A 144,179-nucleotide genomic window follows, 5' to 3' on the forward strand; every position below is an offset into this window, starting at 1 on the left:
CCCTCTCCCATTAGGGTTAGCCATCGCTATCCCTTGGCCACTACTGCCATTGGCTATTGCCATATTGTTTCCCAATACTAAACCCATGTTCGAATTGCCTCTAGAAGCATAGGCTGCTTGTAGTCGGGATTCCACCTCTTGTGCTCGTGTAATGGCAGTATCTATATTCCCCAAGGGGACACTACTCAACTGCAATTGGATATTAAAGTCCAAACCATGTAGGAAATATTGCAATTGGGCAGCTGCGGGGATAGGAATAGAGGTGTCCAACATACGGAAGACCTCTTTTATCTTCTTCGCATAAGCACGAATATCCTCGTGTGGATCTTGGCGGGTCACGTTGAGTACACGCAACCAATATTGCCCACCCCTTTCAGGGGCAAACTCCCTTCGAAAAGCTCCATAAAATGCATCAATGTTCAATATGGTTCCGGCTTCTAAACCATGATACCATATAGCGGCTCTTCCTTTGAGAGTCATGTTGAAGAACATCATTAAATGTCCTTCTTCTTGAATGCGACAGTTAAACATCAACTTTTGAAACTCCCTAATGTGGAGTTCCGCATCTTCCTCAACTAGCCCATTAAAAATGGGTAGCGGGTAACCTAGAGCCGGCAAATCCATCGTTCCTGCTGGAATTGCAATAGGCTGCGCCATGACGTGGATTGGATTTGCACTAGGAATAGAGAACGGTGGGGTTACACCTCCCGCAATTGACGTGGATTGGCTTATGGCACGAAGGGGAGCACTAGAGCTTCCACCTTCTCCTAACTTACTGCTTGGGGTCCTAAAACCACTAGATCCACTCCCTCGTAAGGGTTCAGCCCCGCTACGCTTAGGGGAATATCTCCTAAAGATTTCAGCACGTCGCCTAGCTCTCTCGTCTCTTTCTTGCTTTTGGATTTCTGCTAGACGATGCTTATCAATAAATAATGGGTCAAGCTCAGTATCCTCTGGCATAAACTGCTAGTTGGTCCTTAAACAACCAGGATTCGAGAACCGCCACTTTTAAGCAGCTCCCGGCAGACGCACCACTGATGGACCTAAAAACGGGCCGGCACTGGCTCATGCACTAGCCGGACCTCGTCACTACGCACAAGACAACCCCTCGGCCTCGCGGCCAGGAGTGTCTATCAAAATCTCTGCCTTCCTAAACATTGCGTTTGTAATACGTTGTAGTCCAACTGATCCTAACCCAATATTACTCCTCAGAGGGAGTCCCTTTCACATAGCCAAAAGGCTCGAATCACATACACATGGGGTTCTTCCTACGGCTGAATGCCGTCAACCCTCTGCGACTCTCCAACACCTTGGGAATTGGCCCCTCGATGCGCCGCTCAACATTTAGACATTTCGCACAAACGTCACTCAAGGTACCAAATAAACGTATCCAGGAATGTACCATTTCCTCACTTGCTGTCCCCTATAACCCTCGTCTATCCTACAGCATAGGAACCTCACGCTCTCAACGGTGGGTCACAGGCCTACTGAAAACAATTGCTATGCATATCCAGGAGCTAACTCTGATACTTTTAATTTCCTCAAAAATGATCATGCAAAGAGGTGGATGCCTAGTGCTCAAACATTTTGAAAAAAACCAGCAGCGTGCAAGTCCAAAACATCTCTTTCATGCTTTTCTTTCTAACCGCTTTGTGCTTCGCTGCAACACCTAGCACCGAAGCGATCTTCGTGCTACTAGGTTTTAATTTTTATCATTATTATTCCGTCCTAGATGCAATGCATATAAAATCAGCAAATTATTCCTCATGCTCAATGACATTTAACCATTTCTTCCACAACTCTACCCTTCCCCGTTGATAGTGCATCATTATATTCATTTCTTTTAGGGTTTCCTTGTCATTTTATGTGGAGAAAGGAAGGAAACACGCACTAAAACATATAAACAAGGCTGAACTGAAGCATAACTTCATGCCCCAGCCTTGCCATACATCAACAAACATAAATCCTATTTTTCTGTATTTTTCGTAGCCCCAAATGTATTTTTCCCCTATTTTCCATGGTGTTTTTATCATTTTCCCGCCATTTTTCCATTTTCTTGTATTTTTTAAATTGCTGAAAATTGAAACCAGTTTGTGGGCTGTGGCCCTTAGTTCATTTGCAACAAAATTGAAAGATTAGTTGATGTGTATCGACGGTTTTCCCCATTTATACGCCCAAAACCCTTGTTTTTCCCCATTTTCCATGCGTTTTCGGGTTTCTTGACATTATTTCGAGCCATGAAATGCATGTTTTTCATAATTTCTGGTTATAAACAGTAAGAACTCAGAAGAATCAGCAGCATAATCAAATCTTAGTCCATATGAACGGCATTCCATCAATCAAAAGCATAAAACACTAAATTTTCTTTGTAATTTTTTTGGTTTACCGCTTAAACGCGTGTTTCGGGTTTTGTGTCCATGGCTATAGATTTGGAAAACAGCAACACTTCATGTCCAGCACAATCACCAATCACCATTTCCAGCCCATGGAGCAATCCGATCCATGCCGGACAAGCCTCCATCATTCTTTCTTCTTCCTTCTTCTCCCCACATGAACTGCCTCTTAGAAGAGAGAGAGGGAGGAGAGAGAAAGACTAGAATCAAAAATTTCAAACCAGGCCACCATTCCACGGGCGAAGGGCGGCGATATGATCAGCATACGGAGGGGAATGAGGGGCCAATGTCAGATAGGGGGGTTGTTTGCAGGCAGGGAGGAGCCATGATCAACATGGGGCGCAAATTTCGGCGCCATTCCTGATCACGTATTCTTCATCTTCATCACGATTTTTTTTCATCTCTCTCCCCCAAAGTTTCATGTGACATTTTAAGTTGGGCTCCCAAGGGGCATGCCCACTTGGCCAAACTCATGTCCACCTTTTCAAATCTTGACCGGTTTGTGGCCTTTCCCCCGTCCGGACTCCGAATCGAGCTCTGAAAAATCCTGGGCGTCCGACTTAGCATCCCGCATTGGCCAATAGCTCGTGTCCACCCGCACGACTATCTGAAAAATTATGAAAAATCACCAAGTGTCGCTTGGGCGCCTTTAAAGCACTTTGGCGCTTAAAATCGTCCTAGATCGAGCCACCGCCTTTGACGGTGAATATTTTTCCCTTGATCTTCATAATTTTTAGCTATTTTTAAGCACTTGCCGTCTCCTAAATTCCGCTCTCACTCTTTCTTAAGAACAAGCCCCAGGGCCTTTTCTATGATTGTTGCATTGAGGAGCACTTTGATTCTTCTTTCCTGCTCCCCTATCCTTACTGTGACAGTGCCACAGTTCGTGCTCTTGTCGAAGTTCCTCAGGAAATCTGCACATATGCTGTTATCCACAGCCTGCCCCACCTTTTCCACGTACTTGTGGAGGTGGCATCTGTCCACAAAGTCTTTGATCGCGGGTTCCTCTAGGATGGCCTCGTCCAGATTCAGTGTGTGCTTGAAAGTGAACTGACTAAATCCTCGCGTCTCGATGATGCTGATGCCGAATTTGGTCATTTCTTCTTCAGAGAATGGGAGTTTGCCCCCTTTGTCCTGTCCTGCCATGGTGGTGACCTGTCAACACACCATGCCAACATTAATGTCTAACAATCAGCTTATTTCTAATCAAAACTTAGTTTGAGAGAAAAATATATGTGCCCAAAATGGGTACACTTGCTTAGAGGCTTGACCATTGCTATTGTTTTACTCTGCAGTATTCTTCCATAGAAACTTACTTAATTATAACAATCTGCTAGCTAGATAGCATAACTTTTCATTTTTGCTCTGCTCTTACTCACATTGCTCCCCCCTCCATCGGGGATCTTTCAAAGAATCCTTCCTAGGATTAGCTCAGGAAGGACGAGGTAAGCGCTGTTTCGCGTGGGTTGACTTACCTAGCCAATAGCCAATCATAGAAGCTTGGATTGTATTCGAGTTGGGCATGACAATCAAGAGTAGATGGTTGGATGGAGACTTGGGAAATGTAGGTCAAAACGTCGTGGAAGAGATCTCCAGTATTGAGGCAACTGGCAACATGTAATTCCTCTTCGGTGAGGAATTGGTCAATGTAGGGGTGGGCGAGCACATGGTCGTCCAAATGCTGATTACGGGTGATGGCCAAGACCCTAAATGAGATAGGTACCACATAAGTGGGGTCATATTCGATAGTTTTAACTTCCCTGCATTGCTCAGCATTGGTCATTATTCGACAACCTTTTTTCTCCCATTGGATCCTTAGCATAAACCACTGCTGCAAGAATGTGGAAGGTGAGCTTGCCATCTACGTGAGCTCGTGCAACTCCTGTTCAAGAGGAGAACGAGGAGGCTTACGATACGAAGTGATAAGTCTTCTGAGGACAGCTTGATCCTTCGAGATTTCGTCATTTGCTATCAGTTCGGCAGCAATTTTGGGAACTTTAGTGGTTATAAGTTCGTATTCCTCCCAAGTGCATGGTAATGCACGAACATCCAAAGCAAGCGTTTCATCAAGAAGGCCTAGGTCTAGCTCTCGTAGCTTCTAGCAAATGTAGTCAAAGTTTTGTCTAACATTTTAATGCAGGTTATTAAGTCATCCCCAGAAGTTGCGGCAAGGTCCTTAGCCAAAGAGAGGAAAGGTCGTATTGCGTATGAAGGTTTAAGACCCGCTGGCGGGGGTGGTGCAACTGGACTGGATAGTTGTGACTTCCTCATTAGTGTCACGGGTTGGGCCTTGCACTCTGAAGCATGTTGAGGTGCTGTAGGAAGCTCCGTAGGAATGGGGGTTGTGCTAGGTTCTGAGTGGGCAGTCATAATGGCTTTTAAGTTCTCTGGATTAGGGAGGTTTAAGGCCTGTGGCATTTGCTTTGGTCGATAGATGAGCTGAGGCTTGCTAGCCACAGCTGGCCATGTCCTGCTAACTATGTTCTGGGCACCACTTGTGCAAGCCTCTCTCATTAGGGTGAGATTGCTTGTAGATGAGCTTCTTATCTGGCCATTTTTAGACACCCAAATCCAGGGATTGCCCTCGTAGTATCCTTGTGCCCGCAAGAGATCTTTGGGAATCTAGCGCGGCATGGTTGTGTGTCTACGGCGATAGCACCTAGACTGCCTTTTAGGTCGGGACGGTTGATAATTTTGACGTTTAGGATCATACTTGGGTGGTCTACCTGGATGTGGTCTTTGCCATTTTGGCACCCATAGATACTTGGACACTTTGGCCTTGTGAGCGCTCTTGGTGGGTTTGGGCCTGGGGTCGGGAGCCCAGCATGAGGCCGTAGTTTCCATCTATTCACACTCGGTCTGAAGCGTGCTTGTAGGGATTTCTACTAGTGGCTTCATAAAGGTGGGGGAATTAAGATAGTCCTTGCTGAAGGTCGTCACTATGCACACATTGCCGATAACAAGATGTATGCGGTTTAGGTTGTAATCTACATTGTAGTTGGTTTGCTTCTTGAAAGTGCGACCCAATAGTGACACATTACCAGCTCCTTTAGTGTCAGGTAACACATGGAAGAAGGCTGGTAAACTTTCAAACTCGATGGAAATGACCACCTCCACTTCCCTAGGAGTGGGTAAGCAGTACCCCCAAACGGGGTGAGTTTAGCGTTAGTGGGCTGTAGTTTCGGTTGACCAATGCGTGTCCAATGGTCATGCGTCAAGATGTTGTAGTCGGCACCTTCATCAATCAAGGCTTCGAAAGAATACACCGCTCCTGCTGCGACTGTGATCCGCAGGTACGTCGGTGCCACTGCTTCTTCGTCCTGATCTTTAAGGTCAGTTACAATAGCCATGCGGACGTTCAGTGAGGGTTCTAGCACGGGTGGCTCATATAATGGATGTGAAGGAGGATAGTACTTCTTAATGCGGCTGCCGTTAAAAAAGCCTATTCCTTCACCATCAAGTGTCTCCAACTCGACATTCCCGGTCCTACCAATCATGCAGACTCTGAAAGGCCCTAGCCCCCGAAACTTCATCTTCTGTTTATGTCCTTTTATCGAGTATAACAGAACAAGGTCCCCTTGTTCGAAGTCTCGCTGCTTGACATGCTTATCAAACCACATCTTTCATCGAGCCTTTTCACAAATCAGAGAGTGAGTGGCGAGGAGTCGCGTCTCGTTAAGCACTCGAGTTCCACCAAGCGGTTGGTCCAAGCCTCTCTTCCCTCCCAGCACTCCTGGACTGCTAGCCTCAAGCTAGGGATGGTAAATTCTAAGGGTAAAATGGCTTCAGTTCCGTACGTCAGCCTAAAGGGTGTCTGTCCTACAATCGTTTTATAAGTTGTGCGATAGGCCCACAAGACCACCATTAGCTTGTTGTCCCAGTCACTTCTCGAAGTAGACACGACTTTTGTAAGCACATTGACTAGGATTTTATTTGTGGATTTGGCTTGGCCATTAGCCTGAGGGTAATAGGGAGAGGACTTCTGATGAATTATTAGGAAGGTAGAGAGCAAGTGGGCAATCACTTCATTAATGAAGTGTGTGCCTTGGTCGCTTACAAGTTCGATTGGACAGCCAAACCGTGAAATTACCTGCTCCCACAAGAACTTTGCGGTGGTCCTAGCATCGTTCTTCCTCGTGGATGTGCCTCTGCCCATTTCTTTAGATAGTCGGTCACCACTATGATGTATCGAGCTTGGGAATACTATGTCGTAGGACTGATAGGTCGAATAAAATCGATGCCCCATTTTTCGAAGGGTTGTCGGGCTATGACAGGGTTCAACTCCATCTTGTCCTTTCGCACAGGCACTTTGGTCCTTTGGCACTCATTGCAGTGCTTTACAAATTTAGCTGCATCGCGGAATAGGGTGGGCCACCATAGCTAGGATTGTAGCACCTTTTGGGCTGTTGTGTCCCCGCTAAAGTGTCCTCCAACGATTCTTCCATATGCTTCATTCAATGCATCGTGCATCTCGTGTTCACATATGCATCTACGCAATAAACCGTCTTGTCCCAACCTGTAGAGTTGGCCAGCTATCAGTTGGTATGGCTGAATTTTCAAGATAAGTCTCTTCAACCTGGCCTTCTCAATGGGTCGCTCTGGTAGTCCATTTTCTAGCACTTGCACTATGTCATCGGCCCAATACGGCGCCAGATCTGCTTTAAATAATTCTCATTCACTAAAGAAGTTAAAAAGATGGGCGTCCGGCAACTCGTCAGGCACGCCTTGCCCAGTGGCTTCTCTTGTGGGTATGCGAGACATGTGGTCAGCCATGTAGTGCTGCTTTCCCTTGCGTACAACCACAGAGAAGTCAAACTCCAGTAAGAGGAGTAACCATCTAGCTATGCGCCCCATAGTGCAAGGCTTGTTCACAAGATACAATAAGGCTTGATGGTCAACAAAGAAGACAAAGGGAGTGGCCAACAGGTAATGCCTAAATGTTTTTACCGCAAATACCATAGCCAACCCCTCCTTTTCTGTCGTGGAATAGTTCATCTCGGTCTCTGTGAGCTGCCTGCTGGAAAAACTCATAGGGTAATCCAAGTTATGTTCACCAGGCTGGCATAGCATGGCTCCAATAGTGAACTTAGAGGTGTCTATGTGTACATGGAATGTTACGTTCCAGTCTGGGGCTCACAAGATTGGTGCAGTCGTAAGAGCCTTTTTCAACTCCTCATATGCACACTGGCATTCCTCCGTCCACTCAAACACTATCAATAGCTTGTACAAAGGTCTAGCTATTAGTGCATAATTTAGCACAAATCGTCGATAATATCTAGTGTGTCCCAAGAAGCACTAGACTCCCTTGTAGTTATCGGGTGGCGGTAGGTCAACAATGACTCTAACTTTGGAAAAGTCAGTAGCAATGCCGCTCCTTGACACTACGTGCCCTAAGATGCATCCGTGTTTTACCCAGAACTGGCACTTTAAGGGGTTCAACGAGAGGTGGTACAGCCTACACCTTTCAAAGACAGCTCTCCATTTCTCCAAGTGTTCAGCCCAACTAGACTGTAAACATAGGTCGTCTACAAACACTTCAAGTTCGCGCCTAAGCATGTCCTTAAAGATAGTGCACATTAGGCATTGGAAAGTTGCAGGTGTGTTCATTAGCCCAAAAGGCATGACAATGTAGGCGAACACGCCCCATTCCGTGGCAAAGGCAGTCTTGTGCCTGTCATCGGGGTGCACTTGCACTTGATTGTAGCTCGAGAAACCATCCACAAAACTGTAGGATTCCTTCCCTGCTACCCTTTCAAGCATGTGCTCGGTGTAAGGTAAGGGATAGTTATCCCTTTTTGTAGCGGCATTCACTCTTTTGTAGTTCACGCACACTCGGATTTTTCCATTTTTCTTCATGACAATCACGATAGGTGATACCCAATCCGTGTGCTCGATCTCATATATGAAACCTGTCCTCATGAGTTTATCAATCTCCTCCTTCACTGCATGGGCATGCTTGGATTCATGGGGTAAGGTCATTGTTTCGTTGGCACTACATCAGAAACCATTGGGATGTTATGAGTCACAACCCTAGGGTCGACTCCCTTAAGTTCGTCCAAGGCAAATATGTCAATGTAATCTTGCAAGAGTGCAATGAGTTTGGTCTCTTCCTCCTCCCCCAAGTCATCTGCGACAAACACCAGTCTTGGTTTTTCACCTTTCCCAGCCAAGTTAACCTCTTTCACTTTGGTGGGTCCCTCGATCGGTTCACTAGACTGACCTTGTCTTTTTGCACCTAAGAGAATCACCACTCTGTCACCCTTTTTAAATTTTGTAAACCATTTGGGCAGATCCTGTGGTTTCCTCTGCCTTTCCACTTTTGAGTCCCTTGCTTGCTTCCTGACCTCCTCTTTTAGCCTCCTGCGCCTCAGGTGGACTGGCAAGTCTCCCTTGGTGTGTTTGACCTTAGAGGGTTGCGGTGTCTTGGGATCACTCTCAGTGCTAACTTCCGACTTTAACTTGAACTCGCATCCCTCACTTGAGGAAGGTGTTTCCCTAGGGGATCGTAGTTCCATAGGTGCATCTGTCTTGAGCACTGGGATTACCCATGGTTGTGCTACTCCGGCTTGCTCGTAATTCACAGCTCCTATGCGTTCTAGCCAGGATCTGTCACACTCCATTAGCATGACTTCTTTTTCATTCTGACTGATCCCTTCTTTCCTAGGCCTCAAGTCTGCCCTGATTTGTTCTATCGCTTTTCCCTCCGTGTCATACTCTATCATGTCTACCTCTTCTTCACTCTCTTCTCCCGTAGAGTGACAGTCCTCATACTCCTCATCATCCGGGTCTTGTCCTTCTGACTGCTCATCATCCCCTAAGCTTCCCTCTTCAATCTCCTTTTCGTCAGTAACTAAAGCCCAGTTATATAACAAGTTTAGGTCATGGACCTTGGTCCATTTCCATTCTGGTTTAGTTAAAAGGTCACGTAGAGGTTTTAAGTTAGCAGCCAAATTGCCATCCAATTTATCGGTCAGATACTCTACAATTTCCTAAAGCTCTAATTTGTTGTTGGGGATGCAAGACGAGGCCGGCTTGCCCGGGTTGAGTGAGCTTCCTACCATCATGCAAAGCGGCACAACTGGCTCCTCAGTTGGCATGGTTGCGGCTTTAGTAGCCTGCTAATGTGGTCCTTCCTCATTTGAGAATGGTAGGTCAGTGGTTTCCAAAAAGTGCATCCAATCCCTCTCATCCTCAGGGCAAGGAATATATCTAGCGAGCGATCCATAAGGCTTGGTCGTTTGAGTATTGCCTTTTAGCATAGCTGAGATGGCAGCTAGGTCAACAGGTATCGTCGTCCAAGTGTCCATCTCTACCCTCACTGCACTAGTTCTGTTCCCTAGGAAAATCAATCTATTGCCCCAATCCTCTATGACTCGTGCATTCCTCATCCAAGGTCGGCCTAATAGTATGTTATAATCCACTCCCTTCATGACAATGGAGTTTACCAAAAATTGCACACCGGCAATCTTTACCGGCCAATTCTTTAAGACCCCAAATGGTCTTACCCTCATTCCATTTGCTAGCGTGACATTGAATCTAGCAGTCTCTACAGGAGGGTTTCCCCATGCCTCTAGGACTGCATGGTTTAGCACACTAACACCGGCGCCTGTGTCTACAATTCCTTTTCGAGTCATGTCTCCTAAGGCTAGGACGGGCAAAACTGCATGCATTTCAAGGCCTTCCCAAAAAGCATTGATGTGCAAAGACTTAGGATCTGGGTGTAGAGTTAGACTTGGGATCCGTATAACTACATCATGATCTTGTGGATCAGCACTCGCAAGTCCGGTGTGTCCCTCGATCGAGTCTTTTAACTCCTGCCACAAGGAATGATTTTTCCTAAGCAGATCCTTCAAGCTTAGAGTTACTGGAGTGGATAGCAAGGTTGTGAGGAGGCGACTGGACCCTTGTCTTCCTCTGAGGCTAGCAGTTCTAGGCCATGCATTCTGTTTGCCCTGGTAAGCTTCCCCCCGGCCTTGCTAGTAAGTCGCTCCTAGTGGTGCAGGTATGCTCCGAGCCTGTGGTTTTGAGGGTGAGACTGGTGTGCTAACACTGGAGAAGTCATCCATAGGGTCTTCCAATATGGGTTCAGCATCTTTGAGGTGCTTTTGGGCGTCCTTGACCCACTCCTTAACCTTGGCTATAGCCTTGAGTTGCCGTTCGGGGTGGGGATATTCCCCCACCTTGGCACTCCCTAGCTCTGTTGTCTTAGGAGCCGAGGTCTGTGCCTCTACATTTGTGACCTTCTTTCCTATTACCAGCGTAGTCGTTTCCTCGGTTTGAAGGGTTATCTTCACATCAGTTAGCTTGTTCTTTGTTAGCTTGTTCTCGCTCTAGGCAACGTGAGAAAACAAATGTGTGATTCCACACTCTGTACATCGGAGATCCGCTTTTTCTTTGTTAGCTTGTTCTCGCTCTAGGTAGCATGAGGAAATGTGGCCTGGGTGGCCGCAAGTCCAGCATGTGACTGGATCCTGGCTAGGCCCTCCAAAGCCGCTGCCTCGTCCTCTTCCTAAAGCCATCACCGGCACTGTCCGATAGTCCATCAGGACTGGGTTGCCCTCCTCGTCGTAGGATATGTACGGATTGACATATGTCTCTTTCTCATTAGGCTCCTCCACAAAGTGAACAGGAGCATCGCTAGGTGGGTAAGTCACAAAAGGCCCTGGTGGCCTGGGTATACCAGTTGGGTTCATCTCCAGCCTAGGCACGACAGGTCTTGAGTCAGTTGGTACTGGAAGAGCTAACTGGGTTCCCCTGCCAAAGAAATTAGGTGGCCTATTACCTAAGTATGGAGGGTTGTACTACTGCGTGTATGGGAATCTCCTCGGCATCCTGCAATGTGCTGCATCATGCCCGAATCTACCACAATTTGAGCACGGCCGAGATCTAGGATCTTGGCACTCCACTGGGAGGTGATTGCTGCCGCAGTACACACATTGTACATGCGATCTCACAGGCTTTCTAACAAGCTCTTGCAACCGTGCAATCTCCATTCTCATCTCTGCCATCCCTCGATCATGGTCTACACTCTTTCCCTTGTCCTGCACGCTGGCAGTTGCTTTTTCCCCCAAGGTGGTTGATCTCTCGGGGTCCCTCTAGCCTGCACTATCTCTGTTGGTAGTCCTCATGCTACGTTCCCTGAGTTGATCATCTATGCGTATTGCCTCCTCGAAGACTCAAACTAGCACGTCTCGTTGTAAGGTGGAGTTACTGGCCAAAACCTTGTAGAGCTCCTCACTCCGAATCCCGTTCATGAACACTGTAGACACTGCCCTCTCGGTAGGTCGCTCATTGGCAGGGATTCTCTTGTAGAGGCTATGCACCTGAGTAACGTAATCCCTAATGTCCTCCTCCCTTTGACTGATATTCATCAACCTAACAATGAGGTTATCCGAATACCCTGCCTCTAAAAACCTCTTGATGAAGAGGCCCTTAAGGCGAGTGAAGTTTGTACATTCTGTGTCATCTAGACTAGAGTGCTAGGTCCTCCCCTTGTCGCCTAAGCATAGGCCGAAGGCTTCACCTCGCTGCGTAGGGTCAGTAAGACCGTTCGCCTCCCATACTTGCTCGAACTGCTCCATGAAGCTGTACGGGTCACTGCTAGGTTCATATCGAGCTAGTTGTTTTGCTAATGTGGGGATTCTAGCCTATCCTTTAGCCCCTTGCGTGACTACCAATCCTGACAGGAGCACGGTGGCTAGGGCAGTAGCACTCTGTTCCACGGATGTATTGTCCATGAGTTGCTTTGCCACCAGTTCACTCAACATCATGCCAGCCTCTGCTGCCCATTCCCTCTCTACGTTTGGTCCAGACTTGGCTGCCCTAGCTGACAGACATAATGGGTTGCCTCAGGTACATCTTCAAGCATTCCTAGTTGCAATAAAGCATTCCAAAAATGCTTGGTATAGATCCCTTTGTTGTAGAAGATCCCATTGTTTGATTGCTTTTTTGTGGAATTGGGGTGGAAGGAAATTCTGCAAAAAATTATTTTGGAAAGTCTCCCAAGTAGTAGGACAATCAGTGCTTTCGCAGACAACAATCCACCATAGGGATGCTCGGTCCACTAGATGATTAGTGACACACTTAATTTTGTCTTTCTGAGCATACTACTCTTCATGAAAATAATCATCAAATTGAATGATAAAAGCAAGTACAGTCTTTCCATCGCGTGACCCATTGAAAGTAAGAAATTTGAAATTTCTTTTACTTATCTTTGTTTCTTTCCGAATAGATTGCGCTTCAAGTGTTGTATCGATCGTACGTCGTATAAGATCTTCAAATTGCAGTCCATCTTGGTCGGCGGTAGATCATTGCAGATTGGCCAACTGAGCTTGCAAAGTTTGACGTGCTCTTCATTCCTCTTGAAGCTGCATCATAATCAAATCCAATTTTTGCTCCATCGTTGGTTCGGGTAGGCCATCTTCAGCCATAAAATCTTCAATGGTTTGATCGGACATCTTGTAAAATTCCAAAAGACCTTATACACTCAAAATCTTGTTAGCGGGATGAGTGTAGGTCAAAGTCTATAAGATTTCCATTTAAAAAAATATTACTAGTCCAACTTTCCATAAACGGAGTGAATCTCATGCAAAGGTCAATTCCAGCATTGGAGTTACCGATGGTGCAATCTTTAAGCCGTACGCGAGGTATCATGACCTCTCCTTTGGCAAATCGAGACCAAGGTTTTAAAAAACCCGCATAACCGTTGGTGAACTCCCTCTTGGGAGGAGGTCAAGAGGATAATGATAGGTTTATTGCAAATTTTTTTATTATTTACCTTTCCCCCAGCCAAAGTGTAGCTGAGGGAAGGGGATGGGCTATAATGGAAAACTGAGGAGGTGGAAGGGAGGATAGCATGCAGGGGGCCATGTAGGGGAGGGAACCCTCTCCCCCCTTGTCCTATATAAACACCCTGTAAGGGTGAAGGTAGAGAGAAGGAGGCAGAGCTATGTCGCTGCCATTGTGCCATGCTGCGCCATGAGGAGGGAGGAATTGCTGCAGAAGAGCCTCCACTGAGGCTCCTTAGCCCGCCAATTCGCCACCTCTGCCTTCATTACGCCATGGCTGGTTGTTGCTGATGCCGCCCCTTTCCTCATCCACGAATCGCCTTCGTCCTTCCACGTGGGTGCAGCAGCCCAGAAGCTCCTTAGAAGCTTCTTAGAATTCCAGGAGCCGAAGAAGAAGAAGAAGAAGAAGAAGAAGAAGAAGAAGAAGAATTTTAACCTCGGGTTTTAATCCCCCCCTTACCATTTGATCTCCTTAAGTCCACTCTACCCTCTGGATTTAAAGCCCTCCCATTGCATCCACCACAAGCAATCTTTATCTCCAGATTTAAAGGACCTTCTCATTGGAATCCCCATAAGCCCATATTAGCCCGGTTCTTATCAGAAGAAGAGGGGTTTCTCTAAACCCTTCCCACTTGATTTTCCCCATAAACCCATCTCTAAATTTTCCCCCACACTCCCTCTCCACAAAGATCTTTATCCCTGGAACTTCTATGGAAGGAAGGAGAAGTTCATAAGTCCCCATTTCCACAAAGCTTGTAAAACCATTCCTAGCCGGAATTTCAAGGAGAAGAATCTCTCAAGCCTCCGTTTTCGCAAAGCTTTCGCAAGAACCCTCTCACAAATCCCTCATTTCCGAAAGAAGAAGGCCCAAGCTCTAAACCCTAAGGCCTTCCAAAGCCAAATTCCGCAAAGTGGTACTTCTATTGAGGTGCCATATCTCAAAGGGATTTGTGCGTACGAGGGAGACGGGCCAAGATCATAAGACCGTGGCCAAGGCAAGAAGGTCGCAATAAAAAGGCACAAGGTGCAACCGCAGGAGGATCATCTCCTAATATTCATGTGGACATTTCACCGAACCCACAAGTCCAAGTTTTCTTCCTATTCTTGATTTATGTCAAAATATTGCAATTATGCATGGTTAATTTATGGAACTAGGATGCAATTTTGCGATTAAAATACTTTGGATATTTTAAAGGAAGTAAAACACGATCAAAGATCGGTCATTTTTATTTTTCAATGGAATGAACAAAATTTATCTATGCATTTTTAGCAAGTTGCTTCTATGCATTGCAAAGTAACGAATCTAGAATAACTAATGACTATCATTACAAAGTCGAGATGATTGTAGTACAGCTTCGATTATGCATGGAAAGATTAAAGCGCATGTCGCATTATTAGACAAAAATTTCTTCATAATGATTCATTAAGAAAGTTGCTAACAATCGTAGGAAATTGCAAGGCATGGAAATGATTCTAGGGATGCATAAAGTAGGTTAACTCTAGTCAATTGGCATAAATCTCATTCAACTATGTAGTAGTTAGGAAAGGTTACGTAATGCTCAATCAAGGTACGAATATTTCATTCGAAAATGAAGTTAGGGAAAGGCCGCATGGTTTATTTAACATAAAACCTTAAAAAGGTTAGTAGCATGAGTTGTAAATGCATGTCCTAGTAGGATCAATGGAAGTTATCCGAATTTTAACATGTGCTTCGTCTTTACAAGAAAAGTTAGGGATTGTGAATCTAGAGAAAATGAATCGCATGCTTATGTGAATTATGACATAATGCAATTAGTTTTTATCCTCTTTGATCAAGACAATATCTTTAGGAGTAGACAAGTAAATTGGTTTACCCTAAATACCTAAACCGCAAAGGATTCACTTAGGATGGTTAAATCAAAACAATATACTCCAAGTGCTAACTAGGGTTTAGCACGTTAAGGACTTGACCTACTCACACTTATTGCCAAGTCGAAACTCTCATACCCTAAAGTCTTGCCCACATTCATGGAATGTAGGGACAATAGGACGTACTTGCAAGAAACGATCTAGGGTTTCTACCCTAAGGATCTCTCATTAAAAAGATGAAACTAGGATTGAGTTGGAACCCTAGGACCGATGATGTTGGTCTAGTGCAATCGGGAATGGATTGGAGATGAAGACGCCCTAAACCCTGTTTCCTATCTAATCAAGATTCTGTGATTAGAAGATGCCATTCAATGGGTGAAATAGTCCCATGGATTAGATGTGACACTTGTGCAACAAGTTGCAGAGTCGCATGATCTTATGGTTTGATCACAAGAGAATGGCCAATTCCTTGAAATGAGATTGGCAGATTCTTGCGCAGTTTTATCTTGCAAGAGGATGAGTAGTCATCCCGATATAGCACCTTTCTTGGAAAAAGTGACCAAGATAAGGGGATTAGATAATTTCTTGAAAGCAAAGAACCAATCAATAATTTGGAGCAACATATTTACTATTACCAGAACTTAAGGTATTGATTAATTTGGGTTAATAGGGTACGGCCCTAACCCAACGACATAAGGGTTAACAAACAAACACTTGGGAATCTTATCGAGTCGCAATTGATCTCGGATTGAATGCTGGATGCATTCGGAGAGAAGGATTTACTCCTTAGCAATTGGCCAAATAACGACTGCTGGAAATGATTGTGCTTGTAATACTTTAAAGAGCAATGTTTGCTTTGTTTGCTCAATGAACTAAAGGATGAAAAGATATCTAATTCTTCAGGTTGAAGGCCTGAAGGGAGAGGCAGCCTCACTTACCCTCAACTATCTGCCTGACCCTAACCAAGGGGGTTGTTAGCCGCGCTGGAAAGGTGGACCAAACCCACTGCGTAAGGTCTCTCCCTTTAGCGCTGCTTGGAGCAGTAGGACGCTTGGGTGCCAGGGGGCTCTGGCCATAAATCCCTTGCCTTCTGGGCCTTACACAAGAGGCCAGCATGACTCCGGATTGGATCTCGCGGCCCACATACTAGTCTACGGGAAGAATCTTGGATTAGTAATCCCTGTGGATTGCTAGATAGCCTTTGGGCGGAATATGGATAAGCCTATAGGCTGGACTTTATAAATGTATTCCAAAGATATATATGATAACCTATTGTTGAAGGATTTCGAAAGCAAAGTCGCGACCACATACGCCTTTGAATAATTTCAGGATAAAAGATCAATCCAGCAAATCAAATTCAATTTGAAAGTTGAAATTCAGATAATATGTGATATACAATCAATTTCATATGAATGGGAGCCTCTCCAATAAACATCTTGACAAAAATTCATATCATATAAACAACAGCTCTCTTGCATAGATTTAAAAAAATCTGTAATAGCCAACCAGATCTGGTGCAATTTTTCACAGATATACACAGTTCATTCATATGGTAGCAGCCGCATGAATGGATTTGTTACCTCTATTTCTGCACCATCTCTTGTCTCTGAATCTGTAAATAACCAGGGTGTTCCTATTGCACTAATGCCATCTACTTCCTCAATTAAAGAATAGGCAGTCTGAGTATTGAAAACATTATTCAGCTTGATCCCATATTAGAAGTACAAAGCCTCACTATCCTGCTTACATTCATGCACAACATTGGTAATATGAGGAGATTCTAATGCAGGCTTGTAAGCCTGCATCAATGTATTTCCACCTTTCAAAGCATCAATAGGCTAAACTTCATCTTCAAAGGCAAACTACATAATACAAAGAGAACCATGTCGGGCAAGATCAACATCTTCACAATCAAAACCTATGATAAGGTGATGTTCTGGATCAAGCTCTAAGAAATTTCATGGTAATTGTGTTGAATCTGTAACAATATGGATAAGCACAGATGCAAGCAATTTAATCAAGATGAAGCTTGTTTACAGGACCAATGGTTACAACGTTTTTATCAATCTGTAACGTGTCCACTAGCATTATCTAGGATATGTCTTAGCAGTCCATCAAGAAGGATGTCTAGAAAGTTTTGCCCAGTACTCCCATGGAATGTTACAGGTTTTGCGATCTAGGGCTTCCCGCGTTGCTACGTAGTAGAAGTATTCTGGCCGTTCCCACTTCAGATCGATCAAAATTAGGGTTTTCCTGATTGGTCATTACCTAACAGCAAGTAGCATCGGACCCAAGCGAACTACTTTACGCAGAAACGCCAAGTCCGAAGTGGATTCACACTGCACTTGGTTCCACGAGAATGGGAAACGAGAGGGATGCAAAGCTCAACCTCTTTGCCATAAGGCATAGTCCCATTCCGTTCCCCTAAAATAGCGTAAATTGGGTAAGACATAACTCTAGGTCATCACTTTCGTTGTTCGTGTCCTTTGACGATCATCCCGCTGTTCTTCGAGATTTGAGAAAAGTTCCCGACCAACCGGGACCACCCAACCGTAGAATGGACCGATGGCCCATCCTCTCCACTTTCCTCGATTTGTTTTAGTTATGTAATTATCTAACACATTAATTTGGACATGTAACAATCAGCTTCTTTAATTAAACAGTTAAGCACTAGTTCCTTCACGTAATCTTATCATGTGACATAGAAAAACAATATCAAACAAGTTCTTTATTAACATATCATCATATTTATCTTTGAAATACAAGGAGTTCCACTCGTAGGCTTATCCATAACCAGCTTGAAGGCTATCCAGTAATCCACAGGGATTACTATTCCAAGCTTTCGCCTATAGACTGGTATGCGGGCCTTGAGATCCAATCGTGAGTCACGTTAGCCTCTTGTGCAGTACCCGGAAGGTGAGGGATTTATGGCCAGATCCCCCCTGGCACCCAAGCATCCTCTTGCTCCAACTAGAGCTCAACCGAGAGACCTCTCGCGATGGGTTTGGTCCACGTTCCTAGCGTGGTCAACAACCCCCTTGGTTAGGGTCAGGCAGGCAGTCGGGGGTAACTGAAGATGCCTCTCCCTTCAGGCCTTCAACCTGAAGTGTAGATATTCATTTAATTTGTAATTCATAAAACAAACAGTGCTCTAAAATCTCTAGCAAGCACAAACATTTCCATTAACTGATCTTGTTGTTTGCAAACTATTAAGGAATGATCCTTTCCTTTTGAATGCATCAGTGCTCGTTCCAGGGTGTCTTACAACTTGGCAAGATCCCTTATATTCTGGGTTAGGGCATACCCTATTAACCCAACTGGGTCGACCCTAAAGCTCATTGGATACTCTAGTTTCTAGTTTTTAACCTTCCTTCCTTAGAATGATATCAAAGAATAAATCCTTTTGCAAGATAACTTGCGTAAGGATCCGCCATCCTTGTTGAGGGTATTTAACCTTTCTTCTTATGAATCAATCACAAGACCATATGACTTCATACTTGCTGCGCAAGTCCTGCATCGTAATATATGATGAAAAAATCCGTTTTAGTTTCTTTAAGCTGACGTTGTCAGACCTAGGGTCTCTTTTTAAGAACCTCAGGGACAAATCCTAGTTCTTTTACATTTACGATTTATTGACCCTACAATCAGGGAAGGTAGGTAAGTATTTAAGCTATAAACGTTTCTTGGATTTTAAATCATTCGCAATGCATATTTCGCAGCATAGGTATTTCTAAGTTTACATTAATATTGAGATCACCTCGGCACGATTTGTTATCTTTGTGACAATTGCTTTTTCAGTCCTAAACTTTATTGCTTTGAGGCTAGGTAAATTCAATTAATCTTCTTTTTTCCTTGCAAACAAAACTCATGCGAAATAACAATCTTTTCCTTGCTAAGATATGCAGTTAGCAATGATAACTTCCTCGAGTTTAAGCAACGTAAGAAACCTTTCATGAATTTCATATTCTATGATGATTCGTCGCAAAAAAAGAATAGGGGTTAATGGTGCAAGATGTAGTTTTTATTCCTTCAAAATTTAACTACTTTAGTGGGTAAATAATCTTGCTCATAATTTGTTTCAGTGCATAAGGCTATTTGAAGGAAAACTATGTTTTATACTTTATCCATTTTGCATGTTCAACTAAATTAAATTCCTTCATCGTAAATAACTAGGACAAAATATATCTTATCCCTAACAATTCATCTTGCATGATTAAATTAAAACCGATATAAAACCAAGAAGGAAAAACTTGGTTTTGGGGCGACATATCCACATGGATACCCGGTGATGACCCTCCCGCAGCTACTCCTTAGACTTTCTTAGGTGGCATCGCAGTTGTAATCCTTCGAACGTGAAGGCAGCTTTTACTCTCCTTTTCAGAATTCCACCGTCTCTCTTTCGAGGCAAGGAATCGTTAAGGGATTTAACCACGAAAGGGGGTAACAATACCTTTAAGGTCTTAGCTTCTTCGGAGATGGAAAGGTTTATAAAGCCTAAGAAGGCCCTATAGGGTATATACACGGCAAAAAGGTTGTGTGTGAGTGTGGCTTTGCAACCATATGAACTGTGGGAGATCTTTGGGCACGGGAGTGAAAGGACTTATGGGTTTTCAAACCTTGGGGGGAGATTTGAAGGGTAACACAAGGGATTATAGCACGGGGAAAAAAAAGTGTGTAAAGAAAAAGGGGACACAGGGGTTGAAAAGGGGACTAGGGGGGTGTGTTAAAAGGAATATGAGGGGGTGCAACAAGGGGTTTCAAGGAAACAAAAGGAGGGACTTATAAATTTAAGCAGGGGGGGGGGGGGGGAATTTGGGGTTTATGAGGCCAAGGGGAGTGGGGGTTTAATGGCCCCATGGGAAAGGTTAAGGGTTCCTCGAAAATGGTTGAGGCCTCCACGAGAAGGTGCTTTGAGGGAGAAAAGGGCTTAAGGGTTTAAAAATCGGAGGGGGGGGTTGTGAAAGGATTCTAAGGTATAGGAAGAGGGGCTTAAGGAGCCCCCCCTTAGAAGCTTCAAGAAGCTTCTTGAAGCTTCTATGGGGGTCGGTCAGGAGCCACGTGGGGGGGGGAATCTTCCGACGGTGCCCACAGGGGGTGAAAGCCTGCAAGTGGCGACGAAGTGGCTATCTCTCCCTCCTTCTATAGATTTGCAGGGCGGCAGTGTAGCATTTGACAGCTGTCCTTCCTCCTCCCTCGGCAGCAACACGAACAAGGCGATGGCTTCGTCCGCCTCCCTCATGGCCTACTCTTCCTCATTTATATAGGGGAGGTGAGGGAATTCTCCCCCTCCTACGTGTCAATCTTCATGCTAGTGGAGCCGAGCAAGCTCCAGCGAGGAGCTTGCTGGCTCCTCTATCCCCTTCCACCCTTCCAGCATGACGTGTCGCCGCGCAAGAGGGAGAGAAAATCAAAATAAATATTTGATATATATTTGATATATTACATTCTCTCCGCCTTAGAGGAATCGAGATGTCCTGATCTTGAGATAAACTGGGGATACTGATGGTTGAGAGTGCCTTTATCTACCCAAGTGGCATCCTCTTCGGGATAATCTTTCCACTAGAGGAGGCATTCTCTCAAGGTTCTGGATCTTAACTGTCTCTCCCTAACATCTAAGATCCTATCCGGGCTTAGTTCAAGGACTCCTTGACTAGGCATTACAATTTGTTGGTCATCAAGTACATGGTTAGGGTTGGGTACATATTGTTTCAATAGGCTGATATGGAATACATTGTGAACCTTTAGGTTCTCAGGGAGTTGCAATCTATAAGCATTGGGTCCTAGGCATTTGAGGATTTTGTACGGCCCATAATACCTTGGACTTAGTTTCTTGCAATCTCCTAGGGATAGAGAACTCTTTTTAGGGCAGACACGAATGAAGACCATGTCTCCTTCTTCGAAGACTCTTTCTTGACACTTCAAATCCACGTATGCCTTCTGTCTATCCTTGGCCGCTTGGATGCCCTGTCTTATTGACCTTATTTGATCATCCATGTCTTCCAACATCTGTCTTAAAGCTTCAACCCTTAAGGTTGGATCGGAAAAATTTAGGGGACTTCGACAGCCATGACCATACAATGCTTGGAAAGGAGTCATGTGAATGCTCTGGTGATAAGAAGCATTGTATGCAAACTCTACCAAAGGCAAGTATTGAATCCACCTCTTCGGCTCTCGACAACAGTATGCCCTAAGCATATCCTCAATGACTTGATTTACTTGCTCTATTTGGCCATCTGTTTGGGGGTGGTAGGCAGTGCTAAAACAGAGTTGAGTCCCAATATCTTCAAAGATAGCTCTCCAGAAGTGTGATGTGAAGAGAGAATCTTGATCACTAATGATTCTTCTGGGTAAACCATGTAGCTTGAATATCTCCTTAATAAACAATCTTGCAATGTCAGAGGCTTTATAGTTTGTCTTTACTGGAATAAGGTGTGCAACCTTGGTAAGCATGTCAACCACAACCATGATGGAGTTGTATCCTCCCTGGACTTGGAGTAATCCTACAACAAAATTCATACTGATGAATTCCCATTTCATTTGGGGGATGTCAAGCGGTTCCAGTTTCCCTGGCATCATGACATGTTCGGCTTTGATACGTTGGCAAGACAAACACTCAGTGACATATTTGAGAATGTCACCTTTGAATCTCTCCCAATGGTAGCTCTTCCTAACTGCATTAAGAGTCTTAGCGTAGCCAGGATGTCCTGCAAAAGGAGAATCATGAGCTTCCCACATATCTTCTGCTTAAGTGACTGGCTTGTTGGTATACACAACCTTGTTTTGTAGTAGACAAGTCCATTATCAATGGAGAATTCCTGATACTTAGCTTGCAGCTTTTGATTCTGCTCCTTGGTAGAGATCTCCTTTAGCATTAATTGGTAGGCCAAATCATGGCATGCTTCCTCTCTAGCTAACTTAAGTATGGGGTTGTTTGGCATAGATACTTTTATAGCTAGAGATCTGGCCATTGATGGATTCTGCAAGATTAGGGAATTTAGGAATGCCTTGCGACTAAGTGCATTGGTAAGTAGTTGGTTAGTGACTAGCTTCGGATCTTCTATCAGATTATGCTAGGCCTACTCCTTGTGGATGTCATGCCTTGGTTCTGTCAGGGGGTAGGGTGAGCATTGTGCTGTGTTTAGTATCTATGTCTCTTGTGTATCAGCTTGATGCTTCCTTTGGTTCTTTTTGTGTAGATCTATTGTGGGATTCGACAAGCTGAGTCGCCCTATCTCATGGTCTCCAATGAGAGCGGAATTTTGGTGCCGAGAAGTGCTTAAAAATAGCTAAGAATTATGAATATCAAGGGGAAAATATTCAACGTCGAAGGCGGTGGCTCGACCTAGGACAATTTTAAGCGTCAAAGTGCTTTAAGGGCGCCTGAGCGACACTTGTTGATTTTTCACAAATTTTCAAACTATTGTGTAGGTTGACAAGAGTTAGTGGCCAATGCGGGATGCCAAGCCGGACGCCCAGGATTTTTCAGACCTCGATTCGGAGTCTGAACGGGGAAATGACCAAGAAATCGGTCAAGATGCGAAGAGGTGGACAAAATTTGGCCAAAATGGGCAAGTGACCCTTGGGATCCCAAATATAAATGTAGCATGAAACTTTCATGCAAATGGGAGAGAAGAAATTGTGGAGGAGGGTGTGAGGAACGGGCGCTGAAATTTGCGCCCAAATGTTGATCATTCTCCTTCCTACCTGCAAACAACCACTATAATTGACAATGGCCCTTGCTTCCCCTCTGTCTGCTGACTCTATCACCGTGCTTCACTCCTCCAATGGTGGTCTCTATGAAGAACTCTGATTTCAGTCTTTCTCTCTCCTCCCTTTCTCTCCCCTAAGGGCAGATTCATGTGGTGAAGAAGAAGAAGAAGAATGGATGACAGATGCTTGTCCAATGAAGACCAGATTGCTCCGTGGTTCAAGAGAAAGAAATATTACTGATTGTGGACTATCATGAGCAGTGATGGTGGCTGGAAATCAGTCCCGAGACATGGCAAATAAAAACCCGCAACCCGCAAAGAACGGTAATCTCATTTTTACAAAGGAAATTGATGTTTTATGCAAGTTGCTTCATGAATACTTGTTCCCATGGGATGATTATGCATTATGATGTTGTTTGCAATGTCTTCCAACTATTTGAAATCAGAAAATTAGAAAATCATAAGTGTTGTGGATGAAATCAATAGTGTAAAACACGCGAAATATGGAAAAATTGGGTATTTTTTATATATAAATGGAAAATATAATAAGACACACCAACTAAATTTGTGTTTTTGCTGCAAATGAACCTAAGGGCCACAGCCCATAACTCATTTTAAATTTTCAGTCATTTAATATTGCAAAAAATACAAGAAAAATAGGGAAAATGGGAAAAAATAGGGAAAAAATGGATTTTGAGTGCCGAAAATTAAGAAAAAATAAGATTCATGTTTGTGGATGTATGGGGGGTCTGAAGTATGAGGTTTAGCCTTAGTTCAGCCCTACCTTTATGCTTTAGTGAGTTTTTATTGCTTTTCATACAATAAAAATGTGAAAAATGAACCCTAAACCGATCAACGATTCACAACTAAACGGGTGAGGGGGTAGAGTGTATAAAAGGTGTTTGAATGCTGAATGAAATGATGAAAAGCTTGCTGGTTTTTATGCATACCATTTAGGTTGGTCGATAATTAAAGATTAAGAGCCTACTAGCACAAGGGTTTCTCGGTGCTAGGTTCATGCAACGCTGCATACGAGCGATAGTCAAAATCATTGAAAGAAATGTTTTCCACATGTGCACCAATGCTGATTTTCTTAATTGTTTGAGCACATGGACATTCACCATTTGCATGAATCATGAAGAAATTTAAAAGGTATCTAATAATATCTCGTGGATGCATGGCAATTTCTTTTTAGAGGAATATGACCAACGTTGAGTGAGTAAGGTTGTCCAAGCTATAGGCTAGGCGTTAGGTCTAAGAGAAAAAAAAGTGAGGTATGGTACGTTCTTGGATACGATCAATTGGTACCTTGAGTGGAAATATGTGCGAAATTGTGTTATATATGTTTAGCGACGCATCGAGGGGCCAATCCCCAAGGTGTAGGAGAGTCGCAGTGAGGTAGCAGCAGTTAGCCATGGGAGAACCTCCTATGTTTGTACTTTGTGCTATTTGGCAATGTGCTAGGACTCCCTCTGAGGAGTGTTAATTGGGTTAGAGTTGGACTACGAGACGTGATACAAACGCAAGATGTTTAGGAAGATGATGTATGTGTCATCCACACTCCTGGCCGCGAGGCCGTGGGGTTGTTGAGCGCATGATAGAGGTCCGGCTAGTGCATGAGCCAGTGCCGGCCCGTTTTAGGTCCCATCAATTAGGCCCTCAGAACTTGAGAATCTTGTAGGGTCCACAATACCTTGGACTTAGCTTCTTGCATTCACCTAAGGATAGGGAACTCTTCTTTGGGTGTATGCAAATGAAGACCATATCTCCTTCAGCGAAGGATCTATCTTGACGTTTCGAATCCACATATGCCTTCTGTCTATCCTTGGTGGCTTGGATGTCTTGTCTTATTGACTTTATTTGGTCATCCATATCTTCCAGTATTTGCTTTGAAGCTTCAACCCTCAAGGTTGGATCCGAAAAGTTTAAAGGACTTCGACAATCGTGCCCATACAATGCTTAAAAAGGGGTCATTTGAATGCTTTGTTGGTAGGAAGCATTATAAGCAAACTCAACTAGTGGCAAATATTGAATCCACTTCTTGGGTTCGCGGCAGCAATGTACCCTTAGCATATTCTCAATAACTTGGTTGACTTCGTCCGTTTGGCCAACATTTTGGGGATGGTAAGATGTACTAAAACAAAGTTGAGTCCCAATGGCTTCTAAGATAGCCCTCCAGAAGTGTGATGGGAAGAGAGAGTCACGATCACTAATGATTCTTTTGGGTAATCCATGCAGTTTGAATATCTCCTTAATAAATAGCCTCGTAATGTCTGAGGCTTTGTAGTTTGTCTTAACAGGGATAAGATGTGCAACCTTGGTGAGCATATCCACCACAACCATAATGGAGTTGTATCCTCCCTGAACTTGGCGCAAGGCAACAACAAAATCCATACTAACGAATTCCCATTTCATTTAGGGAATGTCAAGTGGTTGCAACTTCCCAGGAATTTTGACTTGTTCGGCCTTAATACGTTGACAAGACAAACACTCGATGACATATTTGAGAACGTCACCTTTAAGCCTCTCCCAATAATAACTCTTCCTGACTGCATTGAGGGACTTGGCATAGCCAAGATGTCCTGAAAAAGGGGAGTCATGAGCTTCCCAAAGTATCTTTTTCTTGAGGGACTGGCTTGCTACTATACATAATCTCGTTCTATAGTAGACAAGTCCACTATTGATAGATAATTCTAGATACTTTGCCTATGGCTTTGGGTCCTAATCCTTGATGGGGATCTCCCTTAGCAACTTCTAATAGGTTGGATCATGGCATGCCTTTTCTCTAGCTACCTCAAGTAATGGGTTGTTTGGCATGGATACCTTTGTGGCTAGAGATCTAGCTGTTGATGGATCTTACAAGATTAGAGAATTTAGAAATGCCTTGTGATAGAGTGCATCGGCAACTACATTCACCTTTCCACGTCGGTATTTGATTTCAAAATCATATTTCTCTAGCACTTCGATCCATCGATGTTACCTCATGTTGAGCTCATTTTGGGTAAAGATCCATTTGAGACTTTTATGATCCGTCTCACTAGGGTAAACTTGTTACCTAGCAAGTAGTATCTCCAAAGCTTGAGAGCATGGATGACAGCTAACAACTCCAGATCGTGGGTAGCATAATTCCTCTCATGGCTCTTCAGTTTCCTTGAAGAGTATGCTACAAGATGATCTTCTTGCATAAGCACACATCATAAGGCAAGTGTGCTAGCATCAGTTATCACTTCAAACTCCTTATGAAGGTTCGGAAGTTTCAAGATAGGTGCTGATACCAAAATTTTCTTTAGTTTATTAAAGCTAGATTGTTCAGCAATTGACCATACAATTGATGTTTGCTTCTTTAGTAGATCGGTCACAGTGGCGCTCCAATCAAAGCATAGTTTTTTATAAAGATCCTCTACCATCCTGTCAATCCAAGAAAACTACGTATTTCTTTGACAGTAGTTGGTGTTGACCACTCCAGAATGTCTCTGAACTTAGCCGGATCCACTGAGACTCCTTTCACCGATACGATGAATCCTAGATATTCAATCTATTGCTTGAAAAATGCACACTTCTTCTTCTTAGCATAAAGCTTGTGTGCCCTCATTGTTTCAAGGATGATGCGAAGCTAGGGTTCATGATCTTCTTCCTATTTGGAGTAGACTAAGGTATCGTCAAAGAAGACGAGTATCAAGTCATCAAGATATGGCCTAAAGATATCTTGCATTATCCTATTGAAGGTAGTAGGTGCATTTGTCAGCCCAAATGACATGACTAGGAACTCAAAGTGCTCATATCTTGTGTTGAATGCCATCTTTGGGATATCTTCTTCCTTGATCCTTATCTAATAGTATCCAAACGTGAGATCAATCTTGGAGAAGATCTTCACACCGTGAAGACGATCAAGAAGTTCATCTATTCTTGGAATAGGATATTTGTTCTTAATGGTTGATTGATTCAACCCTCTGTAATCAATACATAGCCGAAGCGTTCCATCCTTCTTCTTCTGGAACAGCATTGGAGCTCCCCATGGTCAACTGCTAGGACGGATGTAGCCCTACTGATCTAACAGTTTCTTGAGTTGCTCCTTCAGCTCAATTGCTTCCAGAATGGACATTCTATATGGTTTCTTTGCAATTGGCACAGCTCTTGGCACTAGCTTGATTTCATGATCAACTTCACATTGAGGCAGATGTTTTGTCAGGTCTTCAGGAAATACATATGCGTACTCCTTTAGCCATGAAGGTTCTTCACTAGACTCTTGATTCTGATCTAGCTTATTAAGCTTAATCAAATAGATATGTAGTCCATTTCTAACTTCCTTTATTACCCGAGATGCTTTGGCCAATTGAATTTTCGGCTTCCCAACCTCTCCTCGAGTTGTGACCAATTCCCTTTCAGAATTTCAAAAGGAAACTTGTCCCTTTCCACAGTGAATGTGGGCATCATTAGGTCTAAGCCAATCCATTCCAAGCAAACACTCATGGATACCTAGTTTCATATCCCTGAATTTGATCGAAGTCAACTTCCCTTATGTTTAAAACTTGCTAAGTTTTTCCCACACTTCTTTACCTGCCCAATTCAGCTTTTAGCCAAGTGACCAAATCACTTAACTTCTTTCCCAATATTCCTAGTCAAGACAATCATTGATAAAAAGTTTATTTCATTCATATCGGCATAGCCCATTCCAGTACAATTATTCTTGGAAAAATGGAACAAGCTGATACATTAATTTAAGGAGAATAAGATTGGGTTACATTCAACTAGGGGAATTGAGTAATAGTATGGATTAGGGTCATGGATTTTCAAGAATCGATAGGTCATTGGAAGATTAGGATATCCTTTTCTTTGATATCCATTCTTCTCATAACGTCCCAACACCTTGATCTTGTTGGCAGGGATTACTCGAGTCACTTCCTCGTATACATATTTGTTCTGCGTAACCTTTCCACCACCGACATGTAGGGTTGCATTTGTGTGAGCCTCAACAAAGATGAACAACTTCACAATCTTTAGGTCTTCCATCCACTTGATTCTTTTCAAGTTGGTTCGAAGGTACGCAAGTTAGTGGGCAGCTATGTAATAGATCCCTGAAACACCCATCCATCTCCATTCCATGTACAAGGGTGAAGGATTGTAGATGCGGTCTAGGATATTCATCATATCGAGCCTTCGTTGATAATCTAAAGCATGCATCCCAGTCATAAACATAACCTGGAACACCAAGAATATGTTCCATGCTTCAAGACTCTACAAGTCAGCATTGATAAGTAAGTAAGGAAATGTTCTTAACCATAACATTTGCTCTACTTCTCCTTATTAAGTTTTCTTGCAAATATTAGATCCTCGTTGGTTCACTCTGATACCAACTGTAACGTGTCCACTTGTTCACTCATAGGACACATCTTAGCAACCCATCGGGAAGAGAGTCTAGAAAGCGCTGCCCAGCACTCCCACGGAATGTCACGGGGTTGCGATCTAGGTCCTCCCGAGTCTACCACGAAGCGAAAGCATTCCGGCCGTTCCCACTTAGGATCGACCTCAATCAAGGTTTCCCTAATGGTCAAGTTCCTAGAGAGTAACTAGCGTCGGAACTACTTTATGCACAAACGTCAGGGTCAAAGCGGATCCATGCTGCACTTGATTTAAGGAGAATGAAAAGTGAGAGGGATGCAAAGCTCGACCTCTCTGCCCATAAGACATAGGCCCATTTCGTTCCCCTAAAAAAACATGAATCGGGCTTCTAATATTCTAGATTCTAAGTCATCATTCCTTGTTGTCAATTTCCTTCGAGAAAAGTTCCCCCGACCAACCGGGACCACCCATCCGTACAACGGACCCTTGGCCACATCCACTGCACTTTCCTCAGGGTTTCTTTAGTTATCTAATTACCTATCACATTTATTTTGACACGCAAAAACAACTTCCTTAATTAGCCCTTTTAGTCATAGGTTCCTTCATATAATCTTAGCACTGACATAGAAAATGTCAAACAAGTTCTTTTACAACAATTGATCTTTATTTATCTTTGGAATACATCATATAATCCATCCCATAGGCTAATCCATAATTTGCTAGGGAAGGCAATCCATTGTCCAAGTTTCCACCTTCGAGACTAGTATGCGGGCCTCGAGATCCAATCCCTAGTCACGTCGGCCTCTTGTGCAGGACCCGGAAGGCAAGGGATTTACGGTCAGAGCCCCCTTGGCACCCAAGCGTCCTCTTGCTCCAAGTAGCACCCAACAGAGAGATCTCCTGCGATGCATTCGGTCCATGTTCCCGGCGCGGCTAACAACCCCCTTGGTTAGGGTCAGGCAGACAGTCAGGGTAACGGATGCTGCCTCTCCCTCCTGGCCTTCAACCTAAAGTATTAATTATATTTCCATCTTTAGTTCCTTGAGCAAAGTAGTACAAACAATTCTCCTAACTTATACAAACACAAACAATCCAGTGGTCATTTATTGGCCAACTACTAAGGTGTGAATCCTTCTCTCCAAATGCATCCAGCATTCGATCCGGGATCAATTGCGACTTGGCAAGATTCCCAAGGGTTTGTTTGTTTACCCTTTTATCCTTGGGTTAGGGTTTATACCCTTGTTAACCCAATTAACAAACACCTTAGGTTCCTTAAATTAAGACAGTAAATCCTGGCGACTTTGTTGCTCTAACTTGATTTGATCCTTTTCTTGCTAGGCAATAGATAACTTCCCCTACCTTGGCAAATTAGCCCAAAAAGGGTAATGTAGCAGCATAACTACTCATCCTCTTGTAAGTTAGACTTTCGCTAGAACCTACCAACCTTGTTCTAAGGATTTGAAAATCTACTTTGTGATTTAACACAAAACCATGTGACGTTGCAAGTTGTTGCATAAGAGTCGCATTTGACTTGTGGGATTATCTCTCCCATCAAACGGCATTTCTTGGTCAAGAAATATGTTTAGTCAAGATGTAGGGTTTGGGAGTCCTCTTGACCCAACCCAATCCTTAAGCTTACTAGGTCAACAAAGCTTGGCCGTAGGGTTTCTAAACTCAATCGAAAGTCCAATTTGCCCTAGGGTAAAAACCCTAGATCGTTATTGTATGGGTGACTAACTAATCCCTAACATTTTGTGAATGTGGGTAGGACCTTTGGGTTTGAAAGTCTCGACTTGGCATCCCAAGTGTGATACTAGGCAGAATTTTTAACATACAAAACCCTACCTAGCACTTAGAAGTGTTCATCGTACCGACTAGTTATGCTTTTACGAATCCCTTAAGAGTTATAACATTACAAGTGATCTACCTAAAACGATCTAATTGTGTTGGGACAAGAATGATCTTTGCTTAGAAGATATGCAAATACTTTTCCTAAGAGATGCAAATAAATAAATTCAAGATGCAACATTCCATGCAAGTATGCGAATCATAGACTTTTACTTCTATGCAACTGTAAGGTTTGCAAAGACCATTTCTTTTCCTTGCAAAAATCATGATGATTGACAATTTGGGGGATAACTTGCATAAAACCTACATAGATTTACATCAAGGAGCTATGACTACAACCTTTCATTTAATGCAATTGAATTTCAGGCTTTAATATGACATGCAAACTTTTCTAGATACAACTTCCATAAATGAAGTTCATGCATGACGAATATGTGACATGCAACCTTTTCTAGATACAATTTTGATAAATGTAGTTCATGCATGACGAATATCATAAGACTAATGTTGACTTAATCCGTTCTACGGCACTTAATCTGTCTTAAAATGCAAGCATCATTGCATGCAACAGGCAAGTTCATGGTTTCATTTCCATGCAATGCAACTACTTGGACAACATCGACAATGATTATCTCATACGAATCCACAAGTAGAAAATTACTACCTGAATGCGTTATGCGCTTTTCTTTTTTGTGGACAATCAAAGATGCATTTAAACAATTTCATCATTTAAACCTAAGCAATATGCGCTTAGGATTTGCAACTTGGAAATGCAAGCAAACCCAAATGCACGACATGCACTAACTCTTGTAAATCGTCCAAGGAGATAATTTCCCAAATGTATTTTAACTTTTCTACGTGAATTAGAGACAAGCATAAATGCATTCTTCCCATGAAGTTAAACATGCCTAAAGGATTTCTTTTAAGGAGAATTAAGCTCGTAGAACTTGGGCATGAGAACTCGTAGGAATATCCACGTGTAAACTTGGGTTCGAGACTTCCGCGCGTGCGCCTTCCATCTTTTGTTTTGGGGCCATTTATGCAACGTATTCTTTTGTTGCAACAGCTTCCCTCAGGTTACTCGCGCGTCCTGAAGACTCACAGTCTATGATCTTCCTCTCTTGTGCAGGATCAAGGATCTTGGAGGCTTGGATTTCAATTCTTGGGGAAGCATGTGTGTATAAGGCTTATGAATGCCTTGTTAGAAGCTTCTAAAGAAGCTTCCAAGAAGCTTATGCTTCTCAGCAGAATGATGTGGAGGGGGGATACTGATTGGAGAAGAGGAGATTGACGACGAAGATGCTGGTTATGAAGGCAATGATGATGGCTATGAAGTGACACTAGCAGCGCCCCTGCAGGCAGACTGCGTGGCAGAATGGCGAAGGCCTGGGCAGCACGGCGCGGTAGCAGCAGCAATCGTCCTCCTTTTTTTCTCTCCTCGTGCCCTAGGAGGGTCATATAGGCTAAGGGGGGGAGAGGTAGCCACACACATGGCTTGTGTCATGCCTCCCCCCTCATGATTCCCCACACCAGTATGCCTTTCTCTTACACTCCCTCTCCCATTGCCATGCATCAACTAAGGGGAGGGGTAATTAATAAAAAACATTACACCAAAATTATCCATTATACATTTACCTTTCCTTAGAGAGTGTTCTCGTTCGGCCTTGCGAGATTTAACCTCGATCTTATTTGCACAATATGGATGGGAATTATTATTGCGCGTGCATGGTAAGCGTTTAACTGCCAACATTTTTCGATGTGGGAGATCACTTTGGGGTGCCTTAATGCGCGGGGTGTGTGGGGTTTAAGGTTGACTTAATATTTTGAGTGAAAATATTACAGAACCCCTCGGTTCCACCCACCCACTTCCCTCAATAGGAATTCATTAATTATTTAATTAGGCCCTATCACATTTATGTGTGACATTCAAAGTCATATTCCTTAATTAAAACTTTTAGAGAATAGGGTTCGTTTGTGTAATTTATAGCACAGACATGAAAACAGGGTAAAAGAGTCCTTTTGACAAACAAGTTCCTTAACTTATCTTCAAGTTAGTCTTTGCTCTTGCCCATACAAGAGAAAGTATATATCCCTTCTGCCCTACAAAAGTAACTGGCCCAAATCACATGGCACCACAATTTCCATCCTTTATCTAGAATAGGATCTTCCAATGCCAGAGATGTTGTGCCCATGGCAGCCTTCAACTCCATTCCAGACTAGGCAAGGGGTGTCCAGAGCTCCAGCTGATCCCAAATAACCTAGGAGCGAGACATAACTACTGTGGTTGGCCTTTTCACCACTCGACCTTTCACATGTGAATCGAATAGTGCCCTCTTGGGTTGAAATGTGGTGTGACCTTCGACATGATCCACATGTGAAAAATATCATTTCCTTAATTAATCCAATTAAGAATAAACCACAATCAAGGCATTTATCCCAATATCATTTTCCAAGAAAACATTCCTTTATTCCTGTGTGGCAACTTGTTATCAAAGGCCCCTGCCATGCATTTACCATCAAACACAAGCACTTGGAATAATCATCCAATCACATCCCAACAATCAGTTTGATGCAACAACACTTAGGACATTGATTGATCAATCAATAAAAGCAATTGTATTTTTTTCAAACATTGCAAGAATAGTCACGATAACCTTTCCATTGCGTTTGCTCTCCCCCTTGGGATCAAGGAGCGATACCGTGCAAAAAATTTACTTAACACTTGGCTAAGGCATATGTTAAGGTTTCAAACAGTGTAAAGATATAAGTCCTATCATTTCAATGCAAGTTAATTAGTCTAGCAAGAGCATTTATGCCTCTTTTCTAAGTGACATTTATCTTTTAGCCTTTCCGTACTATGCAACATTTTTTCTTGACCTTTATATTTCTTTCTACTAAGGCAAGGAGTCGCATATCATTGATGTAGGTTTCACATAATCTCCCCCATGAATGTACCATCTATGTGTATCCGCGAACCTTAAACAATATTATCGTAGATAAAGTTTAACAAAAATTTATCGATCCTTAATACTTTAGGATCTTATATGATGCTTATGCTATGTATGGACTTGTCCCATAGCAACTAGGTGCAATTAACTTCCCTTGATACAAGAACTTTGCAAAACTTCATCGTCGAATATTAGAGATAAGATTTATCCTATTCAATGAGCTATTCTAGCGTGGCATAGTACAGGGCCAAACATATCTCATGCAAAAATCAAAGCGAGCATCTTATTAATTTGGAAATTCATTACTTACGATTGATATCACAGTTGGATTGCAGTGATGCCCTCGCATGAGGCTTTGCTGCTCATTGTGGGGTTGCCATCTGTGTGTGACATTTTCCTCTTGGGGACCATTCTTGATCTTTGTCTCCCTAAGACATGAATTGCACAAGACTTACACACCTTGTACTTGATTAGTGGGGCCAATTGAGGAGAAAAATGAGCTTGCAATTGAAGGATAATGTTTTGAGGGTTATTTTAGTAGGAGAAATTAGTTTAGTACTTTGCTTTTGATTCTTGTTGCATTTAGAGTAGGTTAAGGTTAGGAAATCGGTTGGAAAAGTGTAGGGTTTGCTACACTAAAGTAGGCCAAACAAGGCATAGATCTGGGAAAAATGGGAGGTAGGAGAGCTGAAGGGGATGGAGGACGACAAGCAAGGGGGTAGGAGTGGAAAGAACCTTGAGAAGGAGGGGTCTAATAGCCAGGAGACCAGAGCTCATTTGAAACCCTAGTTGCTAGAGAGAAAGAGAGAGCTTCATTGCGTGGACCTACTTCAATCGCATCATTGACAAGTTCATTGCCCACTGCAAGTATACCCACACCTTCTCCTTTATGCGTAGGTAGGATTTCAAGATGCTCAACTAGTGTGAAGGCCACAATTACTTGACGCAGTGAATTTTGTGTCGGCTCAGACAAAACACATCACGTTCGGCCATCCAAGTGACGATGATTTTGGGCTGAGTCCTAGAATTGGTCCTCAACCCACTTCCATTCGGCCATTTGGCCCAATCAATTTGGATAGTTGGATACTCGACCCTTGGCCCACTCAACTTGGACACATCAAAGGCCTTCAGCCTGGTCCCATATTCAACCCTCAACTTACTCCCATTCAGTCATTCAACCTTCTTAACTCGGACACCCACCGCTCAGGCCATCCAAATTAGTTACTCTGGCCAACTAGTACTTGGCCCGTCTGAATCAGTTAGTTGGCTCAACTTGTACTCATCAACTCGTATGAATCAGACACTTGGCCCAACTTGGCCCATTCAAATTAATCATTCGATCCAACTCGTACTCAGCCCTGCGAATTAGTCATTCGTCCCGTGCAATTTTGTAACGTGTCCACCTGTTCACTTGTAGAGCACGTCTTAGTAGCCCATCAGGAAGAGAGTCTAGAAAGCGCCACCCGGCACTCCCACAGAATGTCATGTGGTTTGCGATCTAGGTCTTCCCGAGTCTGCCACAAAGCGGAAGCATTCCCGCTGTTCCCACTTAGGACTGACCTGAATCAGGGTTTTCCTAGTGGTCAAATTCCTAGAACGGTAGTTATGTTGAACCTTAGGCGAACTACTTTATGCAAAAACGTCAGGGATTCATGTTGTACTTGGTTCAAGGAGAATGGGAAATGAGAGGGATGCAAAGCTCCACCTCTCTACTTGTAAGGCATAGTCCCATTTCGTTTCCCTAAAATAGCATAAATCGGGACTCTAGTACGCTAGATTCTAGGTCAACGTTCCTTGCTATCAATTTCCTTAGAGAAAAGTTCCCGGCCAACTGGGACCACCCTTCCGTAGGATGGCCCCATGGTCACATCCAGTGCACTTTCCTCAGGGTTGCTTTAGTTATCTATTTACCTACCATATTTAATTTGACAAACAAAAATAGCTTTCTTAATTAGCCAATTAATCACCGGTTCCTTCACGTAACTTAAGCACTGACAAGAAAACAATGTCAAACAAGTTCCTTTTCAACAATTGATCTTATTTATCAGTCTTGGAATACATCAAAATAATCCAGCCCGAAGGCTAATCCATAATCCGCCTGAAGGCAATCCAACAATCCTCAGGGATCATTAATCCAAGTTTCTGCTCGTAGACTAGTATGCGGGCCTCAAGATCCAATTGCGAGTCACGTGGGCCTCTTGTGCAAGACCCAGAGGCAAGGGATTTACGGCCAGAGCCCCCCTGGCACCCAAGCGTCCTCCTGCTCCAAGTAGCACCCACGGAGAGACTTGTCGCGGTGAGTTCCATCCACGTACTTGGTGCGGCTAACAACCCCCTTGGTTAGGGTTAGGCAGACAGTCGAGGGTAACTGATGCTACCTCTCCCTCCACGCCTTCAACTTGAAGCATTAGTATTTTTCCAAATTTAGTTCATTGAGTAAGGAAGTACAAACAGTGCTCCTAACTGTACAAACACAATCAATCAAGTGGTTATTTGTTTGGCCAACTACTAAGGTATAATTCCTTCTCTTCGAATGCATCCAGCATTTGATCCGGGATCAATTGCGACTTGGCAAGATCTCCAAGGGTTTTGTTGCTTGTTTACCCTTTTATCCTTGGGTTAGGGTTTATACCCTGTTAACCCAAATTAACAAACACCTTAGGTTCCTTAAACTAAGACAGTAAATCCTGGACAACCTTGTCGTTCTAACTTGATTTGTCAATTTCTTGCTAGGTAATACATAACTTCCCTAACTTGGCAAATCAGCCCAGGGAAGGGTGATGTAGTAGGATTACTACTCATTCTCTTGCAAATTAAGCTTGTACTTAGGACTTTCCAACCTTGTTCCAAGGAGTGGAAAATCTATCTTGTGATTTAAACGCAAAGCCATGCGACATTGCAACTTGTTGCACGAGACAAGTGTCGCACCTAACTTGTGGGATTATTTCACCCGTCAAAAGGTATTCCTGGGTCAGGAATACTTTGGTCACGATATAGGGTTTGGGAGTCTTCTTGACCCAGCCCAACCCTAACCATACTAGGCCGACAACGTTTTGCCCTAGGTTTCTAAACTCAATCAGAAGTCTAATATTAGGCCAATTTACCCTAGGGTAAAAACCCTAGATCGTCATTGTAGGGGCATCTAACTAACCCTAACATTCCGTGAATGTGGGTAGGAACTTTAGGATTGAAAATAGTAAGTCGATTTGTCAAGCGCGATACTAGGTAGAATTTTAACATAGCTTAACTCTACCTAGTGCATTGAGGTGATCATCGCTTGAGTTACACCTTTGCAAGGGAATTACCTAATCGATCTAATGGTCTTGCAACTAGAAGTGATATTTCCTTAGAAGAGATGTAAATTCTTTTCCTAAGAGATGTACATAAATAAATTCAAGATACAACATTCCATGCAAGTATGCCTTTCATAAAATTTTCCTTTTATGCAACTAAAAGATGTACAAGGACCATTTCTTTTCCTTGCCTAAATCATAATGATTGACAAGTTTAGGGCTAACTCATATAAAAACCTACGTTGAATTTCAACAAGAATTATGCTTATAAAGACTTCACTTAATGCATTGAATTCAAGATTTAATATGAAATGCACATTTTTCTAAAACAACTTCGATAAAAGAAGTTCATGCAGGAGCGAGTGTCATAGGACTATTATTGACTTAATCCATCCTTACAACATTTAACCCAACTTAGGATGTAATTAACATTGCATGCAACTTGCAAGGTACATAAATCCCTTTCATGCAATGCATCTACTTGGACAACATTTTATGGACGTTAACAATTATTTCCTACAAATCACATCCTTCTTGCGAGGAAAACAAGGATGCATTTGGACAATTCCTCCTTTTAACCTATGCAATATGCGTTTGGGATTGCAACTTGGAAGTGCAAGAATTTTTCAAAGGCATGACATGCACTAACTTTGTAAACAAATGGATAATTGTGTTTAAAAATTCCAAATATATTTAACTCGGACTACATGTATTAAAGACATGCTTAAATGCATTTTTTCCATGCCAAATCAATTTCTAAGAACCTAGGCATTGAGGTTCAGGGTGTTATCCACACGCGAACTCGGAGTACAAGCTCCTGCGTGTGCACCTCTTGCCATTTTCTTGGGAGCCATAAACGACGTAGATAGTTTGTTTAGCGACTTCCCCTTGGGTTACTTTTGCATATGAACCCTCTCTGCTTGGGATCTTCTATTTTACACGGGACACAGCCCTAGCAGATACGATTTTAGGAGAACCGAGATGGTGTGGGTGAAAAGGGTTTAAGGAAGCCTTATTTGGAAGCTTGTAAAGAAGCTTCTAAGCTTCTAAACAGAAGCTTACATAGAGAGAGAGAGTAATAGTGGAGGAGATGATGATCAGGATAATAATGATAATGATGCTGACGATGATGATGATGGGTGGAGGTGTGGCTGCAACGGCCCGTCAACAGTAGTCCATGGTGGAGATATGTCGGCAGCACGGCAGCCTGGCGGACGTCATGATTCCCTTCTCTCTTCTTCCTCCCTCCCCCCAAGCTTAAGGGGGAGGTTATATAGAATACAGGGGGGGGAGGGAGGGGGAGATAGCCACCCACATGGCTTATGTGCATGCCTCCTCCCTCCCCCATGGTCTCCACCTCTCAAGGCCTTCTCACACTCCCTCTCACACTCCTCTCCCCTGCCATGCATCAGCTGAGGGGGAGGGGTTATTAATATAAAAAAATTGCACAAAATTTAACCATTATCTGTTTACCTTTTCCCATGAAGGGTGTTCTCGTGCGGCCTACGGGTTCTTAGCCTCGGCCTCCTATGCTAGATGAGGTGAACTGTTTATTGAAGCACGCAGGGTAAGCACTTAGCCACCAACAATATTCTGTTGCGGGAGATTACTTTGCACTGCTTTTGCGTGAGAATTGTGGGGTTTAAACATTACTAATATTTCGTGTGAAAATATTACAAATTTAGACATGTTGGGCCGATTCTAAATTTCCTAGATTTTTCTAAAAATTGGACCAGACCATCGAGACATTGGCTTTCCAAATGCCCAAAGACCATATAGATGCTTAAGAAGCCTTTCTAGCACAAGAAACAAAGGGACCAGTGAGACTCGTGCATAGAGGCAACACTAGTCGACCATCTAGCGATTGTGCCCGACAGCAGCATCAAGTGGAGTCTTAGAGTACTAATGAATCATGACTGAGCAGAGAGAATAGTAGAGAACCCTATAAACTAGCTGGGATGGCAAAAAATGGCCAAAAATCAGTATACAATCCTATCAAGCTAAACCCACAATGAGAGTGATAGAGTCGTCTAGGCACTTGTCTTCCCACTCACTCTAAATTCCAACCTCAAAGAAAAATTGAGAAAAGCTAAAAGCCTTGATTTCGCATACTGGACAGAAAAGAGCACACATATGCACACATGCATAGAGTGAGGATAGGTTGAGGACTGGTTGTAATTAACAAGGGACACAACTAGACTCAAGAACTTGAACGAGCTCACCAATAAGAGAAGACCCAATGACATAGAAGGATGATCAAATTCCCAAAAACAAGACCAAGTGAAGGACACAACCAAAAAATCCAAATGCAACAAGGATAGATATTATCATGGAAGTGGATCTACCCGGCCTTATTGACTTAATCCATAACTTGGAAAAACAGGAAGTCCTAGACATGGAAGAGGACAACTCAGGCCGAAGAACCAATGAGGAGCTTAACCTAGGAAACTTTCGTGAGGTTACCCAATAGTTAGTGAACAAATATGATGCTCAAACCTGGCTAGAGTATCACGGTAGACCTATAGAGGACATCATAGCAGATCTAAAGGAGGAGAGGAAGCTGGCACGTAAGACTCTGCAAGGCCTAGCCATGTACAACCATAAATAGCAAACTAGGAACTTATGCCAGAGCTTAGAAATGCAAGAGATCCAGAGAGTTCTAGCATTAGTGGCCAGAAATCAGTCAAAGAGTGAGAGAGCGCTATAAGGAGATCTTACACTGAGTGAGCTCATGACAAAAGCGGCTACTAGATAACATGGCCACAGAACAAAGCACTGCAGCATTGGCAACATCCCTATTGACAGGGTTGGGAGTTAACCAAGAATCTAGGAGCCAATCAAAAATCGATATGGTAGAAAAGTAGTTGCTGAAAAAATACCAAGCAACCGATGACCCATACAAACACAATATTAGTGAGTTTGGGAATCTCCCAATTCCCATTTCTTGAATACTAAAAAAGTGGTACCCGGATAACATGCCCATAAGTTTCTCAAAACTATATGATGTGACCTATCATTGGAAAGCACTTGAAAAATGGAATCTATTAGTTCTAGCATTAGTGGCCAGAAATCAGTCAAAGAGTGAGAGAGCGCTATAAGGAGATCTTACACTGAGTGAGCTCATGACAAAAGCGGCTACTAGATAACATGGCCACAGAACAAAGCACTGCAGCATTGGCAACATCCCTATTGACAGGGTTGGGAGTTAACCAAGAATCTAGGAGCCAATCAAAAATCGATATGGTAGAAAAGTAGTTGCTGAAAAAATACCAAGCAACCGATGACCCATACAAACACAATATTAGTGAGTTTGGGAATCTCCCAATTCCCATTTCTTGAATACTAAAAAAGTGGTACCCGGATAACATGCCCATAAGTTTCTCAAAACTATATGATGTGACCTATCATTGGAAAGCACTTGAAAAATGGAATCTATTAGTTCTAGCATTAGTGGCCAGAAATCAGTCAAAGAGTGAGAGAGCGCTATAAGGAGATCTTACACTGAGTGAGCTCATGACAAAAGCGGCTACTAGATAACATGGCCACAGAACAAAGCACTGCAGCATTGGCAACATCCCTATTGACAGGGTTGGGAGTTAACCAAGAATCTAGGAGCCAATCAAAAATCGATATGGTAGAAAAGTAGTTGCTGAAAAAATACCAAGCAACCGATGACCCATACAAACACAATATTAGTGAGTTTGGGAATCTCCCAATTCCCATTTCTTGAATACTAAAAAAGTGGTACCCGGATAACATGCCCATAAGTTTCTCAAAACTATATGATGTGACCTATCATTGGAAAGCACTTGAAAAATGGAATCTATTGAGCTATAGAGCGCTCGATTTGGAGTTATGGTGTTCAAGTTATGGCAAGTCCAAAGATTTGACCACGTGTCCCAAACTTATGGGAATTTCTCATATTCCCCAATATGGTGTTTACAACTTTGTGGAGCAATTTGAGAAGTTTTGTGAGGCCAATAGCCTCATTAATCCTACTCAATGCTCCAGGAGACAAGGGTCACCTATTACAGAAGTCTAGTTGCTGCAGAGCGTGCATATTTCAATGGATTGAAAAATCTCTTCATTAACAGATTTTTTGAACTTGGATACTGCGATAATGTGTTTGTGCAACTCATGAATGTCAAGCAGAAAGAGAAAGAGGATATTCAAGATTCTGTGACCCATGTGAGGAGCCTCTTCAAGAGAATTCCCATGGGTGAGAGACCAACCTAAAGGGCGGTATCCACAGTATTCATCAACGGAATACGAAGTGAAGAGCTCTACAAAGCCTTGGCTAGCAACTCAAGCTTGCAGCAAGATGCAATAGTAAGGGTCTTTGAAAAAGCTATTAGTGTGGATGACCAGCTTAAGGAAAGAGGCTCAAGATGCTTGAATCAAGAATAGTCGAGTGCCAGGAGTTTCGAGAGAGTCTCGATGCCAACTCAGAGAGCATACCCAAGCACTCAAGATAAAGGAAAGGGAAATGAGTTGGGACAAGAACTAGCAGAGATTAGGATGGACATAGCCAAACTACAGGAGATGATGAGACCATCAATGGGCCCACATGCCCAATGTGTGCATTGCGATGGAAACCACTTGCCAGCTTAGTGTCAAGACCCTAGGCCACAACCTTGTGCTAATTGTGGTAGGTTCGGCCATCACACCACGCATTGTCAATTACCTGGGAGGGTCCCATACTCGTAGCCTTATAGTCAACCTTACCTTACGAACATGCCACTGAATTTATTTGGAAGGGGAGCCTGGTTAGCTCTCGGTGCATGTAATGATGCTAAACCGACCATCCCTAGAATGTAAATAAATCCTACAGGTATCCCTAGACCACAAACCCAAGAGCCAATCCTATGTTGGAATTGCAGTCACCTCCGACATATTTCTTTGCAGTGAGTGTGGAATCACTCATCTTTTTGTCGATTGCTCCAGGCAGAGACCATCCTCTAGTTCATGAAACAAGTTATTGGTTCCATTGGGGTTTTTCGTTGTCAAGACACTCGATGGGGAGGCCACGCCTATCCCATTGCATGTCATGACACATGCGCAAACAAAGCAGACCGATATATCATTGCCAAGGAATAGTAACCTAGACACTCGGGGAAGTTACTAGATATACATCCTCTACATCATGTGCCTTCAAGGCCTATTTATAAATATCCTTATCTATGAATTTTTCATAAATAAAACATAACCCTTTTCTATTCACTCTATAAATAACCCCTTTATAGTACAGGCTTCTGTATGTAAAAATTGTATAAAATTTTAAAAATACCTTATTTTGAACCCACGTGATGCACACATATATTCATCAGTAACTTACCCGAGCCTAGACACAACCTCAGTTGGAAAGAAGAATCGCACACAAGGGAAGAAAAGACTAGATACTAAGGTCACCCTCAAAACCAAAAGTGCCATAACACTACCTGTCGGAAGGAAAGTCATGGATGCAGAGGAAGAGATGCCGGCTCCTCAATCGGCTAAAAAGGGAAGTGCTAAGGTTAGGGAGTACCCTTACCCAAAACGCAAACTTGAAGCCATCAAGAAGTCATAAGAATGTGTGAAGGAGGCCCACAAGCATCTAAAAGGCCCTAACCCCATACTAGAATATGAGATCCATGATCTCTCAAGCATAAGCACAACAAAATCTCTCTCAAGTCCAAGCTTAAGGGAGGGGATGGCACCACAAGCTAGGTCACCTAGACAAAGCCTAGATGCTCCGGGCCAATAAGACGATCAAGGCCATTGGCCAAGAACCACAGACCTAGGAGAGAGGCAAGTAACTAGCAGCCTCCTCAACACACTGGTGACCACCCCAGTAACTCTCAGCTTAGGCAACCTACTGAGGCAGTACCAAAGGGTATGGTTGGGGCCAAAGCAGTGGGTTGAAGAACTAGATGAGCCAATTGCCATAGACTTGCCTTTTTATAGCTATGCCTTTTTCTTTCTTTGTTGACATCAATCCTTGTTGTATGTGGTTAACAAACCATGTGCTACAGGACACGTTGCTAGATGGCTTCTTTTTCTTTTGGAGTTTGATTTCTCCGTGATGGTGCCTACTAAAGGAAAACAACATTATATGGCTAACCATCTATCTCGCATCCCAAAGGGAGAAGCTACTAGACAAGGCATTGTGAACGAACTGCCAGACATGCATCTATTATGCTTATCCAACGAAAAGATTTGTTAAGAGCTGACATGACACCATATTGGGCAAATGACATAGTTCACGTGCTTCGACATGGACTACTGGAAGGACTGATAAAAAAAGACCCAACTTAGGCGGCTTATCCTGAAAATCCAACCCTATCAGCTAATAGCTCGTCAACTTTACAGGCTAGGACAAAAGGGGTTACTATGGTAGTGCATGAGCATGAGATGCATGATGTACTAACAAAGGCACATGGTGGAATTGCAAGAGGACATTTTAGTGGAGATGCAAGAGCTCCTAAAGTGCTACATCCATAGCTATGGTTGCCTACCCTCTTTCGAGATATGCGACACGATTCGTAAAGCACTGTGATGAGTGCCAGTGAACTAAAGTTCCTATCTGTAAAGATCACTTGGAGCTAACCTCAATTATCGCATGAAAACCTTTGAAGAAATGGGGGATTGACTTCATGAGATCCATTAGTCTTGTGGCACAATACTCACAAGATAAATACATCATTATGGCCACCGACTATCAAACAAAATGGGCAGAAGCATGAGCTATGAGAAAGAATGATGCTAGGACCACTATTAAGCTCCTATGGGAGCACGTGATCTCACGATTTCGCTGTCCCATCAAACTAGTCAATGACCAAGGCACACACTTCATCAATGAGATAGTAGCTCACCTCCTGTCCTTCTTTTCAATCATCCATTGCAAATCCTCACCTTATTACCCACAGGAAAACGATCAAGCTAAATCAAAAAATTAAATCCTAGTAAACAACTTGACCAAGGTCATCTCAGCTTCACACAATGATTGGGATAACAAATTGATGGCGGCCTTGTGGGCTTACCACAGGTCTTAAAAGAGGGCTATAAGACAAACCCCCTTTAGATTGACATATGGTATAGAGCCAATCCTTCCCTTGGAATTCTTTGTACCAAGCCTTAGGATTGCCCTTCAAGAAATATGGGATGGAAAGGGGGCATGGATGGAACACTTGATTAAACTTGAACGCTTAATAAAAATCTGGCTTCTAGCCACTCAGGCACTCATATGTGAGAAGGAAAGATGCAAAAGCTTGTTTGACAAGCATGTCAAGTAGCAAAGCTTCAAACAAGGTGACTTAGTACTACTATACTCAGTCAAAGGACATAAGCAAACTAAAAACCCTAAAGGGGGAGGGCATAGGCTTCTTTAATGGCAGCCGCATAAAGAAGTATTTCTCTCCCACACACCCATTGCATGACCCCCCAATGCTAGCACCCCATGTCCATGTATGAGTAGCCACTATCACTAAGGTGGACAGTGAGGATGAGGAAGCAGTACCGCTAGCTTACCTATGCATGACAGTCACTACTAAACACACATGACTATCAATGCATTGATCGATGAGAGAGCTGATTTTCATACCTTGACTCATGACCATTGGACCCAATTTGGCAAAGTGCAGTTGCAATCCACTAATGCTACTCTCACCCCTTATGGTGGCCAATCCTACAAGCTGTTAGAAATGTGTAAGGTTGCCGTCTCTATCAAGTCTCAAAGCATGTTGATAATTATCTATGTGTTTCCAAACACTAAGAATGTAGGCACCAAATCGCTATTAAGAAAAACTTTCAAGGAGAAAACTTGTTGCAATGTCGACTATCAATCACAATGTATTCACCTAGCCATGGGTAATCTTTGCATTGTTATAGTTTTTAGCAAGGGTAGAGTGACACTTTTCAAGACCATTAAGCCACTAGTAGAGGAACCCACTGTCGAGAATAAGGAGGGAGGTTGTCATTTGTCACAACCTACCAAACCTCGATGCTAGCAACCCATTGGAATCAACATTGAAGGCCTAATCTTTCAGCACTCCAAACATTATGACCTTCATTCCATTAGCCAATGTGATATTAAACTTATCAGTCTCTACAAAAAGGGTTACCCCAAGTTGATAGGACTATATGGTTGTTCACAATAACTCCCATTCCTATATCTACAATTCCCTTCCTTGTAACATCTCCTTATGAATTGATAGGCAAGATTGTGTGTATCTTTGTGCCTTCCCAAAAAGCATTTATATACAAGGACTTAGGCACTAAGTTTAGGATTAAGCTTGATATATTTGTTACTGCATAGTTGTCAGACAAGTCAATTGCTCCAAGTCATTAGGTCAGTATACCCACTACTTCAAGCCTTGCCACCATAGTGTTGGGTTCTTCATAAGTAACTCTCTGAGAGGTAGGGTTAGAGGGGTTGATATCAATGTCACAAGTATGTTTCCAACTGCTTGCTTTTCATCAGGATCTACATTTATTTGCAAGTGATCCCAACCAATCTGCCTACCTGTGGCGAATATAGGCTTTGTGTATAAAGTGCCATGTGAGGGTGCAAATGTATCTCTTGATCTTAGTTGCATGGGCAAGACTAGTCTGCTCATGCTAGAGAGCTCATTGATCCCATCTTCCATGATAGCTTTGATATACTTGAAATGCTCTTGGGCTTCTCTCACCCACTCCTAGATGTTATCCACTACTTTCAAGTGGCACTTTGGGTCAGGATACTGCCCAATATTAGCACTCCCCTTTTCTGTCATCTTCGAAGTAGATGTTTTTGCTTCTACATTTGTGACTTGCTTTCCATTGGATAGTGTGGTGGCATTATCTACCTTGAGTGCTACCTTCATCTCGGCCCTCTTTCTCCTCCTCCTAAAGCTCTTTCTCCCTATTGAAGCTACATCAAGATTGCTAGGTCCAGGTAATGAGATATCAGCCTCCTTCATTTGTGATCGGGTCATGATGTCTAATGGGATTGAGGTAGCCTCACCATGAAGTGTCTGGACTTTGAACAACTTGAAGGGTATGGACATCATGATTGCTAAACTAGTGGAAGGTTTTCACCTAGGGTACTTGTCATATAAATATATTATCTCACACTTCAAACATCTCAAGTGAGCTTTGTCTAGATTGGCTTGCTCCCTTTCAGGGCAACAAGATGAGATATGCCCTAGATGATCGCAATTTTAGCACTCATAGGATGGGTTCTTGGTGTTGTCCTCCTAGATCTCAACCTCTTCCCCTACCTAATGTCATCACCAGCACCAGTCTGAAAATCATCAAGATGGGGTCACCCTCTTTGTCATATGTATGAGACATAAGGGTTCATATATGCTTCATCCTCATTCATCTCCTCTATGTAATCTATTGAAGAATCAATTGGTGGACAACTCACAATGGATCTAGATGGTCTTGGTAGCCCTATAGGATTGATGTGCATCTTGGCAGCTGCTGTCTTTCAGTTCTTGGGTTCTAGGAGAGCTAATGGAGTTCCCCTCACAAATTTTAGTAGCCTATTCTCTAGGTAATAGGACTTATTGTATGGTTACAAGTACGAAAATCATCATGGCAAGCTGCAATGCATTGCGTCGTATCTAGATCTACTATAGATTAGTGCACTTGATTGAGGATCCAAGCATTTTCCAGGGGAGGTGATTTCCTCCATAATGCACGCATTGCATGTGTGGTTGTATAGGACTTCTCATAACCTCCTGAAGCTTAGCCAACTCTAGCTTCATATTTGCCAACTCATGGCTCTAGTCAACACCCTTTTTCTTGTCTTGTGTATTCTAGCTAAATCTCTCGCTAATGGTTGTAGCTCTCTCTGAGCATCTAGTGGGAGTGTCATCTCAGGTCATGGTTATGGAGCTTCTTCAAATACCCTAGCTAGCATGTTGGTTCACAAGTTCAAATTCCTCATCATGTCCTTGTAGAGCTCTTTGCTCTGGATTTTGTTTATAAATATAGTGGAGACCACCCGTTTGTTATTTCATTCCACCATTGGGATTCTCTTAAAGAGACTCACCACATGCACTACAACAAAAAGGCCTCTTAGACGCACTTTTAGATGCGATTTTTGAATATAGAGAAAATCTCACGAGCGCGTCTATCCGCCGTCTATTTGCGCGTCTACAGCTTCGCGTTTATAATCGCATGTATAAAGGAATTTACACGAAAAAATAGACGTGCAACAGATGCACATATATACGCATGAATACAAGCGCATAAAAAAACCAAAATTGTTATTTATTTAATTTATTATGTGTGTCAACCAACACGTCTATTTGGCAAATTAGACGGGCATATAGACACGCCCATAGACGTGCTTTTACAAGCACTCATAGACGCGAACAGAAAACAAAAAATCTCATTTTTTAAAAAAAGATATTTAATTTCATTTTTAAATTTGAATTGTCTAGCACATGTATTCTGCATTTTAACGCGCTTATAAACGCGCGTTTTCTACAATTTAGACGCACGAATAGACGTGTAAAACAGAACTGGAAAAAAACCCCTCCCATACATCAGATTGTGCATTTGGGAAAAAGACAATGGATCTAAAAGCACGAGAATTGAAAAAAAAAGTCAATGTATTCATTATAGATCAAAAGCATTTTCATGGGGAGTTTAAGTGCTTGCCACCTAAAGCGTGGCCGCAAGCACTAGGCTCAAAGATGGATAATACATATACAAGAAAACAAGGCCATAGAGGAGGTATGGTGCTCCTCAATGAATTTGAAGAAGAAACATCTTTGCTAGCACCACCATGGCTACTAGCATCACTATCCCGCTCCTCACTATGCTCCACATCCGAGTTTGCCTACACACACAAAAGGTCAAGGTTGCTTACATAGACATGATGGAGAAAAAGTTATAATTAGCTATACTTTTAATAGGAAAGTAAGAAAAACATACCTCCTCTAGCTGTCGAATCCTCATAGCCCGATTGTATTTGTCCTCAGTGATGAGACCCTCCTCATAGAAGTGAAGCCATGTGGTTGCGCGGTTATGGCCTCGATGGTAACCTGCCTCTCTAGAAGTAGGTATCCTACCAATGATAGTAGTCTGCAAAACAATCATGATATATACAAACAATTATGAGACACAATGTATTAGAACAAATTATATAAAGAATTGAAAGAAATATAAATTTTAAAAAACTAGAAATCAAAATATACTTACAAACTCTGCCTCCCACAACTCTTTGCCGCCCGATCCCATGGTTTACATTTGGATCCGTCGTGCCTCTACGTACCGGCGACTCTTCACTTTCTCTGCTTCTTTCTTCTTGGCTTTCTTCCACTCTATGCGATGGCACATAGGTGGTTGGCTATAGGCTTCACACCTCTCCTCTTGCCTCCGCAGTGAGTCTCTGGCGCGTGTCCTGAGGTGGGATCTTTTGTTGTGAAGAAAATCCCTCACTTTTGTGCATCCCCCCAATCATCTGAGAATTGCTGACCCTCAGGATTTGGGTACCTCCTATGGAGTGCCCTCAACACCTCCTACCACAAGCCTCTTTTCTGATTTTTGAAGTAGACGAAACAATCTTTATACGTCACATGCACGACGCTCCTCATGTATGCCATTACATCCCTTCCTTCATCATCATGGAAGATGCCACCAGTATCTGTAACTCTATAGTACTGGCATACAGGCTCCTCTACGTGATCTACTGGTGAGGGTGATCGCTCGCCACCTCCTAGGAAACCCCCACACAAGCCTCGTCCTCCCCCTCGACTCTCCCTCCTCCCTCTTTGTCGACTACCCTTTGCCTCGCTGGATGCACGTGCTTCTGCAGATGCACGTGCGTTGGTTGACACTTGTGCTTCAGCTGATGCATGTACAAGTGTTGCACGTGGAATACCTACACGTGGAGTATCTACAATTGGAGTTTGGAAAGTAGTGCCAGGCAAAGACATCAGAGGCATTCCAGACATGACGCTGAACACCTCATCTGCTGTGGGAGAGCGGCCAAGGTGTTAGGTCATTTCTCCCATGAAGTCTTCCCTACTAGAAAAACCTCCAAAAAATACAATGACCCCCCTGCCGAACAAGGCCAATGTATCATTCATGCGATCCAAATCCGGGTCATTGCTAGATGAACCAAGATGCAACATCTGCAAAAAAAACACAAGAAAAAGACAAATTTGTTTGCATATAAAAAATCATATATTACCTTCATCCACACCTAAACATTTTCAAAGAGCCATACTCCTTGATTTGATCCAACACTAATTATGAAAAATCATTCAGTGAGCCTAGAATCATTATGTAAGAGAAGGCTTTTGATGCTCACAAAAAGAAAAAATACATGGATGCTCATGGCACTTGAAAGTGCTAATAATTTAGCTTTCTTTAGACATTGAGCATAAAACTTAAGTGCTAATGCTTCTCATAAACAAGAAACCTGATAAGCATAAACATGGGATTAGTCACATTCATTAATGCAAAAATATATCGTTTAGGCAATGAAAATTGTTTTTTATCACAGCTGGCGCTGGCGCTGGCGCATGTATAACAGCATCTAAATTGCAGGATAGATGCGCTCTCAGATGCGTCCCTAGAGTCAACCCTCTGTCCAGAGCGTGTCTATATCCTCATCTGAGATGCAGTATAGACGCGCTGTCAGACGCGGTTTCTAGGTCAATGCTTTTGGCATGCGCGTATCATCGTGTGTAGACTGCAGAGTACATGCACTTGGAGACGCGACTCTGAAGTCAAAGCCTCTGTGCAGAGCGTGTGTATTCTCGCATCTCCGATGTAGAATACATGTGCTCTGAGACGAGACGCAATGACAGAAAACATTTCTTCGCGTCTATCCCTGTGTCTACACTGAAATGTAGACGCGCTAGCAGACGCACTCAGTCGGCTAATTTCAGTCTGACGACCACCATTCATGATTTAAAAAATGCAATACATAATGCAATCAGAAATCCTAATACATAGACACATAGAGAGAGAGAGAGAGAGAGAGAGAGAGAGAGAGAGAGAGATAGATAGAGAGAGAGAGAGAGAGGACTCACCTTGGGTGTTTGTTGTGGCAGGTGGTGGCGCTTCTTCATTCTCCTTCTTCCTCTCCTTGGTAAGTTACTTTCCCTTGATGCTTGCTTGCTTGCTTGCCGCTTCTTCTTCCTCTTGTTCTCCTCTCTCTTGTTCTCTCTTTCTTCCTCTCCTTGGCTTTCCTTCTTCCCTTCTTGTGTGTTTGAAATGAAAGAAGAGGTGAGTCATGAGGAGGTGAGGCATGAAGAGACTAAGTGAGGCATGAAGAGACTGGATGTCGGCTAAACTTGAGCTTCAGAACTGTAAAAAATGCAGGAAAGGAAAGGCGCAGTTTGAAAAGAAATGATTTAAGTATGTTTTGAATTTTGACATGTGCATCTATAACTCATGTATAGACGCGAATGTAGATGCGTAAATAGACGCTAATTTAGATGCGTACGTAAACGTAGATATAGACGCGCATTTAGGTTTTATCATAATTTTTTGTTTTTAAGATAAGTTTTGATAGTGAATTTTTATCATAAGTTTTCATTATTTATGATGAGTTTTGTGTATTTAAAATTAAGATCTTAGAATAATAAATTTACCAGCTTGAAGTTTTTATGTAAACATATAAATGACAAATATTTTAATGTTGTCATGAATTAGGTTTAATCATGTCGTCGTCATTACCTACTGCGGTGCATGTTGATGAGTCAACGAGCACATCCTCAACTGAGGATGAAACATTACGTCTTCATAATCGAGATGCATGGCTACGATGAAAAATTAAATGCATGTGTAATCGTTGTCGAGGGTGTATTTTTCGAGTACGTCGAGTTACAATGTCACACCTCAGCTTGTATGGAGAATGGGACCGAGAAAAATCACCGGTATTCATTTTATTTTTTTTAACACTAAGATTGCTAGTCTATGTTACTCAATATATATCAACATACATGAAACTCCCTTTTGTGGTTGAGCAGGATGCGGTGCCACATCCTCAAATGCTCCCTCCCCAGCGTCGAGAGGCTGCAAAACATCGACGTGAGGAGGCAGAGTCTTCAAGAAGAGTGGAGACTCACAACCATGATAGTAGCCCTCATGAAATGCCCCATCAAGTCTTAGAGGATGAGATTTTGGACAATATGGTACACCATCTATTTTCGCAACTAGTTCAGGGAGAAGGTCACTCTATGAAGCCAGATGATCCACTATACACACTCATCTACTCCATTGTATGAAGGTTGTACATACTCCGTTCTTCGTGCATCCCTCGAGATACTTAACTTGCAAATAATTTATGGATGGAGTAATGTTAGTTTGGATGTGTTATTGAAGTAGGTATCAATTCAGTTTGGCTTATGAATCATAATATTAATTGTTCTATTTTGAAATTAGACAGAAATATATGTTAGTGGTTTTTTAACTCACTTTTAAAAATATATGTAGGTTATTATCACAAATGCTTCCAAAAAGAAACAAATTGCCAACTAAGAGAGAGCAAGCAAGACATTACTTGACATCTCTGGGAGGCCTCGATTATGTCAAGATCCATGCATGTGTCAATGATTGTGTCTTATTTCGTGGGATTTATGAGTTCGCACGAGAGTGTCCTGTTTGTGGCAAATCAAGATACGAAGTGGAGATGAAGTCAATGGATGTGCCTCGTAAGGTTTTGTGACATTTTTCGATTGTTCCACCTATAAAACTTATGTTCAAGTGTAAGTCTATTGAAAAGCTCATATCATGGCATGCTAGTCATCGTTCAAGTGATGGAAAATGAAGGATCCCTGCAGACACACTGGCATGGAAACATATAGATAATTTGAGGCCTGTTTTCAAAGAAGAGCCAAGAAATTTGAGATTTGGGTTAGGTATGGATGGAATCAATCCATTTGGCATCAAAAGCACATCATACAGTGTATGGCCAGTGGTATTGGTGAATTGTAATATTCCTCCATCCATGGCAATTAAAAAGGGACATGTAATGTTCTCCCTTTTGATTCCTAGAAAGCACAAGGTAAAAAACATGGACATTTACTTAGATCCTTTGATTGAAGAGTTAGAAATGTTATGGGAAGGTATTGAGGGTGCAAGATACAAGTGCATCTGCATCCTCTAGAGATTTCACATTGAAGGCCATGTTGTTGTGGACCATGCATGACTTTTCAGGATACAGAGAGTGTTCAAGTACATGTATATAGCTCTATATTTGAAATTCAAGACTTGAATCAATTACATTTTATTAATTTACTTGTTTGTTCAGGTTTAACCACATCAGGATATCATGCATGTCCTATTTATGGTCCCTCTCTAGTTTCCTCTAGGCTGGCACGTTTAAAGAAGGCTATCTACGATAATCATCATCGATTTCTTCCTATTGACCATCCCAAATATGTTCTCCCTACTAATGGAATGACTCCACAATCTCTAACCATTCAAGATTGGAAGGAGAGATGGATTAATGCTGACAACCATCCTCCACTCGGCATGAGTCGGTAAGAAGTGCATTTCTCTCGATTGACTTTAAAGTATTTAGCATGATGAATTTTTTACATAATATATTGTTTGTTTGTTAGGTTCTCTATATTTTTTCATCTTCCGTACTATACTAAACTCAAGATCAATCACCTGTTGGACCCCATGCACATATTCAAAAATGTTGTATCTATATTATGGGATCACTTGATAGGGGCTCGTGATTCGATCAATGTAAGGGAGGATTTACATAACATTGGTCGCATGAGACGAGCCTGGCCACGCATTGGACCTAGAGGAAAGATTGAGCTACCCCATGCACCTTGGATGTTGTCAAAGAACGAGGAAAAAATAGTGAAGGAATAAATATTTAGTTTTCAAACACGCATAGGATGTATGAGATGTCTCAAGGGAGCCTTCATAAAGAAAAAGAAAAGAGGTGTGGAGCAACTATCTGGTTTGAAGTCCCACGATTGGCACAAAATGATTCAAGTAAGGGTATCTCTAACCATGAATATAGTAATTTGTGGAGTAACTATGTGTAAACTTTGGGGTATGATGACTTTTTCCTCAACTAATCATTTGATCTATGAATATTTACATTCAATTCGCACTTCCTACTAGAATATCCCATTGTGTATCCAAAGATGTACGTGATATCATTTACAAGATGGAAGAGCTTGTGAGGTGTGTATACATTGTATTTTTTCATTATATATCTTTGAAATTCTACATAAAAATAAACAATTCTCAAATACATCCTAACAGATATGTGAGCTCAAAGGAAATTGATCCAAACACATTGCAAGATGCTTAAGTATTATCTCTTGAGGTGGTTTGTTTGGTGAAGGAAATTTTTCCTTGATCCATTTTGACTACTCAATTACATTTACTCGTACATTTGATTGATGAGATTGGACTTTGTGGGGTAGTTCATGCAAGGTGGATGTCTTTTCTTGAGCGCTTCATGAAAACTTTGAAAATTTTTGTGAGGCAAAAAGTAGGGCCTGAGGGAAGCATGGTTGAGGGTTGGTTAGTGCAATCATCCCTTGTTTATATCTCTGAATATCTTGTTGAAGTAGACCCCTCTCAACCACGACTATGGAAAGATGATGAAGACTTGAGGATGACCTCTATAATACCTCAAGGAAAAGAAATGAGTAAAGTGCTAACAAAAGAAAAACTTCGTAAGTTAAATAGTTTTTGTGTGCTCAATAGTGATGTAATGAGCAAATGGGTAACACTATATAATGAAGCAAGGGCAAGAAAAAAAGCGAAAGACAAGCATTTCGCACCACATATGGACGTAATGTCTCATTTCCAGATCATCTAAATGCGCTCCCACATCATATTGATATAGATTGGTTACCTGAGGAAATTGAGAGAATGTAAAAAGAGGAGGAAATTAATATATCTCAAGAAGAGTGGGAATATACACGAGGTTTCTTATCAAAGGTGAGACATACTATCAATTAATTTGTTTCTATAAGCTATATTTTATATAAATAATTGACATGTTTGATCTTTTATCTTTTACTACTAGTGCACATTATTCAATGCTATTTGGTGTGAGGGTAACCATCTTCGAAGTCAACGTATAGATGAAAAGAGAAATACCCAAGATTGTGATGTCCTTGCTCACTTTGAGGATGCTAATGGTACCATGGAAGGTTAGTGTGGCTTGATCCAAGATATTCTGAAGCTTGACTTCAGAAGATTCTTTATATATGTACTGGATGTAAAGTGGTTGAAAGAAGTGGTAACAAATGGTGAGCATTGCACAATCAGACATTATCCAAGTGGTTTGGTAATCATTGACTCTACAATTTTCACCAAAACAAGAATGACACATTAGTACTACCTCAACAATGCGAGTAGGTATATATGCAAAAGCTGATTTTTTAATATGTATACATGTGATACATATATGCAATATAATAAGTATTTCAGTTTCTTGCTTTTGTTTTTCAAATATAGGTTGTGTATCATCCAATGGTAAACAATAACCGATGGTTCTAATCGTTCAAAACCAATATATGGTAATATTACCGACATGGAGATAGCAGATGATAATCCAACAATTAATGATGATGTACATGATGACACCATAATGGATGATATGTGTGATATAGTACAAGATGAACCTCGCGAGAATGTTCAAGAAAATGCATAAGAAGACAATAATGTGATTGTCGATGATATTGATGAAGTTATTGAGCAATATAGCAACACATCTGATAGTGGGATAGACTTATTTGTTTCGTTACCTCTTGGTAACATAGACCTAGAAGTAGATAGTTTAGCAAGGGCTGATCTCATTGAAGATGAGATGGATCATTCACTGTAACATACTTAATTTGCTTACTGATTCAATGTGTACTCTTAATTCTATGGTTTTTATCATGCGCTCACGTGTATACTCAAGAATCAATAGTCAAGTTTAAAGCTAAATTGAATTTTCCATAATAAAAAGGAAGTATTTTTTATCATCTTCAAGTAGAGAAATTACGAGATACATATTGAAATGCTTGCTATTAATTGTATAATAAGGTTTATGTCGCTTGCCGCTAATTACTTATATCAGGCTTGTCAACTGGAGGAACTGCCATTCATTAGAGAGCAATGCATAAATAATTATTAACTCTAGTTTTTTTATTCAATGATTCAATGTGTATTTTTAATTCTATGGTTTTTATCATGCGCACACGTGCATACTCAAGAATCAATTTCAGGTGGTTAAATAATTATTAACTCTGGTTTTTTTATTATATTAAGTCCAATTTCAGGTGGTTAAATAATTGAGCGTCTGGAGGCACGTCTATATTGGCGTCTATTTACGTGGATATATAGATGCAAAAATCGCATCTATTTACATGCTCTTTTACATGCACATACAGATGCAATGATAGACATGCCTGACTTTGCACGTCTAACATGCGCATCTATGCCTTGTTTCTGTTGTAGTGATGGGTGATATAGTCTCGAATATTCTCATTACCCTTCTTTTGGCTCACATTCATCAACCTCATAATGAGGATGCTGGAGTATCTTGCTTCTTTGCCGAACCTCTTGATGAAGAGACTCTAGAGGTTGTCAAATTTATTCTCCTTGACATTTTCTAGGCTAGTAAACCGCTTTTTCCCTTTATCTCCTAGGAGAAGTCCAAAATCTTGCACTCATTGAGCAAGGCATGTGAGGCCATTCACCCTCACATACATGCTCCAAATACTTCAAAAAGGATCAGTGCTAGGCTAATACTTGTCGATTTTCTTAGTAACCACATGTATTTTGGTCTCACTCTAACACTTTCTCCTTCTCAGCATTTGGTCCTACCCTACTTCTATTGGTGAGAGCTAACACGCATTGGACCTCACACATTTCTATGTCTTGTCTCAGCTTTTGGGCTCACTGCTCTTGGTCGTAGGCAGTTATGCTTTGCAGTCCTTTCCTTGCCTTCCTTCTCTCTTCCTCGAGATTAGCTATGATATCCTTGGTTGGTCTACCATGATGCACCATTTTGGTTTTCAAGTCGTATTGATTTACCATTTTTTGAATGTCGATAGGAAATTCTCCCAAGTCGAGCTCCTTATCTATAGGATTGATATTGGTTCCCGAAATATTGATAGTTTTTTGAGTAACTAGTGTGTCAATCAAATTAATCAGATCGAGAAAAGTTGTGTCCATAATCGTGTCGGTTCTTTCTTCCTTCTCCATCGCTTGACAAATCATGGCTACTTGCTTTAGGTCATCCTGGTTCTTGGGTCCTACCCAACTTCTTAGGGTTTGCTCCTATTAGTGGGTTTGCTTCTTACTTAGAACCCATTAATGTGTTTATTCTTATACATATCAATTTGCAATGTTACATTAATTGAATACATAAGTGGTGGAGTGGACATGTCAAATTCAGCTTTCTATCTTTCCTTATGCACTTCAAGTGTTTATGTGTTGAAGTGTGTAAGTAAAATCATAATCAAGGTAGATCACAGTGATCAAATCATTTGATTGGACAAACCTTGACTAGTCTAAGGTCAAAAAACCCACAAATCAAACAACTTGACTGTCCAATTCAGACAAATTAGACTCACACAGACATTTGATTTTGGTAATCTGACCAAAAAGCTGCAAATCAGATGGGAAAATTGAACATCAAACTCCAATCTTCGTAGACCCTGTAGGGGCCAAGATCTAGCTATAGGAAACCCCAGTAGTAGATACCTAGGTGAGTGATCAGTACAATAGAGCCAATGTACTAGAGAGTTGAGACCCGATAGTCCAGGAGCAATTGTAGTCACTTGCCATATCGTAATAGAGGTCTAGATAGACAACATGAACCCACTACTCTTTAAACTAGGCTTCAAACATATAGCAGGGACTTAGAGTGAACCATCACGAGAGTAGCGGCCCCTTGCACAAAAGAGCTAACACTAGCCAAAACTTTTTAAAGGGAGTCAAATTTTCAAAATCAAGGGAATTTGAGATAGTCAAACATTTCGAAAATTGAACCATCCATGAGCAATGGCAAAAATGGATGCAATCTCGACAAAAATCTATTGTTATGCTTAATATACTACACTCTAACCTCTAAAAAGCTTTAGGATCGAAGAATAATAAACTAGAAATCAAACCAACTAACTGATACCATGTGAATGCGTTCGAGTGCATAAATAGAAGCTCTCCTTGCTTGACTACTATCTTGCAACAAACATGTCCAACTCTCTCTCTCTCTCTCAACTCTAAATCAAAAAATGACCTCCCCTTTTTTCTCTTTGCCCCTTAAACACCTTATTATTCAGTCTTTCACTCCCCTTCTTCTCTCTTTTCTCTCTTAATGCATTGAAGCCCCTTTTTCTCCATGTTTTGCCTTGTTTATAGTAGTAATCCTATTATTTGTTTCTCTAATTTTCTTGATTTTTCCTTACTTAAATGCATCCAAACCAAAAACAAAAAACTAAGCAAGCCCAACCTAATCATCTAAACTCTAAAAACCAAAATATTTACTTGCAAAAGAGATCAAATGCCTTCTAAATTGCTTCCTACCTATCTTAAGTACTGGTTTGGGACAAACCCTACACCAATGCTCGATTCAAACCATGCAAGTACTCAAAGGTTGAATCCATTGGTCCCAACAACATAACCAAAATGTGGGGGATTCTCGCTCAATCGCCAAGACCTATGCAGTGCTTATTGTTTCAGGTGACTTAGGCCAAGTGCAATGTCTATCTTTCACACAGCCATGTGCACTCTCAAATCTATGAGTATAGTGAGCTTATCTTCATACCCAATCATGTTGCCTCCTCTTTCAAGCTTTCTGATAGCTCTATGATCTAAGGTGTAAGATCAAGCAAGCTCGATCCTCAAGCTCTAAGCTCCAAGCTCCATTGCCACACGTGAGATAAGAGAAGAGAAAAGAAGAGAAAAAGTAGAGAGGAGAAGATGAAGAGCTTCTTCTCCACAGTCCCTCACCCTCACACACTCACTCTCTCACTCCCTCACACACACTCTCTCAAGCGCAAGCAAGAGAAAGAAGAAGAGGGAGAAGAAGAGAGCTAGTTTTGGCCACACACACAATGATCTTTTTCATTTACTTCTTGCCTTTTTATACATGCCTACTCCTCTTTGGGTGCCCATCCCTTTTTTACACGACCAATCATTTTAACCTAGGTCCTCTTTCCCTAGTCCCTTCCTATTTACATTTTTCCTTCACCCATGCACGTCTACATTTACAAATTGCACACGAGGGAGCTTGGCACTCATAAACAAGGATTTAGGGTATGCTTTTATAGTTAAAATGTGCATTTCCACTTTTTCACTTGCCTTGGAATTTTAAGTTTATTTATTACCCTTTTGGCTCTTTTCTTCCCATTTTTTCCATTTGGTCACTCTTTTTCACTCTATCCTTTGCATCTTCTTCATTTTCTTTGCTTTCTTTGCACTGTCTTTGCTTGCACACTAGGGTTAACAATATCATATGTAATTTCTCATGATAACTTCTTCCCAACCATCACTATTGTGTACTTGTGTATATGCCACTAAAAGTAGCCTATACAATACAAATAATGTAAATTTTCATGCACTTGTATATATAATATCCAATGGTAGTTCTTATATTCAAATCGAATAGGGTCTCTAGAGCTTTTAATATCCAAATACTCTCTCATTTTCAAGATGAGGCAATATTGTACCAAGTAAGGTGATTCATGGATCATTCAAGGCTATTTGGATCTACAAGCTATGAAATTGAAGATTATACAGTATGGTTAAATATCTTGCCTATTGGCAAATCTTAGATCATTGAATCATCAAGCTGTGGAATCTATTATAATGATTAGACGATATATTTCCAATAATTTAGTCTTTCAACCAAAGCAAGACAAACATAATTCAATGACCATAGATGCAACTTGTTGAGATGAAGATTTGTGCACAATAGGTTGTTACCTTTAGCTTGATGATGAAATAAAGTTGTATACCACACTAAAAATGCAATAGGTCACTCATTCATTGTGATTTTGATCAATGGAGGTGAGCTTAGCACAAATTTGTGTAATTTTGGATAATTTGAGGTGATGAAAACCTATATATAAATAGAAGATGTATAATATACAAATGTTCACACATGCAAGAAAGCCAAATTTGTCTCAATTGATAGCTCTTTCCAACTTAGGTTCCTCAATAAATAATTGAAGGATCTAAGGATTCATATTGAGCAAGTATAATTTGGTGAGTATATATGTATGGGGTGCTATGGTTTGGGTGACTCACAACTCCTAGTTGACAATAACTTGCTCTTCATATTTTCTACATGTAGTCAAGTTAATCTCTAGATATCTTGATGGAGTGGGATTAATTCTTGTAGCTTTAGGATGGGTTAGATTTGTTTTTCTATGGTTTTATGTAGACACAGGAGCAAGGATGTTTTTTTATCTGGGCATGGTTTTTTAATTATAGAAATATGCTAAAATAACTTTACCTTTTGAGCCTTGATTTTGATTTTAGTGGTTTTGAGTTCAGGTGATCAACAAAATGCATTCAATGTGATATTTTAATCATGTTGATAACCATCTTTTAAATACCTTTGATTATCTTCTAGGTCGGCATATAAGATGGGCATCTCTTTGGGTAGTAGAGGTGAAGCTTAATCTTAACTATGTGATTGGGCATTTCAGAGCTTATACAATAGAGGTGTTGTTGAGTTATAGAGGAGATGATTTGACCCAAGTTTGTGTCAATGATGGTGATGGTTCACCTTCCAAACTCCTTTCAAACACCTCCTTGATATTTCTTACAACCTTTTAAATAGAGGCAGGTTTAAGGTGATGAAGTTGAGGTGAAGGGGCATCACCTTGCATGGAAGAGGTCCAATTGACAAGGTGTTGTCTATTGAGCTCTTCTAAGCTGAGATATTGACTATCCCATTGACTTAGATAGAAGCAATGAAACCAATGAATGCTATATTCACCATGACTAGAGGTGGTGCATTAGTGATGGATAGTCAAGGATGTCTTCCTTTTGTATGGTAAAATTGATCACCTTTACTATATCTACAAGAGCACATTTTAGATGGAACTATGGTATAGTTGATGTGATGAAACCTTAGAGTAAAAGTGATGCATGGCTATCTGACGTGAAGGCAATTAAAACAACTATGTGATGTGAGTAAGTCATGGTGATGATCCCCATCAATGGAGATGATTCAATCAAGGTCTTGGATATAAGAAAAATTGTTGTTACCTTCAACCAAAGTGATGCAATCAATGTGAGTGAAGTATTCAATAAAATATATATCTTATCAAGATAATGTGTGATAGCCTTCAATCAAGGTACCATGCAATGTTTAGCATGATTGGAGGTGATGCGTGATTACATTGAGCCGTGTGTTTAGCTTGAGTGGAGGTGATGTGTGATTAGCTTGAGTAGAGATAATGCCTAGGATCAAATGCTTCATGTTATTACCTTGATGCACGAATAGGGTGTCTAGTCTTGATGCCAGGAGGCATATTCCACGGTGGATTCCGTGAGGTTTTACGGTGGATTCTGTAAACTTAGATGACCGGGGCTCATACGAAAGAGGATTCTTTGTGCGAGAAGTTGATGGGGACGCCTGTCCTTTTCGGGCGTTTCATTAATTTAGTGTGTACATGGGTGATTCCATAGCGGGTGATTCCGCAAAATGCATATTAAATTAATAAACGTTTATGAGTTTAGAGTGCGCACTCGTAATAAATTAAGGTTAGGATTTATTTCTAACCAGTTGATTTATTTATGTAGCTGAAGACTGCTAGGTATTCACTTTTGTCGGTTTAATTGTGTTATTTTACTAACGATTGTGAATGCTTCAGTTGATGTGTAGAGATAGCAGCAGTGGCGGAGGAAAGCATTGGAGTCTAGCGGGTTTTTTCGACCTTTGGACTATATTTTGATAGGCGCCACGCCTATATTTTGTTATGTCTATAGAGACATCGATTATTTATTATTATTTTGTATGCGCTTATGCGCCTGGATATATTATTTCTATTTGGATATTGAAATTGGGTGTGCCAGACACTATGGGCACCGTCCATTAGCTTTATTTTCTTATTTTTGGTAGAAAGCAAACTCAAAAGCTAAAAGCTTGTCATATTTTTGTAATTGGGCTATTTTTGAGCATAAAGATTGGAAATATACATTAAATACATGCTTTGTGAAGCGCTCACACAAGGCATGGGGGAGATTGAACCCAATTTGTCTCTTGTCTCATGTCGTGCTTGCTTTTACATGGGTTTTTGTGCTAGAAAGTAGAGTACTTTGTTCTTGGGGACCTTCCGGGATTCACCACGTGAGCTATCTGCGACCGATCTGCGCACCAGTGGTATCAGAGCGGAGTAGAGATCAAGGGCTTCCAATCGCTACCAATCTCAGGCGAAGGCGGAGCTCCAGGAACAAACGGCCTCTACAGTCAATCTCGTCGCGAACCGTCGATACAGGCAGACTTCTGGCGATCAAGAACCCCTATTTCCACTGTCAGATCGCGAAAGACCAATCTCTGTCGGCGGAGGACCACTCATCAATTCTCTTCATCAAGTCGTTGAAAAAACAGTAAGAAAGCTCTTAATCTTCTTCATTAAAAGCTTAATTACAAAGCTTTAAGAGCTTAAGAGAAGCCTAAGCTTCTCAAAATCGTCTCGAGGTGTAAGAAGATCAGCCCGAAATTTTTGCGTGAAGAAAAAAACGCCCCCCCCCCTTCACGAAAAAAACGGCGGCCTGTTAAGCTTATTAAGCTTAAGATTAACTCATTAAGCTTAAGACACTTCAAACTCTGCAAATCAGTGAAGGCAAACAAGTCTGCAAACTCCGGGTCCTGCGCATCAGAAGTCAAGTTTCGCAAGTCGACTCTAATCAAGTCCTGCAAGTTCTGCAAGTCGGCTAAGTCCAGCAAGTCAACAACTCTGCAAGTCCGCTAAGTCTGCAACTCTGCAAGTCAGACTAAATCAGAACTGACTAACGCTTAAAACATATAGAAGACTTGTTCGTTTGCAAAAACTCAGAACTGGAAAGTTGTTCGCAGCAAGCTGTTTTACCTATCTGCAAGTTCGTTGAAGTACTTTCAGCAAACGGAGACAGAAATATTTCAGAATTTCTGAAAATTGAAGAAGAAAATACCCAAAAATACATAGCCTTGTAACCCCAAATTTGAGCTACGCTCATCCCGCTAACTGATTTTGAGTGAGAAAGGTTTGTTGAGTTTTACAGGATGACTACCCCACATATGGATGATCCTATGACTGAAGACGATCTACCCGAGCCTACCATGGAACAAAAGCTGGATCTTATCATGCTACAATTGGAAGAAGAGCGAAGAGCTAGGCAAGCCTTGCAAGCGCAATTGACAAAGCTACAAGGAGCGTCCACTGATAAAGAAGAACCTCAAGCTGAAGATCTGATTCGCCGTACCATCGACGCCACTCTTGAAGCACAAACCATTCGCAAGGAATCCAAGATAAGTAAACGAAGTTTCAAGTTTCGCACTTTCAATGGCATAAGAGAAGGAAAGACTGTTTTATCATTCATTAGCCAGTTTGATGACTATTTCCATGAGGAAATTTATCCTGAGAAAGATAAAATCAAGTGTGTTACTAATCATTTGATAGACAGAGCATCACTTTGGTGGACTGTAGTCCGTAAGAGCATAGAATGTCCTGCTACATGGAAAGATTTCAAGAAGAAGTTCATGCAAAATTTCCTACCACCGCAATTTCATGAGAAGGCTATCAAGCAATGGGATTTACTTCAACAACGCGATCGTGAGCCTATTCCACAGTATACAGAGCGTTTTTGGAATGCACTCCTACAGCTACACATGCTTGAAGACGTACCAGAGCGACACATAAGCGGAAGTATATGTCTGGACTTCTTGGACATTACTACGCTGAGGTGAATATGTTCAAGCCTGCTACCCTTGAAGATGCCATCTCCTTAGCCCACGACACTGAAGATAAGTTACGCGGAAGAGATCGACGACCACAGCCATTCCAAGCAAACGGTAATTATGGATCTAAACAATTCAATTCAAATTTCAGAAGGTTTAATCCAGGTCGTTTTTCATCACCATCTTTCCGCAAGAATTGGCCTAAACCACCTGCATTACCATCCACTGTCAATCCAAATCCTAAGCCTATCCAACAAGCAAATCCAAATATACCCAGACTCCCAGCCATTGCAAATAATGTGACCAAAGCCAAGCCCATCGTATGCTACAAGTGCCACCAGCCAGGGCATCTCGCAGCAAATTGTCATTCAAAGAAGCCATCAGCACATATCAACTACCTTGGAGCTATGGACGAAGACGAGCATGAGGATATGCCAGATTTCACTGAAGAAGAAGATGATCCTACTACTAATTCCGACACTTTACCAGGTATGCCTACTTTACATTCATTGTTGACTATGAAATGTATGGTGCATGGAAAAGAAAGAATTATATTGCATGATGACGGTAGTACGCATGACTTTATTTCAGCAAAATTGGTAAAGGAACTGAAATTGCATACTGTACCTACGCACTATCGCATAAAAGCTGCATTTTTAGGCACTAGGTACAATGGCACACAAGAAGTTCAAGATTTAGAAATTCAAATTGGTCCATATATTGAAAGAAGAAATTTCTTAGTTGTCCCATTACAGTCTAGCGACATTATTTTAGGAATGCCATGGAGACACCAACATAATCCCAATATAGATTATTCCACACACACAATGAATATTAATTTTCAAGGAAAATCTATTACATTATTTGGTATGCATGCATCTCATATTTTTCCACTGCTTTCGCATACTCAAGCAAAACGTGCACTACGCAAGAACACTAAATCATATCTCATTTGGGTGAATGAATTGCACGCAAAAGAAACTCATATGCACCCTAGGCATAAGGAATTTCTTGCATATTTTAAGGACTGTTTTGCAGAAGACCTACCACCAGGTTTACCTCCATCACGTCCAGAAGACCATAAAATTAATCTAATACCTGGCACACAACCACCTTGCAAAGCCCCATATAGGCACAATCAAATAGAGCAAAAAGAAATCCAGAGTCAAGTAGAAGAATTACTAAATAGACGTTTAATTCGATCTAGCAGTTCCCCATTCGGTGCACCTGTGCTCTTAGTCAAGAAAAAGAATAATACTTATCGGATGTGTATTGACTACCGAGCATTAAACAAGATCACTGTAAAGAATAGATATCCTATATCTAGAGTTGATGACCTTATGGACAAACTGCAAGGATCTTCTATATTTAGTAAAATTGACCTTAAATCTGGATATCATCAGGTGAGGTTAGATAGATCCGACATATTTAAGACTGCATTCAGGACACAGTTTGGCCATTACGAATTCTTAGTTATGCCATTCGGATTAACTAATGCACCTGCTACTTTCAGTAGGATGATGAACCGCATTTTTCTAAAATATCAATATTGTGTGATTGTTTTCTTTGATGATATTTTAGTGTTCAGTCAAAGTGAAAAAGAGCATTATGAGAATTTATCATTAGTTTTTCAATTACTGAAAGAAAATCAATTGTTTGCAAATCCTGACAAGAGTGAATTCTTTAAGACAGAAATAGAATATCTAGGTCATATTGTATCAAAAGAAGGAATAAAAGTTGATCCTAAGAAAATTGACGCAATATTGCATTGGCCTATTCCTAAAAATGTACATGAACTACGCTCATTCCTTGGTCTTGCTAGTTTCTATAGGAAGTTTGTACGTAATTTTTCATTACTTGCTTTACCATTGACCAAACTTCTTAAGAAAGGCATTGTTTTTTCAATGGACTGAAAACCAGCAGAAATCCTTTGACTTACTCAAACGTGCATTGACCAATGCCCCTGTCCTACAATTGCCTGACTTTAACAGACCATTCTTTTTAGTTGTGACCGATGCTAGCGGATCAGGAATAGGAGCCGTGCTTATGCAAGACAACCATCCAATAGCATATTCTAGTTCTAAGCTGAAACCCTCTGAGCTTAAATATTCCACTTATGACAAGGAACTCTTAGCAGTTGTACAAGCATTAAAACAATGGAAGCATTATTTAATGGGTTCAGAATTCATGATAAAGACCGACCAGCAAAGCATTAGACATCTTCTTAGCCAACCCCAAATTTCTGACCGTCATATCAAATGGGCTTCATTCATTCAAAGTTTCCATCCTATCATTCAATACCAACCTGGAAAAGAAAATGTAGTTGCTGATGCATTGAGTAGAAGACCTGCAATTCATAACATTTCTATCATATCTTTTGATTCTTTAATTGCTATGAAAGACACATATCACCAGGATATTACTTTTCATTCTGATTGGCAAAAATTAGTTCAAAATAATTTCATTCCTGTTGATTCATTGTCATATAATGATGGATTCATGTTCTTTGAAAAGAGACTGTGTGTTACTATTCCATTCCGATCTTTTGTTTTAAATGAAATTCATTGTCCCCCATATCAAGGTCATAGAGGTATCATTTCTACATTACGCATGTTAACTGAAGATTTTTATTGGCCGCATATGGATGCAGATGTGTCTAATTTTTTTTCTGAATGTCTGATTTGTCAAAGAATAAAAAGACATCATGGTAAACAGTACGGATTATTAATGCCTTTATCTATTCCATCTAAACCTTGGGAACATATATCTATGGATTTCATTACTGGCTTACCAAATACTAAATCTAACCATGACATGATTTGGACAATTGTAGATAGATTTAGTAAGCAAGCATATTTCATTGCATGTAAGAAAACTTTAACAGCATCACAAGCAGCACAGTTATTTTTGAAAACTGTTTTTACTAACCATGGATTGCCGAAAGTGATTATTTCAGATAGAGATTCTAGATTTTATAATAATTTCTGGATTACACTGTTTGCAAATCTAGGCACAAAGATTGATTTCTCATCTGCATTTCATCCAGAAACAAATGGACAAACAGAAGCCACAAATAGCACCATTCTAGATCTTTTACGTGCATACACTATCTCTAAACCTCAGACATGGGATACTCATTTGCATTTATTACAGTTTGCATATAACAATACACCGCACACATCTACAAAGAAAGCACATTTTGAAGTTATTTATGGATATAGATTATCTACACCTATTGCCTCTTTGTCTAATAGAATACAAAGTGCCGATGATATTGCTGTTATGCATAACACTATTTTTGATGAGGTCAAGGATATGATTGCTAAAGCCCAACAATCATATACCAAACAAGCCAACAAGAAAAGACAAGCCATGAATTTCAAAGTTGATGATTATGTTTGGCTTAGAATAGAAAAGCGTAGACTGCAAAGTGTAGATAGACATCCAGTTGTCAAATTAGCCCCTAGATTCTACAGACCATTTAGAATCATTCATAAGATTAATGACAATGCATTCAAGTTAGAACTGCCATCACATTGGAAAATTCATAATACATTTCATATTAGTTTATTGAGACCATTTAGAGGACAATTACCTATCCACCCTGTCTATGAAAACCCACCTTTACTAGAAGAAGAGACTGAAATACTTGAACCAGAAGCCATTATAGACACTGACTACATGACCATTAGAACTGGCCGAAGGTATTCTAGATATCTCGTGAAATTTAAGAACCATCCTGTAGAGGAAGCACAATGGATGCACGCTAGAGACCTAAATGCTTTCCCCACTCTGTTAGCTCCACATTGAGCTAATAGCAATTGAGGTCAATTGCTATCCCACCTCGGGGGTATGATGCCAGGAGGCATATTCCACGGTGGATTCCGTATGGTTTTACGGTGGATTCCGTAAACTTAGATGACCGGGGCTCATACGCAAAGAGGATTCTTTGTGCGAGAAGTTGATGGGGACGCCTGTCCTTTTCGGGCGTTTCATTAATTTAGTGTGTACATGGGTGATTCCATAGCGGGTGATTCCGCAAAATGCATATTAAATTAATAAACGTTTATGAGTTTAGAGTGCGCACTCGTAATAAATTAAGGTTAGGATTTATTTCTAACGAGTTGATTTATTTATGTAGCTGAAGACTACTAGGTATTCACTTTTGTCGGTTTAATTGTGTTATTTTACTAACGATTGTGAATGCTTCAGTTGATGTGTAGAGATAGCAGCAGTGGCGGAGGAAAGCATTGGAGTCTAGCAGGTTTTTTCGACCTTTGGACTATATTTTGATAGGCGTCACGCCTATATTTTGTTATGTCTATAGAGACATCGATTATTTATTATTATTTTGTATGCGCTTATGCGCCTGGATATATTATTTCTATTTGGATATTGAGATTGGGCGTGCCAGACACTATGGGCACCGTCCATTAGCTTTATTTTCTTATTTTTGGTAGAAAGCAAACTCAAAAGCTAAAAGCTTGTCATATTTTTGTAATTGGGCTATTTTTGAGCATAAAGATTGGAAATATACATTAAATACATGCTTTGTGAAGTGCTCACACAAGGCATGGGGGAGATTGAACCCAATTTGTCTCTTGTCTCATGTCGTGCTTGCTTTTACATGGGTTTTTGTGCTAAAAAGTAGAGTACTTTGTTCTTGGGGACCTTCCGGGATTCACCACGTGAGCTATCTACGACCGATCTGCACACCAAGTCTAGCATAAATGTGATATATCCATCCACACACAAACCTATAGATCATTTATCAAGTTACTCCTTGAAGCCACATAACCCCTCCTTGTAAGAAGATTTTCATCATAAAACCCCTCAACTCATTTGCACATTAGGTTATCTAACTCATCTCATATATCAAGTAGATAGTGTATATATTCCATAATAGCCTTGAAAATCGAAAAAGACAAGTAAGGAAGATGCTAGGTATTGACAACAACATAATAGGGCATCAACGTCTTAGTTCACAATATAAACACACTAGTTACCAATAAAATTTAGGTGCCAATGTTTTATGTTTACAAATATAAGTTGTATCCCTTTTATAATCCCACCTTTTTTCCATATCACTCCTACTGCATAATATGTTTTGTTTCCCATCATTGCATAAAAAATGCACACACTAATTTTCTCTTGTGTTATTTGGGAGTTGGTTTTATTGGTAACCGTATTCTTGAGATGCTCATCTTGAAGTACACAAGTAGTTGTCAAAACATCACTCCACATAGTATGATGCATCAACATCCAATATGTTGTATTGAGACGTCTATGAAGATGGTTTGGTGCTAGCGTTCCTTGTAATCTTCACAATTTTATTATTGATACCCATTGCATTATTCATGCACACATTCCATACAAAAGATGTGTTTCTAATAGATTAGGTTGTACCCTTGGTTAACTCTTATGGTAGTATGTTTTAAGATGCTCGTTCTAAAGTGCACATTTGGTTGTTAAAACATCACTTCATAGAGTATGATCATCAAAGAAACAATACATAATATTGACACCTCATTGGCAGATGGTTTGCTAATTGGATTACTTAAAGTATTCACATATATCGATATTGTGTCCTTTCTTAATACTTGTGGTGGTATATGTATTGTAAAGTGACAACCTCAACCACGTGCTAAGTAACAATATCTCTACAACCTATATAGATGATGATTAAATGGTACCCTAGTGGAGAGGAAGGAACAAGTAAATGTAATTAGAGATGTGGTAGGTACCATGAGAAGTACACACCAAGAGATTGAACATGACTAACTTGTTGGGCCCTTGCATGAGGTAATGGATCATGATCAATAGGAAAGTATTCTTAACATGTTCATCCCAAAGTGCACAATTGGTTGTTGAAACATTACTCCATAGAGTATAAGGCATGAGAAAACAATATTTAATACTTAAACATGAGTGGACGATGATTTGGTAGTTGGTCACTTGCAATAATCACGATCTCATTCTTGAAACCATCACGTCATACCCCATATAAGGAACAAAAATGATAAGTTTGGGCTACTTCAACTAAATTAGAATGTTCCCCTCATTAACTTTTGTGGTGGTATGTGTGTGATAAAGCAATGGCCTCAAGCACGTTCTAAGTTTGGAATATTTACAATTGCAAACAAATAGACCCATAAGTTTGGAATATTTACAATTGCACTTTGAAGAGTCTCTTCTGACATTAATTTTAGCACAAGCAGGATGATGCCCGTACTAACTCGGTGGGTTGAAGAAATGTGGCTTGTAAGAACCTTTTCGAAATACATGTAGAGTCCTTCGTCGTCTTGGAGTATTCCGATGTACTCTTGCCTCTGTTATGCCCTATCATAATAGAAGAGAAACGAAAATTGACACATTAGAATGGTAGGGATGTATCCAAAGTAAGACTCAGCAGTATGTAATATAGCGCACTACTACATAAGATAGGATACATGGTAACAACTGCAACTTTGCATATCGTATCTCGCATATTTTACTGCATTTTGAGTCCGGCCATCCTCTTCCATGGAATCCCCTGTAAAACGATAGCGTGTGTTGTGCTCGAGTGAAATTAATGAAAGCGTAACCGCGGTTACGTTGAGAGCTGCGCGCAGTACAAACATATGAGAGAATGAGAAGCTTGCTAAACAGGAAAGGATACACTTAATCCAATTAAAGTGCATTGCTATGTGGAAATGCAATGTATATACCTAAAGTCCATTGGAACATACACATAGTCGTAGGAGCAGATACTTCTCTCGCCGTCCCCTTCGCTAACCTTAGAGCAGTCTACGCATTCTGCCACATTTGGCATTTTGCGTTACTATTAGGTTGGTTATAATGCAGTTCACAAGTGTGAACGCAAGCACATAGCTTACAATGCAATAACCATTTTCTCATGCATGAAGCACTTGCACATTGAACCATTTTCTCATGTCATGGTTTTGATAGCTTACGTGAAATCACAGGGTATATTTCTTATCATCAGGGTAGTCCTTCCCACGTCTGTCATTGCTTCCTCCTTGTCGAAAGTATACGATCGAGATCGAGACTGCAACAGAAACAAGTTTGTGCGACTTATTACTAGCTAGCCAGTATTCCGCATATTAAATATAGGTCTGCAATGGCTCATCATCGTGAGTATAGATAAAGACTCAGCGATGCAAGTACCTGTGGTCTGAACCGACCGGACGAAGAGAATGGCATTTTGAACTCCTGAGCGTTTGCGTTCAAGGTGGAACATGAATGCCGCAGGGACGTGGATGTTCGAGCAGACGAAGAGAAGGGCAACGTCCTCCAGCTAGGATGTGGTTCAGGCATTATGAACTCCTGAGCGTTCGCGTTCAAGGTCGAAGGTGAATGCCTAATAGTTATATCTCCAGGTATAGACGTTGATGCTATACTAGGGATGCCCGCGCTGCTATGGTTGACGGCCGTCACGATTTCCTCTCGGGTATCTGCAACAGAAGAATCTTCCGAAGACGGCATAACTATGATGCTATGGTCGATGACGGCGGTCGCCTCCTGGTATCCAGAGGATGAGACAAAATGACGTTTTGTTTGGAGAGCTGCAGCCATAGCTAGAAATGCTTGCTCCTGCACACTAGAAACGGAAAGAATGTAACAAGTTAGACATAGACTTTTCTGCCGCCTCTAACAAGTTACATATAGAGCTTCCTGCCCGCCTCTAAGTCATCGACACGTACCTGCCAGAGACGTACTCGAGCTCTTTGCAAATACTAGCTACGGGCCGCCGAAGAACACCCCGCCTCTCGCGCATGACAACGAGCTTTATAGGGCACCGTCCACTATTCCATCTTGCCTCACAGATAGAAACCCTAATTTCTCCAAGGAATCACACTTTTGTGAGACTTGCAATTTTTATTCATGAACTGCAGCATAGGATTCTTCAAATGAGCATGCTTAGAGAAATGATCCATAAAAAATACCAAGGTTGGTGGTCCCTAGATTGAACAAAGGTTAGTCTAAATGTGACACGAATTTGAGCAAAGAGATGGTGGGAAACCTCTTTGCTAGATATTGTACTAGCATAAGTTATGTTCCAAAGAAATGTGTCCTTAACCATTCAATGCTAAAGAGTCATTCAAATAAAAAAATAAAGCTATGAAACGCTGAATAGAGTAAATGGAGAATTAATTTGTGATAGGCAACATCAAACTAATAGAGACAACCCACGTATTACACCGTGCTAGAGTACATATGGCCTATATTTTTACTAAATGCACTTTTTCCCTATCTAACCTTTGAGATTATCACATGTTGCATACATTACTATACAACAACGCATGTGTGATAGGAGAAGAAGACCACTGTGATTCTATATGTGCACCATGGTTGTACGTTGGGTTGTACTAGCATGCAAGCGATAATAGATTTCTCTCATGATATCTAAATACATATTTTTCTTATCCTCATCTCTCTCTCTATCTCTCTCTCTCTCTCTCTCTCTCTCTCTCTCAATTGATTTGCAAGTCTCTAGGCCTTCTTGCTTGATGGTCTACTCTCAAGGTATGTGCTTATCACACTCCATACTCACCAAATTTCTACATCTATTTCTTGTCCTCATCCCCCCCTTCAGCCGCTCTCTCAATTGATATGGAAGTCTTAAGGCTTTCTCCCTTGATTGTCTACTTTTGCTTACAAACACGACCATATTACACTCCATAGTCCACACCTACTTCCTTAACTTAGCACCACCTAAGAGTGGATTTTCAAGCTAAAATGTAATATTTTTGTTGTAAATATTTCCAACCCGTACGATACTCATGCAAGGGAATGCCGACATTGAATATTTGGACAGTGAAATTATACAATCTCCATTGGCATGAACAAGACCAAAGTCAATGAAACCCGCTTATGCTCATGTGAACCCCCTCTTGGAAAGAAATCAAGATGAAATTTTGATTTATGGCATTTCTTTTCTAATTATCCAGCCAACGATCGTGCTGGAGGAGAGAGAGGGAGGTGCTATGACTAAGCATCTAGCTGGAGCCATGGGGGGCTACTGCCCATGCAGTCAGGCACGTGGAGGGAGGTAGGTACCTCTCCCTCTTGCTATAAAAGCCATGGCTATGGGTTAATAGGCAGGGTGGGGTGGAGAGAGGGTAACGCTGCAACTAAGAAGGGGGAAAGGCTGCCGTGGGGAGCCGCGCCACTTTGTTGGCCGTGAAGGAGGAGGCGGGCATGAAGGAGGAGGCAGCCGTAGAAGAGGTGGGGGCTATGTGAGAGAAGGAGGCCGTGACAGACTATGGTGGCCATTGTGTTGAAGGGGAGGAAAAAAAGGCTACGTGACAGGCTGCTTGAGAGCGCCGTGTGGAGGAAGGAAGAGAGAGTTGCGCTGCACTGCCACAGCTGCCACTAAGTCCAGAACGCCGTCGCCTGCTGTCGTGAAGCATGACCGCCATCAAAGCTCCCATCCTCTATCTCCACGCCACATAGCTCCCTGAAGCTTCTTAGAAGCTTCTCTAGGAAGCTTCTAAGGGGGCTTCTTTAAGCCCCCTTCCTATTGGGATCAACCATAAGCCCATTTTACCATGGGTTTTTAAAGCCCCTTCCCGTGGATTCCCCATAAAGCCCATATTATCCCCGGTTTTTTTTTTAAGTCCCTTCCTATCGGATCTCCATAAGACCATTGTACCCTAGGATTTCAGTCCCCTTCCCATAGCATCCACCACAAGCAAATCTTTACCCCCGATTTTAAAGCCTTTTCCATTAGTTTCTCAATAAGCCCATCCCTCCCGGCTTTGAAGAAAACGAAGCTACTAAAGCCCTAGCCCCAGTTCTTGTAAGAAGAAGAGGGGTTTCTCTAAACCCTTCCCACTCGATTTCCCCCATAAACCCATCTCTAAATTTTCCCCCCACACTCCCTCTCCAAAAAGATATTTATCCCTGGAACCTCTATGAAAGCAAGGAGAAGTTCGTAAGTCCCCATTTCCGCAAAGCCCATAAAACCATTCCTAGCTGGAATTTCAAGGAGAAGAATCTCTCAATCCTCTGTTTCCGCAAGGATTTCGCAAGAACCCTCTCACGAATCCCTCTTTTCCGAAAGAAAGAAGGCCCAAGCTCTAAACCCTAAGGCCTTCCAAATCCGAATTCCACAAGTCAAGGAGCTATACCTCAAAGGGATTTACGCGTACAAGGGAGAAGGCCAAAAATCATAAGACTGCGAGCCAAGGCAAGAAGTTCGAATCCCCGAAGGCAAACCAGAGGTCGAATTCACGATGGCCCCTAAAGAAGTACAAGGTGCAACCGCAGGAGGATCATCTCCGAATATTCATGTGGATATTTCACCGAACCCACAAGTCCAGGTTTTCTTCCTATTTTTGATTCACGTCACAGTATTGCAATTATGCATGGTTAATTTATGGAACTAGGATGCACTTTTGCGATTGAAATACTTTGGCTATTTTAAAGGAAGTAACACATGATCGAAGATCGGTCATTTGTATGTTTCAATGGAATGAATGAAAGATGTTTATGCATTTTTAACAAGTTGCTTCAGTGCATTGCGAAGTATCGAATCTAGAACAACTAATGACTATCATTACAAAGTCGAGATTGCGTAATGCTCAATCAGTGGGTACGAATATTTCATTCAAAAATGAAGTTAGGGAAAGGCTACATGTTTTGTTTAACATAAAAACCTAAAAGCTTAGTAGCATGAGTCGTGAATGCATGCCCTAGTAAGACCAATGGAAGTTATGCGAATTTTAACATGTGCTTGGTCTTAACAAGAAAAATTAGGGATTGCGAATCTAGAGGAAATGAATCGCGTGCTTACATGAATTATGACGTAATGCAACTAGTTTTTCCCTCTTTGATCAAGACAATATCTTTAGGAATGGCTCATCCTTGTCGTAAGATAAGTAAATGGATTTACCCAAAACACCTAAACCGCAAAGGACTCATTTAGGATGGTTAAATCGATACAATATACTCCAAGTGCTAGCTAGGGTTTAGCACATTAACGACTTGACCTAGTTTCACGAACCTGTTACCAAGACGAACCCTTAAACCAAAGGTCCTACCCACATTCACAGAATGTAGGGTACAATTGGACGCTCATGCATGAAACGATCTAAGGTTTCTACCCTAAGGATCACTCGTTCAAATGATGAAACTCGGATTGAGTTGGAATTCCTAGGACCGAACGCTCTTGGCCTAGTGTAATTAGGATTGGGTTGGGTAAGAAGAAACCCTAAACCCTGCTTCTCGTCTGGAGATAATTCCGTGACCAGAAAACGCCATTCAATGGGTGAAATGATCCCATGGAATAGATGCGACACTTGTGCAAAAAGTTGCAACGTCACATAGACTTGTGATTTGTTCAAAAGAGAGTTTTTCCCTTTCTTGAAATGGGGTTGGCAAGTTCTTGCGCAAGTTTAACTTGCAAGAGGATGAGTAATCATCCTGTTATATCACCTTTCTTGGGGAATAATTGCGAAGTAAAGGGAAGTTAGGTATTTGCTTGGAAGCAAATGATCAATCAATAAATTGGAGCGACATGGTCGCCAGGATTTACTGTTAATAAAACCTAAGGTATCGGTTAAGTTGGGTTAACAGGGTATGGCCCTAACCCAATGACAATAGGGTGAACAAACAAACCCTTGGGGATCTTGCCAAGTCGCAATTGATCCCGGATGGAATGCTGGATGCATTCGGAGAGAAGGATTCACTCCTTAGAAATTGGCCAAATAAACAACAACTTGAATTGATTGTGCTTGTAACAGTTTAGAAAGCACTGTTTGCATTGTTTACTCAAGGAACTAAGGATGAAAAGATATCTAAAGCTTCAGGTTGAAGGCCTGAAGGAAGAGGCATCTTCAGTTACCCTCGACTGCCTGCCTGACCCTAACCAAGGGGGTTGTTGACCGCGCCGGGAACATGGACCAAACGCGCCGCGAGAGGTCTTTCCGTTGAGCTCTACTTGGAGCAAGAGGACGCTTGGGTGCCAGGGGGGGCTCTGGCCGTAAATCCCTCGCCTTTCGGGTCCTGCACAAGAGGCTAATGTGACTCGGGATTGGATCTCGAGGCCCGCATACTAGTCTACGGGCGGAAGCTTGGAATAGTGATCCGTAGCGGATTACTGGATAGCCTTCGGGCGGATTATGGACTAGCCTATGGGCGGAGCTCCTTGTATTTCAAAGATAAAATGATGAAATAAAAATAAAGAATTTGTCTGATATTGTTTTTCTATGTCACGTGATAAGATTACGTGAAGGAACCAGTGTTTAACAAGGGTAATTAAAGAAGCTGATTGTTATATGTCAAATTAATGTGTTAGATAATTACATAACTAAAACAAACCGAGGAAAGTGCGGAGGATGGGCCATGGGTCCGTCCTACGGTTGGGTGGTCCCGATTAGCTGGGAACTTTTCTCAAAAATCTCGAAGAACAGAGGGATGATCATCATCATCAAAACGAATAACGAGAGTGATGACCTAGAGTTACGTCGTACCCAATTTACGTTGTTTTAGGGGAACGGAATGGGACTATGCCTTATGGCAGAGAGGTTGAGCCTTGCATCCCCCTCGTTTCCCATTCTCCTTGAACCAAGAGCAGCGTGAATCCGCTTCGGACCTGGCATTTCTGCGTAAAGTAGTTCACTTGGTCTGACGCTAGTTGCTGTTAGCTAATGACCAAATCAGGAAAACCCTAATTCAGGTCGATCCTAAGTGGGAAGGGCCAAGATACTTCCGCTACGTGGCAGACACGGGAAGACCTAGATCGCAAATCCCGTAACATTCCATGGGAATGCCGGGCGGAGCTTTCTAGACATCCTTTTCGATGGACTGCTAAGACGTGTCCAGGGTGATTCTAGGGGATACGTTATAGTTGGTATCAGAGCCAACCAACAAAAGACTGGTTTTTAAGAAATTTGAATAAGAAGAAGTAAAAGAAAATGTTACTGTCCCAAAGATTTCCTTACTTTCAATGCTGTCTTGCAGAATTATGAAGCATGGAACAGGTTCTTAGTGTTCCGAGTCATGTTTCTGACCGCGATGCATTCCACAGATTATCGACAAAGGCTTGAGATGATGAACATCCTAGACCGCATTTACAATCCATCGCATGTGTACGTGGAACGGAGATGGATGGGTGTTTTCGGGATCTATTACATAACTGCCTATCGACTTGCGTACCTTCAAATTAACTTGAAGAGAATCAAGTGGATGGAGGATTTGAAGATCGTGAAGATGTTCGTCTTTTTTTAGGCTCACGCAAACGCGACCCTACAGGTCGGAGGTCGAAGGGTTAACCAGAATAAGTATGTGTACGGGGAAGTGATTCAAAGAATCCTTGCCGACCGAATCAAGGTTTTGGGACGTCATGAGAAGAATGGATATCAAAGAAAAAGATACCCTAATCTTCCAATGAACTATCGATTCCTAAAAATTGATGACCCCAATCCGTACTATTACTCAGTTCCTGTAGCTGAATGCAACAACATCTTATTCTCCTCGAATTAATGTATCAACTTGTTCCATCACCCCAAGAAATAATTGTACCTCGAAAGGGCTATGCTGATATGAATGGAATAAAACTTTTTTTTTCAACGATTGACTTGACTGTGAATATTGATAAAGAAGTAAAGTGATTTGGTCACTTGGCTGAAGGAATACGTGGATGTAGTTCCTGAAAAGGTTAATAGAACTCCCGCTTCAAAGAGAAGTAGATCATAAGATCAAGCTAGTAATAGGAGCTGCGCCAATTGCGAGGAGACCCTATAGAATGTCTATACCGAAAGCAATTGAGCTGAAAGGAACAACTCAAGCAACTGCTAGATCAAGGCTACATCCGTCCTAGCAGTTTACCATGGGAAGCAATAGTATTGTTCTAGAGAAAGAAAGATGGAACACTTCGACTATGTATTGATTACAAAGGGTTGAATCAATCAACAGTCAAGAACAAATATCATATTCCTAGAATAGATGAGCTTCTTGATAGTCTTTAGGGTGCCAAGATCTTCTCCAAGATTATCTTAGGTCTGGTTACTATCAGATAAGAATCAAGGAAGAAGATATCCCAAAGACGACCTTCAACACTAGATATGGACACTTTGAGTTCTAGTTATGTCATTAGGGCTTACGAATGCGCCGGCCACCTTCAATAGGTTAATGCAGGATATCTTTAGACCATATCTTGATGATTTCGTGCTCGTCTTCTTTAATGACACTCTAGTCTATTCCAAACAGGAAGGAGATCATGAACCCCAACTTCGGATTTTCCTTGAGACAAGGAGGTCACACAAGATGTATGCTAAGATGATGAAATATGCATTCCTCAAACATCAGATTGGTTATTTGGGGTTCATCATATCGGTAGAAGGAATCTCAGTGGAGCCGGCCTAAGTCAGAAATGTTCTAGGATTGCCAAATACCAACAACTATCAAAGAAATACGCAGCTTTCTTGGATTGACAAGATGGTATAGGGTCTTCATTAAAAACTATGCTTTGATTGCAGCACCTTTGACAGACTTACTGAAAAAGCAAACGTCCATTGCATGGTCAACTACCAAACAAACTAGCTTTGATAGACTGAAGCAAAGTTTGGTATCAACACTGATCCTAAAACTTCTAGACCACAATAAGGATCTCGAGATAGTAACTGATGCTAGCATTCTTGCCTTGGGGTGTGTACTTATGCAGGAAGGTCATCCAGTAGCATACTCTTCAAGAAAATTGAAGAATCATGGAAATAATTATGCCACGTATGATCTGGAATTACTAACTGTCATCCATGCTCTAAAGCTTTGGAGACACTACCTGTTGGGTAACAAGTTTACACTAGTGACTGACCATAAGAGTCTCAAATGGATTTTTTAACCCAGAACGAGCTCAACTTGAGGCAAACGTCAGTGGATGGAAGTATCGAATGAATATGATTTTGAAATCAAGTACCAACCAGGGAAGGAGAATGTAGTTGTCGATGCACTCAGTCGCAAGGCATTCCTAAATTCTCTAATCTTGTAGAATCCATCAATAGCTAGATCTCTAGCCACAAAGGTGTCCATGCCGAACAACCCAATACTTGAACTAGCTAGAGAGGAAGGATGCCATGATCTAGCCTATCAAAAGATGCTAAGGGAGATCTGTATAAAGGACCATGAATAAAAGCTATAGGCTCAGTATCATGAATTCTCTGTCAATAGTGGACTTGTCTACTATAGAATGAGAGCATGTATACCGGCAAGCCAGTCACTTAAGCAGAAGATATTGTACGACGCTCATGATTGCCCTTTCTCAGGACATCCTGGCTATGCGAAGACTCTCAACGCAGTTAGGAAAAGCTATTATTGGGAGAGTTGGAAAGGTGGCATTTTCAAATATGTCACTGAGTGTTTGTCTTGTCAAAGTATTAAAAATCGAACATATCAAGATGCCAAGGAAGTTGCAACCACTCGACATTCCCCAAATGAAATAGAAATTCATCAGTATGGACTTTGTTGTTGGCCTACCCCAAGTTCAGGGAGGATACCACTCCATCATGGTTGTGGTTGACATACTGACTAAGGTTGCAAAGACAAACTATAAAGCCTCAGACATTGCAAGGTTGTTTATCAAGGAGATATTTAAGCTACATGGGCTACCTAGAAGAGTCATTAGTGGTCGTGACTCTCTCTTCACATCACACTTCTGGAGAGCCATCTTTGAAGCCATTGGGACTCAACTCAGTTCTAGCACAGCTTACCACCCCAAACTAATGGCCAGACAGAGCAAGTCAATCAAGTCATGGAGGATATGCTAAGGGCACACTGCTGTCGTGAGCCAAAAAGGTGGATTCAGTACTTGCCTTTAGTTGAATTTTCCTACAATGCTTTTTACCAACAAAGCATTCAAATGACCCATTTTCAAGCATTGTATGGTCATAACCGTTGAAGTCCCCTAAACTTCTCAGATCCAACCTTGAGGGTTTAAGCTTCAAGGCAGATGTTGGAAGAGATGGATGACCAAGTAAAAGCAATAAGATAGGACATCCAAGCCGCCAAGGATAGACAAAAGGCATACGTAGGTTTGAAGCTTCAAGATAGAATCTTCGAGAAAGGAGACATGGTCTTCATTCACGTATGCCGAAAGGAGATTTCAAGAAGTTACGTCCAAGGTATTGTGGACCATACAAGATCCTTAAGTGCCTAGGACCTAATGCTTATAGACTGCAACTCCTTGAAAACCTGAAGGTTCATAATGTATTCCATATCAGCCTATTGAAGAAGTATGTACCTAATCCTAGCCATGTACTTGATGACCAACAAATGGTAATGCCTAGCCAAGGAGTCCTTGAGCTACAGTCTGACATGATCTTAGATGTTAGGGAGAGACAACTGAGATCGAGAACCTTGAAGGAATGCCTCGTCCAGTGGAAAGATTATCCCGAGGAGGATGCCACTTGGGTGGATGAAAACACTTTCAACCATCAATATCCCCCAATTTATCTCGAGATGAGGACATCTCGATTCCTCTAAGGGGGAGAGAATGTAATATTTCCGTTGTAAATATTTCCAACCCGTACGATACTCATGCAAGGGAATGCCGGCATTGAATATTTGGACAGTGAAATTATACAATCTCCATTGGCATGAACAAGACCAAAGTCAATGAAACCCGCTTATGCTCGTGTGAACCACCTCTTGGAAAGAAATCAAGATGAAATTTTGATTTATGGCATTTTTTTTCTAATTATCCAGCCAACGATCGTGTTGGAGGAGAGAGAGGGAGGTGCTATGACTAAGCATCTAGCTGGAGCCATGGGGGGCTACTGCCCATGCAGTCAGGCACGTGGAGGGAGGTAGGTACCTCTCCCTCTTGCTATAAAAGCCATAGCTATGGGTTAACAGGCAGGGCGGGGTGGAGAGAGGGTAACGCTGCAACTAAGAAGGGGGAAAGGTTGCCGTGGGGAGCCGCGCCACTCTGCTGGCCGTGAAGGAGGAGGGGGCCATGAAGGAGGAGGCGACCGTAGAAGAGGTGGAGGCTATGTGAGAGAAGGAGGCCGTGACAGACTATGGTGGCCATTGTGTTGAAGGGGAGGAAAAAAAGTCTGTACGATAGGCTGTTTGAGAGCGCCGTGTGGAGGAAGGAAGAGAGAGCTGCGCTGCACTGCCACAACTGCCGCTGAGTCCAGAACGCCGTCGCTTGCTGTCGTGAAGCATGACCACCATCAAAGCTCCCATCCTCTATCTCCATGCCACGTAGCTCCCTGAAGCTTCTTAGAAGCTGCTCTAGGAAGCTTCTAAGGGGGCTTCTTTAAGCCCCCTTCCTATTGGGATCAACCACAAGCCCATTTTACCCTGGGTTTTTAAAGCCCCTTCCCGTGGATTCCCCATAAAGCCCATATTATCCCCGGTTTTTTTTTTAAGTCCCTTCCTATCGGATCTCCATAAGACCATTGTACCCCAAGATTTAAGTCCCCTTCCCATAGCATCCACCACAAGCAAATCTTTACCCCCGATTTTAAAGCCCTTTCCATTAGTTTCTCAATAAGCCCATCCCTCCCGGCTTTGAAGCAAAGGAAGCTACTAAAGCCCTAGCCCCGGTTCTTGTAAGAAGAAGAGGGGTTTCTATAAACCCTTCCCACTCCATTTCCCCCATAAACCCATCTCTAAATTTTCCCCCCACACTCCCTCTCCACAAAGATCTTTATCCCCGGAACTTCTATCAAAGCAAGGAGAAGTTCGTAAGTCCCCATTTTCGCAAAGCCCATAAAACCATTCCTAGCCGGAATTTCAAGGAGAAGAATCTCTCAAGCCTCTGTTTCCGCAAGGCTTTCGCAAGAACCCTCTCACGAATCCCTCTTTTCCGAAAGAAAGAAGGCCCAAGCTCTGAACCCTAAGGCCTTCCAAATCCGAATTCCACAAGTCAAGGAGCCATACCTCAAAGGGATTTGCACGTACAAGGGAGAAGGCCAAAAATCATAAGACTGCGAGCCAAGGCAAGAAGTTCGAATCCCCAAAGGCAAACCAGAGGTCGAATTCATGATGGCCCCTAAAGAAGTACAAGGTGCAACCGCATGAGGATCATCTCCAAATATTCATGTGGATATTTCACCGAACCCACAAGTCCAGGTTTTCTTCCTATTTTTGATTCACGTCAAAGTATTGCAATTATGCATGGTTAATTTATGGAACTAGGATGCACTTTTGCGATTGAAATACTTTGGCTATTTTAAAGGAAGTAACACATGATCGAAGATCGGTCATTTGTATGTTTCAATGGAATGAATGAAAGACGTCTATGCATTTTTAACAAGTTGCTTCAGTGCATTGCGAAGTATCGAATCTAGAACAACTAATGACTATCATTACAAAGTCGAGATTGCGTAATGCTCAATCAGCGCGTACGAATATTTCATTCAAAAATGAAGTTAGGGAAAGGCTGCATGGTTTGTTTAACATAAAAACCTAAAAGCTTAGTAGCATGAGTCGTGAATGCATGCCCTAGTAAGACCAATGGAAGTTATGCGAATTTTAACATGTGCTTGGTCTTAACAAGAAAAATTAGGGATTGTGAATCTAGAGGAAATGAATCGCGTGCTTACATGGATTATGATGTAATGCAACTAGTTTTTCCCTCTTTGATCAAGACAATATCTTTAGGAATGGCTTGTCCTTGTCGTAAGACAAGTAAATGGGTTTACCCAAAACACCTAAACCGCAAAGGACTCATTTAGGATGGTTAAATCGATACAATATACTCCAAGTGCTAGCAAGGGTTTAGCACATTAAGGAATTGACCTAGTTTCACGCACCTGTTACCAAGACAAACCCTTAAACCAAAGGTCCTACCCACATTCACGGAATGTAGGGTACAATTGGACGCTCATGCATTAAACGATCTAAGGTTTCTACCCTAAGGATCACTCGTTCAAATGATGAAACTCGGATTGAGTTGGAATTACTAGGACCGAACGATGTTGGCCTAGTGTAATTAGGATTGGGTTGTGTAAGAAGACACCCTAAACCCTGCTTCTCATCTGGAGATAATTCCGTGACCAGAAAACGCCATTCAATGGGTGAAATGATCCCATGGAATAGATGCGACACTTGTGCAAAAAGTTGCAACGTCGTATAAACTTGTGATTTGTTCAGAAGAGAGTTTTGCCATTTCTTGAAATGGGGTTGGCAAGTTCTTGCGCAAGTTTAACTTGTAAGAGGATGAATAATCATCCTGTTACATCACCTTTCTTGGGGAATAATTGCCAAGTAAAGGGAAGTTAGGTATTTGCTTGGAAGCAAATGATTAATCAATAAATTGGAGCGACATGGTCGCCAGGATTTACTGTTAATAAAACCTAAGGTATTGGTTAAGTTGGGTTAACAGGGTATGGCCCTAACCCAATGACAATAGGGTGAACAAACAAACCCTTGGGGATCTTGCCAAGTCGCAATTGATCCTGGATCGAATGCTGGATGCATTTGGAGAGAAGGATTCACTCCTTAGAAATTGGCCAAATAAATGACCATTGGAATTTATTGTGCTTGTAACAATTTAGAAAGCACAGTTTACATTGTTTGCTCAAGGAACTAAGGATGAAAAGATATCTAAAGCTTCAGGTTGAAGGCCTTAAGGGAGAGGCATCTTCAGTTACCCTCGACTGCCTGCCTCGCCCTAACCAAGGGGGTTGTTGACCGCGCCGGGAACGTGGACCGAACCCGCCGCGAGAGGTCTTTCCGTTGAGCTCTACTTGGAGCAGGAGGACGCTTGGGTGCTAGGGGGGCTCTGGCCGTAAATCCCTCGCCTTCCGGGTCCTGCACAAGAGGCTAACGTGACTCAGGATTGGATCTCGAGGCCCGCATACTAGTCTACGGGCAAAAGATTGGAATAGTGATCCCTAGCGGATTACTGGATAGCCTTCGGGCGGATTATGGACTAGCCTATGGGCGGAACTCCTTGTATTTCAAAGATAAAATGATGAAATGAAAATAAAGAATTTGTCTAATATTGTTTTTCTATGTCACGTGATAAGATTACGTGAAGGAACCAGTGTTTAACAGGGGTAATTAAAGAAGTTGATTGTTATATGTCAAATTAATGTGTTAGATAATTACATAACCAAAACAAACCGAGGAAAGTGCGGAGGATGGGCCATCGGTCCGTCCTACGGTTGGGTGGTCCCGGTTAGCCGGGAACTTTTCTCAAAAATCTCGAAGAACAAAGGGATGATCATCGTCATCAAAACGAATAACGAGAGTGATGACCTAGAGTTACGTCTTACCTGATTTACACTGTTTTAGGGGAACGGAATGGGATTATGCCTTATGGCAGAGAGGTTGAGCCTTGCATCCCCCTCGTTTCCCATTCTCCTTGAACCAAGAGCAGCGTGAATCCGCTTCGGACCCGGCATTTCTGCGTAAAGTAGTTCGCTCGGTCTGACACTAGTTGCTGTTAGCTAGTGACCAAATCAGGAAAACCCTAATTCAGGTCGATCCTAAGTGGGAACGGCCAGGATACTTCCGCTACGTGGCAGACACGGGAAGACCTAGATCGCAAATCCCGTAACATTCCATGGGAATGCCGGGTGGAGCTTTCTAGACATCCTTTCCGATGGACTGCTAAGACGTGTCCTGGGTGATTCTAGGGGATACGTTACATAAAACTTAAGTGCAAAAGGACCATGAGAGCAAAAAAAAGAGGCAATTTCAGTGCAAAATGAAACTATTAGAAATTAAAGAGGTAGAGTTTTTCTACATGCATTTCAATATCGGGAATCCAATGCAAGTGTCCATTCATTGATCAGAGTTCGTATGATCCTCCATTCAATAGTTGCAAGATTTGGCATTACGAAGCAAGTACTCGATCCGAAAGCCAAAAAGCATGTCACAAAGCCCAAAGCTAATAGATTTTGATGCTGGAAAGCTATCCATCTAATCAAATCATGATTCAAAGATCGTTTGCCTCTTGGTCTAGGATGGAACCACCTTTGAGCAAGTGTGAATATCAAAATTTGAACCACATAGTTTGGGAGTTATATATTAATCATGGTTAAGAGGCCAAACTTCACAAATTTCTCATGAGATTAGGGATGCATTGTTTTTAGTTCCTCTTTCACCCATTTAAAAAATGCTATTTTTACACTTGTCATGATTCTTTCCACCCTATTGGGCCTAAGATCCACCCTTTTTTCACTCTCCATCACTTTAATTCTCATGCAAAATGATGTAGTAATTAGCAAGATCCAATTTTTGTGTTTTCTCTCTCATGGTTTTCTCTCTTCTTTGTTCCTTGTTTATGTGGTTGCATATCACAAAGAGAGAGGGAGGGCTAATTTGATGAATCAATGATGGATGATGGTTCGAAAGTGTAATGGTAAGTAGATTGGGTAATTTTCATGCATCAACTGTTGGAAAATTACATGAGTGGGGCACCTCCATTTTCTAAAAATACAAGATGTGCATATGTGAATTTTCAAGGAAGCAATCTTTATTTAGTTTTTATGATAAATCGTTAGTGCATATGAAGAGATAATTACAAAGGATTGAAATATGTAAACTAATATTTTGAATTTTAGAAATTAATTTTCTTATACATTAAAAACAATGAAATCACAAAACTTGAAAAACGGTCTTTCATGGAAACATAGGGTTGTTCTTGGGTTTTGTGGATCAAATTATGTTCATAAGGCATGAAAATGAGTACGTTGATGGATTAGACATCACACAAGTCGTAAAAATCTAAAACTAGAAAAAATACATAATTTATGTTGAAATAAATAGTCATTTATTTGACATCTTATGCGTCGCATATGTGATAGCGAGCATCACTTAAGTGACTAAAAAAAGGTGTCCCTTAAGCAATGTTAGAATGTTTTTTTCTTAATTTGCACAACACTCCTCACTCCCTCTCGCTCACACATATACTTGCACTCGCTCTCACACTCACACACACATATTTGGTCTCTCTTTCTCTTATATACACATACACTTGCTCTCTCTCTCTCTCTCTCTCTCTCTCTCTCTCAATCACATACATACTTACTCTCTTCCCCTTACACACACATGCACTTATTCTCTCACTCTCTCTCTCCCTCACTTACACACACATATATGCTCTCTCTCTCTCTCTCTCTCTCTCTCTCTCTCTCTCTCTCTCTCTCTCTCTCTCTCTCTCTCTCTCTCGTGCATGTAACATGTCTACTAGAATCATCTAGGACACGTCTTAGCAGTCCATTGGAAAGGATGTCTAGAAAGCTCTGCTCGGCATTCCCATGGAATGTTACGGGACTTGCGATCTAGGTCTTCCCGCGTCTGCCACGTAGCGAAAGAATCCTGGTCGTTCCCACTTAGGATCGACCTGAATTAGGGTTTTCCTGATTTGGTCATTAGCTAACAGCAACTAGCGTCAGACCCGAGCGAACTACTTTACGCAAAAATGCCAGGTCCGAAGCAGATTCACGCTACACTTGGTTCAAGGAGAATGGGAAACGAGAGGGATGCAAGGCTCAACCTTTTTGCCATAAGGCATAGTCCCATTCCATTCCCCTAAAAAAGCGTAGATCGGGTAAGACGTAACTCTAGGTCATCGATCTCATTATTCGTTTTGATGATGATGATCATCCTGCTGTTCTTCGAGATTTTTGAGAAAAGTTCGCGGCTAACCCAGATCACCCAACCGTAGGACGGACCCATGGTCCATCCTCCACACTTTCCTCCATTTGTTTTAGTTATTTAATTATCTAACACATTAATTTGACATATAACAATCAACTTCTTTAATTAATCATATTAAGCACTGGTTCCTTCACGTAATCTTATCACGTGACATAGAAAAACAATATCAAACCAATTCTTTATTATCATTTCATCATTTTATCTTTGATATACAAGGAGTTCCGCCCGTAGGCTTGTCCATAATCTGCTCGAAGGTTATCCAGTAATCCGCCAGGGATCACTATTCCAAGCTTTCGCCCGTAGACTAGTATGCGGGCCTCGAGATCCAATCCCGAGTCACGTTAGCCTCTTGTGTAGGACCCGGAAGGCGAGGGATTTATGGACAGAGCCCCCCTGGCACCCAAGTGTCCTCCTGCTCCAAGTAGAGCTCAACGGAAAGACCTCTCACGGCGGGTTCGGTCCACGTTCCCGGCGCGGTCAACAACCCCCTTGGTTAGGGTTAGGTAGGCAGTCGAGGGTAACTGAAGCTGCCTCTCCCTTCAGGCCTTCAACCTGAAGCTTTAGATATCTTTTCATCCTTTAGTTCCTTGAGGAAACAATGCAAACAGTGCTTTCTAAACTATTACAAGCACAATCAATTCCAGTGGTCGTTTATTTGGCCAATTTCTAAGGAGTGAATCCTTCTCTCCGAATGCATCGAGCATTCGATCCGGGATCAATTGCAACTTGCCAAGATCCCCAAGGGTTTGTTTGTTCACCCTATTGTCCTTGGGTTAGGGCCATACCCTGTTAACCCAACTTAACCAATACCTTAGGTTTTATTAACAGTAAATCCTGGCGACCATGTCGCTCCAATTTATTGATTGATCATTTGCTTCCAAGCAAATACCTAACTTCCCTTTACTTGGCAATTATTCCCCAAGAAAGGTGATGTAACAGGATGATTACTCATCCTCTTGCAAGTTAAACTTGCGCAAGAACTTGCCAACCTCATTTCAAGAAATGGAAAAACTCTCTTGTGAACAAATCACAAGTCTATGCGACGTTGCAACTTATTGCACAAGTGTCACATCTATTCCATGGGATCATTTCACCCATTGAATGGCGTTTTCTAGTCACGGAACTATCTCCAGACGAGAAGCACGGTTTAGGGTGTCTTCTTACCCAACCCATTCCTAATTACACTAGGCCGACAACGTTCGGTCCTAGGAATTCCAACTCAATCCGAGTTTCATCATTTGAACGAGTGATCCTTAGGGTAGAAACCTTAGATCGTTATATGCATGAGCGTCCAATTGTCCCTACATTCCTTGAATGTGGGTAGGACCCTTGGTTTAAGGGTTCGTCTTGGTAACAGGTGCGTGAAACTAGGTCAAGTCCTTAATGTGCTAAACCCTAGCTCGCACTTGGAGTATATTGTATCGATTTAACCATCCTAAATGAGTCCTTTGCGGTTTAGGTATTTTGGGTAAACCAATTTACTTGTCTTACGACAAGGACGAGCCATTCCTAAAGATATTGTCTTGATCTAAGAGGGGAAAAACTAGTTGCATTACGTCATAACTCACGTAAGCAGGCGATTCATTTCCTCTAGATTCGCAATCCCTAACTACTCTTGTTAAGACCAAGCACCTGCTAAAATTCACATAACTTCCATTGATCCTACTAGGACCTGGATTCACAATTCATGCTACTAAGCTTTTAGGGTTTTATGTTAAAGTGAACCGTGCAGCCTTTCCCTAACTACATTTCTGAAAGAAATATTCGTACACTGAATGAGCATTACGCAACCTTTCCTGACTACTACGCAGTTAACTGAGATTTATGCCAATTGAAGTTAGAGTTAACCTACTTCATGCAACCTTTGGAATCATTTCCATGCCTTGCAATTTCTTATGGTTGATAACGAGTTTTTAATGAATCATTATGAAGAAGATTTGTCTAAAAATGCGACATGCGATTAATCTTTCCATGCCTAGTCAAAGGTGCACTTTAATAATCTCAACCTTATAATGATAGGCAATAGGTGTTCTAGGCCGTCACTTTGACATGCACGACAAGGCAACATACTATTAAGGGCATCAAATGGATAGACAATTTCTTTATATGGGAAAATACCAATGACACAATTTCATGTCATGAAATGATTCTAATCATTGTTCAAATAGTCGATTTATTTCCAGTTGTATTTAACTTGACTAGGTGATTTTAAGCATACATAGGTGCTTCCTAATCCATGAAGTTATCATGATTAATGCAATGCTTTTGCGTGGAATCAAAATTGGTAAAAACGTGGACTTGGGGGCTCGGGGAGATATCCACATGAATATTTAGGAGAAGAACCTTTTGTGGTTGCACCTTGTGACTTTTTTTAGGGCCAATCGTGAATTCAATCTTCGGTTAGCCTTCATGGATTTCGAACTTCTTGCCTTGACTTGCAGTCTTATGATCTTGGCCCGTCTCCCTCTTACGCGAAAATCCGCTTTGAAGTACAGATCCTTGAAGAAGTACTAGCTTGCAAGATTTGGCTTACGGAAGGCCTTGCGGGGTTGGAACTTGCTTTGTGGAAATGGAGCTCCTACAAAGTTCTTGGAAATGGGGATTTTATGAATGGAGTTTCAAAAATTGAGGCCTTACGAGGGTGTTCGTGGAAAGTGCTCTTGCGAATCGGCCTTGCAAGAATGGAAGCTTTAAGAGTATCTTCTTCTTCTTTTAAAATCCCGGGGCTAGGAATGGACTTATGGGGGCCTTGCGGGAATGGGGGTTAAGGAAGCCCCCTTAGAAAGGGCTTATAAAAGTCCATAGTAAGTCTTTAAAAGAACTTGTGTGGGGGAAAAATCCACGGGAATGGGATTGTGGAAATGCTAAGGGAAGGGTTTTTGAAAACCCCAGCTATTGTGTCCAAGGGGAAAAAAAAAGCTTAAAACCTAGGGTAATAGAAACCCACCTGAGAGGGAAATAGGAAAGGGGGTTTTAAAGGAACCCGGGCAATGTGAGCTTATGGGGAATACAAGGGAAAGTGTTCAATTCCCGAGGATGTAAGGGATGTAAAGGGGGTTTAAATTCCAGGGTGTTTATAAAAACTCGTGTGAGAGGCAATAGGGAAGGGGGGGGCTTAGATTCCAAGAAAAAGGGGGTGTAAAGATCACTTAGGAAGGGGGCTTATGAAAGCCCCCTTAGAAGCTGTCAAGAAGCTTCTTGAAGCTTCTCTCATTAACCACATGGACAAGAGTATGGTGGTCGAATATTTGCAGAGCTGGTGACGTCCGTCATCAGCCGGCGGCTTCACGAATCAGGCGGCAGCTGGCGCTCTTCTACGGACTTCCTCTTCGACCCCACGACGGTCTTCAGCAGCCTCACGACCTCTCTGCTTGTCCTCATTCATCTTCAACAGCCTCATGACCTCTCAGCTTCTCCACGACTCCCCCCTTCTCACCCCTTTCCACAATCCTCTCAAACTGCGGTGTTATGGCCCTCCCCTCCCCTCAATCGACCTCCATGAAAATGGGAATTGTAATACGGGGACGGCTGATGCTGCGTCACCCCCCCTCTCCTTTCTACTCCCTCTCCCACAGGGGGTTTTTAAAGGGTAGGGAGAGGAGACCTCTCTCTCTATGTGGCCAGTTGCATGGCCCTTATCTGTTCCACAAGCTCCACCAACGAGCTTAGTCATCGTGCCTCCCCTCCTTCTCCCCCAGCACGACCGACGGCTGGGGAAAGGAGGGGATATATATATATATATATATTTTAATTTCTATTATCTAACTTAAGAGGAGATTCAAATGCGGGAATAGTACAGTGCACATGCGAACGCAATGTTGAGTATAAAACACACTCCTCTCACATAAAACAACACATACATTGATCACTTGCGCAAAACACAACATGGATCACGGTACATACTTTCTTTATTCTCTACTAATCAGGATTTAAAAAAACAACATTTTATCAAGCATGAGATGATTCACAAAACTTAAAAAACTGTTTATCAAACATGAAATGATTCACAAGACCAAAACTAATCAAATATATATAAATAAATATATATACAATGTCATGGGTATGCCATGGAATGTGTTACACGAGTTTGATCAAGTATGTGAGAAAGAGTAGAAGAGAGGAGCTAGTGATCGGATGCGTTGTCAGATGTGCTCTCTACACCTCCATGGGGCCTCGGTGACGCTTGAGAGGTACTTGTGCCGCACCAGCTCGGGTCCGCTCCTCATCTATCCTCTTGCCCTCTGCCTCCTCTCAGGCGATCACATCCATATCTGTCCCACCAAGAATCTTGTGCATCAATAAAGATCAAGTACTAACACAATTAACCAATTGAACTATCAAAAAAAATAATTTAAAAAATATCTAAAAGTAATAGAATGGATATTCAAAAAAGGGCGTGTCGGAGAAAGCCTCCTCTGAAGGGCTCTATACCCCTCAGAAGTCATTGTCTAAATCTCTGCTACTATCAGGGGATGATCCTAATCTTTGGTCTGTTCAAAAATAGATCCAAAGTAACTAACACAATATTAGTGAGTTTGGGAATCTTCCAATTTCCATTTTTGAATACTAAGAAGGTGGCACCCAGATAACATGCCCGTAAGTTTCTCAAAACCATATGATGTGACCTATCATTGGAAAGACCTTGAAAAATGGGATCTATTGAGCTATAAAGTGCTTGATTTGGAGTTATAGTGTTCAAGTTATGAAAAATCCAAAGATTTGACCACATGTCCCAAACTTATGGAAAATTCCCATATTTCCCAATATGGTATTAGTTAGATTATTTTGGTTATTTTTATTTCTTCTATGCTTCTAATTACATAAACAATAAAAACCTATGGCATATACTTACAAAAGTAGCAATAAAACCATCTCTCCCTATGCAACCTAGGTGAGATGTATGTCCGCTTGAGACTCTGGTCTCACAGTTTCCTCCTATATCAATTCATTGAAATCAAAGGATAAATTAAATTATACAATTTTAACTTTATAGGAAATTTGAAGTCAAAATACTTCAATAAAGTGATTAAAAAATGTACTCTCTACTTGTTGTGGAAATGTCACTCGTAAATGGTTCCTGGAGAAATCCAACAAGCCTCTTATTTGCCAAGATCATGTGCATGCCTCTTGGTTGTGTTTAAAAAAAGAGTGTTAATATACTATGTTGATTTTATATTTCTCACACTAGCATGTATGCTCTATTTGTGAGTTAATGAATAAAAAAGATTAGCACCAAGTTTAGTCTCTTTTATCTCTATTTATGCAGATTCAGATTCTTCTCATACACAATCACCTCCGCATTAGAGTTTGGTGGTCGCACAACAATCATAATTCTAGAGAGTTGTAATATTTCCGTTTGAAAAATATTACCCAACTTGGCTTCCTGCACACTGCGTGAAACTCGTGCAAATGTTATTTTCCATATTGGAATTACCAGCAGTTTAATCTGTAACCCGCACGTGAGAAATCGAGACCTCCACATTGGCAAGCCAAGCCCAAGGGTTCAAATCCACATAACGGCGGGGAAACACTCTCTTGCGAGGGGATTAAGTGGATAATGTTCAATTAATTGCAATTTCTTTTTATGTTTTTCCCCCAGCCGATGCATGGCTGGAGGAGAGGGAGTGTGGGGGGATGGGCTTAGTGGAGTTGTGGGCTACATGAGGAGGGGGGAATACCATGCACAGCCACGTGGTGGAGCTCCCCTCTCCCCCCTTAGCCTATAAAAACCCCTCTTAGTGGGTGGAAAGGGAGGAGGACTGAGAGGATACCGTGCTGCGTAGAGAGAGAGGAGGAAGTTGCTGTTGACGCCGCTGCTGCCGTTGCCAAGTCCACCACCCAGGCCAGCCACCAACACTGCCATTTTTGGTTGTTGATTCCCTGACAAGGAAATTCTCCCCTCACTCGACGTCGCCTTCTACCCCATTACTACCCCTCCCTCTTCCACGTGGTTGTTGTAATATTTCCGCACACTGCGTGCCGTAAATATTGACTTCCCGCACGTCGTGTAAATCTCGTGCAAAGATTATCACTAGTGCCAGCAGCTAATCTATAGCCACACGCGGGAAATGGAGATACTCCACCTTACGAAAATAAGGCCGGGGATTCAATCCTACATAGCCGCGGGAAAACTCCCTCTTGGGAGGAGGATAAGGGGATAAAGGTGGAATTATTACAAATTTTTTTATTATCTTCCCCAGCCGAAGTGTGGCTGGGGGAAAGGGATGGGCTAGCATGAGGGAGGTGAGAGGGAGAGAGCCATGCAACTGACCATGTGGGGAGGTTTCCTCTCCCCCCTTGGACTATAAGAACCCCCTCTTGGGGAGGGGGGAAAAGAGAGAAGGACATGGAGGCAGAAGATCGTGTGAAGGCCGGCTGTGGAAGGAGAGGACGCGCCGTGGAGAGGAGGGTGCTGGACGAGCAGGAGGGTGAGAGGAGGTGGAGGAGGTTGCCAGGCTGCTGTGAAGGACGCGGGGAGGTCGCCAGGCTGCCATGAAGGAGGGGGAGGTCGCCAGGCTGTGAGAAGGAGGGAATGGGTCGTGTGAAGGGGAGAGAAGGACACCGTGTGGAGGGAGGTCGCTGTGGAAGGAGAGGACGCTATGTGGGGAGCCGCTGGCTGCTGGGAAGCCGCCCACAGGGAGCCGCCACGCCACATGGAACCACCAGGCCGCCGCCTTCCTCGCCTAGACCACGCCTTTTCTCCGATGATCATTGGGACCCCCCCCCAACGTGCCCACGTGCTGCCAGAAGCTCTTAGAAGCTTCTCTAGGAAGCTTCTAAGGGGGCTTCTTAAGCCCCCCTTCCCATTACATTGCCCATAGGTCTATCCACACACCCCCCGGGTCTTTGAAGAGAAGGAGGCGACGAACCTTCTCACCGATTTTCCATAAGGCCTCTAGGCCCAGATCTTGTAGAGAAGAAGAGGGGATCTCTTAACACCTTTCCCCAATATCTTTAACCCCCGGGATTTTGAAGAGTAAAAGAGGAAGCCTATAAAGGCCCTCCCACTAATCGCTTACAAGGCCGGTCCTAGGATTTTTGGAAGAAGAAGAAGAACTCTAAAGCCCATTCTTGCAAGGCCCATTCGCAAGAGCCCTTTTCCGCGAACATCATCGTAAGGCCCACAAAATCCTTCCTAAACCCGGAATTTCAAGGTGGATTAAAGCTCTCAAATCTCCATTGTCCAAGGGACCTCATAAGAACCCTAAGGCCTTCCCAAGGCAAATTCCGCAAGTCGGAACTTCGGTCAAGGAAGCCATATATCAAAGAGAGTTGCGCATACAAGGGAGACGGACCAAGGTCATAAGACTGCAAGCCAAGGCCAAAAGTTGAAACCCACAAAGGCTAACTGGAGATCGAATTCGCGATGGCCTCTAAAAAGATCACAAGGTGCGATGCGGAAGGTTCACCCCGAGCATACGTGGACATTTCCCGGAATTCACAAGTCCAGGTTTGATCTATTTGGATTCCACACAAAAGTATTGAATTAATCACGATAACTTCATGGATTAGGAAGCACTCATGCATGCTCGAATTCAACTAGTCAAGTTAAGTGCAATTGGAAAATGAATTGGCTATTTGAACATTTATTAGAGATAGCCTAAGATATGGAAATTGATCATTGGTACGTTCAATGGAGTTAATGAAAAGAGCATAAGGTGTCTATGCATTCGCAGGACCTTATTAGTAAGTTCCTTTTGAGCATTCAAAAGTGACGAACCTAGGACATCTGTTGCCTCATTACAAGGTTGAAATTATTGAGGTACACCTTTTTAATAGGCATGGAAAGATTAATGGCATGTCCCGTTTTTGGATAAATCTTCCTTGTAATAAGTTAACACCCATAAGATGTTATTCGAAAAGGAATAGAAGGCACGAAAATGATCTATGGACTTGCAAGTGGCATGATTATTTGACATAAATCCTAGTAGGACCTAGGAAAGTTAGTGTCCAGATTATCAGGCATTTTTACTTTGCCAAGAAAGGATAGGGTTATTGTGAACCATGTGATGCGTAGAAGCAGTGAATCGCATGTTTACACGTATTGGTGTAGTTGTAACTATTGATCTAGTTTATCACCTTTGGGAAAGGTTCATCCTTGTCGCAAGACAAGTATATTGTGTTGTCTAAATCACATAAACCACAAGGGATTCATTTGGGCATGGTTCAGTCGATATGATAAGTAACCCAAGTGCTAACTAGGGTTTGGTGCGGCAAGATTTCGACCTAGTTTTACACTTGTTGCCAAGTCAAAAACCGCAAACCCAAGATCTTACACACGTTCACGAAATGTCGAATCAATTGGATGTTCATGCATAAAATGATCTAAGGTTTTATCCTAAGGATCATTCGTTCTAATGATGAAACTCCGACGGAGTTGCCTATTTTTAGGATCATGGGCCAACATAATTAGGAATGGTTTGGAGGATACCCTAAAACCTTGCCACTCGGCTGGAGGTAAATTCCGTGACCGGAAAAACGCTAAGCAATTGGGTAGAATGATCCCGTGGAATAGATGCAATACATGTGCAAAAAGCTGCAACTTTGTATAGATTTGAGATTTGGCCACAAGAGAGTTTTATCATCTCTCGAAATGAGGTTGGCAAGTTATTGAAAGAATTTAACTTACAAGAGGATGGGTAATCATCCTGTTACTCACTTTTCTTGGGGGATAACTGCCAAGGAAAAGGAAAGGTTAGGTGTTTGCCTTGAAGCAAATGACCAGACAATAAACTAAAGCGACATGGTCGCTGGATCCTGCCACAACAAAACCTAAAGTATTGGTAGGGTATGACCCTAACCCAAGAATGATAGGAATCTTGCCAAGTTGCAATTGATTCCGGATCGAATGCAGGTTGCATTCGGAGAAAAGGAGTCACTCCTTAACAGTTTGCCAGCTAAACGACCATGAAATTGATTGTGCTTGTAACAGTTTAGAAAGGACTGTTTGCATTGTTTGCTCAATGAACTAAAGGATGAAAAGATATCTAAATACTTCAGGTTGAAGCCTGAAGGGAGAGGCAGCTTCAGTTACCCCCGACTGCCTGCCTAACCCTAACCAAGGGGGTTGTTAACCGCGCCGGGAACGTGGACCGAACCCGCCATGAGAGGTCTCTCCGTTGAGTTCTACTTGGAGCAGGAGGACGCTTGGGTGCCAGGGGGGGCTCTGGCTGTAAATCCCTCGCCTTCCGAGCCCTGCACAAGAGGCTAACGTGACTCGGGATTGGATCTCGAGGCCCGCATACTAGTCTACGGGCGGAAACTTGGAATAGTGATCCCTGGTGAATTACTGGATAGCCTTCGGGCGGATTATGAATACGCCTACGGGCGGGAACTCCTTGTATTCCAAAGATAAAAGGATAAAATGATAATAAAGGAGTTGTTTGACATTGTTTTCTTTATGTCCTGTGATAAGATTACGTGAAGGAACCAGTGCATAACAGGGTTAAATCAAAGAAGCTGTTTGTATATGTCAAACTAATGTGGTAGGTAATTACATAACTAAAACAAACCGAGGAAAGTGCGGAGGATGGACCATGGGTCCGTCCTATGGATGGGTGGTCCCGGTTAGCCAGGAACTTTTCTCAAAGTCTTCAACGAACAGAAGGATGATCAACATCACCGAAATAAGTAATGAGAACGATGACTTAGAATTAACTATTACCCGATTCATGCTGTTTTAGGGGAACGGAATGGGGCTATGCCTTATGGCAGAGAGGTCGAGCCTTGCTTCCCTCTCGTTTCCCATTCTCCTTGAACCAAGTGCAGCGTGAATCCGCTTCGGACCTGGCGTTTCTGCGTAAAGTAGTTCGCTCGGGTCTGACGCTGGTTGTTGCTAGCTAATGACCAAACAGGAAAACCCAAATTCAGGTCGATCCTAAGTGGGAACGGCCAGGATACTTCCGCTACGTGGCAGACGCGGGAAGACCTAGATCGCAAGTCCCGTAACATTCCATGGGAGTGCCGGGCGGAGCTTTCTAGACATCCTTCCCGATGGACTGCTAAGACGTGTCCGGGATGATTCTAGTGGACACGTTACAGTTGTTGTTCATAGCCAGAATCTTCTAAGGGGCTTTCTTAAACCCCCTTCCCACTAATACCCCATAAGTTCATTGCTAGCCCCGGAAATTTTTAAGAGAAGAAGAAGAAGCTCGTAAAGCCTCCCTTCCCGCAAGACCCATTCGCAAGAGCCCTTTCCGCAAAGAAGCTTCAAATCCTCATGGAGACACCATTTCTGCAAGCCCTCTCGTGAAGCCCCATTTCTGCAAGATTCCTTGTAAAAGCCCCATTTCCCCAAGCAAAGATCCAAATCCCATACACCCAAATCCCATAAGCCTAAGTCTCACAAGCCCGGCCTTTTAAAGATTGGAAGTTCCATGAAGGTATCTCGTGCGTACGAGGGAGAAGGGCAAGATCTTGAGGATGCATACCAAGGCGAGCAAATTAACCGATCGCATAAGGGCAAAGGCAACCTGGAAGTCCATAATTACACCCAGAATGACCCCCAAGAAGTCACAACTGGCACCTGTGGGAGGTTCTTCTCCTAATATTCATGTGGATATTTCCCCGAGCCCACAAGCCCAGGTTTTTACTAATTTTTATTCCACACAAAAGTGTTGCATTAATCAGGATAACTTCATGGATTAGGAAACACCTATGCATGCTCAAATTCACCTAGTCAAGTTAAATGCAATTGGAATTAAATCGACTATTTGAACAATTATTAGAATTAGTTCATGACATGAAATTGGTCATTGGTATTTTCCATATAAAGAAATTGTCTATCCATTTAACGTCCTTATTAGTATGTTGTCCTGTCATGCATTTTAAAGTGACAAGCCTAGAAACCTATTGCCTATCATTATAAGGTCGAAATTATTAAGTGCACCTTTGACTAGACATGGAAAGATTAAGCGCATGTCGCATTTTTAGGAAAATCTTCATTGTAATGATTCATTAGGGAAAGTCGTTATCACCCGTAGGAAATAGCAAAGCATGGTAATGATTCTATGAACTTGCGCATGGCATGTGATTGCAAATCGAAATAGGTTAACTCTAGTTTTTTGGGCATAAATTTCACTACATTGTAGTTAGGAAAGGATTGCATGGAGCACATTCGTCGTACAAAAAATTTCATTCATCAAGAGTGTATTTAGGGAAAGGCTACATGGTTCATTCAAAGCATGAAATCTTAAAGGCTTAGAAAAGAATTGCGGGCATGATCCTTGAATGTAATACCTAGTAGGTTCAATGGAAGTTATTCTGCAATTTATCATGCGATTGTTTCTAACAAGAAAAGTTAGGGTTATTGCGAATTTAGCAATACGTAGGAGCAATGAATCGCATGATTACGTGAATTGTGACATGTTGCAACTAGTTTTCTCCTTTAGATCAAGTTAACATCTCTAGGAATGGTTCGTCCTTGTCGCAAGACAAGTAGATCAAATCATCTAAATCACCTAAACCGCAAGGGATTCACATAGGATGGTTCAACCGATACGATAAATAACCCAAGTGCTAACTAGGGTTTAGCACATTAAGGACTCGGCCTAGTTTCGTGCTTGTTGCCAAATTGAAACCCTCATAACCAAAGTTCCTACCCACATTCACAGAATATAGGGACAATTGGACGCTCATGCAAGAAACGATCTAGGGTTTCTACCCTAAGGATTACTCGTTCAAATGCCAAAACTCGAATTGAGTTGGAATCCCTAGGACCAAATGCTGTCGGCCTAGTGCAATAAAGAGTGGGTTGGGTAAGAGGACACCCTAAACCCTACTTCTTGTCTAATCATAATTCCTTGACCAAAAAACATCATTCAATGGGTGAAATGATCCCATGGAATAGATGAGACACTTGTGCAACAAGTTGCAACATCGCATGGTCTTGTGGTTTGATCACAAGAGAGTTTTGCCATTCCTTGGAATGAGGTTGGAAGGTTCTTGCACAAGTTTAACTTGCAAGAGGATGAGTAGTCATCCTACTACATCACCTTTCTTGGGGAAAAAATTGCCAAGGTAAAGGAAATTAGGTATGTGATTGGAAGCAAAGGACCAATCAATAATTTGGAGCGACATGGTCGCCAGGATTTACTGTTAATAAAACCTAAGGTATTAGTTAACTTGGGTTAACAAGCCCTTGGGGATCTTGCCAAGTCACAATTGATCTCGGATTGAATTATGGATGCATTCGGAGAGAAGGATTCACTCCTTAGTAGTTGGCCAAATAAACGATCACTGAAAATTGTGCTTGTAACAGTTTAGGAGCATGGTTTGCATTGTTTGCTCAAGGAAGTAAAGGATGGAAAGATATTTAATGCTTCAGGTTGAAGGCCTGAAGTGAGAGGCAGCTTCAATTACCCCCGATTTTCTGCCTGACCCTAACTAAGGGGGTTGTTTAGCCGCGCCGGGAATGTGGAACAAACCCACCACGTGAGGACTTTCCGTTGAGCGTTACTTGGAGAAGTAGGACGCTTGGGTGCTAGGGGGGCTCTGGCCATAAATCCCTTGCCTTTCAGGCCCTGCACAAGAGGCCAACGTGAGTCGGGATTGGATCTCGAGGCCTACATACTAGTCTATGGGCAGAATCTTGGATTAGTAATCCCTGTGGGTTGCTAAAGAGCCTTCGAGCGGATTATGGATTAGCCTACGGGCTGGATTTTATGGATGTATTCCAAAGATAAGTAACATAACATGTTGTAAAGAAACTTGTTTAACACTATTTTTTTATATCAAGTGCTAAGAATACGTGAAGGAACCAGTGTCTAATGGGCTAATTCAGGAAGCTGCTTGATGCATGTCCAACTAAATGTGGTAGGTAATTAGAAAACTAAAGAAACCTTGAGGAAAGTGTGGTGGATGTTGTAACGTGTCCCCTAGAATCATCCCGGACACGTCTTAGCAGTCCATCGGAAAGGATGTCTAGAAAGCTCCGCCCGGCACTCCCATGGAATGTTACGGGACTTGCGATCTAGGTCTTCCCGCGTCTGCCACGTAGCGGAAGTATCCTGGCCGTTCCCACTTAGGATCGACCTGAATTTGGGTTTTCCTGTTTGGTCATTAGCTAGCAGCTACTAGCGTCAGACCCGAGCGAACTACTTTACGCAGAAACGCCAGGTCCGAAGTGGAATCACGCTGCACTTGGTTCAAGGAGAATGGGAAACGAGAGGGATGCAAAACTCAACCTCTCTGCCATAGTCCCATTCCGTTTCCCTAAAACAGCGTAAATTGGGTAAAACATAATTCTCAGTCATTGCTTTCGATGAACCTCCCGCTACTCTTCTAGATCTTTGAGAAAAGTTCCCGGCTAACCGGGACCACCCATCCATAGGACGGACCCATGGTCCATCCTCCGCACTTTCCTCGGTTTGTTTTAGTTATGTAATTATCTAACACATTAATTTGACATATAACAATCGGCTTCTTTAATTAACCCTGTTAAGCACTGGTTCCTTCACGTAATCTTATCACGTGACATAGAAAAACAATATCAAACAACTTCTTTATTATCATTTCATCATTTTATCTTTGGACTACAAGGAGTTCCGCCCGTAGGCTTGTCCATAGTCCGCCCGAAGGCTATCCAGTAATCCATAGGGATTACTATTCCAAGTTTCCGCCCGTAGACTAGTATGCGGGCCTCGAGATCCAATCTCGAGTCACGTTAGCCTCTTGTGCAGGACCCGGAAGGCGAGGGATTTACGGCCAGAGCCCCCCCTGGCATCCAAGCGTCCTCCTGCTCCAAGTAGAGCTCAACGGAAAGACCTCTCGCGGCGGGTTCGGTCCACGTTCCCGGCGCGGTCAACAACCCCCTTGGTTAGGGTCAAGCAGGCAGTCGGGGGTAACTGAAGCTACCTCTCCCTTCAGGCCCTCAACCTGAAGCATTTAGATATCTTTTCATCCTTTAGTTCCTTGAGCAAACAATGCAAACAGTGCTTTCTAAACTATTACAAGCACAATCAATTTCAGTGGTCGTTTATTTGGCCAACTGTTAAGGAGTGAATCTTTCTCTCCGAATGCATCCAGCATTCGATCTGGGATCAATTGCGACTTGGCAAGATCCCCAAGAAAGGTGATGTAACAGGATGATTACTCATCCTCTTGTAAGTTAAATTTGCGCAATAACTTGCCAACCTCATTTCAAGAAATGACAAACTCTCTTGTGGACAAATCACAAGTCTATACGAAGTTGCAACTTTTTGCACATGTGTTGCATCTATTCCACGGGATCATTTCACCCATTGAATGGCGTTTTCTGGTCACGGAATTACCTCCAGCCGAGTAGCAGGGTTTAGGGTGTCTTCCTACCCAACCCATTCCTAATTATATTGGGCCACGGTCCTAGGAATTTCCAACTCAGTCGGAGTTTCACCATTTGAACGAGTGATCCTTAGGATAGAAACCTTAGATCATTTTATGCATGAGCATCCAATTGACTCAACATTTCGTGAATGTGGGTATGATCTTTGGGTTTGAGGGTTTTGACTTGGCGACAAGTGTAAAACTAGGTCGACTCCTTATCGCGCTAAACCCTAGCTAGCACTTGGGATATTTGTCATATCAACTGAACCATGTCCATATGAATCCCTTGTGGGATAGGTGATTTAGACAACTCAATATACTTGTCTTGCGACAAGGATGAACCTTTCCTAGAGATAATAAACTAGATCTAAAGGAGGAAAAATAGTTACAACTACATGTAAACATGCGATTCATTGCTTCTACGCATCACATGGTTCACAATAACCCCATCCTTCCTTGGTAAAAATGCCTGATAATCTGGACACTAACTTTCCTAGGTCCTACTAGGACTTACATCAAATAATCATGCCTACAACCTTGTTGTCTACGCTTTAGAATCTTATGCTTTGATAAACCATGCAACCTTTCCCAAATGCGGCTCCTGATGAATGACATTTCTGCATGACGACTATGCAATACGCAACTTTCTCCTAGCCCAATGTAGTCAATGAAGCTCATAAAAACTAAAACTAGTGTTAACTTATTCCATTTTACATGCCACTTGCAAGTCCATAGATCATTCTCGTGCTCTTCTATTTCTTTTCGAATAACATCTTATGGGTGTTAACTTTTCCTCATGAATCATTACAAGGAAGATTTATCTAAAAATGTGACATGCCATTAATCTTTCCATGCCTAGTAAAAAGGTGTACCTCAATAATTTTAACCTTGTAATGAGGTAACAGTTGTCCTAGGCTCGTCACTTTTGAATGCACAAAAGGAAACTTACTAATAAGGTCTTACAAATGCATAGACACCTTATGCTCTTTTCATTCATTCCATTGAACATACCAATGATCAATTTTCATATCTTAGGCTATCTCTAATAAATGTTCAAATAGCCAATTCATTTTCCAATTGCATTTAACTTGACTAGTTGAATTTGAACATGCATGAGTGCTTCCTAATCCATGAAGTTATCGTGATTAATTCAATACTTTTGTGTGGAATCCAAATAGATCAAACCTGGACTTGTGGACTCCGGGAAATATCCACGTAAATACTAGGAGTAGATCCTTCTGCAGGCGCGTCTTGTGACTTTTTGGGGGCCATCATGACATAATTACGGACTTCCAGGTTGCCTTTTCCCTTACGCGATCGATGAATTTGCTCACCCTGGTACGCAGCCTCAAGATCTTGCCTTTTCTCCCTGGTATGCAGGAGATCCCTTTCAAAATGTGGATCCTTGAGAATACCAGCTTGCGGAATTTGGCCTTATGGAAGGCCTTGCGGGGTTGGAGCTTGGTTTGTGGAAATGGGGATTTTATGAATGGAGTTTCAACAATTGAGGCCTTACGATGATGTTCGCGGAAAGGGCTCTTGCGAATGGGCCTTGCAAGAATGGAGGCTTTAGAGTTCTTCTTCTCCTTCCCTAAAATCCTAGGACCGGCCTTGTGGGTGATTGGTGGGAAGGGCCTTTATAGGCTTCCTCTCTTACTCTTCAAAATCCCGAGGGTGAAAGATATTGTGGAAAGGTGTTTAAGGACCCCTCTTCTTCTCTACAAGACCTGGGACCTAGAGGGCTTATGGGAGATTTGGTAGGAAGGCCTTATAGGCTTCCTCTTCGAAGCCCGGGGGGAAAATTTGGGCTTTTGGAGGATCTAGTGGGAAGGGGGCTTAAGGAAGCCCCCCCTTAGAAGCTTCTAAAAAAAAAGAAGCTTCCAGTAAGCCTCTGGCTGTCGCAGCATCCACATTGAAGGGGGAGGATAATACGTGGCAAATGACGTTGCTTGGGGGGTGATCGACTGACATGGAGCCTCAGCGCCACCTGCTGCAATGGTGGCAGCAGCAGAGAGAGTGGCGGCAGTGTGCTTGCCCAGCGGCTTGTGGCGGACGGTAGCAATGGCGCCCTCTGACTCGCAACAGCCTCCTCCTTTGGCCATGGCACAAGAGCCTCACAGTCGTAGCTTCTCGGCTTCTTCTCCTCTCTCACGACATCTACTGCAGCCTTACGCAGCCTCCCTCACGGCCCCTCCGCGGCCTCTCAGCTTTTCTCACCACCACCCCCCCCTTCTCACCCCTTAGAGGGGGCGTATTTATAGGAAGGGGGGGTAAGGTCTCCCTCCCCCCACGTGGTGCCTGCATGGCTCTTCCCCTCCACCTCTTAAATTTCCAATTTCAGTCCATCCCCTTCCCTTAGCCACGCTTTGGCTGGGGGAAGTAATAAAAAAATTTGCAATTACCTTATCCTCTTGACCTCTTCCCAAGAGGCTGTTTACCTATGGTTATGCGGTTTATTTAAACCTTGGTTGCGTTTTGCCAGCGGAGAGGTCATGATTCTTCGGTCCCGATTTACCAATGCGGAGTACTTCCTTTTCTCGCATACGATCATAAATCAGCTACTGGAAATGGAGATAACCTTTTCACAAATTCACGATGTGCGGGAGGTTGGTCTAGTAATATTTCAAACGGAAATATTACAGATGTGGCCATGGGTCCGTCCTACAGATGGGTGGTCCCAATTGGCCGGGAGCTTTTCCCAATCAAAATGGACAGCAAGGAGCTCTTCTCAAAGGAAATGAATAGCAAGGGCATTGACCTAGAGTTTAGGTTACTAAAATCACTACCTCAGAAACGAGGCATAGATGCGCATGTTAGATGCGCAAAGTCGGGCGCGTCTATCAGAGCGTCTATAAGTGCGTGTAAATAGACGCGAATTTTGTGTCTATATATCCGCACAAATAGACGCTAATATAGAGGCGCCAACAGACGCACAATTATTTAACCACCTAAAATTAGCAATTCACATAATTAAAAAACCAAAGTTAATAAATTTTTAACCACCTGAAATTGATTCTTGAGCATGCACATGTGCGCATGATAAAAACCATAGAATTAAGAATACACATTGAATCATTGAATAAAAAAAAGATAGAGTTAATAATTACCTTTTCATTGCTCTCTAATGAATGGCAGTTCCTCTAGTTGATAAGCCTGATATAAGTAATTAGTGGCAAGCGACAGAAACCTTACAATCAGTAGTAAGCATTGCAATATGTATCTCGTAATTTCTCTACGTACTTAAAGATGATATAAGATACTTCATTTTTATTATGGAAAATTTAATTTAGCTTTAAAGTTAACTATTGATTCTTGAGTATGCACGTGTGCATATGATAAAAAGCATATAATTAGAAATACACATTGAATCAATAAGCAAATTAAGTATGTTACAGTGAATGATCCATCTCATCTTCAATGAGATCAGCCCTTGCTAAACTATCTACTTCTAGGTCTATGTTACCAAGAGGTAACGAAACAAATAAGTCTATCCCACTATCAGATGTGTTGCTATATTGCTCAATAACTTCATCAATATCATCGACAATCACATTATTGTCTTCTTCTGTGTTTCCTTGAACATCCTCGCGAGGTTCATCTTGTACTATATCACGCATATAATCCATTATGGTGTCATCATGCACATCATCATTAATTGTTGGATTGTCATCTATTATCTCCATGTCGGTAATATTACCATATATTGGTTTTGAACGATTAGATATAGGGATGACATACCACCATCGATTATTGTTTACCATTGGATCATACACAACCTGTATTTGGAAAACAAAAGAAAAAAACTTAAGTACTTATTATATTGTGTATATGTATTACATGTATACATATAAAAAAATTAGTCTTTGCATATATACCTGCTCGCATTGTTGAGGTAGTACTAATGTGTCATTATTGTTTTGGTGAAATTTTTTAGAGTCAATGATTACAAAACCACTTGGATGACGTCTGATTGTGCAATGCTCACCATTTGTTACCACTTCTTTAAACCACTTCACATCCAGTACATATATAAAGAATCAAGCTTCAAAATATCTTGAATCAAGCCACAATAACCTTCCATGGTACCATTGGCAGCCTCGAAGTGAGCAAGGACACCACAATCTTGGGTATTTCTCTTTTCATCTATACGTTGAGTTCAAAGATGTTTACCCTCACACCAAAGTGCATTGAATAATGTGCACTAGTAGTAAAAGATAAAAGATCAAACATGCCAAATATTTATATAAAATAAAACTTATAGAAACAAATTAATTGATAGTATGTCTCACCTTTGATAAGCAACCTCGTGCGTATTCACACTCTTCTTGAGATATATTAATTTCCTCCTCTTTTTCCATTCTCTCCATTTCCTCATGTAACCAATCTATATCAATATGACGTGGGAGTGCATTTAGATGTTCTGGAAATGAGACATTACGTCCATATCTAGTGCGAAATTCTTGTCTTTCGCTTTTTCTTCTTGCCCTTACTTCATTATATAGTGTCACCCATTTGCTCATTACATCACTTTTGAGCACACAAAAACTATTTAACTTACAAAGTTCTTCTTTTGTTAGCACTTTACTCATTCCTTTTCCTTGAGGTACTATAGAGGTCATCCTCAAGTCTTCATCATCTTTCCATAGTCGTGGTTGAGAGGGATCCACTTCAGCAAGATATTCAGAGATAGAAACAAGGGATGATTGCACTAACCAACCCTCAGCCATGCTTCCCTCAGGCTCTGCTTTTTGCCTCACAAAATCTTTCAAGGTTTTCATGAAGCACTCAAGAAAAAACATCCACCTTACATGAACTACCCCACAAAGTGCAATCTCATCAATCAAATGTACGAGTAAATGTAATTGAGTAGTCAAAATGGATCGAGGAAAAATTTCCTTCACCAAACAAACCACGTCAACAGATAATACTCGAGCATCTTGCAATGTGTTTGGATCAATTTCCTTCGATCTCACGTATCTCTCAATATGTATTTGAGAATTGTTTATTTTTTTGTAGAAATTCAAATATATATAATGAAAAAATACAATGTATACACACCTCACAAGCTCTCCCATCTTGTAAATGATATCACGTACATCTTTGGAGGCACAATGGGATATGCTAGTAGGAAGTATGAATTCAATGCAAACAATATTCATAGATCAAATGATTAGTTGAGGAAAAAGTCATCATACCCCAATTTTTACACATAGTTACTCCACTAATTACTATATTCATGGTTAGAGATACCCTTACTTGAATCATTTTGTGCCAATCGTGAGACTTCAAACCAGATAGTTGCTCCACACCTCTTTTCTTTTTCTTTATGAAGGCTCCCTTGAGACATCTCATACATCCTGTGGGTGTTTGAAAGCTATATATTTGTTCCATCACTATTTTTGCCTCATTCCTTGACAACATCCAAGGTGCATGGGGTAGCTCAATCTTTCCTCTGGGTTGAATGCGTGGCTAGGCTCGTCTCATGTAACCAATGTTACGTAAATCCTCCCTTACATTAACTGAATCACGAGCCCCTATCAAGTGATCTCATAATGTAGATACAACATTTTTGAATATGTGCATAGGCTCCAACAGGTGATTGATCTTGAGTTCAGTCCAGTACGGAAGACGAAAAAATATAAAGAACCTAACAAACAAACAATATGTTATGTAAACAATTCATCATGCTAAATACTTTAAAGTCAATTGAGAGAAATGCAATTCTTACTGACTCATGCCAAGTGGAGGGTGGCTGTCCACATTAATCCATCTCTCCTTCCAATCTCGAATGGTTAGAGATTTTGGATTCATTCCATTAGTCGGGAAAACATATTTGGGATGGTCAATAGGAAGAAATCGATGATGATTGTCGTAGATAACCTTCTTTAAATGTGCCAGCCTAGAGGAAACTAGAGAGGGACCACAAATAGGACATGCATGATATCTTGACATGGTTAAACCTGAAAAAACAAGTGAGTTAATGAAATGCAATTGATTCAAGTCTTGAATTTCAAATATAGAGTTATATACATGTACCTGAACACTCTCCGTATCTTGGAAAGTCGTGCATGGTCCACAACAACATGGCCTTCAATGTGAAATCTCTAGAGGATGTAGATGCACTTGTATCTTGCACATCAATACCTTCCCATAACATTTCTAACTCTTCAATCAAAGGCTCTAAGTGAATGTCCATGTTTTTTACCTTGTGCTTTCCAAGAATCAAAAGGGACAACATGACATGTCTCTTTTTAATTGCCATGGATGGAGGAATATTATAGTTCACCAATACCACTGGCCATATACTGTATGATGTGCTTTTGATGCCAAATGGATTGATTCCATCCATACCTAAACCAAATCTCAAATTTCTTGGCTCTTCTTTGAAAACGGGCCACAAATTATCTATATGTTGCCATGCGAGTGTGTCTGCAGGGATCCTCCATTTTCCATCACTTGAAGGATGACTAGCATGCCATGACATGAGCTTTCTAATAGCCTGGCACTACTTCCCAGACTCCACATGCAGGTACTCCACATACAGGTACTCCATATGCAGGTACTCCATTTGCAAGTACTCCACGTGCTCCACGTGCATCGCCTGAAGCACAAGCATCTGCAGAAGCACGTGCATCTGCAGAAGCTCGTGCGTCAAGCGAGGCAAAGGGCAGTCGACAGAGAGGGAGTAGGGAGAGTCGAGGGGGAGGACGAGGGTTGTGTGGGGGTTGCCTAGGAGGTGGCGAGTGATCACCCTCACTAGTAGATCACGTAGAGGAGGTTGTACGCCAGTACTATAGAGTTATAGATGCTGGTGGCATATTTCATGATGATGAGGGAAGGGATGTAATGGTGTACATGAGGACCGTCGTGCATGTGGCGTATAAAGATTGTTTCATTGCCTTCAAAAATCAGAAAAGCGGCTTGTGGCAGGAGGTGTTGACGGAAGTCCATAGGAGGTACCCAAATCCTAAGGGTCAGCAATTCTCAGATGATTGGGGACGTACAAAAGTGAGGGATATGCTTCACAACAAAAGATCCCACCTTATGACACGGGCTAGGGACTCACTGCGGAGGCTAGAGGAGGGGCGTGGAGCCTATAGCCAACCACCTATGTGCCACTGCTATCGTACTCCTGCGCATTCGAGGTGTGGAATCCACCAAAATATTGTGTGTGTGACATTTGTTACTTTGTACATACTTAGTCATTGTGTTTATATTTATTTTCTGCATGCGAGTATAGTGGAGAGAAGTTTGGAAGCATAGTAATGGAAATGTTTGGGAGGTTTGGATCAGTTTCAGAAGCACTAGAAGATTAATTACCATCTACCTTGGATTTTGCAATGGAGGTTTCTGCAGTTGAAATGTTAAGGGTCTGGCAAGCAGTGCGGTTTTTGATACATATGGACTTGGTTGGGATTAGTTTCTGCTTCAAGAAAGGTTCTTTGTGATTTATTAAAAGATGGTTGTAGCTGTGTTCTGATTCCTAGAGGTGCTAGAGAGATGCTCTTTATGGAACATGACCGTGAGGTAGCTTATCTGAAGCAGAGAGTTGGTTTCATACATGTAGCATGAGAGACAGGAGCTCCTTCAGTGCCTTGTTTTATATTTGGGCAGACCCATGTTTACAAGTGGTGGAAACCCAAAGGCAGGGTATACAATCAGATCTGACGACTGCTTCACTTTGTGCCACTTATGTTTTGGGGAATGTTTGGGCCCCTATACCTTTTTGTCATTTGATGCATGTTATTGTTGGGAAGGCTATTTTGAAATGTATGGCTATTTTTAAATGTGGGCTTTTTGGAGGGAAGCAAGAAGGGAAAGATGATGGGAGAAAGAAGGTATGGAGAGGACCCGCTTTGAACGTGAGGATGATGTCATCGATCGTTCAACCTTCTATTCCCTTACAGGCTCCTGGTTATGGGATTGCTCTTTGGTGCTAGCCCCTGGCTGTGTATGCCGTCATGGCCTCATGTATCCTTTAAAGACAAGCGTATTGTGGAATGCGATGCGACGGGGATACGTTGAACAGAATCAGCACAAAGAAGCCTTTGGCTGTTTGAGCAAATGATTCAGAGAGGAATGCTACCAGATAGTGGTTCTGTACTTCCTATCATAAAAACTTGCTATGGTCCATGGGCTCTACACTTTTATCATCGGGCAATCTACTCGGCTCTCTCTGCAATCAGGGATTATGCGCTGAGAACAAGAGTGTTGCGACAAGGAATGACTGGAGCTTCAACTGCATAGGAGGACGCCAGGATCTGTATTATCTCTGCATATGAAAACTGCGTAGGAGGATGCCAGGAGTATTATCTCTGCATATGCAAACAAACCTGATTGCAAACCACCATGGAACATGTGCCTGCTAGTACGTGTTTTAGAGATTAGATTGTGGTTATGTGCTATGAGGCCGGCTGTTTGTAGAGGAAGGAAAGATAGAAGAAGGCAGTCTCTTGAGGAGTAGCATCAGGAATCAAGTGGGAGGAAAGTGAAAGTCGGGCATTCAGCACGTGGCCATGGATTACACCCTGCCTGCATTGAAGCTGGTGGTAACGCATCTTCTTCGCTTCGCCATGCCAAGAGCTCTTCTAGGTTCTCCTCCCGTCATGGCGCTGGGCAATCTAGTGTTTCAGCGCGCTTGATTGCAGGGTGTTCTAGTGGCAGGAATAGAAGCTGATCGCAAGGTGCTAGACGATGGAAGCGGTGTCTTTGAGCTCCTCCTCCCTAAGGAATACCAGCAAAAACCATGGAAAATTGGGATGTATGTGCTCATTGTGGGAGCTTATGTTATCAGCAATGGCAGAACCCTCCACATTACCACATGAATTTCCAGTATGTTTGACAAACGTACCTCCCTCCCAGAAGAAATTCTGAACTTAATTTTTGTCTCTACTTCAATTCCTGTTTGAAAATTATTCATTGATGATCTTGAAATTGCTTTCACGAGTCATTATTTCTATGGCAAAGAGAGCATCCTTATCAGTACATGTGGCAGTAATTAGCATTGACATCATTGATCTGTGATTAGAGAAAGGAGAGAAGCACAAAATCAAGCGTTAGAGGACATCCTGCAACCATACAGCAGAAGAGCTTAATCAAGTTGACCCATGAAGTCGATCAGTATGATTTCTTATAGACTTTGGAAGAGCAACAACAATGAATAATTCTGAACCACAAGGTTTGAGCAGTTCAATCAAATTGTCATGATTTGAAGAGCTATTCTCAATTTTCATATTGCTCTTGAGAGGGTGGAATAGTTTTGTCAACTGTTGCAATCACAAATACCTGGACTCTAATAAGAGCTTGTATACATGTTATGGGTCGATTGCATAGATCACATGCGGTTTGTTATGATATTTCTCTATTCTCAGAGATAACTTGGCAGTAATACAATTGTTACTTGGCATCATATTTGTCTTGATTACTTGCTTCGATTGATCTTCTATCTTGAAATTTGTCAAGGTCCTCCATGGACGCGACTTTGCTTTCGAAAACCCTTCGACATCTTTGGTGAACCCAACGTGAAAGCATCGTAGAAATTTCAGGATGGGAGATACTTCAGCATCTATTTCAGCCTCTTCTACAATTCTAGCTGCGTCCTCTACTTCAGCTCCATCAATGACTGTTGCGTCAAGTACTTGAACAGATGATCTAAAGCAAATTTTGCAGAATATGTCCATGTATATGTAGCTTCAAAATCAGCAGACGCAATTGTATATGCAGCAGCAACAACAATTGCATCAACAGCAGTTGTCTCAGCAAAGGCAACTATATTCAGAGCAGGAGAATGCAAACAGTGCGACTAAGGCGATTGAAGCTGTTGAGAATGAGAAGAAGCTATTTGATGGTCATAATGTTTCAGCATATTTGAAGACATATGAGATCAAGATGGGGTTTTTTGGAGTTCCAGCTGGACTTATGAGTAAGTATTTCCTTCGTCTTGTCAAACCCGCCTCGAGGGAAAAAGTGACTGATCTCTTTATTCAAAATTCACATTGGCAAGATTTTAAGAAGGCCCTGAAAGAAGAGTATTTCCTTAAGGACTTTGGGATGGCTACATGGCGGTCATTCCGAGAGTTGATTCGAGAATTTGAAGAAAGGTATAGTCAGCTTGATGCCATTGAACAAAGAGAATTGAATGTTGAGAAAGTTGAGCTTTTCTTGCAAGCTACAGATCCTGCTCTTCAGGAAGAATTGGGAGAACTTCTTGAGGATCGCACGAAGCCTATGGGACTTAAAACGGATTGGCAGGATGCCCAAGATGCAGTCTCGACTTTGACCAAGAGGAGGATATGGAAGACCCGCTTACAGAATGGTTCTATGACACCGACACCATCATATGCTCCTATGCCTGCTTCTATCCCTGTTATTTCTTCTCCTCCTCAGCTAGTTTCTTGGCCTATGCTAGTACCTACTGTTTCTACTCCTCCTATTCCTCCTCTTCCACGACCGATGCCTGCACCTTCTGCTCCAAAACCATCTGCTCCATCGGTGCCTTCCTCTCTTGATGACATAATCAAAGGCATAACGGATTTGACACTGGAGTCAGTTAAAGCGGAGTTGGTGGGAAAATTGAAAGAGCAGTTTACTTCGACTGTGCCTACGATTTCTTCTAGTGCTCCTACTGCACCTAGGAGTGCTCCTAGTGCATCTAGGAGAAATTGGAGATGTATTTGGTGTGATAGTACGGACCATCAGCATTGTAGGGATTGTGAATCTTTTCAGGATGCAAGGACGAAGAATTTGGTATTTTGGGGACAAGATGGTAAGATTTGGTTGACTGAAACAGGAGCTCCGCTTGCTACCAACTTTGGGAAAGGCGGAATGAAGAAGTTAGTGGATGACATGGCTGCGCGTACTTCTTATGTGACAGCTAGAGGAGATGCTTCTGCATATGGAGTCCAGATTGAGAAGGGATCTGAGAATCAGTCAGCACTATGGACTTATGCTATGGAGATGCAAACAAGGGAAAAATTCAGCAAACTGTTTTGACTAGTGCAAGCTCTAGCATCAGATCAGAGACAGGTTGGGATTCACCTGCTGATAGGTACTCTATTTATGCTTACTTGGCTAAGTCTCAGGGAGCAGATGTACTTGTTGAGGAGACGCATAAGAGGGATGAAGAAAATCCAAGTGCAGCTAAAAAGACTAGAGGGGGTGAGTTTGTTACTCCACCTATTGCAGGACCGTCTTTGAGACCAGGGCCAGAACGACACATGGAAGATGCTCAAAAGAGAGAAAAGAGGCAAGAGCCTAGAGAGAGAAAGCAGCCAGGGTTTAGATTGATGTCCGATATTGAGACATCTACGGACATGAAGAAAATCTTTAATGACAAGATACTTGGCAGTGAGGTGACTTTCACTATTTTTGAGGTTTTGGGCATCTCGAAAAGAGAGTTTCAAGATCAGTTTCAAGAGGTCCTGAAGAGGAAAAGATGTGCATTGCCTACTACTGATACACAGGGAGTTTTGATTAGGGAGTTGGATGAGGATGAGGATGAGGTTATGGTTGAGAATGCTTCTATTTTTCTGTAGATAGAGAAGAGGGTTCAGCCTATGCATTATGCTGAAACTGATGAGCCTGTCTTGATACGGTGTAGTCATTTTTCACGGAGTCATTGGGCTAGGTCAACTACAGAAATGATGGTAAAAATTGGAGAGAAACAGGTGCCTTATGTTGCTTTGGTGGATCATGGTTCAGAGATTAATCTCATAGTTCGTGGAGTTTATGAGAGTAACAGATGGCCTATGGATGTAGAGCATGGGTGGCGTATGAGAGCCGCCAACAACACTGCAGGTGATTTGTATGCTGCTTGTCCTAGTGTCAGGGTTTCTATTGGAGATGTAGAGGAGGATTTTCATTTCTTTGTGCAGGATTCATGCTCTTATCCCGTAATTCTTGGACAGCCATTCATCACAAAGATGCACATGGAAACAAAGGTAATGGATGATGGATCTGCTTATGCACGGATTCGCAGTAAAGATGGCATGAGAGCAGTTCAGTTTATGACTCTATGTGTGAACCATGTTAGAAACAGAGATACTCTCAGAGATGCACCTTTGCCCACTGTGAGGGATTCGGGTTTTCATTAGGTACCGTCGTTTCGTGAGACGACGGTGGTACAGAGCAGAGGAGATTGGAGTTCTTGCCTCCTGGTAGTAGTGTTTTCTCCTCCAGTTTTGTTGGGATTTCAGCAAACAGTTCGATGAGTTATCAGAAAACTTCTAAGTTGCCTAGAGCTGCCAGGCAGTACATATGCAGGAAGGAGAAAATTTTGAAAAATGCAAGAATTTTAGAGGATGATGAGCATATAGATGCGATGTATGACAGTATGATTTATGCAGATACGATGACAAAGATGTAAGATATGCTGAAAGCTTATATGCACAGTTGTCACAGTAATGTACTAGTGTAATCCTTGGACATATTTCATGAAATTGCAGATTTTGTGTCACAGATTAAGTCAGAGACTGAGGTGATTCAGCAAAAAGAGTTGAGTGCTGAAGAAATTCAGCAAACAGAGTTTTCAGCTGATTATAATCAGCTTACAAAGACACAGAGGGCTGAAACCTTTTAGCCAACAGAGTTTACTGCTGAAATATTTCAGCATCCAAAGTTTAGGGGTGTTCCTATACAGTCCATAGAGCAGAGGGCTGAGGATATTTAGCTATTAGAGTGCAGAATTGCTGATTTACAGCAAGATTTGAGTAATGCAGAGGATCATAATGAAGCCAGAGTTGACACGAAATACAAGACTGTGGATAAGAAGGTGGATGCTATAGGCAAGATTATGGAGTATTGTTCTACCACTTCAGAGATACAGAGATTCATTGGAGCTTGTGTGTTTTACATGATTTGGATACCTCATTTTGCACACATAGCAGATTGTTTACATGAGCTGTTTCGAAAGGGGCATAAATTATTTTGGAATGAGAGCCACACTAGAGCCATGCGAAGAATGAGGAAGTTAGTGCACATTTTTTGGAAGATGGTGAAAAGATGGTTTGGGCTGTATATAGTCAAACATGTTTTTGACATAATTGGATGGGATAGTGCTTAGAGTGCCTATTGCAGGAAAAAGAATCAAGATTTTCAAGAAAAGAGATGATGAGGATTATGCATTGAAGGAATTTGCAAGAGAAGAGCAACGAGAAGAATCTCCAATAGAAGAGACAGATGATATGACAAATAATCTTGTTGATATACCGGAAATGCATAATGGAGAGATTGATATGTTTGAGGATCTTGATGATAATGATCATGGGTAGTTGGCCCATCCGGAGGATGCACATGATTAGAGGGGGTGGATGTCGTACTGCTGCGCATTCGAGGTATGAAATCCACCAAAATGTTGTGTGTGTGACATTTTTTACTTTGTACATACTTAGTCATTGTGTTTACATTTATTTTCTGCATGCGAGTATAGTGGAGAGAAGTTTGGAAGCATAGTAATGGAAATGTTTGGGAAGTTTGGATCAGTTTTAGAAGCACTAGAAGATCAATTACCATCTACCTTGGATTTTGCAATGGAGATTTTTGCTGTTGAAATGTTAAGGGTCTGGCAAGTAGTGCGGTTTTTGATACATATGGACTTGGTTAGGACTAGTTTCTGCTTCAAGAAAGGTTCTTTGTGATTTATTAAAAGATGGTTGTAGCTGTGTTCTGATTCTTGGAGGTGTTAGAGAGATGTTCTTTATGGAACATGACCGTGAGGTAGCTTATCTGAAGCAAAGAGTTGGTTTCATACGTGTAGCATGAGAGATAGGAGCTCCTTCAGTGCCTTGTTTTATATTTGGGCAGACCCATGTTTACAAGTGGTGGAAACCCAAAGGGAGGGTATACAATCAGATCTGTCGACTGCTTCGCTTTGTGCCACTTATGTTTTGGGGAATGTTTATACCTTTTTGTCATTTGATGCACGTTATTGTTGGGAAGGCTATTTTGAAATGTATAGCTATTTTAAAATGGGGGCTTTTTGGAGGGAGGAAAAAAAAAGGGGAAGGATGGCGCCCTGTGAGCGTGGAGAAAAGGCAGAGACAGGCACGGCATAGCGAGGACGCCACTGGATTGATCTGGGGGTCGCGCTTTGGTGGATATTGCATGAATCAAGGAGGGAAGAGGGGAGGATCGTCATCTGGTCCTGGAGGGCGAGCTCTACGTTCAGAGTGAGAGGAGCAAGACATCAAAAAAGGAAAAGCAACAGATGAACAGGTTAACAGAAAAAGAAATTGGAGTATCATCGTAATAGCACAGGAGCAAGAGCTTATGGAAGATCTTCGAGGTCCTGATTTTCAATCTGGGGGCCAAATTCTTGGCTCTCTTGGTATTTTTGAGGCATACAGAAGTGGAAAAGAGAAACGGGTAATACTAGGGGAGGAATGGTAAATTGTTTTGGAGAGCAGTGATTCTGAAGATGAAGCTGATGATAGCAATGTTGCTGCGAAGATTAGTGATCAATTTTCAGTTAAAATCCTTTTGAATACGAAAACTGTTATCATGGTGCAAGATGCTCAGCTCTAAAGCGCGCACACTTTACTGGCAACACTGAAATCCTGGGCCGTCTTCTATCAGCTTTGCTTGGATGGGCGAAAAGGAATGTACAGGTGCAACAGAAAAGAGGATGGAAGTTGTCTCTGATTTAGGGGGAGAGCAAAATCATCCTCGGCAAGAGAAGAGAGGCGGTGATCAGCCTGTTCGAAGAGCCTATCCGCAATCAAGACTTCTTCTACATGCCTGATTTTCTCACTCCTGTGGAGTAGCAATTTCATGTCGATTTTTTTATGCAAACAAGGAAAATGTACCTACCATCCCTTCTCCAGTGAAGTGTAGCCCTATTCAAAGCAAGTGACCAAGACCAGTTTTTTTAAATCCTGCTCCAGTCTGTTATCTCGCCAAAAAAATAACCATACCGAGTCTCGAAATGATCAACAACTTCCTTACGAAGAAGCTTCTAACGGCCCTGTCACTGAACTACAATCACATCCGTTGATGGCTCGTGCATATTATATCCCTCCCAATTCTAAAGCAAGGCTCCTGAATATTGGGATCAAATCGATAAAGCTACTTATAACTCTCTGATATCAACTGCATCTGATTTTGATGAGGGCTATATAACAGGTGTTGGTTGTGAAGAACAAATGCATTCTCACAAGATTGCGACGAGTCAGGAGAATTCAGGTGTGTTGTTGCCACATACTGAATATTGAAAGGCAGATGGTGAATTTAAATCTTAGGGAAGGCTCGAGCAGTTGAAGGTGTCACAAGAGCAACGTTGCATATAAGTTACATGTGTTTCTTCTCCCTTTCAAAGCAATGGAGCAGTAGGGTCTGGGAGTAGGAGCACCACATTTCCTGATTGTGAAAGAGTAGCAAGAGAAAAGTCTTTGCAGGAGCAGAATATGCTAAGAGAGGAGTGCCATAGGTTAACAGAAGACCCACTATTCGCACGGTACTTGCAGTGGCTGCCAGAATGACCACTATTCGCACGGTACTTGCAATGGCTGCCCACAAGAAGTGGCCAGTGTACCAAATGGATGTTAAGTCAGCGTTCTTAAATGGTGACCTCAAGGAGGAGGTGTACGTGGCTCAGCCACCAGGGTTTGAGGCCCCCCATTCTGAGAACAAAGTGTGTAAACTGAAGAAGGCATTGTATGGGCTGAAACAAGCCCCCAGAGCATGGTACCAGCGGATAGATAGGTTCTTTTTAAACCTAAACTTGAAAAGATGTGCCTCAGATGCTAACTTGTATGTTTACAGGGATGGTAAAAAGTCTGTAGTGATTGTCCTATATGTGGACAACCTTCTTATTACAGGTGACTATGAAGATATGATCAACCAAACTCGAAAGGCTTTGAGTTCTGAGTTTGAAATGACAGTCTTGGGCTTGTTGCACTATTGTTTGGGGATTGGAGTCTGGCAAGAGCCAGGAAAGATCTTCATCTCTCAGAAGAAGTATGCATGGGAGATCTTGAAGGCATTTGGCATGACCGAGTGCAAGGAGATAGCTACACCTATGGAGGTGAATGCAAAGTTATCTGTCGAGGATACATCAGCACTAGCAGACATTGGGAGGTATAGGAGGTTGGTCGGCAGTCTGATCTACTTGTGTAACACCAGACCAGATATCAGTTTTGTTGTTGGTGTTTTGAGCAGGTTCTCAAACAAACCTCATGAGTGTCATTGGAAGGCTAGGATGCGGGTGCTCAGATACTTGAAGAAAACTCTTCACTATGGTATCACATACAGTTTCGGAACTTCTCTTGTGGGGAACTGTGACTCAGATTGGGCAGGAGACATTGATTCCAGGAAGTCAGTTTCTGGTTATTGTTTCTCTTTGGGTTTAGGAATTTTCTCTTGGATTAGTAAGAAGCAACCAACAGTGGCATTGTCTTCTACCAAAGCAGAGTACAAGGCAGCTTGTTTTGCTGCATGTGAGGCCGTATGGTTAAGAAGGATTCTATGGCATATAGGAGTGCAGGATGAAGAGCCAACTATGCTGAGATGTGACAATCAGAGTTGCATCGCCATTGCCAAAAATCCAGTGTTTCATGCACGCACCAAACTTATAGAGATCCAGTATCACTATGTGCGTGATTTGATGGAGGATGGGATAGTGGAATTGGTCTACTGTCCAACAGAGGAGAATGGAGCAGATATCTTCACCAAAGCACTTACGAAGGATCTGCTTCAAGTTCATCTTCAGAGACTCGGCATTGGGCTGAGGAGATAGTTCACCTATGGGTGGACATTGAGGGGGGGTGTTAGATATGATCAATGCCCCACCCTCGTTAGGTGCTACCAATGATCCATGGTGCTCAAAGTTGTAAGGCCCCCATTATGAGGAGAAGCCAAATGTGAGCCCGGACATTGGTTGAGTCCTGACTTGTATATTAGATGAGGTCTATGTGACCGGATGGCAAAAAGGTGACTGTTGTGGGTCTAATCTTTGGGTTAGACAGAGTGGTTAAGCTGGTAGCAACTCGAGGCGCATTGCATCGAGTTGCGGTATAAGGGAGTTAAAAGGAGCCCCTATTGTGGGGTCTGGGGGCCGCGGAAGTGGCCCCTAGCTGGGGGGTCCCAGGAGGGCCAGCGGCCCCCCTGGTGGGGGTCCGGGGGCAGCGCCCCGGCCCGATGGTAAAGGGAATATTCCCTGGAATATTCCCTGGCCGACTAGTGGAGGCTCATATGGTAGGTCGGTCAGCACGCCGACCTAACAACCTTCGCGGGCTATAAAAGCTAAACCTCTTCGCAGCCATATCTCACTCATCTTTCACCCAGTCAGAGTTGTTATTCCAGCTAGCCTTAAGCTCTTCACCTATCTTCTGTCTAGATTGCCATCTAAGCTTCACACAGTGGAAGCGCACGGGTGGACAGAGCCATCTTTGTATCAGTTGTTTGGAGTTAAAGAATTTACTGATTCTCCTCTTATCTGTTGTGTACTCTCTATCTCTTTCTCAGATTCTGTTCGCTGCACCATGTAATATTTTACATACCCTGCACAAGAAACTTGACATGTAAAAAGGAACTTCAAAGATCCATATGATCATTATAGTAGAAGGATCTACAATGCTACTGAATTAAATCGGGTGTCCTAAAACCAGTGGACTGATAAGATTTGAAGTCATCTTGTATTTTGCAAACTTCATGGCAGTAATATAAATATTACTTGGCATCATTTTCTCGTCTTGCTTATTCATATGCTGGATCTTCTATCTTGAAATTCGTCAAGGTCCTCTGTGGTCGCAACTTTTCTTTTGAAAACCCTTTGACACCGTGTAGAGTGGAAGAAAGCCAAGAAGAAAGCAGCTGAGAAAGTGAAGAGTCACCAGCATGTAGAGGCGCAACGGATCCAAATGGAAACAGTGGGATCGTTGCATTACGGATCAGGTGACAGAGAGTCGTGGGAGGCAGAGTTTGTAAGTATATTTTGATTTCTAATTTTTTAAAATTTATATTTCTTTCAATTATTTATATATTTTAGTCTAATATATTGTGACTCATAATTGTTTGTATATCTCTAAATGTTTTGCAAACTACCATCGTTGGTAGGACAGCTACTCCTAGAGAGGTAGGTTACCATCGAGTCCATAACCGCGCAGTGACATGGCTTAACGTTTATGAGGAGGGTCTCATCACTGAGGACCAATACAACCGGGCCATGAGGATTCGACAGCTAGAGGAGGTATGTTTTTCTTACTTTCCTATTAAAAGTATAACTAATTAGAACTTTTTCTCCACCTTGTCTATGTAAGCAACCCTGATCTTTTGTGTGTGTAGGCAAACCCGGATGTGGAGCATAGCGAGAAGGGAGATAGCTACACTAGTAGCCATGGTGGAACTAGCGAGGATGTTTCCTCTTCAGATTCGTAGAGGAGTACCATATCTGGTCATGAGGCCTTCTTTTCTTGTATATGTATGATATCTCTTTGAGCCTACTGCTTGCGGCCACGCTTTAGGTCCCAAGCACTTAAACTTCCCTTGTAAATACTTTGATATATAATGAATACATGGACTTTTATTTTCAATTCTCATGCCCGTAAGATACATTGTCTTTTCCCCAAATACACAATCTGATGTATGGGAGGGGGGTTTTTTTTTTCCCAGTTCTGTTTTGTGCCTCTATCAGCGCGTCTAAATTGCAGATAATTCGCGTTTATTCACGCGTCTATAATGCAGACTACACGCGCTTATACACGAGCTTCATAATTCAAATTTAAAAAAGAAATTAAATATCTTTTTTTAAAAATGACATTTTTTGTTTTCCGTTCGCGTCTATCAGTGCTGCTTGTAAAAGTGCATCTACCAGCGTGTCTATATGCGCATGTATATATGCATCTATTGCGCGTCTATTTGTGCGTGTAAATTCGTTGATACATGCGATTATAGACGCAAAATGATAGACACACAAATAGAAGGGCGGATAGACACGCCCATAAGTTTTTCTCTATATTCAAAAATTGCATCTAAATGTGCGTCTATGAGGCCTTTTTGTTGTAGTGAATCCTGATTTATAGTGTTTTAGGCGAACAGAATGGGAATATGTCCTATGGGCAGAGAGGTCGAGCTTTGCATCCCTCGTGTTTTCCATTCTCCTTGAACCAAGTACAACATGGATCCGCGCCGGCCGTCGCGTTTCTGCGTAAAATAGTTCGCTTAGTGGTCAACGCTAGTTGCTATTTAGAAAATTAACCATTAGGGAAAACCCTTATTCAGGTCGGTCCTAAGCGGGAAGTCCTAGATTGCAAACCCCATAACATTCCATGGGAGTGCCAGGCAGAGCTTTCTAGACTCTCTTTCCGATAGAATGTTAAGGCGTGTCCTGAAAGGGAACAGGTGGACACGTTACACTTGGTATCAGAGCGAACCAACGAAGGATCTGTCTTTATAAGAAATCTTAACAAGAAGAAGTAAAGAAAATGTTGCTGTTAAGAACATTTCCTTACTTTCAATGCTGTCTTGCAGAATTATGAAGCATGGAACAAATTCTTAGTATTCCAAGTCATGTTTATGACCGCGATGTATTCCTTAGATTATCGACAAAGGATCGATATGATGAACATCCTAGACCATATTTATAATCCATCTCCTTTGTATGTGGAACGGAGATGGACAGGTGACTCAGGAATCTACTACATAGCTGCCCACCGGTTTGCGTATCTTCGAACCAACCTAAAGAGAATCAAGTGGTTGGAGGACTTGAAGATCGTGAAGCTGTTCATTTTTGTTGAGGCTCACGTAAACACAACTTTACATATCAAAGGTTAGAGGGTTGAACTGAACTCATATGTATATGAGGAAGTGACCCGCATAATCCCCGCCGACACGATCAAGGTGTTGGGACGCTACGAGAAGAATGGGTACCAAAGGAAAGGATACCCTAATCTTCCTATGACTTATCATTTCGTGAAGATCCATGACCCAAAACCATGCTATTATCCAATTTCCGTGGCTAAATGTAATACAACATTATTCTCCACGAACTAATGTAGTAGTTTCTCTACCATCCCAAGAAGTATTGTACTCCGAAAGGGCTATGCCCATATGAATGAAATAAGACTTTTTTTTATCAATGATTGTCTTGTCTATGAGTATTGATAAAAAGTTAAGTGGCTAGTTTCTTCGGGGTTGAAAGCTGATTTGGATATGAAATATAATCATAACAGTTAGCAAGTTGTTAATGTTAAGAATTCTCTATCTAGGCACAACCCCAAGTACAGATTCCCAATCCATCCCCTACATCAAGTACAGCCGTGATTCAGGAGAAGAAGTTTCTTCTCAAGCAGATCAAGCCACCAGAATTTGATGGGAAAGGAAGGAGTGTCCAAGCGGATGCTGAGATTTGGATAGAGTCCATGGAAGATTACTTTGAAGCAGCCAGTACTGCACCCGCCAACTTGGCAATGCTCACCAAGTTGAAGCTCACCGACGGCGGCGAAGCCTAGCTTTGGTGGAAGCAATGGTGTAGAGACCAAGGGATCTCGAAAGGATCTATTACTGGGAAAAGCTGAAGAAAGCTATGCAAGGAAGATACTTACCACCTGCATATCGAATGCAGAAAATGAATGAGTTCTATGAGCTAAAACAGTTGGGTCTGACTCTTGACGCATACTACTCAAAATTCCTCTCACTTTTGAAGTATGCACCACAGATGCATATGACACAACAAGTGTCAAATTTTTGTGCCGGTTTAAACCCACCTGTGAACACGTGCCTCGAATCTATGCACCCAATAGATCTACAGGATGCACTCATTCGAGCTGCACCCATAATTCAGGAGGTGCAGGCTAGATCAAGAAGTAACAAGACTTGTTCTTATAATGATCAGAACAGAGGAGCATATAGGCCCCAAGTCAAGAGAGTTCAAGGTCAAAACTGGGGACAAAGGAAGAAAGCAAGGACCAATAATCTCAATAACTTTGTCCCTACCCAAAGTAATGGCCATAATATTCATTGTTACCACTGCAACGAGCCCCCTCATTTGAAAAGGCAATGTCCCAAACTTGGTGAAGGACAACCTTAAGCTCCTTTCCAAGGAACCACCCGTGGCCAAGGAGCCACCACCCAAGGTAGAGGAAGAACTGCCTATGTTTCCAACACGGAATTGTGCAAAGAAGAAGACCTGACCATGGAACCAGAGTTTCAAAGGGCAACAATCCATGCCGCTCTTCACAAGAAAGGCTCGAATCACCAGTTTTCGGTGCTTCAAACACCATTAGACTATCAAGGTAAAGGTTTCAAAACCTTGATTGATTGTGGCAGTACGCATTCCTTTATCTCACTAGCTTGTCCAAGAAGATTAGGAATAGCCACAATAGAAGCACCTACCTTGCTTCTCGAATTAGTAAATGGTCATGAGGTCACTTATTCCAGGCAAACTGCTAAGGTGGAATTCTTTTTGGAAGGAATGTCGACTTTGGTCAAATTCAGGGTCATGAATCTAGGTATCCATGAGTGTTTGCTCGGAATGGATTGGCTTAAACTTAATGATGCCCACATTCATTGTGGAAAGGGCCAAGTTTCCTTTCAAAACTCTGAAGGGGAATTGGTCACAACTCAAGGAGAGGCTGGAAAGCCGAAAATTCAATTGGCTAAAGTATCTCGAATTATAAAGGGAGTTAGAAAGGACTACCTATCTACTTGATTAAGCTTAATAAGCTAGATGAGAAGCAGGAGTCTAGTGAATAACCTTCATGGCTAAAGGAGTACATGGAAGTATTTTCTGAAGAGCTGACGAAACTTCCGCCTCAAAGGAAAGTGGATCATGAGATCAAGCTAGTGCCGAGAGCTGCGCCAATTGCAAAGAGGCCTTATAGAATGTCCATCCCAAAAGCAATTGAGCTGAAGGAGGAACTCAAGCAACTATTAGATTAGGGCTACATCCGTCCTAGCAGTTTACAATGGGGAGCGCCAGTGTTGTTCCAGAAAAGAAAAGATAGAACGCTTCGACTGTGTACCAATTACAAAGGATTGAATCAATCAACAATTAAGAACAAGTACCCTATTCCTAGAATAGATGAGCTTCTTGACCATCTTCAAGGTGCGAAGATCTTCTCCAAGATTGATCTCAGGTCTGGATACTTTTAGATAAGGATCAAGGAAGAAGATATCCCAAAGACAGCCTTCAACACAAGATATGGACACTTTGAGTTCCTAGTCATGTCATTTGGGCTTACGAATGCACCTGCCACCTTCAATGGGTTAATACAGGATATTTTTAGGCCATATCTTGATGACTTCATACTCGTCTTCTTCGACAATACCTTAGTCTATTCCAAACAGGAAGAAGATTATGAATCCCAGCTTCGCATTGTCCTTAAGACAATGAGGGCACACAAGCTTTATACTAAGATGAAGAAGTGTGCATTCTTCAAACGTCAGATTGAATATTTGGGATTCATCGTATCAGCGAAAGAAATCTCAGTAGATCCAACCAAAGTGAGAGATGTTCTAGAATGGCCAATACCAATAACTCTCAAAGAAATACGCAGTTTTCTTGGATTGACAGGATGGTATAGGGTCTTCATAAAAAACTATGCTTTGATTACAGCACCTTTGACGGATCTACTGAAAAAGAAAACATCCATTGCATGGTCAACTCTACCGAACAATCCAACTTTGAGAGATAAAAGCAAAGTTTGGTATTAGCACCTATTCTGAAACTTTCAGACCTCAGTAAAGCAGTTCCAAGTAGTAACTAATGCTAGCACACTTGCCTTAGGATGTGTGCTTATGCAAGAAGGTCATCCTGTAGCATACTCTTCAAGGAAACTGAAGAACCATGAGAGGAATTATGCTACCCATGATCTAGAACTGTTAGCCATCATCCATGCTCTAAAGCTTTGGAAACACTACCTGTTGGGTAACAAGTTTACCCTAGTGACGGATCATAAATGTCTCAAGTGGATCTTTACCCAGAACGAGCTCAACATTAGGCAATGTCAGTGGATTGAAGTGCTAGAGGAGTATGATTTTGAAATCAAATACCGGCATGGAAAGGAGAATGTAGTTGCTGATGCACTCAGTCGCGCAAGGCATTCCTTAATTCTCTAATCTTGCAAAATTCATCAATAGCTAGATCTCTAGCCACAAAGATATCCATGCCAAACAACCCAATACTTGAGCTAGCTAGAGAAGAAGCATGCCATGATGGAGCCTATCAAAAGATGCTAAGGGGGATCCCTATCAAGGATTAGGATCAAAAGCTACACGCTAGGTATCATGAATTCTCTATCAATAATGGACTTGTCTACTATAGAATGAGATTATGCATACCGGCAAGCCAGTCACCAAACAGAACATACTGTGGAAAGCTCATGATTCCCTTTCTCAGGACATCTTGGCTATGCCAAGACCCTCAATGCAGTTAGAAAGAGCTACTATTGGGAGAGGCTTAAGGGTGACATTCTCAAGTATGTCACCGAGTGTTTGTCTTGTCAACGTATCAAAGCCGAACATGTCAAAATGCCAAGAAATTTGCAAATACTTAACATTCCCCAAATGAAATGGGAATTCATCAATATGGACTTTGTTGTTGGTCTACCCCAAGTTCAGGGAGGATACAACTCCATCATGGTTGTGGTTGATATGCTTACTAAGGTTGCACACCTTATTCCTAATAAGACAAGCTATAAAGCCTCAGACATTGCAAGGTTATTTATCAAGGAGATATTCAAGCTACATGGGTTGCCCAGAAGAATAATTAGTGATCGTGATTCTCTCTTCACACCACACTTCTGGAGAGCTATCTTTGAAGCCATTGGAACTCAACTCTGTTTTAGTACAGCTTACCATCCCCAAACCAATAATCAAACGGAGTGAGTCAACCATGTCATCGAAGATATGCTAAGGGCACATTGTTATTGTGAACCAAAAAGGTAGATTCAATACTTTCCATTGGGTAAATTTTCCTACAATGCTTCCTACCAACAAAGCATTTACATGACTCCTTTCCAAGCATTGCATGGGCATGACTGTCGACGTCCTTTAAACTTCTCAGATCCAACATTGAGGGTTGAAGCTTCAAGGCAGATGCTGGAAGAGATGGATGACCAAATGAAGTCAATAAGACAAGACATACAAGCCACCAAGGATAGACAGAAGGCATACGCAGATTTGAAACGTCAAGATAGAACCTTCAAGTAAGGAGACATGGTCTTTATTCAGGTACACCCAAAGAAGAGTTCCCTATCCTTAGGAGATTGCAAGAAGCTAAGTCCAAGGTATTGTGGACCATACAAGATCCTCAAGTGACTAGGAGCCAATGCTTATAGACTGCAACTCCCTGAGAACCTAAGTGTAATGTGTCCCCTAGTATCATCCAGGACACTCCTTAGCAGTCCATCGGAAAGGATGTCTAGAAAACTCCGCCCGGCACTCCCATGGAATGTACGGGTTTTGAGATCTAGGTCTTCCCGCGTCTGCCACGTAGCGGAAGTATCCTGGCCGTTTTCCACTTAGGATCGACCGGAATTAGGGTTTTCCTGTTTGGTCATTAGCTAATAGCAACTAGCGTCAGACCCGAGCGAACTACTTTACGCAGAAACACCAGGTCCAAAGCGTATTCATATTGCACTTGGTTCAAGGAGAATGGGAAACAAGAGGGATGCAAGGCTCAACCTCTCTGCCATAAGGCATAGTCCCATTCCGTTCCCCTAAAACAGCATAAATCGGGTAAGACATAACTCTAGGTCATCGTTCTCATTATTCATTTTGATGATGATGATCATCCCGCTGTTCTTCGAGATTTTTGAGAAAAGTTCCCAGTTATTCGAGACCACCCCACCGTAGGACGGACCCATGGCCCATCCTCCGCACTTTCATTGGTTTGTTTTAGTTATGTAATTATCTAACACATTAATTTGACATATAACAATCAGCTTCTTTAATTAACCCTATTAAGCACTGGTTCCTTCACGTAATCTTATCACGTGACATAGAAAAACAATATCAAGCAAGTTCTTTTAACATTTCATCATTATCTTTGAAATACAAGGAGTTTCGCTCCTAGGCTTGTCCATAATCCGCCTGGAGGCTATCCAGTAATCTCCAGGGATCACTATTCCAACCATCAACTAGTATGCGGGCCTCGAGATCCAATCCCGAGTCACGTTAGCCTCTTGTGCAGGACCCAGAAGGTGAGGGATTTACGGCCAGAGCCCCCCTGGCACCCAAGCATCCTCCTACTCCAAGTAGAACTCAATAGAGAGACCTCTCGCAGCGGGATCGGTCCACGTTCCCAGCACAGTCAACAACTCCCTTGGTTAGGGTTAGGCAGGTAGTCAGGGGTAACTGAAACTGCCTCTTCCTTCAGGCCTTTAACCTGAAGTATAGGTACTCATTTAATTTGTAATTCATAATTCAAACAGAGCCCTAAAATCTCTAGCAAGCACAAACATTTCCATTAAACAATCCAGTTGTTTGGCAAACTACTAAGGAAGTGTTCTTTCCTTTTTGAGTGTATCAGCACTCGTTCCCAAGGTGTCTTGTAAATTGGCAAGATCTTTTACATTCCGGTGTAGGGCATACCCAACTTGGTTAACCCTAAAGTTCCTTAGATATGCTAGTTTCCGATTTACAACTTTCCTTATTTAGAAGGATATCCAAAAATACGTCTTTTTGCAAGATAACTTGCGTAGGGATCTGCCATCCTTGATGAGGGTTTTTACCCTTTCTCCTTGTGAATCAATCACAAGACTAAATGATTTCGTACTTGTTGCGCAAGTCCTGCGATGGAATAATCTGTTAAGATCCTTTAAGCTGACGTATTCCAGGCCTAGGGTTTCTTCTTTTAAGAACCTTAGGGACAAACCCTAGTTCCTTATCTTTACGAATTTATTGTCCCTACAGTATGGAAAGTAGTCAAGTGTTTAGGGTATGAATGTTTCTATGTTTAGATTGGTTCAGTTATCTTTTGGAAGGTAATATTAACCGTCTTGTCATGGTTTTGCTATCCTTGTGACAATTTACTTTCTAGTCAATACAGTTTAATTTAACTTCCGTTTTCCTTAAAGATGAACTCATGCCAAATAACAACAATTGCCTTGCTAAGATGTGCAATTAGCAAAGATAACTCCCTAGTAATTTGAGCATCAAAAGAAACCTTTCATGAATTTAACCATTTACAATGATTCGTTGCGAAAGGAATAAGACTAATGGTGCAAGATATAATTTCTACACCTTAGGTTTTAACTAAAATATACTACTATAGTAAATGGATAATCTTGCTCGTAATTTATAATGCTTGATGCAATTTGAAGAAAACTAAGTTCTATACATTGTCATTCATAAGCTAAACTCCTTCGTTACAAATAACTCGAACAAATATATCCTATCCTTAACAATTTTTCTTTGCATGATCGACTTAAAACTGAATTAAAGCCAAGAAGAAAAACCTGGTTTTGGGGTGAGATATCCACATGGATACCGGGAGATGACCCTCCCGCAGCTACACCTTGGACTTTCTTGGGCGGCATCGTAGTTCAAATGTGAGATAGCCTTTTTCACTTTCTTCTGGAATTCCACCGTCTCTTTGAAAAAAAAAGGGTGTGGTTTTGCAACCACAAGAACCCTTGGAGGACTTTGACTTGGGGTAGAAGGAATAGAAAGCACTTATTCTCCTTCCTTCCCTTTCTTTTATCTTTTTCACACTCTTCCTCCTTCACTCCTTCTTTTCACTCCCTCTACTTTCCCTCCCTATCTTTTATCTCACAGCAACTTTTCCCTTACGGGATATCCTCCGAGGCCATGATGATGATTTGGATTTTGAAGTTTAGGGAGGAAAAATAATAATAATGGGGATACAGGGGATTAAGAAGAAATCTTAGGGAGCTGGGGATAAAAAAGAGTCATGAGGGGGTGAAAAAAAAAAACCTTTAGGGGAGTAAACCACGGGGGGGGGGGGGGGGGGGAAGGGGGTGTGGTTCCCAAAAACCATGGGAAGGGGGCTAAGGGGATTTTTAAAACCTGAGAGGGGGGTGTGTTGGTTCCCAAGGCCAAGGGAGGGCCTTAAGGGGAAAAGGGAATTTAAGACCTAGGGGGGGGAATAATAAGGAGAATTTTGGTGGGGGAAAAACGCTTATAGAGCCTTAAGGGGGAAATTCCAGGGGGTAATGTTAAAGGCTTATAAGGAATTTTATATGGGAGGGGGGGAAAAGCTTAAGGATACCATATGAAGACCCTTTTAGGCAATTTGGGGGGAAAAGGGGGCTTATAGAAAGCTCACAGGAAAGGGGGCTTCCTAAGGTCCTTGGAAGCTTCCCAGGAAGCTTCTTTTGGGGGGGGGGGTGTCGTGGAGAAACCACGTGGGCAATATGTGGCGGCTGTATTCATTGGCAACTGGCGATGTCTTCTTCAGCCCCAGCGGCTTCACAACCCTCTATACGACAAAGCTGGAGACGTCTTTCTTCCCCACGCCTAATTGCTTCCTCACAACGATGATGCTCTCCACTCTCTCTCTCGACACAACTGCAGCGTATGCTCCTCCACAACTCCTTCAGCCTCACGATGGCAGCTGGCAGACGTTCTACGCAATCTTTCCGTTTTCACGACTTTAGCCTCCTCCTTCCCTCTGACAACCTCCTATTATTATCTTCCTCCCCCTTGGTGGTGATGTTAGTAGCCTCACAACCCTTCTTCCTCTCTTCCTCACGGCTCCAGCCTCTGATCTCTAGCGCCCCCCTCGTTTAAATAGTGCAGGGGAGGGGGATCTTTCCTCCCTGCATGTCATCACGCATGTTCCCCTCCCTCATCCCGAGCTCCACCAAGGAGCTTAATGGCTCCTTCTATTTCCCCTCCCCCTCCAGCTTGTCAGTCGGGTGGAGGGACAGGGGAGGAAATTTAAAAGAAAAATATTTATCCAAAATCATATTCATTTGAGGCAATTCACACGGAATATTACATTCTCTCCCCCTTGGAGGAATCGAGATGTCCTCATCTTGAGATAAACTGGGGATATTGATGGTTGAGAGAGCTTTCATCTATCCAAGTGGCATCCTCTTCGGGATAATCTTTCCACTGGACGAGGCATTCTCTCAGGGTTCTAGATCTTAACTGTCTTTCCCTAACATCTAAGATCCTATCTGGCCTTAGTTCAAGGATTCCTTGACTAGGCATTAGAATTTGTTGGTCATCAAGTACATGATTAGGGTTGGGTACATATTTCTTCAATAGGCTGATATGGAATACATTGTGAACCTTTAAATTCTCAGGGAGTTGCAATCTATAAGCATTGGATCCTAGGCATTTGAGGATTTTGTACGGCCCAGAATACCTTGGAATTAGCTTCTTGCATTCTCCTAGGGATAGAGAAGTCTTTTTAGGGCGTACACAAATGAAGACCATGTCTCCTTCTTCGAAGACTCTATCTTGACGTTTCAAATCTGCGTATGCCTTTTGCCTTTCCTTGGCCGCTTGTATGTCTTGTCTTATTGACCTTATTTGATCATCCATGTCCTCCAACATTTGTCTTGAAGCTTCAACTCTTAGGGTTGGATCAGAAAATTTTAGGGGACTTCGACAATCATGACCATACAATGCCTGGAAAGGGGTCATTTGAATGCTCTGTTGTGGTAAGAAGCATTGTAGGCAAATTCAACTAATGGCAAGTATTGAATCCACCTCTTCAGCTCTCGACAGTAGTATGCCCTAAGCATATCCTCCATGATTTGATTTACTCGCTCTGTTTGGCCATCCGTTTGGGGATGGTAGGCGGTGCTAAAACAGAGTTGAGTCGCAATAGCTCCAAAGATAGCTCTCCAGAAGTTGATGTGAAGAGAGAATCTCGATCACTAATGATTCTTCTAGGTAACCCATGTAGCTTGCATATCTCCTTCATAAACAATCTCGCAATGTCGGAGGCTTTATAATTTGTCTTTACTGGAATCAGGTGTGCAACCTTGGTAAGCATGTCAACCACAACCATAATGGAATTGTATCCTCCTTGGACTTTGGGTAAGCCCACAACAAAATCCATACTGATCAATTCCCATTTCATTTGGGGAATGTCAAGCGTTGTAGTTTCCCTGGCATCATGACATGTTCGGCTTTGATACATTGGCAAGACAAACACTCAGTGACATACTTGGGAACGTCACCTTTAAGCCTCTCCCAGTGGTAGCTTTTCCTAACTGCATTAAGAGTCTTAGCATAGCCAGGATGTCCTGCGAAAGGAGAATCATGAGCTTCCCATAATATATTCTACTTAAGTGGTTGGCTTGCTGGTATACGCAGCCTTGTTCTGTAGTAGACAAGTCCATTATCAATGGAAAATTCCTGATACTTAGCTTGCAACTTCTGATTTTGCTCCTTGGTAGATATTTCCTTTATCATTGTTTGGTAGGCCAAATCATGGCATGCTTCCTCTCTAGCTAGTTCAAGTATAGGGTTGTTTGGCATAGATACTTTTGTAGCCAGAGATCTGGCCGTTGATGGATTTTGCAAGATGAGGAAATTTAGGAATGCCTTGCGATTGAGTGCATCGGCAACTACATTCTCTTTCCCTGGTCGATACTTGATTTCAAGATCATATTCCTCCAATACTTCAATCCACCTACGTTGCCTCATGTTGAGCTCGTTCTGGGTAAAAATCCATTTGAGACTCTTATGATCGGTTACTAGAGTAAACTTGTTACCCAACAGGTAGTGTCTCCAAAGCTTTAGAGCATGGATGACAGCTAGTAATTCCAGATCATGCGTGGCATAATTCTTCTCATGACTCTTCAATTTCCATGAAGAGTATGCTACTGGATGGCTTCCTTGCATAAGTATACACCCCAAGGCAAGAATGCTCGCATCAGTTACTACCTCGAACTCCTTATTGAGGTCAGGAAGTTTTAGAATAGGTGCTGATACCAAACTTTTCTTCAATTTGTCGAAGCTATTTTGTTTAGAAGTTGACCATGTAATGGAAGTCTGCTTCTTTAGTAAGTCTATAAGAGGTGTTGCAATCAAAGCATAGTTTTTGATGAAGACCCTATACCATCCTATCAATCCAAGAAAGATACTTATCTCCTTGACGGATACTGGTATTGGCCATTCAAGCACATCTTTGACCTTGGCTGGGTCTACTGATATTCCTTTTGATGACACTATGAATCCCAGATATTCAATCTGACGCTTGAAGAATGCACACTTCTTTATTTTTGCATACAGCTTATGAGACCTCATTGTCTCAAGGACAATCCGAAGTTGAGGTTCATGATCTTCTTCCTGTTTAGAATAGACTAAAGTGTCATTGAAGAAGACAAGCATGAAATCATCAAGATATGGTCTAAAGATATCTTGCATTAATCTGTTGAAGGTGGTAGGTGCATTTGTAAGCCCGAATGACATAACCAGGAACTTAAAGTGCCCATATCTTGTATTGAAGGCCGTCTTTGGAATATCTTCTTCCTTGATCCTTATCTAATAGTAACCTAACCTGAGATCAATCTTGGAGAATATCTTTGCACCTTGAAGATGATCAAGAAGCTCATCTATTCTAGGAATAGGATACTTGTTCTTGACTGTTGATTGATTCAACCCTCGGTAATCAATACATAGTCAAAGTGTCCCATCCTTCTTTTTCTGGAATAGTACTGGAGCTCCCCACGGTGAATTGCTAGGCCAGATGTAACCCTCATCCAATAGTTGCTTGAGTTGTTCCTTCAACTCAATTGCTTCCGGTATGGACATTCTATAAGGTCTCCTTGCAATTGGTGCAGATCCAGGAACTAGCCTAATCTCATGATCTACTTCTCTTTGAGGCGGAAGTTCAATCAATTCCTTAGGGAATACGTTAATGTATTCCTTTAGCTAAGAAGGTCCTTCATGAGACTCTTGCTTTTGATCTAACTTGTTGAGTTTGATCAGGTAAACGGGTAATCCTTTTCTTACTCCTTTTATGATCCGAGATACTTTGGCTAATTGGATTCCTAGCACTCTTGCCTCACCTTGAGTTGTGACAAATTCCCTTTCAGAGTTTCGAAAGGAAACTTGACCCTTTTCAGAATGAATGTGGGCGTCATTAGGCTTAAGCTAATCCATCCCAAGTAGACACTCATGGATCATGACTCTGAATTTTACTAAAGTCTTCTTTCCTCCCAGAAAGAATTCCACCTTAGCAGTTTGCCTGGTACAAGTTACCTCACGACCGTTTGCCAATTCCACAAGCAGGGTAGGTGCTTCTACTATGGCTATTCCTAATCTTTTTGCACATGCTGGTGAGATAAAGGAATGTGTACTGCCACAATCAATCAAGGTCTTGAAACCTTTACCTTGATAGTCCGACGGTGTCTGAATCACCGAGAACTGGCAATTCGGCCCTTTCTTGTGTAAAGCGGCATGGACTATCGCTCTTTCGAATTCTACTTCCATAGTCGGATCTTCCTCATCTTCTTCTTTGTATCTTTGCCTATTGGCAATGCAGGCAGTTCTTTCTCTTCCACGGGTGGTGGCTCCTTGACCGCGGCCTGCACCTTGGAAAGGCATTTGACAATGTCCCCCACTAAGCTTGGGACATTGCCTCTTGAAGTGACCGAGTTCGTTGCAGCGGAAACACCAGAGGTTTCGGCCATTACTTTGAGTAGGAACAAAGTTGTTGAGGTTATTTGTCCTTGATTCCTTCCTTTGTCCCTGATTGTGACCCTGAACTCTCTTTATTTGAGGTCTGAATGCTCCTCTGTTCGGGTCACTTTAGGACCAAGTTTTGTTACCCCTTGGTCTAGCTTGCACCTCCTGAATTATAGGCGCCGCTCGAATGAGTGCATCCTGAAGATCAGATGGACGCATAGATTCGAGACAGGTATTTACGGGTGGATTTAAGCCCGCACAAAATTTAGACACCTGCTGTGTCATGTCCATCTGTGGTGCATACTTTAAGAGTGAGAAGAATTTAGAGTAATATGCGTCGAGGGTGAGCCCTAGCTATTTTAGCTCGTAGAACTCATTCATTTTTTGATACGATATGCAGGTGGTAAATATCTTCACTGCACGGCTTTCTTCAACTTTTCCCAGGTAATGGATCCCTCTGAAGTCCCTTGATCCCTGCACCATTGCTTCCACCAAAGTCTGGCTTCGCTGGTGAGTTTTAACTTGGCGAGCATGGCCTGATTGGTAGGTGCAGTACCAGTTGCTTCAAAGTAATCCTCCATGGATTCAATCCAAATTTCAGCATCAACCTCGATGAATCTGCCTCTCCCGTCAAACTCGGGTGGCTTTATCTGCTTGAGAAGGAACTTCTTCTCCTGGGTCACAACAGTACTTGATGTAGGAGGTGAATTTGGAACCTGTACTTGGGGTTGTGCGTGGATAAAAGTTTTCTTAACGTTATTATATGATAATCGATGTTAGCTTATCTTTCACTTTTAGGTCAATTATCTCGTAAACAATGTAGCTACTTAACTTTTTAACATCTCTTATACACAGCCAGATATTGATAAAAGAAGTCTTTATTTGTATTTACATGGGCATAACCTTATACAACGTTTCATGTGATGATAATCCAATCATTACATTCAGTTTGGGGAGAACAATGTTGTATTGCATTTGTCTATAGGAACTATGTAATAGTAGGGTTTTGGGTCATGGATCTTTAGGAATCGATAGTTCATTGGAAGTTCAGGATACCCTTTCTGTTGGAATCCATACTTCTCATGGCGGCCCAACACTTTAATCCTGTCAGCTGGGATTACACGGGTTACTTCCTCATATACATATGCGTTCATTTCAACCCTTCGACCTTGAATATGTAAAGTTGAATTTAGGTGAGCTTCCACAAAAATGAAGAGCTTCACGACTTTCAAATCTTCCAACCACTTGATCCTCTTTAGGTTAGTCTGTAGATAAGCAAACCGGTGGGCGGCTATATAGTAGATTCCTAAAGACCCCGTCCATCTTCGTTCTATGTATAAAGATGATGGATTATAAATATGCTCCAAGATGTTCATCATCCCAATTCTTTGTCTATAAAGGGGAGAATGCATTGCAGTCATAAACATGACCCGAAATACCAAAAACTTGTTCCACGCTTCATATTTCTGCAAGATAGCATTTGAAGATGAGAAAATGTTTGGACAACAATAATTTCTTTACTTCATTTTATTGAGATCTCATAAAAACAATTCCGTTGTTGGTAGGCTCTGATACCAACTATAACGTGTCCCCTAGTATCATCCAAGACATGCCTTAGCAGTCCATCGGAAAGGATGTCTAGAAAACTCCGCCTGGCACTCCCATGGAATGTGTAACGCGTCCCCTAGTATCATCCAGGACATGCCTTAGCACTCCATCGGAAAGGATGTCTAAAAAACTCTGCCCGACACTCCCATGGAAAGTTACGGGTTTTGCGATCTAGTTCTTCCCGTGTCTGCCACGTAGCGGAAGTATCCTGGCCGTTCCCACTTAGGATCGACCGGAATTAGGGTTTTCCTAATGGGTCATTAGCTAATAGCAACTAGCGTCAAACCCGAGCGAACTACTTTACGCAGAATCGCCAGGCTCGAAGCGGATTCACGCTACACTTGGTTCAAGGAGAATGGGAAACGAGAGGGATGCAAAGCTCAACCTCTCTGCCATAAGGCATAGTCCCATTCCGTTCCCCTAAAACAACGTAAATTGGGTAAGATGTAACTCTATCGGGTAAGATTTAACTCTAGGTCATCGTTATTCTTTTTGATGATGATGATCATTCCGCTGTTCTTCGAGATTTTTGAGAAAAGTTCCCGGCTAACCGGGACCACCCAACCGTAGGACGGACCCATGGCCCATCCTCCACACTTTCCTCGGTTTGTTTTAGTTATGTAATTATCTAACACATTAATTTGACATATAACAGTGAGCTTCTTTAATTAATCCCTTTAAGCACTGGTTCTTTCACGTAATCTTATCACGTGACATAGAAAAACAATATCAGGCAAGTTCTTTTAACATTTCATCATTTTATATTTGAAATACAAGGAGTTCCGCCCGTAGGCTTGTCCATAATCTGCCCGAAGGCTATCCAGTAATCTCCAGGGATCACTATTCCAAGCTTCCGCCCGTCAACTAGTATGCAAGCCTCGAGATCTAATCCCGAGTCACGTTAGCGTCTTGTGCATGACCACGAAGGCGAGGGATTTATGGCCAGAGTCCCCCCGTGGCACCCAAGCGTCCTCTTGCTCCAAGTAGAACTCAACGGATAGACCTCTCACAGCGGGTTCGGTCCACGTTCGCGGCGCGGTCAACAACACCCTTGGTTAGGGTCAGGCAGCCAATCGGGGGTAACTGAAGCTGCCTCTCCCTTCAGGCCTTTAACCTGAAGTATAGGTACTCATTTAATTTGTAATTCATAATTCAAAAAGAGCTCTAAAATCTCTAGCAAGCACAAACATTTCCGTTAATCAACCGAGTTGTTTGGCAAACTGCTAAGGAAGTGTTCTTTTCTTTTGAGTGTAACAACACTCGTTCCCAAGGTGTCTTGTAAATTGACAAGATCTTTTACATTCCGTTGTAGGGCATACCCAATTTGGTTAACCCTAAGTACCTTAGATATGCTAGTTTCCGATTTACAACTCTCCTTATTTAGAAGGATATCCAAAAATACGTCTTTTTGCAAGATAACTTGCGTAGGGATCTGCTGTCCTTGATGAGGGTTTTTACCCTTTTTCCTTTTGAATCAATCACAAGACTAAATGATTTCATACTTGTTGCACAAATCCTACGATGGAATAATCTGTTTAGATTCTTTAAGCTGACGTATGTTAGGCCTAGGGTTTCTTCTTTTAAGAACCTTAGGGACAAACCCTAGTTCCTTATCTTTACGAATTGATTGTCCCTACAGTAAGGAAAGTAGTCAAGTGTTTAGGGTATGAATGTTTCTATGTTTAGATTGGTTCAGTTATCTTTTGGAAGGTAATATTAATCATCTTGTCATGGTTTTGCTATCCTTATGACAATTTACTTTCCCAATTAATATAGTTTAATTTAACTTCCGTTTTCCTTAGAGATGAGGTCATGCAAACTAACAACACTTGCCTTGCTAAGATGTGCAAATATTCAAGATAACTTCCTAGTAGTTTGAGCATCGAAATAAACCTTCATGAATTTAACCATTTACAATGATTTTTTGCGAAAAGAATAAGTCTAGTGGTGCAAGATATGATTTCCACATCTTAGGATTTAACTAAAATATACTACTATAGTAAATGGATAATCTTGCTCGTAATTTATAATGCTTGATGCAATTTGAAGAAAACTAAATTTTATATATCGTCATTCATAAGCTAAACTCCTTCATTACAAATAACTCGAACAAATATATCCTATCCTTAACAATTTTTCTTTGCATGATTGACTTAAAACCAAATTAAAGCCAAGAAGAAAAACCTGGTTTTGGGGTGAGATATCCACATGGATACCGGGTGATGACCCTCCCGCAGCTACACCTTGGACTTTCTTCGGCGGTGTCGTAGTTCGAATGTGAGATAGCGTTTTCCTCTTTCTTCTGGAATTCCATCGGCTTCTCCTTCCTTCCCTTTCTTTTATCTTTTACCCACTCTTCCTCCTTCACTTCTTCTTTTCACTCCCTCTATTTTCCCTCCCTATCTTTTATCTCATGGCTATTTTCCCCTTACGGGATACCATCCGAGGCCATGATGATGGTTTGGATTTTTAGGTTCGGGGGGGGGGGGGGGGGGGGAAATAATAATGGGGATACGGGGGATTAGGAAAAAAGCTGAGGGAGTTGTGGGAAAATGAGAGTTATGAGGGGGGTTGAAGAAGGGTTAAAAGGGTTATAAGGGGGTGAAAAAGGTCTTAGGGGATTTAAAACCGGGGGGTAGGTTCCCAAAGTCTAACGGGGGGCTTAAGGGGAAAAGGGAATTTAAAAGTCCTGGGGGGGTTTAAAACCGGGGGGGGGGGGGTAACAAAGGGGGTTTAGGGAGGATTAAACCCGAGGGAAGAAACAAAGGGGGCTTAGGGGGGGATTAAACCCGAGGTGGGGGGAAACAAAGGGGGTTTTTAATGGAAAGCGGGGTTAAAGGACTTTCAAGGAAATATCAATGAGAAAGGGGGCTTAAAGATCCCCCCTTAGAAGCTTCCAAGAAGCTTCTTGGAAGCTTCTGAACTAATGTACGTGGTGTGTGGAGGATGACAAATTCCTGACGGCTCTTCGTGGACTGGATGGCGATGGCAACGGCGGCCTCAGGATGTAGGCCATAGCAGCCTTCTGTCCTCCACCCTTGGCTCGGTGTTATGGCGGCACTCTCCTCTTCGCAATCACAGCAGTGTTGTCCTTTTCATCCTTCCGCCTCTATTTCTGACGACTCCAACCTCCTCCCTATCCCCAGCGGCCCCCCCCTCGTTTAAATAGTGGAGGGGAGGGGGATATTCCCTCCCTGCGTGTCATCACACATGTTCCCCCTCCCTCCATAAGGCTCCACCAAGGAGCTTAATAGCTCCTTCTATTCCCCTCCCCCTCCAGCTCGTCAGTCAGCTGGAGGGATAAGGGGGGAATTAAAAAAAAATTCATTTCTCCCATTTTTTCATATTCATTTGAGACAGGTTCATGCGTTTAGTAAAACGGAATGTTACATTCTCTCCCCCTTAGAGGAATCGAGATGTCCTCATCTCGAAATAAACTGGGGATATTGTTGGTTGAGTGTGCCTTCATCTATCCAAGTGGCATCCTCTTCGGGATAATCTTTCCAATGGACAAGGCATTCTCTCAAGGTTCTGGATCTTAATTGTCTCTCCCTAACATCTACGATCCTATCTGGGCTTAGTTCAAGGACTCCTTGACTAGGCATTACAATTTGTTGGTCATCAAGTACATGATTAGGGTTGGGTACATATTTCTTCAATAGGCTGATATGGAATACATTGTGAACCTTTAGGTTCTCAGGGAGTTGCAATCTATAAGCATTGGGTCCTAGGCATTTGAGGATTTGCATTTGAGGATTTAATATGGCCCACAATATCTTGGACTTAGCTTCTTGCATTCTCCTAGGGATAGAGAACTCTTTTTAGGGCGTACACGAATGAAGACCATGTCTCCTTCTTCGAAGACTCTATCTTGACGTTTCAAATCTGTGTATGCCTTTTGCCTATCCTTGGCCACTTGTATGTCTTGTCTTATTGACCTTATTTGATCATCCATGTCCTCCAACATTTGTCTTGAAGCTTCAACTCTTAGGGTTGGATCAGAAAAGTTTAGGGGACTTCGACAATCATGACCATACAATGCCTGGAAAGGGGTCATTTGAATGCTCTGCTGTGGTAAGAAGCATTGTAGGCAAATTCAACTAATGGCAAGTATTGAATCCACCTCTTCAGCTCTCGACAGTAGTATGCCCTAAGCATATACTCAATGATTTGATTTACTCGCTCTGTTTGTCCATCCGTTTGGGGATGGTAGGCGGTGCTAAAACAGAGTTGAGTCCCAATAGCTTCAAAGATAGCTCTCCAGAAGTGTGATGTGAAGAGAGAATCTCGATCACTAATGATTCTTATAGGTAATCCATGTAGCTTGAATATCTCCTTGATAAACAATCTCGCAATGTCGGAGGCTTTATAATTTGTCTTTACTGGAATCAAGTGTGCAACCTTGGTAAGCATGTCAACCACAACCATAATGGAATTGTATCCTCCTTCGACTTGGGGTAAGCCCACAACAAAATCCATACTGATGAATTCCCATTTCATTTGGGGAATGTCAAGCGGTTGTAGTTTCCCTGGCATCATGACATGTTCGGCTTTGATACGTTGGCAAGACAAGCACTCAGTGATATACTTGAGAACGTCACCTTTAAGCCTCTCCCAATGGTAGCTCTTCCTAACTGCATTAAGAGTTTTAGCATAGTCAGGATGTCCTGCGAAAGGAGAATCATGAGCTTCCCATAATATCTTCTGCTTAAGTGACTAGCTTGCTGGTATACACAGCCTTGTTCTGAAGTAGACAAGTCCATTATCAATGGAAAATTCTTGATACTTAGCTTACAACTTCTGATTTTGCTCCTTGGTAGATATTTCCTTTATCATTGTTTGGTAGGCCAAATCATGGCATGCTTCCTCTCTAGCTAGTTCAAGTATAGGGTTGTTTGGCATAGATACCTTTGTAGCCAGAGATCTGGCCGTTGATGGATTCTGCAAGATTAGGGAATTTAGGAATGCCTTGCGACTGAGTGCATCGGCAACTACATTCTCTTACCCTGGTCGGTACTTGATTTCAAAATCATATTCCTCCAATACTTCAATCCACCAACGTTGCCTCATGTTGAGCTCGTTCTGGGTAAAAATCCATTTGAGACTCTTATGATCGGTTACTAGAGTAAACTTGTTACCCAACAGGTAGTGTCTCCAAAGCTTTAGAGCATGGATGACAGCTAGTAATTCCAGATCATGCGTGGCATAATTCTTTTCATGACTCTTTAATTTCCTTGAAGAGTATGCTACTAGATGACCTTCCTGCATAAGTACACACCCCAAGGCAAGAATGCTAGCATCAGTTACTACCTCAAACTCCTTATTGAGGTCAGGAAGGTTTAGAATAGGTGTTGATACCAAACTTTGCTTCAATTGGTCGAAGCTATTTTGTTCGGAAGTTGACCATGTAATAGAAATCTGCTTCTTTAGTAAGTATGTAAGAGGTGCTGCAATCAAAGCATAGTTTTTTATGAAGACCCTATACCATCCTATCAATCCAAGAAAGCTACGTATCTCCTTGACAGATACTGGTATTGGCCATTCAAGCACATCCCTGACCTTGGCCGGGTCTACTGGTATTCCTTCTGATGACACTATGAATCCCAGATATTCAATCTAACGCTTGAAGAATGCACACTTCTTCATTTTTGCATACAGCTTATGAGACCTCATTGTCTCAAGGACAATCCGAAGTTGAGATTCGTGATCTTCTTCCTGTTTAGAATAGACTAAAGTGTCATCGAAGAAGACAAGCACAAAACCATCAAGATATGGTCTAAAAATATCCTACATTAATCTATTGAAGGTGGTAGGTGCATTTGTAAGCCCGAATGACATAACCAAGAACTCAAAGTGCCCATATCTTGTATTGAAGGCCGTTTTTGGAATATCTTCTTCCTTGATCCTTATCTGATAGTAACCTGACCTGAGATCAATCTTGGAGAAGATCTTTGCACCTTGAAGACGATCAAGAAGCTCATCTATTCTAGGAATAGGATACTTGTTCTTGACTGTTGATTGATTCAACCCTCGGTAATCAATACATAGTCGAAGTGTCCCATCTTTCTTTTTCTGGAATAGTATTGGAGCTCCCCACGGTGAGTTGCTTGGCCGGATGTAACCTTGATCTAACAGTTTCTTGACTTGTTCCTTCAACTCAATTGCTTCCGGTATGGACATTCTATAAGGTCTCCTTGCAATTGGTGAAGCTCCAGGCACTAGCCTAATCTCATGATCTACTTCTCTTGGAGGCGGAAGTTCAATCAATTCCTCAGGGAATACGTCAACGTATTCCTTTAGCCAAGAAGGTCCTTCCTGAGACTCTTGCTTTTGATCTAACTTGTTGAGTTTGATCAAGTAAAGGGGTTATCCTTTTCTGACTCCTTTTATGATCCTAGATACTTTGGCTAATTGGATTCTTGGCACTCCTACCTCACCTTGAGTTGTGACAAACTCCCTTTTAGAGTTTCGAAAGGAAACTTGACCCTTTACACAGTGAATGTGGACGTCATTAGGCTTAAGCCAATCCATCCAAAGTAGACACTCATGGATACCTAAATTCATGACTCTAAATTTGACTGAGGTTTTCTTTCCTCCCAGAAAGAATTCCACCTTAGCAGTTTGCCTGGTACAAGTTACCTCACGACTGTTTGCCAATTCCACAAGCAGGGTAGGTGCTTCTACTGTGGCTATTCCTAATCTTTTTGCACATGCTGGTGAAATAAAGAAATGTGTACTGCCACAATCAATCAAGGTTTTGAAACCTTTACGTTCATAGTCCGACGGTGTCTGAATCACCGAGAACTGGCGATTCGGACCTTTCTTGTGTTAAGCGGCATGGACTGTCGCTCTTTCGAATTCTGCTTCCATAGTCGGATCTTCCTCATCTTCTTCTTCGCATCTTTGCCTATTGGAAATGCAGGAAGTTCTTCCTCTTCCATGGGTGGCGGCTCCTTGACCGCGGCCTGCACCTTGGAAAGGCGTTTGACGATGTCCCCCGCTGAGCTTCGGACATTGCCTCTTGAAGTGACCGGGTTCGTTGCAGTGGAAACATCGGAGGTTTCGGCCATTACTTTGAGTAGGAAAAAAGTTGTTGACGTTATTTGTCCTTGCTTTCTTCCTTTGTCCTTGATTGTGACCTTGAACTCTCTTCATTTGAGGTCTCAATGCTCCTCTGTTTGGGTCACTATAGGACCAAGTTTTGTTACCCCTTGGTCTAGCTTGCACCTCCTGAATTATAGGCGCCGCTCGAATGAGTGCATCCTGAAGATATGATGGACGCATAGATTTGAGACGGGTATTTACGGGTGGATTTAAGCCCGCGCAAAATTTGGACACCTGCTGTGTCATGTCCATCTGTGGCACATACTTTAAGAGTGAGACGAATTTAGAGTAGTATGCGTCAAGGGTGAGTCCTAGCTATTTTAGCTCGTAGTACTCATTCATTTTCTACGTACGATATGCAGGTGGCAAATATCTTCCCTGCACGGCTTTCTTCAACTTCTCCCAGGTAACGGACCCCTCTAAAGTCCCTTGATCCCTGCACCATTGCTTCCACCAAAGTCTGGCTTCGCCGGTGAGTTTTAACTTGGCGAGCATGGCCTGATTTGTAGTTGCAGTACCACCTGCTTCAAAGTAATCCTCCATGGATTCAATCCAAATTTCGGCATCAGACTGGACGAATCTGCCTCTCCTGTCAAACTCGGATGGCTTTATCTGCTTGAGGAGGAAGTTCTTCTCTTGGGTCACAACAGTACTTGATGTAGGGGGCGAATTTGGAAGCTGTACCTGGGGTTGTGCCTGGATAATAGTTTTCTTAACGTTACTATATGATAATTGTCGTTAGCTTATCTTTAGTTCAGCTATCTCATAAATAATGAAGCTACTTAACTTTTTAACAACTCTGATGAACAGCCAGATTTTGATAAAAGAAATCTTTATTTGTATTTACATGGGCGTAGCCTTATACAACGTCTCGTGTGATGATAATCCAATCATTACATTCAGTTTGGGGAGAACAACGTTGTATTGCATTTGTCTACAGGAACTGTGTAATAATAGGGTTTTGGGTCATGGATCTTTAGGAATCGATAATTCATTGGAAGTTCAAGATACCCTTTCTGTTGGAATCCATACTTCTCATGGCGGGCCAACACTTTAATCCTGTCGGCTGGAATTACACGGGTTACTTCCTCACATACATATGAGTTCATTTCAACCCTCCGACCTTGAATATGTAAAGTCAAATTTACGTGAGCTTCCACAAAAATGAACAGCTTCACGACTTTCAAGTCTTCCAACCACTTGATCCTCTTTAGGTTGGTCTGTAGATAAGCAAACCGATGGGCGGCTATATAGTAGATTCCTGAAGACCCCATCCATCTTCGTTCTATGTATAAAAATGATGGATTATAAATCTGGTCCAGGATGTTCATCATCCCAATTCTTTGTCTATAAAGCAGAGAATGCATTGCAGTCATAAACATGACCCGAAACACCAAAAACTTGTTCCACGCTTCATAGTTCTGCAAGACAGCATTGAAGATGAGGAAATGTTTGGATAGCAACAATTTCTTTACTTCATTTTATTGAGATCTCATAAAAATAATTCCGTTGTTGGTCGGCTTTGATACCAACTTGTAACATGTCCCCTAGTATCATCCAGGACACGTCTTAGCAGTCCATCGAAAACGATGTCTAGAAAGCTCCGCCCGGCACTCCCATGGAATGTTACAGGTTTTGCAATCTAGTTCTTCCTGCGTCTGCCACATAGTGGAAGTATCCTGGCCATTCCCACTTAGGATCAATTGGAATTAGGGTTTTCCTAATGGGTCATTAGCTAATAGCAACTAGCATCAGATCCGAACGAACTACTTTACGCAGAAACGCGAGGTCCGAAGCAGATTCACGCTGCAATTAGTTCAAGGAGAATGGGAAATGAGAGAGATGAAAAGCTCAACCTCTTTGCCATAAGGCATAGTCCCATTCCGTTCCTCTAAAACAATGTAAATCGGGTAAGACGTAACTCTAGGTCATCATTATTCTTTTTTATGATGATTTCCATTCTGCTGTTCTTCGAGATTTTTAAGAAAAGTTCTCGGCTAACCGGGACAACCCAACCGTAGGACGGACCCATGGCCCATCCTTCGCACTTTCCTCGGTTTGTTTTAGTTATGTAATTATCTAACACATTAATTTGACATATAACAGTCAGCTTCTTTAATTAATCCCTTTAAGCACTGGTTCTTTCATGTAATCTTATCACGTGACATAGAAAAACAATATCAAGCAAGTTCTTTTAACATTTCATCATTTTATCTTTGAAATACAAGGAGTTCCGCCCGTAGGCTTGTCCATAATGTGCTCGAAGGCTATCTAGTAATCTCCAGGGATCACTATTCCAAGCTTCCGCCCATCAACTAGTATGCGGGCCTCGAGATCCAATCCGGAGTCACGTTAGCCTCTTCTGCAGGACCTGGAAGGCAAGGGATTTACGGCCAGATCCCCCCCTGGCACCCAAGCGTCCTCTTGCTCCAAGTAGAACTCAACGGAGAGACCTCTCGCGGCGGGTTTGGTTCACGTTCCCGGTGCGGTCAACAACCCCCTTGGTTAGGGTTAGGCAGGCAGTCGAGGGTAACTGAAGCTGCCTCTCCCTTCAGGCCTTTAACCTGAAGTATAGGTACTCATTTAATTTGTAATTCATAATTCAAACAGAGCTCTAAAATCTCTAGCAAGCACAAACATTTCCATTAATCAACCGAGTTGTTTGACAAACTGCTAAGGAAGTGTTCTTTTCTTTTGAGTGTAACAGCACTCGTTCCCAAGGTGTCTTGTAAATTAGCAAGATCTTTTACATTCTAGTGTAGGGCATACCCAATTTGGTTAATCTTAAGTGCCTTAGATATGCTAGTTTCCGATTTACAACTCTCCTTATTTAGAAGGATATCCAAAAATACGTCTTTTTGCAAGATAACTTGCGTAGGGATCTGCTGTCCTTGATGAGGGTTTTTACCCTTTTTCCTCGTGAATCAATCACAAGACTAAATGATTCCATACTTGTTGCGCAAGTCCTGCGATGGAATAATCTGTTTAGATTCTTTAAGTTGACGTATCTCAGGCCTAGGGTTTCTTCTTTTAAGAACCTTAGGGACAAACCCTAGTTCCTTATCTTTACGAATTGATTGTCCCTACAGTAAGGAAAGTAGTCAAGTGTTTAGGGTATGAATGTTTCTATGTTTAGATTGGTTCAGTTATCTTTTGGAAGGTAATATTAATCATCTTGTCATGGTTTTGCTATCCTTGTGACAATTTACTTTCCCAATCGATACAGTTTAATTTAACTTATGTTTTTCTTAAAGATGAGCTCATGCCAACTAACAACACTTGCCTTGCTAAGATGTGCAAATATTCAAGATAACTTCCTAGTAGTTTGAGCATCGAAAGAAACCTTCATGAATTTAACCATTTACAATGATTTGTTGCAAAAAGAATAAGGCTAGTGGTGCAAGATATGATTTCTACATCTTAGGATTTAACTAAAATATACTACTATAGTAAATGTATAATCTTGCTTGTAATTTATAATGCTTGATGCAATTTGATGAAAAATAAGTTTTATACATCGTCATTCATAAGCTAAACTCCTTCGTTACAAATAACTCGAACAAATATATCCTATCCTTAACAATTTTTCTTTGCATGATTGACTTAAAACCAAATTAAAGCCAAGAAGAAAAACCTGGTTTTGGGGTGAGATATCCACATGGATACTGGGGGATGACCCTCCCGCAGCTACACCTTGGACTTTCTTCGGCGGCGTCGTAGTTTGAATGTGAGATAGCCTTTTGCTCTTTCTTCTGGAATTCCACAGTCTTCTCCTTCCTTCCCTTTCTTTTGTCTTTTCCCACTCTTCCTCCTTCACTTCTTCTTTTCACTCCTCTACTTTCCCTCCCTATCTTTTATCTCACGGCTATTTTCCCCTTACGGGATACCATCCGAGGCCATGATGATGGTTTGGATTTTTAGGTTCGGGGGGGAAAATAATAATGGGGATACAGGGGATTAGGAAAAAAGCTTAGTGAGTTGTGGGAAAATGAGAGTTATGAGGGGGGTTGAAGAAGGGTTATAAGGGGGTGAAAAAGGTCTTAGGGGATTTAAAACCGTGGGTAGGTTCCCAAAGTCTAAGGGGGGGGGCTTAAGGGGAAAAGGGAATTTAAAAGTCCTAGGGGGGGTTTAAAACCGGGGGGGGGAACAAAGGGGGTTTAGGGAGGATTAAACCCAAGGGGGGAAACAAAGGGGGCTTAGGGGGGGATTAAACCCGAGGGGGGGGGAACAAAGGGGGTTTTTAATGGAAACTGGAGTTAAAGGACTTTCAGGGAAATATCAATGAGAAAGGGGGCTTAAAGATCCCCCCTTAGAAGCTTCCAAGAAGCTTCCTGGAAGCTTCTGAACTAATGTACGTGGCGTGTGGAGGACGATGAATTCCTGACGGCTCTTCGTGGACTGGATGGCGATGGCAGCGGCGGCCTCAGGATGTAGGCGGCAGCAACCTTTCGTCCTCCTCCCTCAGCTCGGTGTTATGGCGGTACTCTCCTCTTCACAATCACGGCATTGTTGTCCTCTTCATCCTTCAACCTCTATTTCTCACCGCTCCAGCCTCCTCCCTATCCCCAGCGGCCCCCCCTCGTTTAAATAGTGGAGGGGAGGGGGATCTTCCCTCCCTGCGTGTCATCATGCATGTTCCCCCTCCCTCCATAAGGCTCCACCAAGGAGCTTAATAGCTCCTTCTATTCCCCTCCCCCTCCAGCTCGTCATTCGGCTGGAGGGATAAGGGGGGGAATAATTTTTTTTTTCATTTCTCCCATTTTTTCATATTCATTTGAGATAGGTTCACGCGTTTAGTAAAATGGAATGTTACAGAATGTACGGGTTTTGCGATCTAGGTCTTCCCACGTCTGCCACGTAGCGGAAGTATCCTGGCCGTTTCCCACTTAGGATCGACCGAGATTAGGGTTTTCCTATTTGGTCATTAGCTAATAGCAACTAGCGTCAGACCCGAGCGAACTACTATACGCAGAAACGCCA

This window comes from Lygodium microphyllum, chromosome 20, assembly GCF_053477565.2.
Source record: "Lygodium microphyllum isolate KBCC chromosome 20, Lygodium_microphyllum_v1.1.10, whole genome shotgun sequence".
NCBI classification, from domain to species: domain Eukaryota; kingdom Viridiplantae; phylum Streptophyta; class Polypodiopsida; order Schizaeales; family Lygodiaceae; genus Lygodium; species Lygodium microphyllum.